Raw genomic sequence first — 144,179 nt, forward strand, 5'->3', positions numbered from 1 at the left:
AAGACCCGGAAACCAAAGCCATCGGTTCCAGCTGGAGATGTGATAAACTTTCCTATTACAGTGTCTGTTTTTCACCCCCATTCTCCCAGCCAATGATTCCCCTCCTAGACCCCTATGGAAGTAACATCATAATAAATGCAGGTTGAAGTTGTCAAGGATTTTGCCTTGCTTGGCTCCACAATTCATGGTCATGGAAGTAACAGTTAAGAGCTCAGAAGATGCATTTCATTGGGTAAATCTGCAGCACAAGACCTCTTTAGAGTATTGAAAAGCAAGGGTGCTACTTTGAGGACTAAGATGCACCTCGCCCAAGCCAGGGCATTTTCAATTGCCTAAATACATATGAAAATTGGGCAATGAATTAGGAAGACCAAAGAAGAATGGTGGCGTTTGAATTGACCCTAGGGGTGTCTACTTTATCCTGTAGGGTTGCTGTGATGTAGAAATGACTCAAAGGGACATGAGTTTTATTTGATTTTGAGTAGCCTTTTATACATTATCTATTCATAAAATAAGAAATCTGATACATGTACAGCTTTCTCAGAGATGATTGGGAGACTTCTCCTCATCTGCTATTTCTCATCATGCTGCCTAGTAACTCTCTCCACCAGCGAATCAGCTTCTGTGTTTGGCTCCCTCCCACACATGATCGCTCTCCTCATTCTTTTCCAGGTCACCCAAGAAATCACCACAGGCTAGATCGGAACTTGGGAGGCAAAGAACCAAAAGCAAAAGATGACCACTTCATGAGAGATGGCAGCTCCTGGAGCTTTTGCAGATGTTCCTAGGAGGCTCACCCTTCTGGGAAACCTGGATACATTGTTATAGTGACAGGTGAGGATCAGAAGTGAATTAGTAAGGCCATTGACTATTAGCAAAGGAAATTAGAGGGTCACAAGATTTGCGATCTATGCATGATTGCCTGTGCATACAACTTATTTCTTCCTACTCTTACAACCACATTGCCACTGAGGCAGAATTAGCCATGTCACCCTCATGTTAAAAACAAGACTGAGACATGGAGGGGCCTGCACAGTGGCATAAAAAACGAGTGAATGCCACAGTTAGGGGCATTTTTCATACTCTTATTTTCAGTGGGGTCAGGGAGAAAATGTGCCCTAAGTTCCCATGTCCAAACTTCCCATCCAAGGAAGTTTCTGTAGGGAATTGGCAACTTGGGAACTTCAGCCTTCAGTGGTTAGCCATCATAATTGCAATCTTAATCACAACAGAATTAAACATTGCTCAGTCCTGAGCCATCCTCACAATTGTTCCTATGCCTGAGCCCATCGATGCAGCTACTGTGTTGATCTCTCTCATGGAGGGCTTTAATCTCTTTCACTTCTCCCCACTCCCTCTACCTTACCAACCCACTCTCCTCCAGCATGCCCAAAGTACATGAGAGGAAGTCCCCCCATCCTTGTTTCTAAGGAGCACTCTAGCCATATTTCTTCTTAGATAGATTAATTTATCCCTTTAGCAGTCCATGGTATTTTCAATATTCTTCAGCAGCACCAAATTAAAACATCAGTTTTTCCTTTAATCTGCATTATTCAGTGTTCAACTTTCACATGCATACGAGGCGATTTTAAATACCATGGCTTGAATCAGGTGTATCTTAGTTCTCAAAGTAACACCCTTGCTTTCCAACACTCTGAAGAGGTCATGTGCAGCAGATTTACTCAATGCAACCTGTCTTTTGATCTCTTGACTGCTGTTTCCATGAATACTGACTGTGGATCCAAGCATGGCAGACATTTTTGACAACTTCCATCTTTTCTCCATTTATCATGATGTTTTCTATTGGTTCAGTACTTAGGATTCTGGTCTTCTTCACCTTGAGTTGTAATCCACTCCAAAGGTTGCAGCAAGTGCTTCAACTCTTCCTCATTTTCAGTAAGCAAGGTTGTGTCATTTGTATATCACAGGGTGTTAAAAAACCTTTCTCCAATCCTGGTGCTGTAGTCTTCCTATAATCCAGCTTCTCTGATGAATTATTTAGCATATAGATTAAGTATGGTGAAAAGATTCAACCCTGATGCACGTCCTTCCTGGTTGAAACCATGCAGTATTCCCTTGTTGCGTTCCTACAACTGCTTCTTGATCCACATACAGGTCTGATAAGAGTGCAACGAAGTCTTCTGGAATTCCCATTCTTCTCAAGACTATCCATAGTTTGTCACGATCCACAGTGAAATGTCTTAGCATAGTCAGCAAAAACATAAGTACACATCTTTCTGGTATTCTCTGCTTTTAGCCAAGGGTCATCTGACTGGACATTGAGTCTCCACTCAAGTACTCCCTCAACACAAGAATATTTTTTTCTACTAACATGGCACTCTGTGATGTTCACCTTCCCTGATAGGATCGCTGAAGACAAAATGGGTGCATAAGCAAATGTGGTGAAGAAAGCTGATGGTGCCTGGCTATCAGAAGATACAGCAACATCTGGGGTCTTAAACGTTTGAAGACAAACAAGTGGGCATCTAGCTGAGAAGCAACAAAGCCTACATGGAAGAAGCACACTAGTCTGTGTGATCATGAGGTGTTGATGGGATCAGGTATTCGGCATCAAAGACCCAAAATAAAACAAACAAAAATTCTATGAGGGTAGAGTGGAGATCCAAAGATCATCAATAGTCAATTGGACACCCCTGTCTGGCCTGTCAGAAGGGCCACAGGAAGATAAGAGCCAGTCAGGGTGCAACATAGCACTGACAAAACCCACAATCTTCTTCTAGTTCTTTAATGCTTCCTCCCACTACCATGACCCCATTTCTATCTTACAAATTTAGCTAGACCAGAACATGTATACTAGTACAGATAAAAGCTCGAAACACAGGGAATCCAGAACAGACAAATCTCTCAGGACCAATAGAGGGAGCAGCTATACTCGGAGAGTAAGGGTAGGAGGGTGAGGGGAGTTAGGGGAAACTGATCACAATGATAAAAATATGGCTCTCCTCACAGGGGGACAGACAGCAAAAAAGTAGGTGAAAGTAGACAATGGTTGGTTTAAGACATGAAAAAATATATAAATTACCTAAGGGACATGGGCGAGGGAGGGGAAAATTAGGAGCTGATGCCAGGGCCTCAAGTAGAAAGAAAATGTTATGAAAAAGATGATGACAATGTATGTACAGATTCGTTTGACACAATGGATATATGTATGGATTGTGATAAGAGCTGTAAGAGCCCCCTGTCTTAAAAAAAAAGCAGATGGAAAAAAAACCCAAAACCTTAGAAGCTTTAGTTTAATGAAAAGCTTCTTATTTATGTTGACTGTTGAAAATCCATTTAGTATATATAATTTTATATTAAGTATTCCGAGTTTCTTCTCCTGGGTAGCATTAGGTACCTAAGTACATATCTAACTACAAACAAAAATCAAGTGTTCATTAATTGGTTCTTGAAAACAAAACAAAACAAAACAAAACAAAAGAACCCTCTAACATCAGGAAAGATACCCCTTGTTCCATACCCTCTTCTGAACTAGCCTGAACACCGGGCAGTTTGCTGTTAATGTACTGCTACAACCATTGCTAGATGATCTTCAGCAAAATTTTACTTGCGGGTGATATCAATGATATTGTTCTTTAGTTTAAACATTCTGTTGGGGCACCTTTCTTTGGAATGGGCACAATTATGAATCTCTTCCAGTCAGTTGGCCAAGGAGTTGTCTTCTCAATTTCCTGTCATACGAGGGGGGGACCCCCCTAAGACTGATCCCCCCAAACTATGTATTTAATTTTTCTATAAGACAACTTTATCATCTTCAAAATACTCTCCATTATACTTCTTATGCCTGTCAAATCTGCAATTCCATTCTTGGAAACATTTTTCAAACTCATCTGTTTGGATGGGTGACAGCATCACTTTTCCTTCACCTCTTCCATGTAGAGGAAACAAAAACAAGTTGCACAGAACCAGGTCAGGTGGCTGGGGAAAGAGAGGCATGCTGTTTTTTGTCCAAAACTGGGGCACTGAGATCGCTGTGTGAGAAGATGCATTGTTGTGGTGGCAAAACCAGTCCCCCATCTGCCACAAATCAGGCATTTTTTTGTTGCATACTGTTACCGCCATCTTTTCAGAAACTCTCAGTAGAAAGCTTGATTCATTGTCTGACCTGGTGGAACTAAATTCAAATGCACTAATCTCCTCACATCAAAAAAACAAATGAGCATGAAACACGAAGGGAGCACAACAAAGCAGCAAGGGAAGCAAAGCAATAAAGTACCCGAAGAATGCCAAAACTAGATTTTGGAATCGGTGGGCAGGGTGTAGCACTTCACTAGATCCAACTGGAAAACCTTCAGAAGGGTCAGCAGATAGACCTGGAGCTATTTATAGGCTTTCTTTCTTTTTCTTTTTCTCATGTCTATCTATATAAGACATGCAAGATAACCAATCCTGAGGAGAAAACAATGGGCCAATGATTCCGGGGAGACAAGGGAGAGGAGGTAGGAGAAAGGGAGGGGGGAGTCAACAAACCCAGGGACAAGAGATATAAAATCAATAGTAAGGAGGGCAGAGAATGTCTGATGGGGTTTGATAAAGTATAATATAGCCAAGAAGAAGTAGAGAGTATAATGAAAGTGGGATAGTGGGACAGGAGGAATGTAAAAAGAGGAAATAATTGGCAGGCAAACATCATTTACAGAGGTATATAAGCATGCACATATGTAATATATTTATACAATAGAGATATTTGTCTATGTAAATATGTTTAAATGTTAAGTATTAAGGTAGCAGACAGGCATTGGGTCTCTACTTAAGTACTCCCTCAATGCAGGAACACTTTTTGTCTAATAACCTGGCAAAAAAAATCTTTTGAAAACAATAATGGCAACATATGTACCGATGTGTTTGATACAATTGATGTATGGATTGTTACAAGAGCTGTAAGGTTCTAATCACACCTTCTAGACACTACAACTGAAGTCAAAATGGTGCATAAACAAATGTGAAGAAAGCTGATGGTGCCCTGGGTATTACAGGATATAGCATCTGGGGTCTTGAAATTAAACAAACAGACACCTGGAAGGGAAGCAACAAAACCCACCTAGAAACCTGTGTTGTCATGAGGTGTCGACAGAATCAGGTATCAGAAGACCAAAACAAATATACTGATGCAAATGACGGGGGTTGGAGTGGAGACCCAATACCCAACTGTAGACAACTGTACGTTCCCTCACTGAAGGGTCACAAGGAAAGACCGAGACAGCCAGGGTGCAGCACAGCACCGATGAAACAAACACCTTAGTTCTTTAATGCTTCCTCCACCCACTATCATGACTCCAGTTCTACTTTACAAATCTAGGTAGACTGGTGCATGTACACTGGTACAGACAAGAGCCCTGGACACACAGAATCCAGAACAGATAAATCCCCCAGGTACAGTAATGGGAATAGTGATACCATGATGGTAGGGAGAAAGGTGGGGGATAAACTGGGAACCGACTACAATGATTGATGTATAAACACCACCCCCAGGGGGAATGAACAACAGAAACGTGGGAGAAGGGAGACAACGGATGGTCTAAGATATTAATAATATATAATTTATCAGGGGTCCACAAAGGTGGGAGGGTAGGAAAAAAGAGGAGCGGATACCAAGGGCTCAAGGAGAAAATCTTTTGAAAACGATAATGGCAATATATGTACAAATGTGTTTGATACAATTGATTGTTACAAGAGCTCCCAATAAAATGATTTATTAATAAACGATACTTTAAAATTTAAAGAAGGCACACTCTTGATCTTTTATTTCACTTGACAAGCTTTTTGGTGAGTTGATGATGGAGTCTTCCGCTGGTTTCATTGGTGTTTGTTTTCAGGGTCATAATAGCACATCCTGGCCATCTAGCTCAGAAGCAACAAAGCCCAAATGGAAGAAGTACACCAGTCTATGTAATCATGAGGTGCTGAAGGGATCAGTTATCAAGCACCAAAAAACAAATCATATCACCATGTGCTCACCTCCCCAATATGATCGCTGAAAACAAATGGATGCATAAGCAAATGTGAAGAAAGCTGATGGTGCCTGGCTAGCAAAAGATATAGTGTCTGGGGTCTTAATGGCTTGAAGGTAAACAAGTGGCCATCCAGCTCAGAAGCAACAAAGCCCACATGGAAGCACACTAGTCTGTGTGATCATGAGATGCTAAAGGGATGAGGTATCAGGCATCAAGAACAAAAAATCCTATCATTGTGAATGAGAGGAGTGTAGAGTGGGGACCCAAAGCCCATCTGTAGGCAACTGGACATCCCCTTATGGAAGGGTCGTGGGGAAGAGACAAGCCAGTCAGGGTGCAGTGTAGCAATGATGAAACATACAATTTTCCTCTAGTTCCTAAATGGTTCCTTCCCCACCACTATCATGATCCTAAGTATACCTTACAAATCTGACTAGAGCAGAGGATGTACACGGGTATAAATAGGAACTGGAAACACAGGGAATCCAGGACAGATTGATTCCTTCAGGACCAGTGGTGAGAGTGGCAATACCAGGAGGGTTGAGGGAGGGTGGGGTGGAAAGGGGGAACCGATTACAGGGATCTACATATCACCCCCTTCCTGGGGGATGGATAACAGAAAAGTGGGTGAAGGGAGACGTTGGACAGTGTAAGACATGACAAAATAATAATTTACAAATTACCAAGGTTTCATGAGGGAGGGGGCAGCACGGAGGGAGGGGGGAAAATGAGGAGCTGATGCCAGGCAGGGGCTCACGTGGAGCATGAGTATTTTGAGAATGATGAGGGCAACGAATGTACAAATACGCTTTACACAATTGCTGTATGTGTGGATTGTGATGAGTTGTATAAGCCTCCAATAAAATGATTAAAAAAAGAAATAGCACATCTCTTCACTAGTAACAACTTTGGACAAAAAGTCTGGGTCACTTTGGAGCTGTTTTTTCAAAGCACGGCATGTTTCCACTTAATGCTCCTTTTCCTGGTCAATCAGAAACGGAGGCACAGATTTTGCAGTGACCCTTCTCATTCCCAAATGTTTCATGAAAAATTGTTGATCCGAGCTCCGAGACAGACCAGATAACTCCCACATCCCTTCAATGGTCTTTCATCAGACTTTGAGCACACATGCACGGATTTTGTCGACATTTTCATCTGTCGGGAAGTTGACAGATGTCTAGAATGAGATTTATCATCAATAGAAATTTCACCTTTTTTTGAGGAGAAAACCACTCATATACTTGGTTTTTCCCATGGTGCTGTCCTTGTAAGCTGTGTTCAACATCAGACCAGTTTCTGTGGCATTTTTCCTGAGCAGGAAACAAAATTTCACAGCCACATGTTGTTCTCCAAGTGAGTGCTTCTAATGCCTCATCAGCTTGTTGAAATATTTCCATTGGTATTCCATCAATTCCTGGAGGCTTGTTTTTGCCTAATGCATTCAGAGTAGCTTGAACTTCCTCAGCACCATTGGTTCTTGTTCAGTTTACCCCCTGAAATAGTAGAATGTGGACTAGTTCTTTATGGTACATTGACATTATATTCTTTCCATCTTCCTGTGATGCTTTTTGCACCATTCAATATTTTGCTCATAGAATCTTTCAATACTTTTAACTTTAAGACTAAATGTTTTCCAGAATTCTTTGTTTCAGATATGCTGAGTGTGTTCTTCCTTTTCTAATTTTAGATTTTTGCACATTTCAGTATGTTGGCTTTAACTTCTTGAGCTGCCTTTTGGAATTTTTTTGTTCAATTTTTTGACTTACATAATTTCTTCCAATTACTTTAGATACTTTACGATTCACAGCAAGTTTCAGATTACCTTGTGACATTCATGTTGATTTTTTCTCTTTCTGGTCTTTTTAATGACTTCATGTTTTTGATGTCCCCCCATGGCTAATTCGGTCTTTTGGCAGTAGTGTTCAATGCAGTCAATCTGTTGAGATGTTCTCAAAATTCAGATGGGATAAACTTACAGTTGTATTTAGGCTCTTGTAGACTCTCTTTAATTTCCTTCATCTTTAACTCTAACTTACATATGAGCCATTGAGAATCTGCTCCATAGTTGGCACCTGCCTGGCTTTCAACGCTTATATTGAACCTCTTCGTTGTCGCTTCCAACAGATGAAGTCAATTTGATTTCTGCAGATTCCATCTGGGGAAGTTTATGTGCATAGTTGCCTTTTGTGTTGTTGGATGAAATGTGTCAGACGAAACCAGTCTCCAACAATTGAAGGCTCAAATGTATGGTGATAATATACAACGATTATAGTAAAGTCACAGAGGATAAGATAGGAGAGAGAATGCAGTAAAAAAAGCCAGACATATTTTATGGTAGTATGCTCACCTCAGCTTCTGTCGGTGTGGAACTGAGTGTGTTGGAGAACTGGAAGAAGTGAGATCAAGCCTTTCCTATCTTGGGACATTTATAGGTAGTCTTAAGACATGCATATTCAGCAGTTACATGGATCCCAAGGTGGGTGGTATCTACATTAAGGTCCCTGAGCTCACAAGTGAGGAAACCTAATACCTGCAGTGGAGGAAGGTTCTAGGGGGGTTGGGTGTAATAGCGAGGAGAGCAAAAGAATGTCTGCTTCTACAAAGAGATATAAACAACCATGTACTCACTTTAATAAGGGGAAAATGTGTGGGAATGGTTTTTTAAACAGGAATAATGTACTTGGACTTTATCTCTAACTTACCAAAGGGGAGATTTTCCTATTGTGGAATACCAGCTTTCCAGATTCCCTCTAAAGTTAGGGAATACGGTCCTCATCATTTTTCCCTCAGTGTTAGTTTTTCACAAAAGTATGAACAAGTCATTGTTTTTGTAAAATTCTGTCATGTGACATCTAGCTTCATTTTTATCACCAAGTCCATGTTTACCAACTACTGTTCATTTTTTCCAATTTTGCATACCAATCACCAAGAATTATCAATGCATCTTGATTCCATGTTTGATTAATTTCTGATGGAAAAGGTTGGTGAAATTCTTCAATTTCTTCATCACTAGCTTTTGTGGTTGGTACATGAAGTTGAATAATTGTTTCAATTGAATTTCCCATAAGGTAATTAGATGTAATCCAATCGATACTTCATGATGGATTTAGCAACACCCTTTCTGACGATGCCCTTCCTCTGGATTGTGTTTTATCTGGCATAGTAAATCTTATGATTTAGCTCACTAATGTCTAAGTAACTCCTTATAGGAGTACAAAGCCTCATCTTTCCCCTACTTAGTGGTTTTGAACTGCTGATCTTGTGGGTAGCAACCCAACTCTTTAAGCCCCACCAGGACAGGCACAAATCTGAAACAATAGTGGAAGGCACTGCATGGCTGTTGCCACTGGGAGGTGCTTTGCACTAGCACATTAATCTCCTCCCCTCAATATTGTGCATCTCTGAGAAAGTAGAAGTGCTTGACCCTGACAGTGCCAAATGTGCTCTGTTCTTGTTCCCTACGACTGGGTCCAGGCTGATTCACTTCCTGGAGGGTTCAAGGCTGGGGTCCAAGGGTGCTATTCTGGCTCTCCTGCTCAGCACCAGCCTCTCTATTCTCCCAAGCTGCTCCAGAGCTGCAGGACTTCTTGTTGCCTCCCAGTAGTTTCTGGTGGCGGCTGCACCTGTGTCACCGTGTGTTTACAGGTAAGATCTCCAAGACCTGCTAAGCGACCCAGGGAGCGTGAGAAATGGTGATTCAGAGCTGTATGGGTGCCTGTAGTCAGTACTCTGAGTCCCCAGTCGCCACTCACAGTCCTTTTCTGTGCTTCTCCAGGGCAGGACATTTGTGGGGGTATGGGTGGGCCTACAAAAAGTGAGATTATAGTGGGAATATCCCCTCTCACCTGCAATGGTTACAGGTTTTCAAATGCATGAGGTAGGAAGCTTGACTCAGAAATAGGACGCAAATTTACAATCCTACTTATTCAAATTTCATTAGGGAAATATTTAGTAAAGGCACAGCAAAGGAATTTCAATGGCAGTAAGACAAAGTAGGGACATGAGCTAACAAATATTGCCCAAATAGCCTTGCATGTAAGTAGACACCCCTTATATGTCCGTGGGCCCACTTGAAAAAACCCTCCCATCCCTGTGCTGGGCACCACTGCTCAGCCAGAGGCAGGGTGAATGCCCCGACCTCCCTCCTCCCCCTTGTCTGACTTACAGGACTTTCTGCTATGTCAGCATCATGTAGGTCTCTGGAGTCGCTGCTTCTTTCCCACCCAGCTCAATATTGTATAAAAGGGAGTCCCTGAACAGCCTTCTCTCAGAGAAGAACTTTCCTATCTCTTCCCTCGTCCCCCTCCCTATTAAGAAGCAGTGCTGTTCTGCTCCAAGACCCCATTTTTTTAAAACAATTTATTAGGGGCTCATACAACTCTTATCACAATCCATACATATACATACATCAATTGTATAAAGCACATCCATACATCCCCTGCCCCAATCATTCTCAAAGCATTTGCTCTCCACTTAAGCCCTTTGCATCAGGTCCTCTTTTTTTTCCCCCTCCCTCCCCTCTTCCCCCTCCCTCATGTGCCCTTGGTAATTTATACCTCGTTATTTTGTCATATCTTGCCCTATCTGGAGTCTCCCTTCCCCCCCTTCTCTGCTGTCCCTCTCCCAGGGAAGAGGTCACATGTGGATCCTTGTAATCAGTTCCCCCTTTCCAACCCACTCACCCTCCACTCTCCCAGCATCGCCCCTCACACCCTTGGTCCTGAAGGTATCATCCACCCTGGATTCCCTGTGCCTCCAGCCCTCATATGTACCAGTGTACAGCCTCTGCCCTATCCAGCCCTTCAAGGTAGAATTCGGATCATGGTAGTTGGGGGGAGGAAGCATCCAGGATCTGGGGGAAAGCTGTGTTCTTCATCGGTACTACCTCGCGCCCTAATTAACCCATCTCCTCTCCTAAACCCCTCTATGAGGGGATCTCCAGTGGCCGACACTTGGGCCTTGGGTCTCCACTCTGCACTTCCCCCTTCATTTAATATGGTACATATACACATACATACACACACACACACATATGTATATTTGCATGATGCCTTATACCTGGTCCCTTGGCACCTCGTGATCGCACTGGCCGGTGTGCTTCTTCCATGTGGGCTTTTCTGCTTCTGAGCTAGATGGCCGCTTGTTCACCTTCAAGCCTTTAAGACCCCAGACACTATCTCTTTTGATAGCCGGGCACCATCAGCTTTCTTCACCACATTTGCTTATGCACCCATTTGTCTTCAGCGATCCGATCATGGAGGTGTGCAGTCAATGATATGATTTTTTGTTCTTTGATGCCTGGTAACTGATCCCTTCGGGACCACTCGATCACACAGGCTGGTGTGTTCTTCCATGTGGACTTTGTTGCTTCTGAGCTAGATGGCCGCTTGTTTATCTTCAAGCCTTTAAGACCCTAGTCACTATCTCTTTTGATAGCCGGGCACCATCAGCTTTCTTCACCACATTTACTTGTTCACCCACTTTGGCTCCAGCAGTTGTGTCGGGAGAGTGAGCATCATAGAGTTCCAATTTAATAAAAGAAAGTATTCATACATTGAGGGAGCGTTTGAGTAGAGACCCAAGGTCCTTCCGCCACCTTAATACTTAACCTATAAATATAGACACATAGATCTATTTCCCCATCCTCCTATATATAATTGCATGTACATGTCTTTGTCTAGACCTCCATAAATGCCCTTTGACTCCTAGCTCTTTCCTCCATCTCCCTTGACTTTCCTCCTGCCCTACTACCATGCTTCGTTGCCACCTGGGCTAGAGTATACCTCTTCTCTAAGCAACCTTACCCTTGATCATTTCCCACCAGGGTTGCCACTCCCCCCTCTCTACCATTTGGGGTCACATTTTTTCCCTTGTCCCTGTGTTTGTTAACACCACTTCCTTACCACCCCCCACCCCAAGTCCCCCCGAACTGTCGGTCCCGTTGTTTTTCCTCCAGATAGTTCATCCAGCCTGTCCTATTCAGACAGACCTGTGGAGACACTAACATGCACGAAAACTAGACAGAGGAAAACAAAGCAACAGTATACAACCAGACAACAAAACAACAAAAACAAACCACTGACAAAGAACAGAACAAAACAGTTCACAAGAGAAAAGCTTATAGTTAGTTCAGGGATCGTTTGCTGGCCCTTAGGAGCGTTTTCCAGTCCAGTCTGTTGGGGCACCACGCCCTGACCCCAAAGTCCACTTTCAGCATTCCCTGGGGACCTTGCCACTCCATTCCCTTGCTGTTCCACTGCACTTCCCCAGTGATTTGCCTCGGTGTGGTGGGATCAGGTCAGGTGTAATTCCCACACCATCTAAGACCCCAAATTTAATAAAATAATGTCTCCCAAATTGCCTCCAGGTTAGTGTTGGAATCTGTGAGCACAAACCCAGTGTTTCTCCAGCACTTGATGGATGACTGAGGCAGTATCTGTGGATTGGATGCCAGTGATCGAACCAGTTTCTGCAAGCAAGGAGCCACACTGCTTACTAGGAAGTCTGCTCAAGAATAGAGCTAATCACCAAGACCCTGTTACTCTTTTTTCAAGACTCTTTTCTTCCCACCCTAATTCCATTTCACATCTCTCAGGCAAGCCACCAAATAACAAACTAGACTCACTGTCATTGACTCAATGTTGACTCACAGTACGCCGCTGTAGGTTTCTGAGACTGTACCTGCTTATGGGAGTAGAAAGCCCAGGTTTTCTCTTGCCAGGCAAGGGACAGATATAATGAATCCATTCTAGGCAGCTGGGGACTGTTAACCTCCCTGGTGGTAAACCCGAGTGTGGCTCAGGGTAAATGTTAACTGTGTATTAAAGTTTATCATACCTAGAATGTCTACTAGAGAGATTAAAATGAGTAATTTCTTAAGAATTACAGACCTATAATAAAAAACAACAAAATTTATGCAAAACAATGTACCGCTTCGGATACAAAAATACTGACATAATTAGACTGCCAGGGAGGTTAAGGACAACCCTGCTCATCCATGTAATCAGAAGTGACAATTTCAAAGGCTGGAACTGGCTATGTGGATAACACTTCATCTGCTTTCCGATTGCCTAGTGGCCTTGCTTCCACTGGCCTCTTTCGTACACAAGTGGCTTCTAGGGTTTACAGAGGACACTAGGTTAGCAGTTGAGAAACCCCCTTGGAAATGGTGAGTACCAAAGAGAAATGGGTAGTTCTTGGTAGTAGCAAGTGAGGTCATGTATGATCTGATGGGGCCTAGTTCTGGGCTCGGTTGTTTTCTATGAAGGAAAGGTTTGTAAAAGAGGCCAAAGAGCTACATCTTGAAACACATCTGAGGGCCCAGGTCTACTCTCACTGGGAACCTCTATCTATACCAGTTTTCCCAAAGTGGGCAATGCTACCCCCACAAGCAGCATGAGTGATCCAGTCAGACTGAAATAGCTATCTACACTTTTATCTTGTAATATGGGCTATAGTATAAATGTTTTTTAAAATTGATGCACAAATAAGTAACCCTTCCCCCAACTCCTAAGTTCACTTGTACTTAACAAGAGTTGTATACACACAAACACAAAAGAGTTGTATACATATCACCACAATTTTTCCAGTCCCTGACAAGCAATTACATCAATTATTGACTCTATACATCTCACTCTGTGCACATAAAAGGAAAGAAGAGACCACTGGCAATATTCAAGTAAGCTAAAAAGAAAACCTTTACTGAGAAACAAGTGAGAAGCATTTCAAATTAAAACAAATCCAGAATGGATCAAGAGGGTGAACAGCTGACTAGGTACCCTATTATACAGTAGGAGTTCCATTCATTATAGTCAAGTTACAATCATCTGTGTCTGGTCAGCACTGCCAGAGACATAATTTGTATAGGTACTCTACAGACAAATTTGGATTATCATGTCCTCCATAGCCTTTTAAAAACTGGGTGTTCACAATTTGAGCTCTGATACAATTCCCTCTATCACATTTGGATTTTGTTCATCATCTTTAAATCACACAGGCTGGTGAGCTTCTTCCATGTGAATTTAGTTAATGCCACACTTAGATAGCTGCTTGCTTGAATAGAAAGCTGTAAGACCCGACACTGTTCTTATTGATAGCTGGGCACCATCTTCTTTGTTCACCACACTTTGCTGTAGCACCCTTATCTTCAGTGGCTGCTTCATGAAAGCAAGTATTGAGCAGAGCCATGTCATAAGAACTCAGTGTTGTTGGATTGGAGCTAGAATTAAATGGGACCCCAGAATCCATTCACTTGTCCATGGATTATAGATGGGCTCATTTACTTTAGAAATCTCATGATCATTTTAGAACAAACAATCACATACATCTTTTTTAATTGCCAGGGGGGGCCTTGAGTAACATTTTTCCCCCTGAAAAGGGGAAGTTTTCCAAAGAATATTGGGAACCTATTGATTCTGTATATGGTTTACTGAACCTTGCATACCTGGGGTTATCTCTCATTTGACTCTCAGAGGTAGCACCATGGGGATTTCACATCCCACAGAGTATAGCAACTTTGTGTTGAACAACAAGTTTAGAGCCTGAAAACAACAGCTCTGGGGAGGCTGAGCCCAAGGTCCACCAGGATCATCCTGCCCCTTCACTGTAAACAGGGTTCTTGGCTGTCCTAGACACTAGTGATTTTTGTGTGCAGTTCCAAAACTACGGACTTGCATGTCACATGGTGTGATGGAATACACAAAGGGAGAGATCATTGTTAGGGGAAGAAGCAAATTCTTTTGTGGTTCTGTTTGGGCCTTGTCACAATCATGTTCTCATTGAAAGAATAATGCTGGAGAGAGTTCAAAATGGATTATGATTGAGATCTAGGAAAGGATCCTTTTTCCCATGGTGGAGAGTTTTGCTAGAGACGCTCAAGGTTTACGAGAACCATGTTATGCATTCCAAGTCCTTGCCCTCTTAGCCTATCTTTGCTTAGAAGTGGCATTACATTTCCACTGTTTGCTTCTCGTAACATCAGAATATCAAATTACACCAACTTCTCATTTTCCCCAGAAAACAACCCAGTAAACAGCATAGCCTTATCAGACCCCTGGCTAGCCAAAGAAGAAAAACTACCATGAGGCAGTGGTCAAACAAGCATCCATTCTTGATCTTCATGATCTGTTTCTCTATGACCCTATTCCCAAGGTACCATAATATGTTAGTGTGGGTTGACTAGAGAAACAAATCCAGAACCACTCATATGTGTACGAGAGAGCTTTGTATCAAAGAGTTAACTATATATTAAGAAAACATCCCAGCCCAGACCAAATGCGTAAGTCCGATATTAGCCCGTGTCTGATACCAGTCTACAAATTCCTCTTTAGACTCACGCAACACACACAATGATGCCAAATGCAGGAAGCTCACAGGCCTGTGGATGGAAAGTCTTGTGGATCCAGTGGCAGGTCAACAGTAAGGTGAAACAGAAAAAGTCTGTGTCCCACCTCCACGGAGGAAGACAGGAGTGCCCAGAATCTTCAGAAGGCCATGCCTACACAGAAGCATCAGTGACTATGATGTGATCGGCAGGCTAGACCACCTCTTTGCTAAAGTTAGCAGGAAATTATGTATCTGTCACACCAAATGAACAAATGTGGAATAATTTTCTGGTCCAACATTCTCTCATTCAAACACAAAATTACCGACAGCAGGGCTTTGTCTGAAAATGTAAGGTCTAAGGCCGTGCTCAACTGAAGCTCTGTTGCTGCAAGGTCAACCTGCGGATTCATGCAGACCCCCTGGTTGAGACACCTTTCCATGTTAAGCCTTCAACCCAAATCAGGATTTGTAAGAGACATAAAATAAATCAGTGGTCAGAATAGTTGTGGAGGGCAGAAGATACAATACCAACAATGGGCAACACTATTCAATCAGTCAAAAAAGTCCCAAACACCGCTGTTTTACAAAGACTAAATGATCCCTTATAACAATTGTGGTGGGATCCTGAGCACTGTTGGGTATTTTCTTCAAATTAAAAATGTGAGAATATCGGGTGGGTAGGACAAGATATTGGGAGGTTTGCTCAATTGTTCAAATTGGTGTCTATAAAGATGAAGAACTGAAATGTAAACTTCTACCTACGTCACAACTTATGATTTTTTAAATGGAAATGCTAGTTAGGGGAAAAAAAAAAGCTCATCACATGACATCCATAGGTTGACTGAATTTTCCAAGCCAGTTATATGTGAACATATGAAATACAAAATGACATTAAGGTACTTATCTAAAGATATGTGCTATAATTAAAAGGGTACTAAGAAGAGGTTTCTTCATCTGTTTCATTCATGAGATCAATTCATAGTATAATAACTTAAAAGTTCTGTAAAGAATTCCAAAGGGGGGGGATTCCCAAGGATTGTGATGTTTCTATGCTCTCTACATATGAGTACTTTCAATGGTTACTAGTCATATGTCAAAAAGGGAGGCAGTAATTAGTGAAGACTATTTCTTATGCATAAATCCTCATCATCCTGGATAGTATTAGGTGAAAGTAACAATTTGTATCCAATTTTTTAGTTTGCTTTATCTCACATGTACTTTCAGGTTTCCAAAGAAGATGAGGGATGACCGAAGGGTATCTAACAAAAAAAGGGAAAAAGTTTTTTGTTTCCTGATGAAATTTCCCTCATTTCTCACGGATATAGTCCTCTATCGACTGAGATTACTCTTATATGTCTACTGAGGCATAAGAATAAAACTTCCTCAAACTTCTTGCATTTCTATCTCTGTACGATGGCTCATGCATGCTTTCAAGTAAGAAACAACAAAGGGTTTCCCCATATTTCTTAGTAGATGAGACCTCTCTATACTGTGAAGTACTTTGGGTCAGGGATTCAGTCCAACAAAATGTGTTCCCACCTTCCTTACATTTAAAAAGCTTCTCTCCTGTGAACATTCTTGTTTCCTGAGATATGAGGACTAATTCCAATATTTACTCACATTCAGAAGGCTTCTCCACTGCGGTTTTTATTTACTTAATGTTGAAGAGGGCTTAAAGGTTTTTCCACATTACAGACATGTTCAGGCAGCTCCTCTCCACGGTGTCTTCTTTTATGATGATAAAGTGTTGAGGAATCCCTAAAGGCTTTCCCACATTCTTTACATTCATAAGGCCTTTCTGCACTGTGTATTTTTTTATGTCTACTTAAACTTGATGATTGATTAAATGTTTTCCCACATACGTTACATACATAAGGCCTCTCTCCACTGTGCAGTATTTTGTGTTCATTTAGTAATGAAGGATGAAGAAATGTTTTCCCACATTCATTACAGTCGTAAGGCCTCTCTTGACTGTGTATTCTTTGATGCTTAGTGAGTGCCGATGGATGGCTAAAGGCTTTTGCACATTCCATACACTCATAAGGTCTTTCTCCACTGTGAACTGTGACATGTTCAGTCAGTGATGAGGGATATTTAAAGGCTTTCCCACATTCCTTACATTCATAAGGCCTCTCTCCACTGTGTGTTATTCTGTGTCTATTTAGTAATGAAGGACTATGAAAATTTTTCCCACACTCATCACATTCACAAGGTCTCTCTCTGTTGTGAGTTCTTCTGTGCTTACTGAGTGATGATGAATGGGTAAAGGCTTTTCCACATTCCACACACTCATATGGTCTTTCCCCACTGTGAAGTCTCATATGTTCAGCAAGTGATAAGTGATATTTAAAGGCTTTCCCACATTCCTTACATTCATAAGGCTTCTCTCTACTATGAGTACTTTTATGGTGAGTTAGTGTTGATGAATCCCTAAAGGCTTTCCCACATTGTGCACATTCATAGGGCCTGTTTCCACTGTGAGTTCTAACATGTGCAGCAAGAGATGACATTTGACTAAAGGCTTTTCCACATTCTTTACATTCATAAGGCCTCTCCCCAGTGTGAGTTCTTCTATGTAACGTTAGTGTTGAAGATTGACTAAAAGCTTTCCCACATTCTACACATTTATAGAGCCTCTCTCCACTATGAGCTGTTATATGAACGCGAAGCTGTGAGGGATACTTATATGCTTTCCCACAAGTTTTACATTTATAAAGCTTTTCTCCAGTGCATTTTGTTCGATGTTCTTTGAAGTAACTAAAGGATTTTCCACAATCTTTACATTCATAAGTCCTCTCTCTACTCTGGGCGCTTGTATGTTGAGTTAGTGCTGATGGTTCATTCAATGTTTTCCCACATTCCCTGCAATTAAAAGGTCTCACTACACTGTGGGTTCTAATATGTGTGGCGAGATTTCCTGATTTATTAAAGGCTTTTCCACATTCCTTGCATTCATAAGGCTTCTCTCCAGTGTGAATTCTTCTATGTATAGTTAGTCCTGATGGATGAATGAAGCCTTTACCACATTCCTTACATTTATGAAGCCCCTCTCCAGTATGAGTTTTTGTATGGTCACGAAGTTTTGAGGGATACTTATAAGATTTCCCACATATCTTACATTTCCAAGGCCGGTCTCCACTGTGACGTCTCATGTGTTCAGTGAGGAGTGATGACAAACCAGAGAATTTCCCACAATCTGTATCATTACCAAGTTTCTCTCCATTACGTGTTTCTGAATGCAGTTTTAGAGAAGAGGGACAACTGCGGGTTTCCCCACCTTGTTTACACTGGTCAAGTTTGCATCCAGTGTGTGATCTGATGCTATGATCACTACCCTCAGGACTTCCTGTGAACACAGCAAGAGTTTCAGTCCGGCAGAAAACATTTTCACTCTCATCACATTTGTGTTCCTTTACTCCTTCACGTGCAGGGATGCTCTCTACCATACAGTTTCTGTTGAAAATAAAAGTGTGTATGAGATTTACTTTTTCCTGCCATTACTTTACACATGGAATGCACACTTTGTCCCATGAGCTGTCTGCTGCTGCACAGGCTCAAGTGTCTCACAGATCAAAGGAATAATTGCCACTGCTCTTCCAAATAATGGGCCTTCTCGACAAGATATCACACCAGAATTTATCACACCTCAATATCTGAGTAGCATTTATGGAGACAGTATTTTCAGAAAAGTAGACATATATGAAGTTACTTAGACAGATAGACAGACAGACACACACACACACAATCATAGATATGATACCTCAACGGCCTTTCCTGGTTGTTGTGATTTTCACTGACATGGAATTCAGATATTTCTCCTAATATGGGCAACCAGGAATCATTCTTCATGAGTTGCATTACAACATGTTCACCGGGACACTTTTGTCCATGATTAACCTGTTGAGAGACTGACCCAATAGTTTCTTAATATAAAACAAAACCAGAAGGAAATGTAATGAGGAGCAAGGCATCTGTGAGCAAAGAAGACAAAGTATCTGGCTTTCCAAATGTTTGAAAAAGGTGAAAGAGTAGGATATATTACTCAGAATTAATTCCAGGATGATGAAGTGAAAAAGTGCATGACAATATACTCACATACGGATGTCCTAGGAAAATAAAGCCATCCTACCTGAGTCCAGGTTCCTGAAGGTTTCCGCCATCACATCTCTGTAAAGTTTCCTCTGAGAAACATCCAGCAAAGCCCACTCTTCTCGAGTAAAGTCCAGAGCCACATCCTCAAAGACCACTGAGTCCTAAACATCACACACATTCTGGTAAGTAAGGTATTTCTAAACTCATCAGATTTATCTCTGCACTTTGACTATAGCCAATTGTAGTGTTCTTCCTGTATGCAAGGGTAAGAAAAATGGGTATTACTCCTAGAGTTCCAACATATACGTGCACTGGTTTCTCCAAAGCAAAAATGTACCTCTGCCAACAGTGAATCACTTCAGGCAAATTCCCTCTATAATACTCGTGCCTTATTTATGGCAGTGAGCCTTTGAAAATAAAGGGGAAAGGGATAGCTTTGTGATATGGAATTGTTGAAATGATGAATGTGATGTCAAGGCTAATATGAAAATGCCATGAAAACTCAAGTAGAATTATCAAATCATTGAACTCTGCAACAGAGCTATGTGAGTGATGTCCTACATAAGATAACAGTTCAAGCATTTTAAGGATAAACAGCAAATTTTCAAAATAAACCAAGAGATAAGGCACCATAAATGTGATGAATGAAGAAACTATGACTAAAGTCCAGAAAGTGGTAAAGAAGACCCAAAACGTACCACTGCAGGATACAATGAATTTACTTCGAATGACCCTGGGACCCAGTGTTTTGGAGGAAGGCTTATTAACAACCTTCACAAACTTGCTTGATGAAAGTGAGGCACTGAGGCACTGTTTGCTGCTGAAACCAAGGACCGTGGCCTTCAAAACCGATTACAACTTAATGTTGTAATCAAAATCCTCACAAGTGGGCCAATAAGTTGGTAACATCATGAGAGATGAAAAGATATGTTATTAAGGATTTTGCCTTGCTGGGATCCACAAGCAAACTTCATGGAAGCAGCAGTAAGGAGATCAACTGACACACTGCACTGGGTCAATCTGTCACATAAAACCTCTTTAGTGTGTTGAAAAGTAGTAAGTGTATTACTTTGAGCACCAACGTTCATCTGACCCATGTCATGGGGTATGTTCAATCACCCCATAGACATGTGAAAGTCGGATACTGAACAAGGAAGCCTGAAGAATGAATGCACATGAAGTATGGTGTGGGCAAGGAACACTGAAAATGCCATGGGTTTCCAAAAGAACAAATAAATATGTTTTCGAAGAAGTATAGCTGAATGCTCCTCAGACGTAAGGATGGTGAAACTTCAACTTACGTACTGAGAACCAGAACATGTTTACCAGGAGCGAGCAGCCACAGGAAAAGATGGTCACACTTGATAAAGCACAGAGGGAGCAAAGACAACACTCTACACGCTGGGTGGACACAGTGGCTGCAACAGTGGACTCGCACATAGAACAATGGTGAGGATGGTGCAGGGCCAGTTTGGGTTTCCTTCTGTTGGACACAGGACTAAAAGGCACCTAATAACAGCAAACTTCTACTCACCGCCACTGAGTCCATCCTGATGCACACCCACCCAAAGGGCAGGCTCATGTCCTTGTGGCCACTGGGGTGGTCTGCCTCAGACTCACAGCGATCTTACAGACACCAGAACGGGATGCTGGCCAGTCTTGCACCACCCTCACACTTACGTTTGAGCCCACTGTGACAGCCCCTCTGTCAATACTTCTCCACGACGGTATTCCCCTTTTGTTCCCTAATTTCTTAAGCATAATGCTAATGTTTCGCTCGAATAACACTCTCTACATTCCTGCTAGATAACTATAATTCATTGCAATGGCACCATAGAACTGACAAACAATGCTCACGATGTAAGGCATATTGTGTAAGTTCACAGGTTACAATCTAGGTGGAAATGTCAGTCAGTACATGTCACAAAGGTCTTTCAGGGCTGCTACCACATGCACACTGGGGATGCTATACCACTGTAGACCCCAAACCAACAGCACTCAGCTCCAGCTCCTCGAATCAGTGATCTAGGCTCCCTTAAGTAAGTTCCCAGAGGCGCTGCATGCCACAATTCAGGCTACTCTCAAAAGCACTCAGCTTTACGTCTGTGTGGCTGGGGAAGTTTACGGCTCTGTTTCATGCTCTGACTCCTGGCCCTGAAGCTCCTGCTCTTCTGCCGCTCCTCAGCCGTCAAGGCTGTCTTCTGGACCAAGGAGGGTTCACTGTGCAGCAATCTCTTCACCCAGAGGGCACAGTCCACAGGCCACTCCTGGCTCTGCAAGTAGAGAGGTTTTCCCTCGGGCAGCTCACGAGGGCTGTAGGATGGCGCTAACAATGAACCCTGCTAACAAGCACTCACAATGGAATACTACCAGCATCTTCCCGTACATTCTCTTGTCCAGGCCATCAGGAAAAGGTTGTTTGGTGGGAGTTAGAGATTGTGGCCAGAAAACTCACATTAAATTGCCTCCTGTCCAGAGTCTGTCAGACAAAATCAAGCCATCCTTCCTTTTAGAGAGCATTCTGCTTGCACTTCCTCCAAGATAGACTTGCTTCATCTGTTAGTCCATTTCAACGAAGCAAATGGATCACTCAATATGAACAGGCTTCAGAAGAGCTTCCACAGTAAAAACAGACTTTGAGGAAGAAATAGGCTATATTATAGAGATTAGCTACCAAAAACTTCATGGACAGCAGTGGATCATAGAAAAACAGAACATTTTGTGAATAGAGGTGGAACATTGTTAAGGTATAGTGCCAAATGATGAACCCTTCGGGTTGAAAGGCATTCAAAATAGGATTGAGGAAGAGATGGGTCCTCAAAGTGGAGTGGATCATAATAATGTGCTTGAAATAAAGCTTTTCGACTCATTTGCTAATGGGTCATGACTCAAGATGTGAAGAAACAGTTATAAATATTTACTAATAATCCGAATGTGTAATGTACAAAAGTATGAATCTAGGCAAACTGCAAGTCGTCCAAATGAAACAGAATGCAAGAGATTGATCTACTAGGCATTAGGGAGCTGAAATGGACTGGTATTGGTAATTTTGAAGCAATCAGAACTTACTATACTGACAATGATAAATCAAGAGGAATTTTTTATATTTGTTGTTTGGCAAGTAGGATGTAGCTTGAGGCATGATACTGTAACAGGATGGTGCCCATAGGCATACAAGCAAATCCATTTAATACAACCATTTTTTAGTGTATGTGCCAACCATTATAGCTAGTGATAGAAATTAAAGAATTGTACCAACTTCTTCAGTCAAAAATTAATCAAATAAGAATCAAGAGCCCTAGTGGGATAGTAGTTATTCATTGGGCTGCTAACCATAATGTCAGCAGTTCAAAACCACCAGCCGCTCTGTGGGAGCCAAGACAGGGCTTTTTATTCTCCTCAAGAGTTATAGTTATGGAAACTCAGGGCAGTTCTACTCTGTCCTAGAGGGTCACACTGACTCATCACAGACTCAACCATATAAGGTTTGCTTTTACAATGGGTAAGTTGGAAACAGAGAGAAAGAACAGTACTTGCAAAATATGATCTGAGTGCAAACAAACTCGGGGATTGAATGGTAGAATTTTGAAAGATCAAGACTTCATCTTTTTTCCAAAAGCATAAATGGTGACTACACCTGTAAACTGTGGAACAAAGAAGAATCAAGCTGACTGTAGCTACAGAAAGAAACAGTCAGCTATGCAACAGTGAACAGCCCACAGGCAAGTTCAATTTGAATCTGAAGAAAATTAAAACTAGTCCACAAAAGCAATACAATCTTCAGTAAATAAATACCACCTGAATTTAGAAAACATCTCAAGAATACATTGCACACTAATGACAAAAAATCTGGTGAGCTGTGGAATGATATCAAGAACATCATACATCTACAAGCAAAGTATTACAAAAAGCCAGGAAAGAAAAGATGCAAGTGGAAGTCAGAAGAGGCTCTGAGACTTCTTCGCCAGAGGTGTTGGTGTTAGGTGCCACCGAGCTGGTTCTGACTCTTAGTGACCTATGTACAACAAAGTGAAACAACACCCAGTCGTACACCATCCTCACAAAACTGTCCCGCTCACTGTTTCAGCCACTGTATCAATCCAAGTAGGGCCTTCCTCTACTTTACCAAGCATGATATCCTTCTCCAGGGACTGGTCTCTCCTGACAACAGGGCCAAGTAAGAGAGACAAAGTCTTGACATACTTGCCTCTAAAGAACAATCTAGCTGTACTTCTTCCAAGACAGACTTGTTTGTTCTTTTGGCAGTCTATGGCATTTTCAGTATTCTTCACCAGCACCATTGTTTCTTCTACATTTTTTCTCATTGGATGTCCAACTTTCACACGCTTATGAGGTGACTGAAAATACCATGGTTTGGGTCAGGTGCACCTGAGACCTCACAGTAACCTCCCTGCTTTTTATGGTGAGAGGATACAAGCCCGACACACACCTTTCCTCTTTCCTGATTTTAAACCACGCAGCGTTCCCTTGTTCTGTTCACACAACTGTCTCTTGATCCGTGGACAAATTCGGCATGAGCACAAGGAAGTGTTTGCGATTCCCATTCTTCTCAAAGCTATCACAGTTTGCTATGGCCCACAGTCTAATACCTTTGCATAAACAATGAAGCATACAGAAGTATCTTTCTGGTCTTACTGATAATAAAGTAGCTAATGCAAATTTTTAAAAAAGATGACACACAAGAGTTTAGAAGAGTATTTCAAAGGGCAGCTCACGAAGACTCAGTTATAAAGAAACGTGCAGGGCTCTGGAGAAGGCTGAGATGGGAAGGCCCTTTGCTAAAGCTAAAAGCAGATCAAAGTGTTGGGACTTATGTTGGGGCAGCAGGGACAGTGAAGGCTTTCGAGGAGGCGCTTCCTGATCTAGGTCTCTTCTCCTGGTCCGTCCCCTTCCCAGAGCCTGACCGGCCGCCCGCCCTTTCACCATGGCGAAGACGGAAATCTTGATCTAGTAGGTGAAGCTGGCCAGAATGGAGCAGGGAGAGGAGCTGTCCAATGAGGATCCCACAATGCTCTCACAAGCCTACAAGAATGTCGTTGTGGTGTGTGTATGCAGTCGATGTTCCCACAGCACCTGGGATCCATGTAAGCCTGTGCCCAGTATCCTAAGTTCTCCCTGCGTCACCTCTCTGCACTATCAGCCTGCAGCTATGGAGTCCAAGAGGGCCCCAGCCTGCACTGGACTTTTGGACTTGAGTTGGACTGGTTTAGGATGTCTTCTTGATATAAAGCTCCCGCTTACACTTATGTGAATGTCGCTGGTTTTGTTTCTCTAGACAAGCCAGCTTACTGCAACAGGGTAAAACTGCCTCTGTGGGTTTTTAAGGCTAACTCTTTACAAAAGACTCCCCTTTCTCCCTCAGTCTAAGGTGGTTTCAAACTGCTGACCTTATAGTATGTTGATCAAATAATTTGAGAAGTTGGACTACGTGGAGAATGAGTTATCAGGCTAGGAGGAAGTACATTAAAAACATGGGTTATGTACATGACATAACCAAGCTTGCTGAAAACAAAGACTATAAGAAGCACTTACATATGAAGTTTTGTGACCTCTAATATTCATTGCAACAGATTATTGAGCCCCATGGAAAAATAGAGGGCAACGAGAGGGATCTATAAAACAACCCCAAATTCACTGCCAGCAAATCTGACGCACTGTGACTCAACACACAGTGTAGAGTATGGATGCCTTATGGGTGGGTGTCTGAGACTTTTTATGGGAGTGGAAAGTCTCATCTTTCTCCCATGGAGAGGCTGGTGGTTTCAAACTTCTAATCTTGCAGTGGGAGGAAAGGTGGTGTGACAATTTGGGAAAAAGTAAGAAGGTGGAGGCATGTTCGGCCTCCTCCTCCTAGGAACCAGTCTGTGGTGGATGGTGACGCTCCCCTGCCGAGAAGGTAGAGGGTGTCAAACAGCAATGATGCCATGTAATGGTTAAAAGCATTGGCTCTCTTAAGAGTCAAATTGACAGCTGCAAGTCAAAAATTAGATGGCAAACATAGGGCAGTCAGGCTATGTGAAAAGGGGAGGAACAAATCAGGAAACAGAGAAGACAATCATTCACAACTAGGAGAATGTAATCAGTGTCAAGGAACTGTACACTTAGGAACCTGTCTGCCTGCCTATGTATAATCTCACAACAAAAATAAACTAAACTTCAAAAAATTCAGTGCCCCCACCACACCACACCCAGAAGGAAGCTGCAACAAAGGAAGGAGAAAGGATGGAGTGGAGCACACCTGGGCCCACCAAGTGCAGAAGACGATAGCCTGGTTCAAAGGGCCCATCGCACAGAGAGGACCATAGAGCTGGCCACACTGCGAGATGCGACATCCTGCACCGACCCATGGCCCTACACGGGACAGCACTTGAGACACAGTGGGGGATGTGCGACTGAGCTGACCCCACCACACTGAGGCAAACCCTGGGGCCGTGCAATGGAGCAGTAGGGGAAGCAGAGCAAAGAGATCTCGAGGGAGTATAAAGGATGGACTTTGGGGCCAGGACGTGGCACCACACAAGTTTCATCTGGAAAACACTCCTAAAGGCCAACAAACAGACCTTGAACTACTAACAATTTTTTTTTCCTTTTTTTGCTGTCTTTTTGTTTTGTCTTTTCTTCTTCTTCTTTTTTGCCTTGTAAGTTTTGTATGTTAGTGGCTTTTCTGATTATCAGCGTGTCGTTGTTGCTGCTGTGGAAGCCATGTTCATATGTGCCACTTGAGTGCTGTCAAAGCCATCTGCATTTGTATGCACATATTACTATATCAGCAGGTCCACCTAAACAAGATAGGCTGGACAAACAATGAGAGAAGAAAATAACGGGACCAATGGTCCTGGAGGGTCATGAGAGCAAGGGAGGTAGGGGAAGGGAGGAGGTGTCGCCCAACCCAGGGACAAGGGAACAATGAGTGGTTCAAAACCAGTGGAGGGAGGGGATGGGAGGACTGGTAGGGAGTGACCAAGGGCAAGGTAACAGAGGAATTACTGAAACCAGAATGAAGGCTGAATATGGTAATAGAACGCGAGGAAAGCGTAAGGAAATAGAGGAAAGGGGTAGGAGGCAAAGGGCATACAGAGAAGCCTAAATACAGACATGTACATATGTAAATATATTTATGATTATGGGGGCAATAGACTTATGTGCATATATTTATAGGTTCAGTAGTAGGGTAGCAGGTGGACATTGGGCCTCCTCATACACACTTCCTCAATGCAATAGCACCTTGCCCTGCTAAGCGGTCATTCCATGATACCCACCTTCCCGACATGATCACTGAAGACAGACGTGTGTATAAGCAAATGTGGTGAAGAGAGCTGATGATGCCCGGCTATCAAAAAGATATAGCACCTAAGGTCTTAAAGGCTTGAAGGCAAACAAGCGGCCATCTAGCTTGGGAGCAACAAAGCCCACAGAGAAGAAGCACATAGCCTAAGCGAATACAAGGTGTTGAGTGGACCAGGTAGCAGACACCAAAGAACAAAAACAATCATTGTGTGATCACCTTCCTCACATAAATGCTGAAGACAAATGTGTGCATAAGCAAGTGTGGTGAAGAAGGCCGATGGTGCCCGGCTATTGAGAGCTATAGCGTCCGGGGACTTAAAGGCTTGAAAGTAAACAAGCGCCATCTAGCCCAGAAGCAACAAAGCCCACATAGAAGCAGCACATCAACATGTGTGATTGTGAAGAGCAGAGGGGACCAGGTCTGAAAGAACAAAGGCAGGGGGGAAAAATCACATCACCGTGAATGTGGGGGAGTGCGTGATGGGGCCCCAATGCCCATCTGTAGACAGCTGGACATCCCTTGCAGAGGGGTAGTGGGGAGATGAGTCACTCAGGGTTCAGTGTAGCAACAATGAAACTCAAAACCTTCCTCTAGTTCTTGAACGCTTCCTCCCCTCCCAATTATCATGACCCCAATTCTACCTTGCGGACCTGGTTAGATCAGAGGATGTACAGCGGTGCAGTAGGGATCTGGAAACACAGGGAACCTAGGAATGGATGAACCCCTCAGGACCAGCGGTGGGAGTGGCGACACTGGGAGGGAAGGGGGTATAGAAAGGGAGAACCGATCTTGGGGATCTAGGTGTAACCTCCTCTCTGGGAGATGGGCAATGAGAAGGCGGGTGAGGGGAGACGCCGGGCAGAGTAAGATAAGATAAAATAATTATTTGTAAACTATTAAGGGTGCAGGGTGAAGTGGGGAGCGGGGAGGGAGGGAAAAAAGGGAAAACGAGCTGATTCCAGGAACCCAAGTGGAAGGCGAATTTTGAGAATGACAAGGACAACGAATATATAAGGGTGCTTTACTCAATTGATGTATGTATGGATTGTGATAAGAGTTGTATAAGCCCCAATAAAAAGATTTATTAAATAAAAAAAATTCAGTGCCTTATTAATGCTATCCATATATCTAGTGCCCAAAAGCCACGTGTGGTTACATGTACCCAATTATCAAAGAACAATCACTATGTATACAGATGTTTTCAAGAGATTGCAAGATATAAATTATTCATCCCATACTTTAAGGTTGCTCGCAAGACAGTAAATTATAAGAGTCTTCTTACAATCTGTATTGGTATCTGGGTATATTATTGTGCATATACAAAAATGTTAACAGTTCCCAATGGTGAGCTGACGGACCTGTCCACGTGTTTAACTTTCTAAAATTTTTTGCAGTAATCATGTATACTACTCTAAATATTTTAATAAAATAATCCATATAGGCGAAAACATAGAATACTGGCAAGATGCTTAGAAAAGTTTACCAAAAAAGCTGGTAAACTACAGGTAGCAGGTGGAAGATTATGGATTATTTCATGGATACATAAAATAACCTTTTAAGTTGCTATGTGAAGGAACTTAACTTGAACTGTGAAGACAATATCTACTGGAAAATCACATTTATTGTACTTTTGAACATACTAGAAATCAATGGTCCCTGGGACTTCCCATTCTACAGTTAAAAACATTTGAAAAAAAAATTGAAAATGGATCACTTCTAATTGATTTGTTTGTATAAAAATGTAGTTCAGAGCTCTCTCTGTCCCTGAGTATATCATTTAGTCCATCTATTTTACCACAATCAGGAGAATATTACCAAAATATGCCTAGAAGACTTAGTACATTATCTGTTCTGACATACTATATTATATGCAATAAGAGTCTTTAAGATCTTTCTTCAGCTAGGAGGCAAAGGGCATTTATGGAGGCCTAGACAAAGACATGTACATATGCAAATATATATATGAGGATGGGGAAATATATCTATGTGCCTATATTTATAGGTTTAGTATTAAGGTGGTAGAAGAACCTTGGGCCTCTACTCAAGCACTCCCTCAATGCATGAATACTTTCTTCTATTAACTTGGTGATGCTCACCCTTCTGACACAACCGCTGAAGCCAGAGCGGGTGAATAAGCAAATGTGGTGAAGAAAGCTGATGGTGCCTGGCTGTCAAAAGAGATAGCGTCTGGGGTCTTAATGGCTTGAAGATAAACAAGTGGCCATCTAGCTCAGAAGCAACAAAGCCCACATGGAAGAAAACACCAGCCTGTGTGATTGCGTGGTCCCGAAGGGATCAGTTATCAGACATCAAAGAACAAAAAATCGTATCATTGGGTGCACATCTCCATGATACGATTGCTGAGGACAAACGGGTGCATAAGCAAATATGGCGAAGAAAGCTGATGGTGCCTGGCTAGCAAAAGAGATAGTGTCTGGGGTCTTAAAGGCTGAATGTAAACAGGCGGTCATCTAGCTCAGAAGCAACAAAGCCTACATGGAAGAAGCACACCAGCCTGTGTGATCACGAGGTGTCGAAGGGATCAGGTATAAGGCACCATCAGAAAAAAAAAATCTTACCATAGTGAATGAAGGGGGAAGTGCAGAGTGGAGACCCAAAGCCCATTTGTCGGCCACTGGAGATCCCCTCGCAGAGGGCTCTAGGGGAGATGAGTCAGTCAGGGTGCGATATAGCACTGATGAAGAATACAGCTTTCCTCCAGTTCCTAAATGCTTCCTCCCCTACAACTACCATGATCCGAATTCTACCTTGAAAAGTCTGGGTAGAGCAGAGGATGTACACTGGTGCATATAGGAGCTGGAGGCACAGGGAATCCAGGGTGGATGATACCTTCAGGACCAGGGGGGTGAGGGGTGATACTGGGAGGGTAGAGGGTGAGTGGGTTGCAAAGAGGGAGCAGATTATAAGGATCTACATGTGACCTCCTCCCTGGGGGACGGACAACAGAAAAGGGGGTGAAGGGAGACGCCGGATAGGGAAAGATATGACAAAATAATAATCTATCAATTATCAAGGGCTCATGAGGGAGGAGGAAGCGGGGAGGGAGGGGGAAAAAAGAGGACTTGATGCAAAGGGATTAAGTGGAGAGCAAATGCTTTGAAAATGATGAGGGCAAAGAATGTACAGGTGTGCTTTACACAATTGATGTATGTATATGTATGGATTGTGATAAGAGTTGTATGAATCCCTAATAAAATGTAAAAAAAAAAAAGAAACCCAGGGAAAAGGGTAACAAGTGATCTAAAAGCAATGACAAGGAGGGTGTAGGAGGCCTGTTAGGGCTTGATCAAGGGCAATGTAACTGAGAGGAATGACTGAAACCCAAATGAAGGCTGAGCATGATAGTGGGACATGAGGAAAGTAAAAGGATATAGAGGAAAGAACTAGGAGGCAAAGGGCATTTATAGAGGTCTAAATACAGGCATTCACATATGTAAATATATTTATGTATGATGATGGGGAAATAGATCTGTGTACATATATTTATAGATTTAGTATTAAGGTAACAGATGGACAATGGCTTCTACTCAAGTACTCACTCAGCGCAAGAACACTTTGTTTTATTAAAGTGGCATTCGATGACACTCACCTTCCTGACACGATCATGTGGGAGGGAGGTTGTGGGGGGAGGGGAACCAATGAGAAACCAATACCAAGGGCTCAAGTAGAAAGAAAATGTTTTGAAAATGATGATGGCAACAATGTACAAATGTGCTTGACATAATTAATGCCGGGATTGTGGTAAGAGTTGCATGAGCCCCCAATAAAATGATTATTGTTTTTTGCATTAAAAACAAAAACTCCAACAAAAAACAAAGAGTCTTTAAGATCTTTCTCAATATTTAATTAGCTTCACAAGTTCCTTTTATGCCAGTTAAAACAGGTATTCCTTTGTAGTTGTGAGGCTTTTATACCATTATTCTTAGCGGAAACATCATTAACTGATTCCCAAATCTGCTAGTGGAGGAAACTGTAGCCACGAGAAGTAAAAAATAAGTCACCTCCTGTGTTCAACTCTTCAAGCAATAAAAGAGCACATTAATTTTATACTCTGATACTACGACGAGCCAGCACACAGTTTAGAAAGGTAGCACCAGTTCCAGGCACAGACAGAGCAGGAGAGCAATGACTTGGCATGGAGACCATGCTTCTCACGAACCTTGACGTCTCTAGCAATACCACCCACTCCTGGCAACAAAGGGGTGCTTTTCAGACCTCACACATCACCCGGCACAACGCAATCTCCTGCAAATCCTTTAATGAGGACACAGTCATGACAAGTTCAAAACAGGCATCACCACAACTCACACTCTTTCCCTGCCAACGCTGTCCCTTTCTTTCCGCACCACAGGATGTGGCATGTGAATCGGTAGTTTGGCAACTGCACAGGAAAAGCACTAGTGCCTAGGGACAGCCAAGAACCCTTAACAGTGAAGGGGCAGTATGGAACTGGATGACCTGGGGCTCAGCTTCCTCAGTTGGAGCTGCTCAGTCTTCAGGCTCTAGAGGGATTCTGTTATTCCACAGAGTCCTAACGCCCAGGGAAGGGTGTGAAGGCCCCATAGTGCAACCTCTGAGAGTCAAACAAGAAAGATAACCCCAGGTCTACAAGGCTTGAAAAAGCAAATACAGAATTCATAGATTCTCAGATTTGGTAAACTGCTTCCATATCAGGGATGGGGACGATTTTAGCATTCTCCTGACATTGTAAACTTCTATATTGCAGTCCATAATCGAGGTTAAAGTGTAAGCCTCTACTTTTGTAGCCTATCTGGATCATTCCAGCACCCCCCCCCCCAGGAAACCCCACCCCACCCCTGCCTAGGGGCAGAACCACTGGGTTGGAGAAATACGGGTACACATGGAAGGCCAAGTGAGAGTGAACAGGACCTTTGGATGTCTCTTAGCATTTACTCTCTTGGCCTCTTCTGCTACCCTTTCTACTCAGAGAAGAAACACAGCTCACAAAGCTGACCCCCAGTAAACCATAGGTAGCCCCATCTGCTTTCCTCATGAAATGCTCATTTACCTTGGGACTCACCATTTCCTGCGTAGTTTCTCAAATCCAGTTGAATGTCCCCTGAAGACCCCAGAAGTCACTTATGTAAGAAGGACGGCAGTGGAAGCAAGTCCACTAGGCAGTCTGCAGTCAGCGGAAGGGTTGGTCCCCCCAGCCTTTGAAATTCTTGCTTCTGATTGTATGATGGCTGCTGTCAGAGCGAGCTGCTTAGGCTGGACTTGCTGTCTGGGGCGTGCCTGGGCCCTGAAATGGGAGGAGGATGGGGTGAAGAGGGTGTCCGGTAAACAGAGCGGCAGGTTCTTGGCCTCCAGCTCTGTCCCTGGGAAGACGACTCTCTAGTAAGCAGTGGCCCCTTGCTTGCACAAACTGGTTCAGTCACCCTCAGAGATCCTGCCTCGGGGTGTGTGACCTCCACAAACCCCCCTCCTGCATCTTGCCATTGCTCAGCCCTGTCTCATCTGACCCCAGACCAACTAGGGCCGGCCACACCGATTCCCGCAGGAGGAGGATGGCATTTCTGCCTTTGCACCAAAGCGTGCCTCTTAGCGACATAGATTTTTTTCCCCCTGAAGGAACTGGGGACGCAAGCTTCTAAATGCACGTCCCGCTGCCACAGCCGAGAGAAGACACTCTTCCCACGACCCCAGTCCCTGCAGGCCCGGCCGTCCTCACAACGTCCCGCCCGGGAGGGCAGGGCCGCCCTGCGAGCGGGGCTGGGGCCTCAGGGCACCGACCCCGGGCGCCCACGAAGCCGGACCCTCATTCCGCGCCCGCTCCCGGGGGTCGCTTAGCGGGTCTCACCGCGCTGACCGGTGACCACACCGCGACGCAGGTGCAGCCGCCGCCGCCGGGCGGGCGGGCGGGCGGGCGCGGGGAGTCCCGCGGCCTGGGGCGCCGAGCGGGCGGACCGAGCGGAGAGTCGCGGCAGCGCCCTGGGCACCCCAGCGCCGCGGCTCCCCTGAAGAACCACACGGCAACACCACGCGCGGCAGCGGGAACAGGATCAAAGACGGCGCCCGCGCGCACGCACCCGCTGCTTCCGGTTTCTCGGGCATGCGCAGTGCCCGGGGGCGGGGCCTCGTATCAGGACCCGAAGGGCCCCCCCTCGTGGCGGCAGCGGGTAGTGCGTCCCATTTGTGCATCTCATCTATAAGGGCTGTCTTCATGTTGCCCTGGAGCAAAAGGTGGTGCTTTTAAACACCTGCACAGCTCCCTAACGGTCCGGCTCTCACTGCGCAAGGCTTAGCTACAAAGAAAAAGAAGGGGATGGCAGTGAAAGCGGGCAGTAGCCGTAGTTGGTAAAGCCAGGAGCAATCCTGGACGAGGTCTGCAGGTTTGCAGCTTCCTATGTGCACACTTGTAGGTAAAGTTGGAAGCTGCAGCAATGGGCTGAACAATTGCGAGGCTGGCGCAGGACCTGCCAGTGTTCCGTTCGGTTGTGCACAGGGTTTCTATGGGGCGGGCGCTTCTCAATCGCCCCTGACATCCACACACTTCAGGGAATGATGGCGAAGAAGCAAGGAGGATCACCAGCACTTATGAAGAAGTTTTACGAATAATGAAAACTGCACTAATAAAAGGGAAGTAACGTTATCACGAGCGTTTTTCCCCCATCACAAGTTTGCACCTGCTCATTGTTCGACTGTAGTTAAGGTTGTCCTCTGAGAATTCATTGGGGGAACTCATCCACTCTACAACCCTCGCCTTGTGCCCGCGGACCTCTTTTTATTCCCCAACCTAGCATTTAAAAGGAACACAATTTGAGTCGACAAAAGTACCGTTTCACTGGGTGTGTTTGGAGGATCACAGAATTCTTTGATAAAGCGTAAGAAAGTTGAACATAACCCCTTGTGGAAATGAAGCGCTCTCGATGGAGGATCTGTACAGAAACAATAACTTCACAGTTTGATAATTTTGCTTAATAAGCGTTTCTGTTTTTTCCCACCCGCAAGACTTCATAACTCACCCTCCCATGTACAGTGCTTCAGAGCCTTCTCTCATGGCTTTTCAGTGAGCCTGCTCCTAAATAGATATTATTGGTGCAAATACTTTCTTTCTCTTCAGCTACACTATTTCCCTTCCCCATATGTGTCTTCACCAGAGTGACTTGGTTTCTTCAGGTAACCGCATTTCCAAGATCGATTCTCACTTTTAATAGGGATACTGTTAATATCATCATTCTCTAAAAAATTCAATCTCAATGACCACATTCTCATAGAAGTTTCTTACACGCTGAAGACCCGGAAACCAAAGCCATCGGTTCCAGCTGGAGATGTGATAAACTTTCCTATTACAGTGTCTGTTTTTCACCCCCATTCTCCCAGCCAATGATTCCCCTCCTAGACCCCTATGGAAGTAACATCATAATAAATGCAGGTTGAAGTTGTCAAGGATTTTGCCTTGCTTGGCTCCACAATTCATGGTCATGGAAGTAACAGTTAAGAGCTCAGAAGATGCATTTCATTGGGTAAATCTGCAGCACAAGACCTCTTTAGAGTATTGAAAAGCAAGGGTGCTACTTTGAGGACTAAGATGCACCTCGCCCAAGCCAGGGCATTTTCAATTGCCTAAATACATATGAAAATTGGGCAATGAATTAGGAAGACCAAAGAAGAATGGTGGCGTTTGAATTGACCCTAAGGGGTTCTACTTTATCCTGTAGGGTTGCTGTGATGTAGAAATGACTCAAAGGGACATGAGTTTTATTTGATTTTGAGTAGTCTTTTATACATTATCTATTCATAAAATAAGAAATCTGATACATGTACAGCTTTCTCAGAGATGATTGGGAGACTTCTCCTCATCTGCTATTTCTCATCATGCTGCCTAGTAACTCTCTCCACCAGCGAATCAGCTTCTGTGTTTGGCTCCCTCCCACACATGATCGCTCTCCTCATTCTTTTCCAGGTCACCCAAGAAATCACCACAGGCTAGATCGGAACTTGGGAGGCAAAGAACCAAAAGCAAAAGATGACCACTTCATGAGAGATGGCAGCTCCTGGAGCTTTTGCAGATGTTCCTAGGAGGCTCACCCTTCTGGGAAACCTGGATACATTGTTATAGTGACAGGTGAGGATCAGAAGTGAATTAGTAAGGCCATTGACTATTAGCAAAGGAAATTAGAGGGTCACAAGATTTGCGATCTATGCATGATTGCCTGTGCATACAACTTATTTCTTCCTACTCTTACAACCACATTGCCACTGAGGCAGAATTAGCCATGTCACCCTCATGTTAAAAACAAGACTGAGACATGGAGGGGCCTGCACAGTGGCATAAAAAACGAGTGAATGCCACAGTTAGGGGCATTTTTCATACTCTTATTTTCAGTGGGGTCAGGGAGAAAATGTGCCCTAAGTTCCCATGTCCAAACTTCCCATCCAAGGAAGTTTCTGTAGGGAATTGGCAACTTGGGAACTTCAGCCTTCAGTGGTTAGCCATCATAATTGCAATCTTAATCACAACAGAATTAAACATTGCTCAGTCCTGAGCCATCCTCACAATTGTTCCTATGCCTGAGCCCATCGATGCAGCTACTGTGTTGATCCCTCTCATGGAGGGCTTTAATCTCTTTCACTTCTCCCCACTCCCTCTACCTTACCAACCCACTCTCCTCCAGCATGCCCAAAGTACATGAGAGGAAGTCCCCCCATCCTTGTTTCTAAGGAGCACTCTAGCCATATTTCTTCTTAGATAGATTAATTTATCCCTTTAGCAGTCCATGGTATTTTCAATATTCTTCAGCAGCACCAAATTAAAACATCAGTTTTTCCTTTAATCTGCATTATTCAGTGTTCAACTTTCACATGCATACGAGGCGATTTTAAATACCATGGCTTGAATCAGGTGTATCTTAGTTCTCAAAGTAACACCCTTGCTTTCCAACACTCTGAAGAGGTCATGTGCAGCAGATTTACTCAATGCAACCTGTCTTTTGATCTCTTGACTGCTGTTTCCATGAATACTGACTGTGGATCCAAGCATGGCAGACATTTTTGACAACTTCCATCTTTTCTCCATTTATCATGATGTTTTCTATTGGTTCAGTACTTAGGATTCTGGTCTTCTTCACCTTGAGTTGTAATCCACTCCAAAGGTTGCAGCAAGTGCTTCAACTCTTCCTCATTTTCAGTAAGCAAGGTTGTGTCATTTGTATATCACAGGGTGTTAAAAAACCTTTCTCCAATCCTGGTGCTGTAGTCTTCCTATAATCCAGCTTCTCTGATGAATTATTTAGCATATAGATTAAGTATGGTGAAAAGATTCAACCCTGATGCACGTCCTTCCTGGTTGAAACCATGCAGTATTCCCTTGTTGCGTTCCTACAACTGCTTCTTGATCCACATACAGGTCTGATAAGAGTGCAACGAAGTCTTCTGGAATTCCCATTCTTCTCAAGACTATCCATAGTTTGTCACGATCCACAGTGAAATGTCTTAGCATAGTCAGCAAAAACATAAGTACACATCTTTCTGGTATTCTCTGCTTTTAGCCAAGGGTCATCTGACTGGACATTGAGTCTCCACTCAAGTACTCCCTCAACACAAGAATATTTTTTTCTACTAACATGGCACTCTGTGATGTTCACCTTCCCTGATAGGATCGCTGAAGACAAAATGGGTGCATAAGCAAATGTGGTGAAGAAAGCTGATGGTGCCTGGCTATCAGAAGATACAGCAACATCTGGGGTCTTAAACGTTTGAAGACAAACAAGTGGGCATCTAGCTGAGAAGCAACAAAGCCTACATGGAAGAAGCACACTAGTCTGTGTGATCATGAGGTGTTGATGGGATCAGGTATTCGGCATCAAAGACCCAAAATAAAACAAACAAAAATTCTATGAGGGTAGAGTGGAGATTCAAAGATCATCAATAGTCAATTGGACACCCCTGTCTGGCCTGTCAGAAGGGCCACAGGAAGATAAGAGCCAGTCAGGGTGCAACATAGCACTGACAAAACCCACAATCTTCTTCTAGTTCTTTAATGCTTCCTCCCACTACCATGACCCCATTTCTATCTTACAAATTTAGCTAGACCAGAACATGTATACTAGTACAGATAAAAGCTCGAAACACAGGGAATCCAGAACAGACAAATCTCTCAGGACCAATAGAGGGAGCAGCTATACTCGGAGAGTAAGGGTAGGAGGGTGAGGGGAGTTAGGGGAAACTGATCACAATGATAAAAATATGGCTCCCCTCACAGGGGGACAGACAGCAAAAAAGTAGGTGAAAGTAGACAATGGTTGGTTTAAGACATGAAAAAATATATAAATTACCTAAGGGACATGGGCGAGGGAGGGGAAAATTAGGAGCTGATGCCAGGGCCTCAAGTAGAAAGAAAATGTTATGAAAAAGATGATGACAATGTATGTACAGATTCGTTTGACACAATGGATATATGTATGGATTGTGATAAGAGCTGTAAGAGCCCCCTGTCTTAAAAAAAAAAGCAGATGGAAAAAAAACCCAAAACCTTAGAAGCTTTAGTTTAATGAAAAGCTTCTTATTTATGTTGACTGTTGAAAATCCATTTAGTATATATAATTTTATATTAAGTATTCCGAGTTTCTTCTCCTGGGTAGCATTAGGTACCTAAGTACATATCTAACTACAAACAAAAATCAAGTGTTCATTAATTGGTTCTTGAAAACAAAACAAAACAAAACAAAAGAACCCTCTTACATCAGGAAAGATACCCCTTGTTCCATACCCTCTTCTGAACTAGCCTGAACACCGGGCAGTTTGCTGTTAATGTACTGCTACAACCATTGCTAGATGATCTTCAGCAAAATTTTACTTGCGGGTGATATCAATGATATTGTTCTTTAGTTTAAACATTCTGTTGGGGCACCTTTCTTTGGAATGGGCACAATTATGAATCTCTTCCAGTCAGTTGGCCAAGGAGTTGTCTTCTCAATTTCCTGTCATACGAGGGGGGGACCCCCCTAAGACTGATCCCCCCAAACTATGTATTTAATTTTTCTATAAGACAACTTTATCATCTTCAAAATACTCTCCATTATACTTCTTATGCCTGTCAAATCTGCAATTCCATTCTTGGAAACATTTTTCAAACTCATCTGTTTGGATGGGTGACAGCATCACTTTTCCTTCACCTCTTCCATGTAGAGGAAACAAAAACAAGTTGCACAGAACCAGGTCAGGTGGCTGGGGAAAGAGAGGCATGCTGTTTTTTGTCCAAAACTGGGGCACTGAGATCGCTGTGTGAGAAGATGCATTGTTGTGGTGGCAAAACCAGTCCCCCATCTGCCACAAATCAGGCATTTTTTTGTTGCATACTGTTACCGCCATCTTTTCAGAAACTCTCAGTAGAAAGCTTGATTCATTGTCTGACCTGGTGGAACTAAATTCAAATGCACTAATCTCCTCACATCAAAAAAACAAATGAGCATGAAACACGAAGGGAGCACAACAAAGCAGCAAGGGAAGCAAAGCAATAAAGTACCCGAAGAATGCCAAAACTAGATTTTGGAATCGGTGGGCAGGGTGTAGCACTTCACTAGATCCAACTGGAAAACCTTCAGAAGGGTCAGCAGATAGACCTGGAGCTATTTATAGGCTTTCTTTCTTTTTCTTTTTCTCATGTCTATCTATATAAGACATGCAAGATAACCAATCCTGAGGAGAAAACAATGGGCCAATGATTCCGGGGAGACAAGGGAGAGGAGGTAGGAGAAAGGGAGGGGGGAGTCAACAAACCCAGGGACAAGAGATATAAAATCAATAGTAAGGAGGGCAGAGAATGTCTGATGGGGTTTGATAAAGTATAATATAGCCAAGAAGAAGTAGAGAGTATAATGAAAGTGGGATAGTGGGACAGGAGGAATGTAAAAAGAGGAAATAATTGGCAGGCAAACATCATTTACAGAGGTATATAAGCATGCACATATGTAATATATTTATACAATAGAGATATTTGTCTATGTAAATATGTTTAAATGTTAAGTATTAAGGTAGCAGACAGGCATTGGGTCTCTACTTAAGTACTCCCTCAATGCAAGAACACTTTTTTTCTAATAACCTGGCAAAAAAAATCTTTTGAAAACAATAATGGCAACATATGTACCGATGTGTTTGATACAATTGATGTATGGATTGTTACAAGAGCTGTAAGGTTCTAATTACACCTTCTAGACACTACAACTGAAGTCAAAATGGTGCATAAACAAATGTGAAGAAAGCTGATGGTGCCCTGGGTATTACAGGATATAGCATCTGGGGTCTTGAAATTAAACAAACAGACACCTGGAAGGGAAGCAACAAAACCCACCTAGAAACCTGTGTTGTCATGAGGTGTCGACAGAATCAGGTATCAGAAGACCAAAACAAATATACTGATGCAAATGACGGGGGTTGGAGTGGAGACCCAATACCCAACTGTAGACAACTGTACGTTCCCTCACTGAAGGGTCACAAGGAAAGACCGAGACAGCCAGGGTGCAGCACAGCACCGATGAAACAAACACCTTAGTTCTTTAATGCTTCCTCCACCCACTATCATGACTCCAGTTCTACTTTACAAATCTAGGTAGACTGGTGCATGTACACTGGTACAGACAAGAGCCCTGGACACACAGAATCCAGAACAGATAAATCCCCCAGGTACAGTAATGGGAATAGTGATACCATGATGGTAGGGAGAAAGGTGGGGGATAAACTGGGAACCGACTACAATGATTGATGTATAAACACCACCCCCAGGGGGAATGAACAACAGAAACGTGGGAGAAGGGAGACAACGGATGGTCTAAGATATTAATAATATATAATTTATCAGGGGTCCACAAAGGTGGGAGGGTAGGAAAAAAGAGGAGCGGATACCAAGGGCTCAAGGAGAAAATCTTTTGAAAACGATAATGGCAATATAGGTACAAATGTGTTTGATACAATTGATTGTTACAAGAGCTCCCAATAAAATGATTTATTAATAAACGATACTTTAAAATTTAAAGAAGGCACACTCTTGATCTTTTATTTCACTTGACAAGCTTTTTGGTGAGTTGATGATGGAGTCTTCCGCTGGTTTCATTGGTGTTTGTTTTCAGGGTCATAATAGCACATCCTGGCCATCTAGCTCAGAAGCAACAAAGCCCAAATGGAAGAAGTACACCAGTCTATGTAATCATGAGGTGCTGAAGGGATCAGTTATCAAGCACCAAAAAACAAATCATATCACCATGTGCTCACCTCCCCAATATGATCGCTGAAAACAAATGGATGCATAAGCAAATGTGAAGAAAGCTGATGGTGCCTGGCTAGCAAAAGATATAGTGTCTGGGGTCTTAATGGCTTGAAGGTAAACAAGTGGCCATCCAGCTCAGAAGCAACAAAGCCCACATGGAAGCACACTAGTCTGTGTGATCATGAGATGCTAAAGGGATGAGGTATCAGGCATCAAGAACAAAAAATCCTATCATTGTGAATGAGAGGAGTGTAGAGTGGGGACCCAAAGCCCATCTGTAGGCAACTGGACATCCCCTTATGGAAGGGTCGTGGGGAAGAGACAAGCCAGTCAGGGTGCAGTGTAGCAATGATGAAACATACAATTTTCCTCTAGTTCCTAAATGGTTCCTTCCCCACCACTATCATGATCCTAAGTATACCTTACAAATCTGACTAGACCAGAGGATGTACACGGGTATAAATAGGAACTGGAAACACAGGGAATCCAGGACAGATTGATTCCTTCAGGACCAGTGGTGAGAGTGGCAATACCAGGAGGGTTGAGGGAGGGTGGGGTGGAAAGGGGGAACCGATTACAGGGATCTACATATCACCCCCTTCCTGGGGGATGGATAACAGAAAAGTGGGTGAAGGGAGACGTTGGACAGTGTAAGACATGACAAAATAATAATTTACAAATTACCAAGGTTTCATGAGGGAGGGGGCAGCACGGAGGGAGGGGGGAAAATGAGGAGCTGATGCCAGGCAGGGGCTCACGTGGAGCATGAGTATTTTGAGAATGATGAGGGCAACGAATGTACAAATACGCTTTACACAATTGCTGTATGTGTGGATTGTGATGAGTTGTATAAGCCTCCAATAAAATGATTAAAAAAAGAAATAGCACATCTCTTCACTAGTAACAACTTTGGACAAAAAGTCTGGGTCACTTTGGAGCTGTTTTTTCAAAGCACGGCATGTTTCCACTTAATGCTCCTTTTCCTGGTCAATCAGAAACGGAGGCACAGATTTTGCAGTGACCCTTCTCATTCCCAAATGTTTCATGAAAAATTGTTGATCCGAGCTCCGAGACAGACCAGATAACTCCCACATCCCTTCAATGGTCTTTCATCAGACTTTGAGCACACATGCACGGATTTTGTCGACATTTTCATCTGTCGGGAAGTTGACAGATGTCCAGAATGAGATTTATCATCAATAGAAATTTCACCTTTTTTTGAGGAGAAAACCACTCATATACTTGGTTTTTCCCATGGTGCTGTCCTTGTAAGCTGTGTTCAACATCAGACCAGTTTCTGTGGCATTTTTCCTGAGCAGGAAACAAAATTTCACAGCCACATGTTGTTCTCCAAGTGAGTGCTTCTAATGCCTCATCAGCTTGTTGAAATATTTCCATTGGTATTCCATCAATTCCTGGAGGCTTGTTTTTGCCTAATGCATTCAGAGTAGCTTGAACTTCCTCAGCACCATTGGTTCTTGTTCAGTTTACCCCCTGAAATAGTAGAATGTGGACTAGTTCTTTATGGTACATTGACATTATATTCTTTCCATCTTCCTGTGATGCTTTTTGCACCATTCAATATTTTGCTCATAGAATCTTTCAATACTTTTAACTTTAAGACTAAATGTTTTCCAGAATTCTTTGTTTCAGATATGCTGAGTGTGTTCTTCCTTTTCTAATTTTAGATTTTTGCACATTTCAGTATGTTGGCTTTAACTTCTTGAGCTGCCTTTTGGAATTTTTTTGTTCAATTTTTTGACTTACATAATTTCTTCCAATTACTTTAGATACTTTACGATTCACAGCAAGTTTCAGATTACCTTGTGACATTCATGTTGATTTTTTCTCTTTCTGGTCTTTTTAATGACTTCATGTTTTTGATGTCCCCCCATGGCTAATTCGGTCTTTTGGCAGTAGTGTTCAATGCAGTCAATCTGTTGAGATGTCCTCAAAATTCAGATGGGATAAACTTACAGTTGTATTTAGGCTCTTGTAGACTCTCTTTAATTTCCTTCATCTTTAACTCTAACTTACATATGAGCCATTGAGAATCTGCTCCATAGTTGGCACCTGCCTGGCTTTCAACGCTTATATTGAACCTCTTCGTTGTCGCTTCCAACAGATGAAGTCAATTTGATTTCTGCAGATTCCATCTGGGGAAGTTTATGTGCATAGTTGCCTTTTGTGTTGTTGGATGAAATGTGTCAGACGAAACCAGTCTCCAACAATTGAAGGCTCAAATGTATGGTGATAATATACAACGATTATAGTAAAGTCACAGAGGATAAGATAGGAGAGAGAATGCAGTAAAAAAAGCCAGACATATTTTATGGTAGTATGCTCACCTCAGCTTCTGTCGGTGTGGAACTGAGTGTGTTGGAGAACTGGAAGAAGTGAGATCAAGCCTTTCCTATCTTGGGACATTTATAGGTAGTCTTAAGACATGCATATTCAGCAGTTACATGGATCCCAAGGTGGGTGGTATCTACATTAAGGTCCCTGAGCTCACAAGTGAGGAAACCTAATACCTGCAGTGGAGGAAGGTTCTAGGGGGGTTGGGTGTAATAGCGAGGAGAGCAAAAGAATGTCTGCTTCTACAAAGAGATATAAACAACCATGTACTCACTTTAATAAGGGGAAAATGTGTGGGAATGGTTTTTTAAACAGGAATAATGTACTTGGACTTTATCTCTAACTTACCAAAGGGGAGATTTTCCTATTGTGGAATACCAGCTTTCCAGATTCCCTCTAAAGTTAGGGAATACGGTCCTCATCATTTTTCCCTCAGTGTTAGTTTTTCACAAAAGTATGAACAAGTCATTGTTTTTGTAAAATTCTGTCATGTGACATCTAGCTTCATTTTTATCACCAAGTCCATGTTTACCAACTACTGTTCATTTTTCCCAATTTTGCATACCAATCACCAAGAATTATCAATGCATCTTGATTCCATGTTTGATTAATTTCTGATGGAAAAGGTTGGTGAAATTCTTCAATTTCTTCATCACTAGCTTTTGTGGTTGGTACATGAAGTTGAATAATTGTTTCAATTGAATTTCCCATAAGGTAATTAGATGTAATCCAATCGATACTTCATGATGGATTTAGCAACACCCTTTCTGACGATGCCCTTCCTCTGGATTGTGTTTTATCTGGCATAGTAAATCTTATGATTTAGCTCACTAATGTCTAAGTAACTCCTTATAGGAGTACAAAGCCTCATCTTTCCCCTACTTAGTGGTTTTGAACTGCTGATCTTGTGGGTAGCAACCCAACTCTTTAAGCCCCACCAGGACAGGCACAAATCTGAAACAATAGTGGAAGGCACTGCATGGCTGTTGCCACTGGGAGGTGCTTTGCACTAGCACATTAATCTCCTCCCCTCAATATTGTGCATCTCTGAGAAAGTAGAAGTGCTTGACCCTGACAGTGCCAAATGTGCTCTGTTCTTGTTCCCTACGACTGGGTCCAGGCTGATTCACTTCCTGGAGGGTTCAAGGCTGGGGTCCAAGGGTGCTATTCAGGCTCTCCTGCTCAGCACCAGCCTCTCTATTCTCCCAAGCTGCTCCAGAGCTGCAGGACTTCTTGTTGCCTCCCAGTAGTTTCTGGTGGCGGCTGCACCTGTGTCACCGTGTGTTTACAGGTAAGATCTCCAAGACCTGCTAAGCGACCCAGGGAGCGTGAGAAATGGTGATTCAGAGCTGTATGGGTGCCTGTAGTCAGTACTCTGAGTCCCCAGTCGCCACTCACAGTCCTTTTCTGTGCTTCTCCAGGGCAGGACATTTGTGGGGGTATGGGTGGGCCTACAAAAAGTGAGATTATAGTGGGAATATCCCCTCTCACCTGCAATGGTTACAGGTTTTCAAATGCATGAGGTAGGAAGCTTGACTCAGAAGTAGGATGCAAATTTACAATCCTACTTATTCAAATTTCATTAGGGAAATATTTAGTAAAGGCACAGCAAAGGAATTTCAATGGCAGTAAGACAAAGTAGGGACATGAGCTAACAAATATTGCCCAAATAGCCTTGCATGTAAGTAGACACCCCTTATATGTCCGTGGGCCCACTTGAAAAAACCCTCCCATCCCTGTGCTGGGCACCACTGCTCAGCCAGAGGCAGGGTGAATGCCCCGACCTCCCTCCTCCCCCTTGTCTGACTTACAGGACTTTCTGCTATGTCAGCATCATGTAGGTCTCTGGAGTCGCTGTTTCTTTCCCACCCAGCTCAATATTGTATAAAAGGGAGTCCCTGAACAGCCTTCTCTCAGAGAAGAACTTTCCTGTCTCTTCCCTCGTCCCCCTCCCTATTAAGAAGCAGTGCTGTTCTGCTCCAAGACCCCATTTTTTAAAACAATTTATTAGGGGCTCATACAACTCTTATCACAATCCATACATATACATACATCAATTGTATAAAGCACATCCATACATCCCCTGCCCCAATCATTCTCAAAGCATTTGCTCTCCACTTAAGCCCTTTGCATCAGGTCCTCTTTTTTTTCCCCCTCCCTCCCCTCTTCCCCCTCCCTCATGTGCCCTTGGTAATTTATACCTCGTTATTTTGTCATATCTTGCCCTATCTGGAGTCTCCCTTCCCCCCCTTCTCTGCTGTCCCTCTCCCAGGGAAGAGGTCACATGTGGATCCTTGTAATCAGTTCCCCCTTTCCAACCCACTCACCCTCCACTCTCCCAGCATCGCCCCTCACACCCTTGGTCCTGAAGGTATCATCCACCCTGGATTCCCTGTGCCTCCAGCCCTCATATGTACCAGTGTACAGCCTCTGCCCTATCCAGCCCTTCAAGGTAGAATTCGGATCATGGTAGTTGGGGGGAGGAAGCATCCAGGATCTGGGGGAAAGCTGTGTTCTTCATCGGTACTACCTCGTGCCCTAATTAACCCATCTCCTCTCCTAAACCCCTCTATGAGGGGATCTCCAGTGGCCGACACTTGGGCCTTGGGTCTCCACTCTGCACTTCCCCCTTCATTTAATATGGTAAATATACACATACATACACACACACACATATGTATATTTGCATGATGCCTTATACCTGGTCCCTTGGCACCTCGTGATCGCACTGGCCGGTGTGCTTCTTCCATGTGGGCTTTTCTGCTTCTGAGCTAGATGGCCGCTTGTTCACCTTCAAGCCTTTAAGACCCCAGACACTATCTCTTTTGATAGCCGGGCACCATCAGCTTTCTTCACCACATTTGCTTATGCACCCATTTGTCTTCAGCGATCCGATCATGGAGGTGTGCAGTCAATGATATGATTTTTTGTTCTTTGATGCCTGGTAACTGATCCCTTCGGGACCACTCGATCACACAGGCTGGTGTGTTCTTCCATGTGGACTTTGTTGCTTCTGAGCTAGATGGCCGCTTGTTTATCTTCAAGCCTTTAAGACCCTAGTCACTATCTCTTTTGATAGCCGGGCACCATCAGCTTTCTTCACATTTACTTGTTCACCCACTTTGGCTCCAGCAGTTGTGTCGGGAGAGTGAGCATCATAGAGTTCCAATTTAATAAAAGAAAGTATTCATACATTGAGGGAGCGTTTGAGTAGAGGCCCAAGGTCCTTCCGCCACCTTAATACTTAACCTATAAATATAGACACATAGATCTATTTCCCCATCCTCCTATATATAATTGCATGTACATGTCTTTGTCTAGACCTCCATAAATGCCCTTTGACTCCTAGCTCTTTCCTCCATCTCCCTTGACTTTCCTCCTGCCCTACTACCATGCTTCATTGCCACCTGGGCTAGAGTATACCTCTTCTCTAAGCAACCTTACCCTTGATCATTTCCCACCAGGGTTGCCACTCCCCCCTCTCTACCATTTGGGGTCCCATTTTTTCCCTTGTCCCTGTGTTTGTTAACACCACTTCCTTACCACCCCCCACCCCAAGTCCCCCCGAACTGTCGGTCCCGTTGTTTTTCCTCCAGATAGTTCATCCAGCCTGTCCTATTCAGACAGACCTGTGGAGACACTAACATGCACGAAAACTAGACAGAGGAAAACAAAGCAACAGTATACAACCAGACAACAAAACAACAAAAACAAACCACTGACAAAGAACAGAACAAAACAGTTCACAAGAGAAAAGCTTATAGTTAGTTCAGGGATCGTTTGCTGGCCCTTAGGAGCGTTTTCCAGTCCAGTCTGTTGGGGCACCACGCCCTGGCCCCAAAGTCCACTTTCAGCATTCCCTGGGGACCTTGCCACTCCATTCCCTTGCTGTTCCACTGCACTTCCCCAGTGATTTGCCTCGGTGTGGTGGGATCAGGTCAGGTGTAATTCCCACACCATCTAAGACCCCAAATTTAATAAAATAATGTCTCCCAAATTGCCTCCAGGTTAGTGTTGGAATCTCTCCGCATCTGTGAGCACAAACCCAGTGTTTCTCCAGCACTTGATGGATGACTGAGGCAGTATCTGTGGATTGGATGCCAGTGATCGAACCAGTTTCTGCAAGCAAGGAGCCACACTGCTTACTAGGAAGTCTGCTCAAGAATAGAGCTAATCACCAAGACCCTGTTACTCTTTTTTCAAGACTCTTTTCTTCCCACCCTAATTCCATTTCACATCTCTCAGGCAAGCCACCAAATAACAAACTAGACTCACTGTCATTGACTCAATGTTGACTCACAGTACGCCGCTGTAGGTTTCTGAGACTGTACCTGCTTATGGGAGTAGAAAGCCCAGGTTTTCTCTTGCCAGGCAAGGGACAGATATAATGAATCCATTCTAGGCAGCTGGGGACTGTTAACCTCCCTGGTGGTAAACCCGAGTGTGGCTCAGGGTAAATGTTAACTGTGTATTAAAGTTTATCATACCTAGAATGTCTACTAGAGAGATTAAAATGAGTAATTTCTTAAGAATTACAGACCTATAATAAAAGACAACAAAATTTATGCAAAACAATGTACCGCTTCGGATACAAAAATACTGACATAATTAGACTGCCAGGGAGGTTAAGGACAACCCTGCTCATCCATGTAATCAGAAGTGACAATTTCAAAGGCTGGAACTGGCTATGTGGATAACACTTCATCTGCTTTCCGATTGCCTAGTGGCCTTGCTTCCACTGGCCTCTTTCGTACACAAGTGGCTTCTAGGGTTTACAGAGGACACTAGGTTAGCAGTTGAGAAACCCCCTTGGAAATGGTGAGTACCAAAGAGAAATGGGTAGTTCTTGGTAGTAGCAAGTGAGGTCATGTATGATCTGATGGGGCCTAGTTCTGGGCTCGGTTGTTTTCTATGAAGGAAAGGTTTGTAAAAGAGGCCAAAGAGCTACATCTTGAAACACATCTGAGGGCCCAGGTCTACTCTCACTGGGAACCTCTATCTATACCAGTTTTCCCAAAGTGGGCAATGCTGCCCCCACAAGCAGCATGAGTGATCCAGTCAGACTGAAATAGCTATCTACACTTTTATCTTGTAATATGGGCTATAGTATAAATGTTTTTTAAAATTGATGCACAAATAAGTAACCCTTCCCCCAACTCCTAAGTTCACTTGTACTTAACAAGAGTTGTATACACACAAACACAAAAGAGTTGTATACATATCACCACAATTTTTCCAGTCCCTGACAAGCAATTACATCAATTATTGACTCTATACATCTCACTCTGTGCACATAAAAGGAAAGAAGAGACCACTGGCAATATTCAAGTAAGCTAAAAAGAAAACCTTTACTGAGAAACAAGTGAGAAGCATTTCAAATTAAAACAAATCCAGAATGGATCAAGAGGGTGAACAGCTGACTAGGTACCCTATTATACAGTAGGAGTTCCATTCATTATAGTCAAGTTACAATCATCTGTGTCTGGTCAGCACTGCCAGAGACATAATTTGTATAGGTACTCTACAGACAAATTTGGATTATCATGTCCTCCATAGCCTTTTAAAAACTGGGTGTTCACAATTTGAGCTCTGATACAATTCCCTCTATCACATTTGGATTTTGTTCATCATCTTTAAATCACACAGGCTGGTGAGCTTCTTCCATGTGAATTTAGTTAATGCCACACTTAGATAGCTGCTTGCTTGAATAGAAAGCTGTAAGACCCCAGACACTGTTCTTATTGATAGCTGGGCACCATCTTCTTTGTTCACCACACTTTGCTGTAGCACCCTTATCTTCAGTGGCTGCTTCATGAAAGCAAGTATTGAGCAGAGCCATGTCATAAGAACTCAGTGTTGTTGGATTGGAGCTAGAATTAAATGGGACCCCAGAATCCATTCACTTGTCCATGGATTATAGATGGGCTCATTTACTTTAGAAATCTCATGATCATTTTAGAACAAAGAATCACATACATCTTTTTTAATTGCCAGGGGGGGCCTTGAGTAACATTTTTCCCCCTGAAAAGGGGAAGTTTTCCAAAGAATATTGGGAACCTATTGATTCTGTATATGGTTTACTGAACCTTGCATACCTGGGGTTATCTCTCATTTGACTCTCAGAGGTAGCACCATGGGGATTTCACATCCCACAGAGTATAGCAACTTTGTGTTGAACAACAAGTTTAGAGCCTGAAAACAACAGCTCTGGGGAGGCTGAGCCCAAGGTCCACCAGGATCATCCTGCCCCTTCACTGTAAACAGGGTTCTTGGCTGTCCTAGACACTAGTGATTTTTGTGTGCAGTTCCAAAACTACGGACTTGCATGTCACATGGTGTGATGGAATACACAAAGGGAGAGATCATTGTTAGGGGAAGAAGCAAATTCTTTTGTGGTTCTGTTTGGGCCTTGTCACAATCATGTTCTCATTGAAAGAATAATGCTGGAGAGAGTTCAAAATGGATTATGATTGAGATCTAGGAAAGGATCCTTTTTCCCATGGTGGAGAGTTTTGCTAGAGACGCTCAAGGTTTACGAGAACCATGTTATGCATTCCAAGTCCTTGCCCTCTTAGCCTATCTTTGCTTAGAAGTGGTATTACATTTCCACTGTTTGCTTCTCGTAACATCAGAATATCAAATTACACCAACTTCTCATTTTCCCCAGAAAACAACCCAGTAAACAGCATAGCCTTATCAGACCCCTGGCTAGCCAAAGAAGAAAAACTACCATGAGGCAGTGGTCAAACAAGCATCCATTCTTGATCTTCATGATCTGTTTCTCTATGACCCTATTCCCAAGGTACCATAATATGTTAGTGTGGGTTGACTAGAGAAACAAATCCAGAACCACTCATATGTGTACGAGAGAGCTTTGTATCAAAGAGTTAACTATATATTAAGAAAACATCCCAGCCCAGACCAAATGCGTAAGTCCGATATTAGCCCGTGTCTGATACCAGTCTACAAATTCCTCTTCAGACTCACGCAACACACACAATGATGCCAAATGCAGGAAGCTCACAGGCCTGTGGATGGAAAGTCTTGTGGATCCAGTGGCAGGTCAACAGTAAGGTGAAACAGAAAAAGTCTGTGTCCCACCTCCACGGAGGAAGACAGGAGTGCCCAGAATCTTCAGAAGGCCATGCCTACACAGAAGCATCAGTGACTATGATGTGATCGGCAGGCTAGACCACCTCTTTGCTAAAGTTAGCAGGAAATTATGTATCTGTCACACCAAATGAACAAATGTGGAATAATTTTCTGGTCCAACATTCTCTCATTCAAACACAAAATTACCGACAGCAGGGCTTTGTCTGAAAATGTAAGGTCTAAGGCCGTGCTCAACTGAAGTTCTGTTGCTGCAAGGTCAACCTGTGGATTCATGCAGACCCCCTGGTTGAGACACCTTTCCATGTTAAGCCTTCAACCCAAATCAGGATTTGTAAGAGACATAAAATAAATCAGTGGTCAGAATAGTTGTGGAGGGCAGAAGATACAATACCAACAATGGGCAACACTATTCAATCAGTCAAAAAAGTCCCAAACACCGCTGTTTTACAAAGACTAAATGAGCCCTTATAACAATTGTGGTGGGATCCTGAGCACTGTTGGGTATTTTCTTCAAATTAAAAATGTGAGAATATCGGGTGGGTAGGACAAGATATTGGGAGGTTTGCTCAATTGTTCAAATTGGTGTCCATAAAGATGAAGAACTGAAATGTAAACTTCTACCTACGTCACAACTTATGATTTTTTAAATGGAAATGCTAGTTAGGGAAAAAAAAAAGCTTATCACATGACATCCATAGGTTGACTGAATTTTCCAAGCCAGTTATATGTGAACATATGAAATACAAAATGACATTAAGGTACTTATCTAAAGATATGTGCTATAATTAAAAGGGTACTAAGAAGAGGTTTCTTCATCTGTTTCATTCATGAGATCAATTCATAGTATAATAACTTAAAAGTTCTGTAAAGAATTCCAAAGGGGGGGGGATTCCCAAGGATTGTGATGTTTCTATGCTCTCTACATATGAGTACTTTCAATGGTTACTAGTCATATGTCAAAAAGGGAGGCAGTAATTAGTGAAGACTATTTCTTATGCATAAATCCTCATCATCCTGGATAGTATTAGGTGAAAGTAACTATTTGTATCCAATTTTTTAGTTTGCTTTATCTCACATGTACTTTCAGGTTTCCAAAGAAGATGAGGGATGACCGAAGGGTATCTAACAAAAAAAGGGAAAAAGTTTTTTGTTTCCTGATGAAATTTCCCTCATTTCTCACGGATATAGTCCTCTATCGACTGAGATTACTCTTATATGTCTACTGAGGCATAAGAATAAAACTTCCTCAAACTTCTTGCATTTCTATCTCTGTACGATGGCTCATGCATGCTTTCAAGTAAGAAACAACAAAGGGTTTCCCCATATTTCTTAGTAGATGAGACCTCTCTATACTGTGAAGTACTTTGGGTCAGGGATTCAGTCCAACAAAATGTGTTCCCACCTTCCTTACATTTAAAAAGCTTCTCTCCTGTGAACATTCTTGTTTCCTGAGATATGAGGACTAATTCCAATATTTACTCACATTCAGGCGGCTTCTCCACTGCGGTTTTTATTTACTTAATGTTGAAGAGGGCTTAAAGGTTTTTCCACATTACAGACATGTTCAGGCAGCTCCTCTCCATGGTGTCTTCTTTTATGATGATAAAGTGTTGAGGAATCCCTAAAGGCTTTCCCACATTCTTTACATTCATAAGGCCTTTCTGCACTGTGTATTTTTTTATGTCTACTTAAACTTGATGATTGATTAAATGTTTTCCCACATACGTTACATACATAAGGCCTCTCTCCACTGTGCAGTATTTTGTGTTCATTTAGTAATGAAGGATGAAGAAATGTTTTCCCACATTCATTACAGTCATAAGGCCTCTCTTGACTGTGTATTCTTTGATGCTTAGTGAGTGCCGATGGATGGCTAAAGGCTTTTGCACATTCCATACACTCATAAGGTCTTTCTCCACTGTGAACTGTGACATGTTCAGTCAGTGATGAGGGATATTTAAAGGCTTTCCCACATTCCTTACATTCATAAGGCCTCTCTCCACTGTGTGTTATTCTGTGTCTATTTAGTAATGAAGGACTATGAAAATTTTTCCCACACTCATCACATTCACAAGGTCTCTCTCTGTTGTGAGTTCTTCTGTGCTTACTGAGTGATGATGAATGGGTAAAGGCTTTTCCACATTCCACACACTCATATGGTCTTTCCCCACTGTGAAGTCTCATATGTTCAGCAAGTGATAAGTGATATTTAAAGGATTTCCCACATTCCTTACATTCATAAGGCTTCTCTCTACTATGAGTACTTTTATGGTGAGTTAGTGTTGATGAATCCCTAAAGGCTTTCCCACATTGTGCACATTCATAGGGCCTGTTTCCACTGTGAGTTCTAACATGTGCAGCAAGAGATGACATTTGACTAAAGGCTTTTCCACATTCTTTACATTCATAAGGCCTCTCCCCAGTGTGAGTTCTTCTATGTAACGTTAGTGTTGAAGATTGACTAAAAGCTTTCCCACATTCTACACATTTATAGAGCCTCTCTCCACTATGAGCTGTTATATGAACGCGAAGCTGTGAGGGATACTTATATGCTTTCCCACAAGTTTTACATTTATAAAGCTTTTCTCCAGTGCGTTTTGTTCGATGTTCTTTGAAGTAACTAAAGGATTTCCCACAATCTTTACATTCATAAGTCCTCTCTCTACTCTGGGCGCTTGTATGTTGAGTTAGTGCTGATGGTTCATTCAATGTTTTCCCACATTCCCTGCAATTAAAAGGTCTCACTACACTGTGGGTTCTAATATGTGTGGCGAGATTTCCTGATTTATTAAAGGCTTTTCCACATTCCTTGCATTCATAAGGCTTCTCTCCAGTGTGAATTCTTCTATGTATAGTTAGTCCTGATGGATGAATGAAGCCTTTACCACATTCCTTACATTTATGAAGCCCCTCTCCAGTATGAGTTTTTGTATGGTCACGAAGTTTTGAGGGATACTTATAAGATTTCCCACATATCTTACATTTCCAAGGCCGGTCTCCACTGTGACGTCTCATGTGTTCAGTGAGGAGTGATGACAAACCAGAGAATTTCCCACAATCTGTATCATTACCAAGTTTCTCTCCATTACGTGTTTCTGAATGCAGTTTTAGAGAAGAGGGACAACTGCGGGTTTCCCCACCTTGTTTACACTGGTCAAGTTTGCATCCAGTGTGTGATCTGATGCTATGATCACTACCCTCAGGACTTCCTGTGAACACAGCAAGAGTTTCAGTCCGGCAGAAAACATATTCACTCTCATCACATTTGTGTTCCTTTACTCCTTCACGTGCAGGGATGCTCTCTACCATACAGTTTCTGTTGAAAATAAAAGTGTTTATGAGATTTACTTTTTCCTGCCATTACTTTACACATGGAATGCACTTTGTCCCATGAGCTGTCTCCTGCTGCACAGGCTCAAGTGTCTCACAGATCAAAGGAATAATTGCCACTGCTCTTCCAAATAATGGGCCTTCTCGACAAGATATCACACCAAAATTTATCACACCTCAATATCTGAGTAGCATTTATGGAGACAGTATTTTCAGAAAAGTAGACATATATGAAGTTACTTAGACAGACAGACACACAGACACACACACACATCATAGATATGATACCTCAAAGGCCTTTCCTGGTTGTTGTAATTTTCACCTGCACGGAATTCAGAGATTTCTCCTAATATGGACAACCAGGAATCATTCTTCATGAGTTGCATTACGACATGTTCACTGGGACACTTTTGTCCATGATTAACCTGTTGAGAGACTGACCCAATAGTTTCTTAATATAAAAGAAAACCAGAAAGAAATGTAACGAAGAGCAAGGCATCTATGAGCAAAGAAGACAAAGGATCTGGCTTTCCAAATGTTTGAAAAAGGTGAAAGAGTAGGATATATTACTCAGAATTAATTCCAGGATGATGAAGTGAAAAAGTGCATGACAATATACTCACATACGGATGTCCTAGGAAAATAAAGCCATCCTACCTGAGTCCAGGTTCCTGAAGGTTTCCGCCATCACATCTCTGTAAAGTTTCCTCTGAGAAACATCCAGCAAAGCCCACTCTTCTCGAGTAAAGTCCAGAGCCACATCCTCAAAGACCACTGAGTCCTAAACATCACACACATTCTGGTAAGTAAGGTATTTCTAAACTCATCAGATTTATCTCTGCACTTTGACTATAGCCAACTGTAGTGTTCTTCCTGTATGCAAGGGTAAGAAAAATGGGTATTACTCCTAGAGTTCCAACATATACGTGCACTGGTTTCTCCAAAGCAAAAATGTACCTCTGCCAACAGTGAATCACTTCAGGCAAATTCCCTCTATAATACTCGTGCCTTATTTATGGCAGTGAGCCTTTGAAAATAAAGGGGAAAGGGATAGCTTTGTGATATGGAATGGTTAAAATGATGAATGTGATGTCAAGGCTAATATGAAAATGCCATGAAAACTCAAGTAGAATTATCAAATCATTGAACTCTGCAACAGAGCTATGTGAGTGATGTCCTACATAAGATAACAGTTCAAGCATTTTAAGGATAAACAGCAAATTTTCAAAATAAACCAAGAGATAAGGCACCATAAATGTGATGAATGAAGAAACTATGACTAAAGTCCAGAAAGTGGCAAAGAAGACCCAAAACGTACCACTGCAGGATACAATGAATTTACTTCGAATGACCCTGGGACCCAGTGTTTTGGAGGAAGGCTTATTAACAACCTTCACAAACTTGTTTGATGAAAGTGAGGCACTGAGGCACTGTTTGCTGCTGAAACCAAGGACCGTGGCCTTCAAAACCGATTACAACTTAATGTTGTAATCAAAATCCTCACAAGTGGGCCAATAAGTTGGTAACATCATGAGAGATGAAAAGATATGTTATTAAGGATTTTGCCTTGCTGGGATCCACAAGCAAACTTCATGGAAGCAGCAGTAAGGAGATCAACTGACACACTGCACTGGGTCAATCTGTCACATAAAACCTCTTTAGTGTGTTGAAAAGTAGTAAGTGTATTACTTTGAGCACCAACGTTCATCTGACCCATGTCATGGGGTATGTTCAATCACCCCATAGACATGTGAAAGTCGGATACTGAACAAGGAAGCCTGAAGAATGAATGCACATGAAGTATGGTGTGGGCAAGGAACACTGAAAATGCCATGGGTTTCCAAAAGAACAAATAAATATGTTTTCGAAGAAGTATAGCTGAATGCTCCTCAGACGTAAGGATGGTGAAACTTCAACTTACGTACTGAGAACCAGAACATGTTTACCAGGAGCGAGCAGCCACAGGAAAAGATGGTCACACTTGATAAAGCAGAGAGGGAGCAAAGACAACACTCTACACGCTGGATGGACACAGTGGCTGCAACAGTGGACTCGCACATAAGAACAATGGTGAGGATGGTGCAGGGCCAGTTTGGGTTTCCTTCTGTTGGACACAGGACTAAAAGGCACCTAATAACAGCAAACTTCTACTCACCGCCACTGAGTCCATCCTGATGCACACCCACCCAAAGGGCAGGCTCATATCCTTGTGGCCACTGGGGTGGTCTGCCGCAGACTCACAGCGATCTTACAGACACCAGAACGGGATGCTGGCCAGTCTTGCACCACCCTCACACTTACGTTTGAGCCCACTGTGACAGCCCCTCTGTCAATACTTCTCCACGACGGTATTGCCCTTTTGTTCCCTAATTTCTTAAGCATAACGCTAATGTTTCGCTCGAATAACACTCTCTACATTCCTGCTAGATAACTATAATTCATTGCAATGGCACCATAGAACTGACAAACAATGCTCACGATGTAAGGCATATTGTGTAAGTTCACAGGTTACAATCTAGGTGGAAATGTCAGTCAGTACATGTCACAAAGGTCTTTCAGGGCTGCTACCACATGCACACTGGGGATGCTATACCACTGTAGACCCCAAACCAACAGCACTCAGCTCCAGCTCCTCGAATCAGTGATCTAGGCTCCCTTAAGTAAGTTCCCAGAGGCGCTGCATGCCATAATTCAGGCTACTCTCAAAAGCACTCAGCTTTACGTCTGTGTGGCTGGGGAAGTTTACGGCTCTGTTTCATGCTCTGACTCCTGGCCCTGAAGCTCCTGCTCTTCTGCCGCTCCTCAGCCGTCAAGGCTGTCTTCTGGACCAAGGAGGGTTCACTGTGCAGCAATCTCTTCACCCAGAGGGCACAGTCCACTCCTGGCTCTGCAAGTAGAGAGGTTTTCCCTTGGGCAGCTCACGAGGGCTGTAGGATGGCGCTAACAATGAACCCTGCTAACAAGCACTCACAATGGAATACTACCAGCATCTTCCCGTACATTCTCTTGTCCAGGCCATCAGGAAAAGGTTGTTTGGTGGGAGTTAGAGATTGTGGCCAGAAAACTCACATTAAATTGCCTCCTGTCCAGAGTCTGTCAGACAAAATCAAGCCATCCTTCCTTTTAGAGAGCATTCTGCTTGCACTTCCTCCAAGATAGACTTGCTTCATCTGTTAGTCCATTTCAACGAAGCAAATGGATCACTCAATATGAACAGGCTTCAGAAGAGCTTCCACAGTAAAAACAGACTTTGAGGAAGAAATAGGCTATATTTTAGAGATTAGCTACCAAAAACTTCATGGACAGCAGTGGATCATAGAAAAACAGAACATTTTGTGAATAGAGGTGGAACATTGTTAAGATATAGTGCCAAATGATGAACCCTTCGGGTTGAAAGGCATTCAAAATAGGATTGAGGAAGAGATGGGTCCTCAAAGTGGAGTGGATCATAATAATGTGCTTGAAATAAAGCTTTTCGACTCATTTGCTAATGGGTCATGACTCAAGATGTGAAGAAACAGTTATAAATATTTACTAATAATCCGAATGTGTAATGTACAAAAGTATGAATCTAGGCAAACTGCAAGTCGTCCAAATGAAACAGAATGCAAGAGATTGATCTACTAGGCATTAGGGAGCTGAAATGGACTGGTATTGGTAATTTTGAAGCAATCAGAACTTACTATACTGACAATGATAAATCAAGAGGAATTTTTTATATTTGTTGTTTGGCAAGTAGGATGTAGCTTGAGGCATGATACTGTAACAGGATGATACCCATAGGCATACAAGCAAATCCATTTAATACAACCATTTTTTAGTGTATGTGCCAACCATTATAGCTAGTGATAGAAATTAAAGAATTGTACCAACTTCTTCAGTCAAAAATTAATCAAATAAGAATCAAGAGCCCTAGTGGGATAGTAGTTATTCATTGGGCTGCTAACCATAATGTCAGCAGTTCAAAACCACCAGCCGCTCTGTGGGAGCCAAGACAGGGCTTTCTATTCTCCTCAAGAGTTATAGTCATAGAAACTCAGGGCAGTTCTACTCTGTCCTAGAGGGTCACACTGACTCATCACAGACTCAACCATATAAGGTTTGCTTTTACAATGGGTAAGTTGGAAACAGAGAGAAAGAACAGTACTTGCAAAATATGATCTGAGTGCAAACAAACTCGGGGATTGAATGGTAGAATTTTGAAAGATCAAGACTTCATCTTTTTTCCAAAAGCATAAATGGTGACTACACCTGTAAACTGTGGAACAAAGAAGAATCAAGCTGACTGTAGCTACAGAAAGAGACAGTCAGCTATGCAACAGTGAACAGCCCACAGGCAAGTTCAATTTGAATCTGAAGAAAATTAAAACTAGTCCACAAAAGCAATACAATCTTCAGTAAATAAATACCACCTGAATTTAGAACATATCTCAAGAATACATTGCACACTAATGACAAAAAATCTGGTGAGCTGTGGAATGATATCAAGAACATCATACATCTACAAGCAAAGTATTACAAAAAGCCAGGAAAGAAAAGATGCAAGTGGAAGTCAGAAGAGGCTCTGAGACTTCTTCGCCAGAGGTGTTGGTGTTAGGTGCCACCGATCTGGTTCTGACTCTTAGTGACCTATGTACAACAAAGTGAAACAACACCCAGTCGTGCACCATCCTCACAAAACTGTCCCGCTCACTGTTTCAGCCACTGTATCAATCCAAGTAGGGCCTTCCTCTACTTTACCAAGCATGAGATCCTTCTCCGGGGACTGGTCTCTCCTGACAACAGGGCCAAGTAAGAGAGACAAAGTCTTGACATACTTGCCTCTAAAGAACAATCTAGCTGTACTTCTTCCAAGACAGACTTGTTTGTTCTTTTGGCAGTCTATGGCATTTTCAGTATTCTTCACCAGCACCATTGTTTCTTCTACATTCTTTCTCATTGGATGTCCAACTTTCACACGCTTATGAGTTGACTGAAAATACCATGGTTTGGGTCAGGTGCACTTGAGACCTCACAGTAACCTCCCTGCTTTTTATGGTGAGAGGATACAAGCCCGACACACACCTTTTCTCTTTCCTGATTTTAAACCACGCAGCGTTCCCTTGTTCTGTTCACACAACTGTCTCTTGATCCGTGGACAAATTCGGCATGAGCACAAGGAAGTGTTTGCGATTCCCATTCTTCTCAAAGCTATCACAGTTTGCTATGGCCCACAGTCTAATACCTTTGCATAAACAATGAAGCATACAGAAGTATCTTTCTGGTCTTACTGATAATAAAGTAGCTAATGCAAATTTTTAAAAAAGATGACACACAAGAGTTTAGAAGAGTATTTCAAAGGGCAGCTCACGAAGACTCAGTTATAAAGAAACGTGCAGGGCTCTGGAGAAGGCTGAGATGGGAAGGCCCTTTGCTAAAGCTAAAAGCAGATCAAAGTGTTGGGACTTACGTTGGGGCAGCAGGGACAGTGAAGGCTTTCGAGGAGGCGCTTCCTGATCTAGGTCTCTTCTCCTGGTCCGTCCCCTTCCCAGAGCCTGACCGGCCGCCCGCCCTTTCACCATGGCGAAGACGGAAATCTTGATCTAGTAGGTGAAGCTGGCCAGAATGGAGCAGGGAGAGGAGCTGTCCAATGAGGATCCCACACTGCTCTCAAAGGCCTACAAGAATGTCGTTGTGGTGTGTGTGTATGCAGTCCATGTTCCCACAGCACCTGGGATCCATGTGAGCCTGTGCCCAGTATCCTAAGTTCTCCCTGCGTCACCTCTCTGCACTATCAGCCTGCAGCTATGGAGTCCAAGAGGGCCCCAGCCTGCACTGGATTTTTGGACTTGAGTTGGACTGGTTTAGGATGTCTTCTTGATATAAAGCTCCCGCTTACACTTATGTGAATGTCGCTGGTTTTGTTTCTCTAGACAAGCCAGCTTACTGCAACAGGGTAAAACTGCCTCTGTGGGTTTTTAAGGCTAACTCTTTACAAAAGACTCCCCTTTCTCCCTCAGTCTAAGGTGGTTTCAAACTGCTGACCTTATAGTATGTTGATCAAATAATTTGAGAAGTTGGACTACATGGAGAATGAGTTATCAGGCTAGGAGGAAGTACATTAAAAACATGGGTTATGTACATGACATAACCAAGCTTGCTGAAAACAAAGACTATAAGAAGCACTTACATATGAAGTTTTGTGACCTCTAATATTCATTGCAACAGATTATTGAGCCCCATGGAAAAATAGAGGGCAACGAGAGGGATCTATAAAACAACCCCAAATTCACTGCCAGCAAATCTGACGCACTGTGACTCAACACACAGTGTAGAGTATGGAAGCCTTATGGGTGGGTGTCTGAGACTTTTTATGGGAGTGGAAAGTCTCATCTTTCTCCCATGGAGAGGCTGGTGGTTTCAAACTTCTAATCTTGCAGTGGGAGGAAAGGTGGTGTGACAATTTGGGAAAAAGTAAGAAGGTGGAGGCATGTTCGGCCTCCTCCTCCTAGGAACCAGTCTGTGGTGGATGGTGACGCTCCCCTGCCGAGAAGGTAGAGGGTGTCAAACAGCAATGATGCCATGTAATGGTTAAAAGCATTGGCTCTCTTAAGAGTCAAATTGACAGCTGCAAGTAAAAAATTAGATGGCAAACATAGGGCAGTCAGGCTATGTGAAAAGGGGAGGAACAAATCAGGAAACAGAGAAGACAATCATTCACAACTAGGAGAATGTAATCAGTGTCAATGAACTGTACACGTAGGAACCTGTCTATGCCTGCCTATGTATAATCTCACAACAAAAATAAACTAAATTTCAAAAAATTCAGTGCCCCCACCACACCACACCCAGAAGGAAGCTGCAACAAAGGAAGGAGAAAGGATGGAGTGGAGCACACCTGGGCCCACCAAGTGCAGAAGACGATAGCCCGGTTCAAAGGGTCCATCGCACAGAGAGGACCATAAAGCTGGCCACACTGCGAGATGCGACATCCTGCACCGACCCATGGCCCTACACGGGACAGCACTTGAGACACAGTGGGGGATGTGCGACTGAGCTGACCCCACCACACTGAGGCAAACCCTGGGGCATGCAATGGAGCAGTGGGGGAAGCAGAGCAAAGAGATCCCGAGGGAGTATAAAGGATGGACTTTGGGGCCAGGACGTGGCACCACACAAGTTTCATCTGGAAAACACTCCTAAAGGCCACCAAACAGACCTTGAACTACTAACAATTTTTTTTCCTTTTTTTGCTGTCTTTTTGTTTTGTCTTTTCTTCTTCTTCTTTTTTACCTTGTAAGTTTTGTATGTTAGTGGCTTTTCTGATTATCAGCGTGTCGTTGTTGCTGCTGTGGAAGCCATGTTCATATGTGCCACTTGAGTGCTGTCAAAGCCATCTGCATTTGTATGCACATATTACTATATCAGCAAGTCCACCTAGACAAGATTGGCTGGACAAACAATGAGAGAAGAAAATAACGGGACCAATGGTCCTGTTGGGTCATGAGAGCAAGGGAGGTAGGGGAAGGGAGGAGGTGTCGCCCAACCCAGGGACAAGGGAACAATGAGTGGTTCAAAACCAGTGGAGGGAGGGGAGGGGAGGACTGGTAGGGAGTGACCAAGGGCAAGGTAACAGAGGCATTACTGAAACCAGAATGAAGGCTGAACATGGTAATGGGACGCGAGGAAAGTGTAAGGAAATAGAGGAAAGGGGTAGGAGGCAAAGGGCATACAGAGAAGCCTAAATACAGACATGTACATATGTAAATATATTTATGATTATGGGGGCAATAGACTTATGTGCATATATTTATAGGTTCAGTAGTAGGGTAGCAGGTGGACATTGGGCCTCTTCACACACACTTCCTCAATGCAATAGCACCTTGCCCTGCTAAGCGGTCATTCCATGATACCCACCTTCCCGACATGATCACTGAAGACAGACATGTGTATAAGCAAATGTGGTGAAGAGAGCTGATGATGCCCAGCTATCAAAAAGATATAGCACCTAGGGTCTTAAAGGCTTGAAGGCAAACAAGCGGCCATCTAGCTTGGGAGCAACAAAGCCCACAGAGAAGAAGCAAATAGCCTAAGCGAATACAAGGTGTTGAATGGACCAGGTAGCAGACACCAAAGAACAAAAACAATCATTGTGTGATCACCTTCCTCACATAAATGCTGAAGACAAATGTGTGCATAAGCAAGTGTGGTGAAGAAGGCCGATGGTGCCCGGCTATTGAGAGAGATAGCGTCCGGGGACTTAAAGGCTTGAAAGTAAACAAGCGCCATCTAGCCCAGAAGCAACAAAGCCCACATAGAATCAGCACACCAACATGTGTGATTGTGAAGGGCAGAGAGGACCAGGTCAGAAAGAACAAAGGTAGGGGGGAAAAAATCACATCACCGTGAATGAGGGGGAGTGCGTGATGGGACCCCAATGCCCATCTGTAGACAGCTGGACATCCCTTGCAGAGGGGTAGTGGGGAGATGAGTCACTCAGGGTTCAGTGTAGCAACAGTGAAACTCAAAACCTTCCTCTAGTTCTTGAACGCTTCCTCCCCTCCCAATTATCATGACCCCAATTCTACCTTGCGGACCTGGTTAGATCAGAGGATATACAGCGGTGCAGTAGGGATCTGGAAACACAGGGAATCTAGGAATGGATGAACCCCTCAGGACCAGCGGTGGGAGTGGCGACACTGGGAGGGAAGGGGGTATAGAAAGGGAGAACCGATCTTGGGGATCTAGGTGTAACCTCCTCTCTGGGAGATGGGCAATGAGAAGGCGGGTGAGGGGAGATGCCGGGCAGAGTAAGATAAGATAAAATAATTATTTGTAAACTATTAAGGGTGCAGGGTGAAGTGGGGAGCGGGGAGGGAGGGGAAAAAGGGAAAACGAGCTGATTCCAGGAACCCAAGTGGAAGGCGAATTTTGAGAATGACAAGGACAACGAATATATAAGGGTGCTTTACTCAATTGATGTATGTATGGATTGTGATAAGAGTTGTATAAGCCCCAATAAAAAGATTTATTAAATAAAAAAAAATTCAGTGCCTTATTAATGCTATCCATATATCTAGTGCCCAAAAGCCACGTGTGGTTACATGTACTCAATTATCAAAGAACAATCACTATGTATACAGATGTTTTCAAGAGATTGCAAGATATAAATTATTCATCCCATACTTTAAGGTTGCTCGCAAGACAGTAAATTATAAGAGTCTTCTTACAATCTGTATTGGTATCTGGGTATGTTATTGTGCATATACAAAAATGTTAACAGTTCCCAATGGTGAGCTGACGGACCTGTCCACGTGTTTAACTTTCTAAAATTTTTTGCAGTAATCATGCATACTACTCTAAATATTTTAATAAAATAATCCATATAGGCGAAAACATAGAATACTGGCAAGATGCTTAGAAAAGTTTACCAAAAAAGCTGGTAAACTACAGGTAGCAGGTGGAAGATTATGGATTATTTCATGGATACATAAAATAACCTTTTAAGTTGCTATGTGAAGGAACTTAACTTGAACTGTGAAGACAATATCTACTGGAAAATCACATTTATTGTACTTTTGAACATACTAGAAATCAATGGTCCCTGGGACTTCCCATTCTACAGTTAAAAACATTTGAAAAAAAATTGAAAATGGATCACTTCTAATCGATGTTTGTATAAAAATGTAGTTCAGAGCTCTCTCTGTACCTGAGTATATCATTTAGTCCATCTATTTTACCACAATCAGGAGAATATTACCAAAATATGCCTAGAAGACTTAGTACATTATCTGTTCTGACATACTATATTATATGCAATAAGAGTCTTTAAGATCTTTCTTCAGCTAGGAGGCAAAGGGCATTTACGGAGGCCTAGACAAAGACATGTACATATGCAAATATATATGAGGATGGGGAAATATATCTATGTGCCTATATTTATAGGTTTAGTATTAAGGTGGTAGAAGAACCTTGGGCCTCTACTCAAGCACTCCCTCAATGCATGAATACTTTCTTCTATTAACTTGGTGATGCTCACCCTTCTGACACAACCGCTGAAGCCAGAGCGGGTGAATAAGCAAATGTGGTGAAGAAAGCTGATGGTGCCTGGCTATCAAAAGAGATAGTGTCTGGGGTCTTAATGGCTTGAAGATAAACAAGTGGCCATCTAGCTCAGAAGCAACAAAGCCCACATGGAAGAAAACACCAGCCTGTGTGATTGCGTGGTCCCGAAGGGATCAGTTATCAGACATCAAAGAACAAAAAATCATATCATTGGGTGCACATCTCCATGATACGATTGCTGAGGACAAACGGGTGCATAAGCAAATGTGGCGAAGAAAGCTGATGGTGCCTGGCTAGCAAAAGAGATAGTGTCTGGGGTCTTAAAGGCTGAATGTAAACAGGCGGTCATCTAGCTCAGAAGCAACAAAGCCTACATGGAAGAAGCACACCAGCCTGTGTGATCACGAGGTGTCGAAGGGATCAGGTATAAGGCACCATCAGAAAAAAAAATCTTACCATAGTGAATGAAGGGGGAAGTGCAGAGTGGAGACCCAAAGCCCATTTGTCGGCCACTGGAGATCCCCTCGCAGAGGGGTCTAGGGGAGATGAGTCAGTCAGGGTGCGATATAGCACTGATGAAGAATACAGCTTTCTTCCAGTTCCTAAATGCTTCCTCCCCTACAACTACCATGATCCGAATTCTACCTTGAAAAGTCTGGGTAGAGCAGAGGATGTACACTGGTGCATATAGGAGCTGGAGGCACAGGGAATCCAGGGTGGATGATACCTTCAGGACCAGGGGTGTGAGGGGTGATACTGGGAGGGTAGAGGGAGAGTGGGTTGCAAAGAGGGAGCAGATTATAAGGATCTACATGTGACCTCCTCCCTGGGGGACGGACAACAGAAAAGGGGGTGAACGGAGACGCCGGATAGGGAAAGATATGACAAAATAATAATCTATCAATTATCAAGGGCTCATGAGGGAGGAGGAAGCGGGGAGGGAGGGGAAAAAAGAGGACTTGATGCAAAGGGATTAAGTGGAGAGCAAATGCTTTGAAAATGATGAGGGCAAAGAATGTACAGGTGTGCTTTACACAATTGATGTATGTATATGTATGGATTGTGATAAGAGTTGTATGAATCCCTAATAAAATGTAAAAAAAAAAAAGAAACCCAGGGAAAAGGGTAACAAGTGATCTAAAAGCAATGACAAGGAGGGTGTAGGAGGCCTGTTAGGGCTTGATCAAGGGCAATGTAACTGAGAGGAATGACTGAAACCCAAATGAAGGCTGAACATGATAGTGGGACATGAGGAAAGTAAAAGGATATAGAGGAAAGAACTAGGAGGCAAAGGGCATTTATAGAGGTCTAAATACAGGCATTCACATATGTAAATATATTTATGTATGACGATGGGGAAATAGATCTGTGTACATATATTTATAGATTTAGTATTAAGGTAACAGATGGACAATGGCTTCTACTCAAGTACTCACTCAGCGCAAGAACACTTTGTTTTATTAAAGTGGCATTCGATGACGCTCACCTTCCTTACACGATCATGTGGGAGGGAGGTTGTGGGGGGAGGGGAACCAATGAGAAACCAATACCAAGGGCTCAAGTAGAAAGAAAATGTTTTGAAAATGATGATGGCAACAAATGTACAAATGTGCTTGACATAATTAATGCCGGGATTGTGGTAAGAGTTGCATGAGCCCCCAATAAAATGATTATTGTTTTTTGCATTAAAAACAAAAACTCCAACAAAAAACAAAGAGTCTTTAAGATCTTTCTCAATATTTAATTAGCTTCACAAGTTCCTTTTATGCCAGTTAAAACAGGTATTCCTTTGTAGTTGTGAGGCTTTTATACCATTATTCTTAGCGGAAACATCATTAACTGATTCCCAAATCTGCTAGTGGAGGAAACTGTAGCCACGAGAAGTAAAAAATAAGTCACCTCCTGTGTTCAACTCTTCAAGCAATAAAAGAGCACATTAATTTTATACTCTGATACTACGACGAGCCAGCACACAGTTTAGAAAGGTAGCACCAGTTCCAGGCACAGACAGAGCAGGAGAGCAATGACGTGGCATGGAGACCATGCTTCTCACGAACCTTGACGTCTCTACCAATACCACCCACTCCTGGCAACAAAGGGGTGCTTTTCAGACCTCACACATCACCCGGCACAACGCAATCTCCTGCATCTCCTTTAATGAGGACACAGTCATGACAAGTTCAAAACAGGCATCACCACAACTCACACTCTTTCCCTGCCAACGCTGTCCCTTTCTTTCCACACCACAGGATGTGGCATGTGAATCGGTAGTTTGGCAACTGCACAGGAAAAGCACTAGTGCCTAGGGACAGCCAAGAACCCTTAACAGTGAAGGGGCAGTATGGAACTGGATGACCTGGGGCTCAGCTTCCTCAGTTGGAGCTGCTCAGTCTTCAGGCTCTAGAGGGATTCTGTTATTCCACAGAGTCCTAACGCCCAGGGAAGGGTGTGAAGGCCCCATAGTGCAACCTCTGAGAGTCAAACAAGAAAGATAACCCCAGGTCTACAAGGCTTGAAAAAGCAAATACAGAATTCATAGATTCTCAGATTTGGTAAACTGCTTCCATATCAGGGATGGGGACGATTTTAGCATTCTCCTGACATTGTAAACTTCTATATTGCAGTCCATAATCGAGGTTAAAGTGTAAGCCTCTACTTTTGTAGCCTATCTGGATCATTCCAGCACGCCCCCCCCCCCCAGGAAACCCCACCCCACCCCTGCCTAGGGGCAGAACCACTGGGTTGGAGAAATACGGGTACACATGGAAGGCCAAGTGAGAGTGAACAGGACCTTTGGATGTCTCTTAGCATTTACTCCCTTGGCCTCTTCTGCTACCCTTTCTACTCAGAGAAGAAACACAGCTCACAAAGCTGACCCCCAGTAAACCATAGGTAGCCCCATCTGCTTTCCTCATGAAATGCTCATTTACCTTGGGACTCACCATTTCCTGCGTAGTTTCTCAAATCCAGTTGAATGTCCCCTGAAGACCCCAGAAGTCACTTATGTAAGAAGGACGGCAGTGGAAGCAAGTCCACTAGGCAGTCTGCAGTCAGCGGAAGGGTTGGTCCCCCCAGCCTTTGAAATTCTTGCTTCTGATTGTATGATGGCTGCTGTCAGAGCGAGCTGCTTAGGCTGGACTTGCTGTCTGGGGCGTGCCTGGGCCCTGAAATGGGAGGAGGATGGGGTGAAGAGGGTGTCCGGTAAACAGAGCGGCAGGTTCTTGGCCTCCAGCTCTGTCCCTGGGAAGACGACTCTCTAGTAAGCAGTGGCCCCTTGCTTGCACAAACTGGTTCAGTCACCCTCAGAGATCCTGCCTCGGGGTGTGTGACCTCCACAAACCCCCCTCCTGCATCTTGCCATTGCTCAGCCCTGTCTCATCTGACCCCAGACCAACTAGGGCCGGCCACACCGATTCCCGCAGGAGGAGGATGGCATTTCTGCCTTTGCACCAAAGCGTGCCTCTTAGCGACATAGATTTTTTTCCCCCTGAAGGAACTGGGGACACAAGCTTCTAAATGCACGTCCCGCTGCCACAGCCGAGAGAAGACACTCTTCCCACGACCCCAGTCCCTGCAGGCCCGGCCGTCCTCACAACGTCCCGCCCGGGAGGGCAGGGCCGCCCTGCGAGCGGGGCTGGGGCCTCAGGGCACCGACCCCGGGCGCCCACGAAGCCGGACCCTCATTCCGCGCCCGCTCCCGGGGGTCGCTTAGCGGGTCTCACCGCGCTGACCGGTGACCACACCGCGACGCAGGTGCAGCCGCCGCCGCCGGGCGGGCGGGCGGGCGGGCGCGGGGAGTCCCGCGGCCTGGGGCGCCGAGCGGGCGGACCGAGCGGAGAGTCGCGGCAGCGCCCTGGGCACCCCAGCGCCGCGGCTCCCCTGAAGAACCACACGGCAACACCACGCGCGGCAGCGGGAACAGGATCAAAGACGGCGCCCGCGCGCACGCACCCGCTGCTTCCGGTTTCTCGGGCATGCGCAGTGCCCGGGGGCGGGGCCTCGTATCAGGACCCGAAGGGCCCCCCCTCGTGGCGGCAGCGGGTAGTGCGTCCCATTTGTGCATCTCATCTATAAGGGCTGTCTTCATGTTGCCCTGGAGCAAAAGGTGGTGCTTTTAAACACCTGCACAGCTCCCTAACGGTCCGGCTCTCACTGCGCAAGGCTTAGCTACAAAGAAAAAGAAGGGGATGGCAGTGAAAGCGGGCAGTAGCCGTAGTTGGTAAAGCCAGGAGCAATCCTGGACGAGGTCTGCAGGTTTGCAGCTTCCTATGTGCACACTTGTAGGTAAAGTTGGAAGCTGCAGCAATGGGCTGAACAATTGCGAGGCTGGCGCAGGACCTGCCAGTGTTCCGTTCGGTTGTGCACAGGGTTTCTAGGGGCGGGCGCTTCTCAATCGCCCCTGACATCCACACACTTCAGGGAATGATGGCGAAGAAGCAAGGAGGATCACCAGCACTTATGAAGAAGTTTTACGAATAATGAAAACTGCACTAATAAAAGGGAAGTAACGTTATCACGAGCGTTTTTCCCCCATCACAAGTTTGCACCTGCTCATTGTTCGACTGTAGTTAAGGTTGTCCTCTGAGAATTCATTGGGGGAACTCATCCACTCTGCAACCCTGACCTTTTGCTGGAGGACCTCTTTTTATTTCTCAACCTTGCATTTAAAAGGAACACAATTTGAGCCCCTGGTAGTTGACAAAAGTGCTGTTTCACTGGGTGTGATTGGAGGATCACAGAATTCTTTGATAAAGGGTAAGAAGGTTGGACATAACCCCTTGTGGAGATGAAGCGCTCTCTATGGAAGATCTGTGCAGAAACAATAACTTCACAGTTTTGTTTAATAAGGGTTTCTGTGGGGTTCCTGCCCCCCACAAGGCTTCATAACTCACTCCCATGTATGATTCTTCAGGGCCTTTTCTGGTGGTTTTTCGGTGAGCCTGCTCCTAAAAAGATATTATTGGTGAAAATACTTTTCTTTCTCTTCAGCTACACTATTTCCCTTCCCCATATGTCTGTCTTTACCAGAGCTGCTTGGTTTCTTCCGGTCACCCCATTTCCAAGAGCAATTCTCTCACTTCTAATAGAAATACTGTTAATATCAGCATTCCCTGCACACTTCAATCATAATGGCCACATTCTGATAGAAATGGCTTACACACTGAAAACACGCTGAAACCAAGACCATCAGCTGGAGACATTATTAACTCTCACATTACAGTGTCTGTTTTTCACCCCCACTCTCCCAGCCAATGAATTCCCTCCCAGACCCTTATGGAGGTAACATCATTCTAAATGCAGGTTGAAGCTGTCAAGGATTTTTTCTTGCTTGGTCCCACAATCAATGTTCATGGAAGCAACATTCAAGAGATAAGAAGACACATTGCATTGGGTAAATCTGCAGCACAAAACCTCTTTAGAGTATTGGAAAACAAGGGTGTTACTTTGAGGACTAAAATGCACCTGACCCCAGTCATGGTATTTTCAAGGGCCTAAAATACATATGAAATTTGGGCACTGGCTACAGAATTTCTTCGAAGAATAGATGCATTTTTATTGACACTGGGGGGTTCTTCTCTACCCTTTAGGGTTGCTGTGATGCAGAAATGACTCAATGGACACGAGTTTCATTTGATTTTTAGAGTAGAGTCTTTTATACATTGGCTATTGGTGAAATAAGGAATCTGCTATGTTTATGGCTCTCTCACAGTTGAATGGGAGACTTATTCTTATCTGCTATTAGTGAACAAGCCTCTCCTGTGTTTGGCTCCCTCTCACACATTATCGCTGACCTCATCCTTGTCCAGGCTACCCTGAGAAGTCATCACAGGCTGGGCTGAACCTTGGGAGGCAAAGAAGGGAAAGCAAAGGATCACCACCGCTTCATGAAAGATGGCAGCTCCTGAAGATTTTGCAGAAATAAAAAACCCAATATGCATACTCCAGATTGAAAGAGTTCTCTCCCCAGCAGTTTTGCTTTAAGATGCTAATGGAAGCTTCTTTGGCAGGGACACCGGCTTCTTGCCTGTATTGAAAAGCAGTGTAGTTCTTTATTTCTGAACAAGCTAGGAGTCAGCTTCTCCTTTGTCCCTCAGCTGCCCAGTACTTAGAGTGAAGTCCCGAATAACGTAGTTCTCCCGGAAATAGCTTCTGCACACAGAACTCTAGGGCCCGGTGGCAGCGGTGCAGAGCACAAGACAGCTGCAGACACAGCTCCTGTTTACAAAGCTTACCCCGCCCTAATTCTCACCCATTAAGTGACATCATCTTGTAGAAGGTGGAGCCTGGGCCATTGGGGTTGTCCATACTAACCAGAAAGATGTGTGGGATTCCTTATGTCTACATAATGTATAGATGCCCCCCCCCCCCCAAACCATAAACACTGTGGGATTTCCTTTGTTCTCTCTCTCTTGCTTCTCACCCTGCTCCCTACCTGAAACGCCAGGGCAGCTCTCTCTTTCTGACATTGGCTTGTTAGGGGAAGCCACGTATTCGCCTGGTTCCATCGTATCCCCAAGAAAGAAAGGAGTGGGGATAGGATTCTGTCGGGTTATCAAAAACAGTTCCTTTTATTCAATTTATTCACAACAGTACGGGATGAACATGGAATGGCAGGTCCTTACAGTTCAGCAAGAGCAGTGCAACAACACATCTTGGTTGACATGAGACAGCAGCGAGGGTCATTTCAAACGCCACTCACCGCCACACCCAACCTGCCCTTCCAGGTCTCTCTGCCTCTCCCACCCATCAACTTGAGATGCCCCAACCGAAGCCGATCCCACATACCTGTAACAGTAAGAGGGTGAATAGGAGAAGCCATCAAGCACCCTAATCTCAACTCTAGTGTTACAGATTAAGTAGTATGGAACAGGGCAAGGGACCTTGATCAAAACCAGGTGAACATATTTAAGGAAGGCTCGAGAGAAACACCAGGAGTAACAAATGAACTCCAGAAAAATGCTATTGGGGAAAATCGTTTTAAGTGTTGTTCGGAAACATTGCCCAAGGGCTTCCAGGCATGAGCTCTGCACGCAAGGGGTGGGGGTGGGGGGAGCTTGTTTGGCAACAGAGTCTAGCTCTCTTATTGATGATGGTATCAGTACAGATGTGGCTGGGGTTAGCACACATTAGCCTGCCACAGTGGGTAAATTATTCTTCATCGGCTTCATGGGTGCTATGTTCGAGGTCGTTGTGGGTAACCATGGGAGGTAAATTTTCAGTGGTCCAATTATAGTAGTATAGATGTTCCTTATAATAGTTTTCAGATGGAAAGATATTTTCAGAATTCTGCTTGGATTCATACAGGATATGTGGGAAACAATACAGAAAAAGGATAAAATGATAGAGGAGATAAAGGTCCTACACCAAAGGGAAATACAGCAGCTTAGGAAGGAGATTATAAAAACCAGAAGCAGGAACACGGACCCCAAGAATCGACTCAAGGAGGGAGAGAACCACATTACTGACTTGGAGGACAGCCAAGCAGACTTTACCAAATGTGAACAAAAATCTAATAAGCTCATCAGAGATGTTGAAGAAAACCTAAGAGCTACGTCTGATGGTATGAAGTGAAACAGCATTCAAATTGTTGGCTTACCGGGAGAAGAGACAACAAAGAACATCTGCAACCATATTGGTAGAATTATTGGAGGAAAGTTTCCCGAGCTGAACGAATGAAAACCAGGCAACCATTCAGGAGACTGAAAGAACACCAGCCAGACTGAATCCAAAGAAGAAGTCACCTAGGTACATAATAAACTATCCAACTTTGAGGAAAAGGAGAAAATCATGAGAGCAGCTAGGGTCAAACAAGCAATCACATATAAAGGTTCCTAACTAAGGATATGCTCAGGCCTATCGGGAGAAACTATGAAGAAGAGGAGAGAGTCTGGTACGATATTCCAAAAATTGAAGGAAAACAAAGCAAACCCAAGAATAGTCTATCCACCCAAATTATCTATCAAGATAGATGGCGAAGTAAGAGTCCTCCCAGACAAGGAAAAACTCAAAGAAAATGTTAGAAGAAACCCAGCGCTACAAAAGATGCTTCCCGACCCAATATGTACAGAACAAAAACACTCAACAAGCATAAATAAGAGACTGCCACATAGAACAACCGCACTCAGAGGGCAACAAAGAGAAAACAGACTCCAAGATAGGATTGGCTTAAGGATGGAAAGAAGTCAAGAATGATACACAAATACACATGCACAACACACTAATAAGAAAGGGAAGTAGGAAAACACACAACACAAGAGGTATAAGATGACAGTACAGGGTCCACAGATGGAGATAATAACGCTGAATATCAGTGGTCTGAACTCAGGCATTAAAAGACTGAGACTAGCAGACTGGCTTAGAAAATACAACCCATCAATCTGCTCCCTACAGGAGACCCATCTCAAGGCTACAGACAAAAATAGGCTGGGAATCAAAGGCTGGAGAAAAGTATATCAAGCAAATAATTCAAAAAGAGCAGGGGTTGAAATCGTAATTCCAGATAAACTTGACCTTAAAGTGAAAACCATAAAAAGAGATAAGGAGGGTTACTATAAAATGCTCAAGGAAATGGTAGACAAAGAGCTACTAAGCATTGTAAACATATATTCCCTGAATGTGAGAGACTCGCTCTATACGTCAACCAAAGACTACAAAAGATCAAAACAGAAATCACATCCTCAACAATGATAGTGGGTGAATTCAACACACCACTCTCTGAGAAAGATAGATCACAGGAAATGAAACTCCACAAGGAGGCTAGAGATCTAAACACTATAATTAGACAATTTGACCTGATAGATATTTACATAGCCAGTCATCCAAATACCAAAAAATTCATTCTTTTCAAGCTCACAGGGCACATATTCGAAGATAGACCACAAGCTGGGGCATAAGGCAAATCTACATAAAGTTAAGCACTTTGATATCCTACACATCTCTCTCTCTCTGACCACTTTGCCATAAGGCTGGAAATCAACACAATGAAGACGAAGACAACAAGTGTCAACAATTGGAGGATGAATAACTCTCTACTTTAAAAGCAGTGCGTACTGTCACAGATCAGAGCTGAAATCAGGAAATTTATAGAAACCAACAAGAATGAGCACACGACCTACCAAAACTTATGGGACACAGCAAAGGCAGTTATCAGAGGAAGTTTCATAGCAATACATGCACACCTGAGAAAGTAAGAGAAAGTCATGATTGATATTCTGGCATAAAATTTAGAACCACTAGAGCAGAGTCTGCAGAGCAATCCTACTAATAGCAAAAGAAAAGAAATGATAAAAATCAGGGTTGAGATTCAGAAGATGGAAAATAAGAAAATCATGGGAAAAAATTAATACTGTTGAAAGTTGATTCCTTGAAAGGATAAAGAGAATTGATGGACCGCTGACAAATATAACCAAATGAAAGGAGGGAACAAATTTCAATAGCAAGGATAAGGGATGAAAGATGGGACATTACCACAGACTCTAATAAAATCAAAAGTATAATTGCACAGTTCTATGAAGGATTATACTCCAATGAACTCAAAAATTTGGAAGACATGGACATATTCTTGGAAAAACAATCCATACATAGACTGTCCTCGGAGGTAGTCGAGAATTTCTACACACTCACAGCAAAAGAAGAACTCTAGACAAGGTTATCAAGGGGTTACCAACAAAAATATGCCCTGGGCCAGAATGCTTCACTGGTGAATTCTATAAAGCATTTCGGGAAGAACTAACACGAGTCCTACACAAACTCATCCAGACCATAGAAAAAGATGGCAAACTCCCGAAATCCTTTTTATGAAGCTAGTATGACTCTTATACCAAAATCTGGCAAGGGTCCCACAAGAATTGAGAACTACAGACCAATATCCCTAATAAACATCGATGCAAAAATCCTTAACAAAATACTAGCCAACAGAATACAAAAGTATATAAACCAAATAATTCACCACGACCAAGTGGATTTAAACCAGGGATGCAGGGATGGTTCAACATATGAAAGACCATTAATATTATTCATCACATGGACATGAAAAACTATAAGAACCACATGATAATATCAATAATGCAGAAAAAGCATTCAACAACATCCAAAACCAATTACCCTTTAAGACACTTGAGAAGATAGGAATGGAAGGAAAGTTCCTCAAGACAATACAAACTATATATAAAAAAACCAGCCAATGTGATAGTCAATGGAAAAAAGACTAACACAATCCCACTGATTAAGGGGACCAGAGAAGGATGCTCCTTGTCCCCACTCTTATTTAATATCATGCTGCAAGTTTTAGTTAACAGCATAAGACAAAGAAAAGATATCAAAGGTATTCACCTGGAGAAAGAAGAGGTTAAAACATCGTTGTTTGCAGATGATATGATTTTATATATGAAAAATACCAAAAATTCTACAAGGGGAATACTGGAAGCAATAGAGGAGTTTGGTAGAGTGGCAGGATACAAGATCAACAAATAGAAGTCCATCAGACTGTTATAGACATCAGAAAAGACCACATAATAAACAAACACAAACTGAAATATCTAGGGCTATACCTGACTAAATGAACAAAAGATCTATATGGGGAAAACTACAGAACACTATTACAAGAAACCAAGAGCCAACTCAACAAAAAGTTGTGGATTAGAAGACTCACTATAGTCAAGATGTCAGTTATACCAAAGGCACTGTGCAAATTCAATGCAATCCCGATACAATTACCCTCATCTTTCTTCAAGGAAATTCAGAAAAACTGATTGCCAACTTCATATGGAGTAGGAAGAAGGCCAGATTTAGAGGAGAACTCCTTAAGAAGAATGGCACAGTGGGAGGGCTTGCTTTACGTGATGTTAGCATATACTACATAGCCACAGTTATCGAAAACACATGGTATTGGTATAATTACAGATACTCAGACCAATAGAAAAGAACTGAAAACCCAGATATAAAATCATCAGCATACAGACAACTGATCTTTGATAAGAGTCCAAAAAACATCTGATGGGACGGAGATGCACTCTTTAACAAGTGGTGCTGGAGAAAATGGATATTTACTGCAGAAAAATGCAGCAAGAGCCTTATCTCACTCCTTGCACAAGAATAAACTCAAGGTGGATCATAGACATTGAAGTTAAACCCCAAACTATTATGGCCATCGATGAGGGAATTGGGGCCAACTGAAGAACTTTGGCACAGGCAATACATAAGGAAGGACAGAAACACGGAGGAGGTACAAATTGACAAAAGGAATATACTGAAGATAAGCACGCGTGTCCATCGAGGGCATTCACCAACAGAGTATTAAGAGAGTCCACGGACTAGGAAAACTTCTTTAGCAATGACACATCAGATAAAGGCCTTAATACTAAAATCTACAATACTATGCTAGCTTTGAAAAGAAAAAAAAGTTAATTGCCCAATGAGGAGGTGGGCAAAGGACCTGAACAGAAGTTTCACAGGGGCAGATATATGAATGACCAACAAACATTTGAGAAAGTGCTCCCGATCTTTAGCCATAAGAGAAATGCAAATTAAAACAACAATGAGGTACCACATGATACCCTAAAGGTAGCCCAATTCAAAAAATCAGAAAGCAACCAGTGTTAGAGGGGCTGTGGGAGACAGGAACTCTGATCCACTGCTGGTGGACCTGTAAGTATGTACAGCTACTATGGAAATCGATCTGGTGATATCTAAAACAGACAAATTGAGTTATTGTATGACCCAGCAATCCCGCTATTGAACATATGCCCAGAAGAGGGAAGAAACAGACCACGGCCAGACATCTGTGCTCCAATGTTCATTGCGGCACAGTTTATAATTGCAAGGATTTGGAAACAACCCAAATTTCCATCAACTGACGATTGGATTAAAAAGCTGTGGTACATACATATAATGGAGTGCTACGCATCGCTGAAAAGCAGTGATGAATGTGTGAAGCACATCGCTGCATGGGAAGAACTGAGGAAATCATGCTAAGCGAAGCAAGCCAAGCACAAAATGACAAGAACAACATGAGTCCACTGAGGTAAGATTTTAAAAAAAATGCAAAGGTCCATTGGGAAAAAGCTACTGTACACAAATATTCCAAGGTTGAGGACCAGATAATATGGCAGGAACAAGACCAAATACAGGGATACATATGGTAGACAACTAAAAAGGGGTGAAGGAGCAGGTGTCCACTTAGTAGTTGGGATTGTCTCCCCACCCCAAACCCTACCCCCGACCTCTCCACGGTTCCCTACTAAACGCCGGCATGTTGCATTCACATCTGGGAGCGCTGGTTGTAGTCTGTTCCCCCTTTCCCTGTGGAGATATAAACAATAAATACCCTCCCTTTGGCTGGTTAGTTCCCTGTGCCCCTGCTACCCATTTTTTGTAGCCAAAGCCATAAGTCCACATGAGACAGGTTGCTTTGTAGATATTAGCTTTGATATTTCAGACCATGTAAGAGTGGTAGATTTTCCATGCCTTTAGGTGTAGAAAATAGCATTATTAGTGCTGTTAAAAATAATCAGACTGGAGAGCCTATTTTAAAAACTCATGTTTATGATTTTATTTCTCTGGAAGCACTCCTGGTAGTAAATATGTTAGACATGGTTCTCTAGAAAAACAAAATCCAGACACTAATAATTTTATTTATATTTATATAGATAGATAACAGAAGAACTAAACAATTATTCTAGAAAGCAGTATAAGTGGCTCAGTGCAACTCACTTCTGTGAGACAGCTAGTACACTGGCCATCACTCAAGTCTTGAGGGCCAGGGGGGTAGTCCTCCGTAGAGCAATTCACGACTAAGGCCACAAGGAGCTAACAGCAAGGAAGGTCACCAACAGTCAGTCAGATCACAGGTTCTGACAGTCCCCAGCTCAAGGGATGTACATTCCAGTAGTGTGGTGTAGTGGGTCTTGAAAGAACCTCAAGTTACAGCGACACAGTCCTCAGGTTGCATGTCCCACGGGTAGTGTAGCTTGCAAATGGAGGCATAGAACAAGCAAGGCATCCACACGCTGGTCTGATGATCAAAGAGCAAGAGAAGAGGTGAAGCTTGGTGAGCCACTTATCTCTCAGCCCTTCAATTCATCCCACATGTGTTCATTGGCCATGTTGGCACAACGAACCTAACTATCACAAAAGGCTTATTAACAACACGCAATCTGCACGTGAAATAACATTGCCTGCTGAAACTGAGAATGGCTAGAGAAATTTCCTGGTGAAGATCAAGGATTGCAGCCTCAGTATGGATTACATTTACAATTCAATGTGAAGAAGACCAGATCCTCAAACCAGGACAAATATATACCATCAAAATCAATGGAGGAACGGTTGAAGTTGTTAAAGATTTTGTCTTTTGTGGATCCACAATCAACACTCACGGAAGCAGTAGTCAGGAGACCCAATGCTGAGTTGCATTGGGTAAATCTGCTACACAAGACTTCTTTTGAGTATTGAAAATCAAGGATGTTATTTTGAGCACTAACATGTATCTAACCTAAACCATGGTACATTCTCTTGCACACACAAGGAATACTATGCATCATTAAAGAATAATGGTGAAAAGCCTCATGACCTGGATGTATTTGTAGGACATGTGTGGAGTGCAGTTATTCAATTACAAAAGTAAAAATGTTGTATGTCACGGTTTGGGAAAAGTCAAGGCAAGTATATCCTAAAAAATATGTTAGTCTGAGTTGACTAGAAAAACAAATTCATTGACACTCAAATATATATAATACAGGGATTTATGTAAAAGAGCAATTAAATATTGAGAAAACATCCCAGCCCACTCCAGATCGAATCCATAGTAAAGTACTAGTCCATAGGTCCGATACTAGTCTATAAATTCCTCTGTGGCTCACACAGCGCATGCAATGATACGGAATGCAGGAGGATGTCAGGCCAGGGAGTGGAAAGTTTTGTGGAACCAGTGGCAGTGGAAGCATCTCCAGACCAGCATATGTCTCAGTGCGTCTCCTCCAGCTCTCTGAGTGATGCAACAGCAGAAAGAGAAGGTGGAGAGTGTGTGTCTCGCTTCCAGGGAGGAAGACAGGAGTCCCACGATTTCTCTGAGGAAGGCCTTGCCCACATGCAGGCATCATTGGCTATGAGCTGATGACAGGCTAGATGCCACCCCTTCGCTCACGTCAACAGGAGATTATGTAACTGCCACAAACACAAAAGCAAACAAACAACGTTGATGGTTACAAAGGGATGGAGGAGAAGGGAGAGGAGATGAAGTAGTAGGTCAGAGGTTGCACAGGTGTTAGCGTAGGGAAAGGGAGAGATAATTTACTACAAAGGGGAGGCAGGGGGGAAAGGAGAGGAGGGGAATAAGGCAAAATTTTAGAGGTTTGATACGTTGTGTAACCTTTTCGTGCAAAATAGGAGGATATGGAATATAAACTCCATCTAAGTCACACTTTAAAGTTTTATACAAGAATCAATGCATTTGAATGATGGGATTAGAGAAGAGTACTGAGCAAATCATGAGCTGTCAGAAGAACTAGTTAAATCCAGGTTGGAATAATTACATTCATAAGGCTCCATGAAGATGGCAAGACTTCGCCTCATGTACACGGAAACTGTAATCAAGAGGTACCCAGACATCAGACAAAGGCCTTAATACTAAAATCTATAATACTCCGCTAGCTTTGAAAAGAAAAAAGATTAATTGCCCAATGAGGAAGTGCCCAATGAGAAAGTGGGCAAAGGACCTGAACAGATTTTTGACAGGGGCAGAAACCTGAATAGCCAACAAACATACGAGAAAAGGTTCCCGATCTTTAGCCATAAGAGAAATGCAAATTAAAACAACAATGAGGTATGACCTGACACCCTCAAAGGCAGCCCAATTCAAAAAATCAGAAAGCAACAAGTGTTGGAGGGACTGTGGGGAGACAGGAACTCTCATCCACTGCTGGTGGACCTGTAAGTAGGTACAGCCACTATGGAAATCGATCTGGTGACATCTGAAACAGATGGAAATCGAGTTAACATAGGACCCAGAAATCCCCCTACTGGGCATATACCCAGAAAAGGAAAGAAACAGACCACGGCCAGACATCTGTGCTCCAATGTTCATTGCGGCACCGTTCACAATTGCAAGGAGTTGGGGAAAAAAAACCAAATTTCCATCAACTGACGTGTGGATTAAAAATCTGTGGTACATACATATAATGGAGTGCTACGCACCGCTAAAAATCAGTGATGAATGTATGAAGCACATCGCTGCATGGGTAGACCTGGAGGAAATAATGCAAAGCGAACTAAGTCAAGCACAAAAGGACAAGTACAACACGAGTCCACTGAGGTAAGCTTTTAAGAAAGTGCAAAGGGGCCTAGGGAAAAAGCTATTGTACACAAATATTCCTGGGGTGAAGACCAGGTAATATTGCAGGGACTAGACCAAATACAGGGATACCCATGGTAGACAACTAAAAAGAAGGTGGGAAAGAAACAAATAATAAAAAGAAATGAGTAGCGGGGGCACAGGGCACTAACCCACCAAAGGGGTGGGTATTATTTATAACTGTACTGGAAAAGAGGGATCCGATTTCAACCCAGTGCTCCAAGATGTGAATGCAACATGCCAGCGTGGAGTAGGGAATTAGTGGAGAGGTCGGGTGGCAGGAGGGTGGGGGATGGTGGGAAAGGGAGGGCAGCTCCAATCCCAACTACTAAGTGGACACCTGACCCCCCCCCCCCAGAAAAACTAATTTCAAAGGATGGCATTGAATATGCAGCTCTGGGAGAGGAACATCTCTGATCAGAGCACACGGGAGAAGATGAAAGGGGAGGAGGAGACAGTGGAGCACATTCTGGCCCAACAATTAGAGCAGACAGTCCACAGAGAGGACCACATAGCCAGCCCCGCTATGAGACATGACTCCCCTCACTGACCCATAGCCCTACAGGGAACAACACGAGAGACAAAGTGTGGAAATTGCACCTGATATGGTCCCACTACACCGAGGCAAAGCACTAAGGGGGTGCATGGGAATGGAGCGGCGAGGTCTCCAGGGAATGCTGAAGGTGGACTTTGGGGCCAGAGCATGGTGCCCCAACAGACTGGACTGGAAAACTTTCCTAAAGGCCAACAAACAATACTTGAAGTAACTACATGCCTTTCTTCCTTGTTGTGTTTTTTTGTCATTGGTTTGTTGTTGTTTTGTTGTATATTGTTGCTTGGTTTTGCTCTGTCTTGTTTTTGTGCATTATTTTGTGTTATTATCTCCACGGGTCTGTCTAAATAAGATAGACTGGATGAAGGACCTGGAGGTGAAAACATCGGGACAGACAGTTCTGGGGGGACATGGGAGAGGGGGAGGTGGGAGGAAAGGTGTTAACAAACCCAGGGACAAGGGAACAACAAGTGATCCAAATTGGTGGTGAGGAGGGTGTGGGAGGCCTGCTAGGGCATGATTAAGGGTAATGCACCCAAGAGGAATTGCTGAAACCCTGGTGGGGACTGATCATGATAGTGGGACAGGATGAAAGTCAAAGGAAATACAGGAAAGAGCTAGAAGGAAAAGGGCATATATAGAGCTCTAGATAAAGACATGTACATATGCAAATATATTTATGTATGAGGATGGGGAAATAAATCTATGTGCATATATCTGTAGGTGTAGTATTAAGGTGCAGAAGGACATTGGGGCTACACTCAAGTACCCTGTTTCCCCAAAAGTAAGACACACCCCCCAAATAAGACCTACTTACATTTTGGCCCCTTGCTGAAATAGCAGACATTCCCTGAAAATAAGACCTCCCTGAAAATAAGGCCCCCGGAGGCTACTGTAACTGGATTCTGGACCGTCATGGTAGGTACCGCTGCACAGCTTGCTGTTGGCCACAGCACAGCGGGAGCAGACAGAAAGTGTGAGTTCCCTTTAATAAAACAATAGACAATAAATGTGTGCTGTATTCTCTTCATGAAAAAATAAGACATCCCCTGAAAATAAGACCTAGTACATCTTTGGGAGCAAAAATTAATATAAGACACTGTCTTATTTTCGGTGAAACAGGGTACTCCCTCAGTGCAAGAATACTTTCTTCTATTAAATTGGCATTCTATGATGCTCACCTTCCCTACACAACTGCTGAAGACAAAGCGGGTGAATAAGCAAATATAGTGAAGACAGCTGATGGCGCCTTGCTATGAAAAGATATAGCGTCTGGGGTTTTAAAACTTTAAGGTAAACCAACAGCCATCTAACCCAGAAGCAACAAAGGCCACATGTAAGAAGCACTCCACCCTGTGTGATCATGATGCGTCAGAGGGATCAGGTAGCAGGCATCATCAGAACAAAAAATATTACCATAGTGAATGGGGGGCAGACAGGGTAGTGCAGCATGGAGACCGAAAGCCTGTTTGTAGGACACTGGACATCCCATTACAGAAGAGTCTCAGGGAGGAGATGAGTCAGTCAGGGTGCGATGTAGCAAAGATGAAAAAAACAACTTTCTTCAAGTTCCTAAATGCTTCTTCCCCTTCTTCCCCCTCTATCATGATCCCAATTCGACCTTGCATCCTCTGTCTAGACCAGAGGTTGTTCACTGGTAAAGACAGGAACTGAAAACACAGGGAATCCAGGACGGATGATCCCTTCAGGACCAGTGATGTGAGTCGTGATACTGAGAAGGTAGAGGGAGGGTGGGTTGGAAAGGGGGGAACCAATATCAAGGATCTACATGTGACCTCCTCCTTGGCGGACGTACAATAGAAAAGTGGGTTAAGGGAGATGTCAGAAAAGGTAAGTTATGACAAACTAATAACTTATAAATTATCAAGGGTCCATGAGGGAGTGAGGAGCGAAGAGGAAATAGGAAAATGAGGACCTGACAACAGGAGCTTAATTGGAGAGCAAATGTTTTGAGAATGATGAGGGCAATGAATGTACAAATGTGCTTTAGACAATTGATGTATGCATGGATTGCGATAAGACTTGTATGTGCCCCTAATGAAACTATTAAAAAACAAAAAGATACCATCTGTGCATGATAGTTTGCACAGTTCTAATAACTATCCTAATCATCATGCCTTGTCACTTAACTTAGGATTGCGACTGATTGTGTTAGTACAGGAAAAGCGTTCTAAAGTGTGCTAAGGGTCACATTATATTCTCTCATGATATGTGTGAGTTGGCTGACCTGCACCTGTGGACCCAATCCGTTTTAGGAATCGGGTTGTCTGTTATGTTAATGATCCTCCATCTGTAGGCCTTGTCCCAAGTCTTTCAATGCTCAGCATTGTAAAGAGCAGCACAGACACAGATGTGCAAACGCAAATGTCGGGAAATGATCCCATGTGAGGATAGCCCAGGATTCCGGGAACAAACACTGAAGAGGGACAAGGATGACCTCCCCCAGAGATGGCAGAGCATGAGCCCCCCTCTAGATTCAGTGCTCCGAATTCAGAGTCCAGCCTCTAGTGTGAGAAATAAACATCTATTTTTTGAAAACCATCACTTTGTGGCATTTGTTACCACAGCACTAAATAATGATGGCAATAGCCATACACCACAGCACACGGTTAGATATAATAATTTTAAGTGGAACATGAGATAAATAACTTAATGAACACATCATGGAATTAATTCTTCCATTATCATATTTATTCTTTGGCCTATTCCAGACAGCTAGTTTGCAGGTCTGAGGATCTGAGCAACAAAATTTCTAGAAGCCACTTTGGGTTGACCCAGAAGCAATAGCAGTCTCTGGCAGATTTCTTCCTGGCCCAGTTTTCAGCCCAGTAAAATTACTCCCTGCTCTCTTCCACTTATGTGGCAGGAGAAGCAAACCGAGGAAGGAAAGGTCCACTCCCCCAGTCCCCGTACCTGTGGCGTCCTGTAGAGCTCCAGCAGTGCCCCCGCTTGCACCAAGAACTCAGAGGGGATTCCTGCAATGACCGCCATGCTCTTGGCATGCGTCCAGCAGGTGTAGTTAGGGACGGGATGGAAGGGGGAGGGAGGGGGAACTCTGTTTCTGACAGCCATCCGAGGATGCTCTCCAGAGTCTGAAAATACTAGGAAAGGTATTGTACAGTCGGAAACCCAAGGTTATGTTGGGGAGCACGAGGGGACTCTTGTTAGTCTCCTAAATGGCAAATAGAAATATGAGAACATAACCATAATTTTGGAAATTCAACCTGGAACAGTGCAAAAAATGCACTTGAGAAATTAAAGGGATACACTTCGACTCACATGCGGGCTTCTATTTATTATGCTACACAGATATGCTGTGGTTTTTCAAAATTGAAGCTTTGTGGCAAGTCTGCATTGATCAGGTCCTGCACTTGGATGTACAAGAAAAAAAATCAATATTGTGACTCACTGTATTGAGGTGTTTTGATTAAGAACCTGCAATATTTCCAAGGCATGGTTGTTCCAAACCAAGTGGAGCTATTAAGAGGTTTTGACTGAGGTATTAGTGCACGGAAAATATTGTGTTTACAGCTTTGGGTACTCAGTTTATGTGCATGCTGTTCCTGAAGCATCAGCAGGTTCAGACCTAAATATCCCAGACTCGGAGAATACAGAAAGATTTCCTAAAGTGAGTTAATATTAAAAACACATGAGTCCATTGGGGAGAAGGGACTATAAGGAAGCCTTTCACTTGTATTTATGTTTACATGTGAAACGCTGATTTTTGGAGATGATCCAACAGTGAGTTAGGAACATGGGGAGTAAAGAACTCAATAAAGAAAATGTTTGTGCTCCACGCAATGAAGCCAGGCAGGTCAGGGAAGCGAACAGAGAAAGCTTGGAGGAAGAACAGCTTCAGGATACCATGGAGACATCAGAATTTTGGGGTGAAGATGTCCACAGTCAAACAGCATTTGAAAAAGCTTTACGTGAAAAAATGTTTTGATTCTGATTGTACTCTTCCCTTATACAAACCCTCCAGATTGTTCCCCCATTCTTGACTGAAACTCGGTGCCCCTAAGCTTCTCCACAAAACTTCTGAGTTGCCATTATCAATCTGAGTTCATGTACATGGTTCTTTGCAAGAACACAGTGTTCTAGATATACTTTCTTTCATTATAAACATTAACCGTTTCTGTTTCTTTGATTGCATTTAATGATGATTCAGAGGACAGTTTTGCTGTAAGATTTAAAGGTAAAGATTATCTCAAGACAATAGGTTGTGAGGTTCACCCCACTTCCATGGATCCAGAGAGTATGCTCAGAATTTTTGAAAAATACCCTTCTGATACAGTGTGTTTCATAATCGTATGGGACAGATCACCAAAAACTGAGAAATGTCACCTGAAGACATACGTACACTTTGGCAGTGGTAATTGCACGATGAACAAGAAAACATGTCACCATAGCACAGATTCTGCTCCTACTTTTAACTGACATCTGGATCAATAGACCTGAGGGCAGGGCGGGAAAAGGGTCAATAGTGCTCTTGTGCGCCACTCAAGGCATGGCCAGCTCCTTCCTTGTCTTCTGCAGGACCCTAGTCCTTTAGCACTAGGAGGAACCCGGAAGGGACCTTGTGACTGACTGCCACAGGGACTCTACTGATACCTCAACTCTCAGCTCCTTGCAAGAAACTCCATTGCAACCAGCCAGCGTGCTTGAGCCCACAACCTGCATGAGGTGCTTCTGAGAAACTTGTTCTCCATCGTGCCTGCTTGGATTCCTGGAGCTATTAGGAGAATAGGGTGCTTAAAAATGTCTTTTGTAACATAATTTTAAGTATGGATGTTGAGAACAAACAGAACACATGTGAATTCAGCAGCTTCTCTGCATACAAATCAGTGAGCCTGAGGGACGAAACACCTTGAATTAAGAGACCGCCCTAAATCTTTTCCCAATGTGTTCCTTCCCCATTCACATGAACTCATTGTCCTTCAAGTTTCTTGTCCAAAAAATCCCCAGAGCTGCTCTTCTGAGTTTCATTCCATAGAGACTCTTCAAAGAGTACAGCGCTCAAGGCAACATGCTTGTCTAATTAACCTGAACTATTGGTAGCTTGTTTTCCAACCGTGTTTTTACACAGTGGACAAGTCTCAGATGTGCAGCCCCAGGGCAAGTAGGGGCCCAGGTGTTCTTACCCTCAGAAGTGACCATTTGGGACTGGCCAGAGGGAGCGAGAGAAAGAGCAGGACACGGCAGCTGGGGTCACAGTGGCACTGAGAGCAAATGAATATATATCTGGGGCTCTCTGCTTCCAGCACTGCCCTCCTGCTGAGCAACTGCCAGTCTTGTCTCCGTGGCTCAGGGAGCGGGCAATGTCATCAGTTTCCTGCACAGCTACAGATTTTCCCTGCAGCAGGCGGACTTGTCCGCTCTCCACTTCTTCTCCCCGGTCACCAGGGACTCGGGGCTCTGCCTCAGGCTGGTGCGTTGTGGCTGGGATGCTCTCCCTGCTCTTTCTGATTCTGCTCTGCCAGCTTCCTCCTCAGGCACCCACCATGACCTTTTTTGACTGCATCGAATACATGCAGCCCAGTGTCTACAGGGATGGGGATCTGGTGCTCGGGGGCTTTTTCCCTGTCTACACGCTGACACACAACTCAGAAGCACAGTGGAAATTCTTTGTGACCAGTCCAAGACAAAATGTGACATTTCACCAGTAAGTCTCTGAGTGTCTATGTGTGAATGGGGAACTTGAAAGCTACATTGAGATTCTCCCCGAGCTGTGATTCATAAGTTCTTCCCTCTCCTTGCTTGGATGACTTTGAGGCTGCTCTGGCTTCCGGTGGCCGTATTTAATGCAGAATGAAATGCGGGGGGACCTGCACCACATTCTTGGTCCTGGGTAGGTTTCTAGCCTTTGTTGCAGCCACTGCCTCTACCTGTCCCCTGGCCAATGGCCCTCATTTTCATGGATGCCCCACGTCACCAAACCTGATGTTCTCTTTTTACTCTAATCACCATTTTGAATCTTTTCCCCCTTTCCTTTAGGTGTATTTTTCTTCAGAGTGGAAAATTGATGGCCCTGTATAAAACGCAAACTTGCTGCTCTTGAAACAATTCTGACTTCTGAAGCCCCGAGTGTTACAGAGTAGAACTGACTCCTTAAGGTTTCCTATTTGCCTTTTCCACAGAAGCACAGCACCAGGCAGTCCTGCCATGGCCCTGCTTGGTTGATTTGAACCTTGAACTCTGCTTAGCCACACAACACTGACCATCTGTGTCACTCAGGGACTTAACCTCCCACACCTGTGACCCATATACCCTGTCCTATTCCTGACTTGGGAAGTGGGAGGTATTAGACTCTCTGGATTTAAACATTTTAAAACCTTGCTGGAGTTTCTTGATAATGGAAAGTCATTAAAATATAGATTTCTAATTAGGGGGAAGCCATCAAGGGTCCTCTCAAGGCAATCACTGTGTCTGTCTCAGCAGCAAGGGCTGCATATCCTTTGTAGAGCACCCGGAAAGAATCAACGGACAAGGACTGAAGAGCACTGGCCGGCAGGTTTCTCTGTGTGAGTCAGACTGCTTTTCTCCTCTAGACCAGGGACAGATTCCCTGACAAGCAGGGCAAGCCTAGACTTTCTTATGCTTACTTACTAATCTGTAGTGAACACATTCATGCAAGGTTCCCTGCATATAAAAATCCAAGCGTAAGAGTGCCCTATAGATTAGGAAGGAAACATAAGGAAGCCTGTGTTTTCCGTTTACTGGGCATTGCCTCCCACCAGGCTTGCTAAACTTGAAGAGACTTAGAATCGGTAGGAGGATTCTGTGGGATTGGAAGAAAACAGATGTCAGTTAAATGTAGAAGCAGAATCTGTGCTATGGTGATGTGCTTTCTTGTTCACTGTGCAATTCAAACTGCCCAAGACTACATATGTCTTCAGGAGAAATTTCTCAGCTGCTGGCGATCTGTCCCATAAGATTATGAAGCACACTGTATCAGAAGTGTACTTTTCAAAAATTCTGTGGATACTCTTTGGAGCCATGGAGGTGAGGTGAACCCCTCAACCTATTGTCTTGAGATAATCTTTACCTGTAAATCTGAAATCAAAACTGTCCTCTGAATCATCATTAAATGCAACAAAAGAAAGAGAAATGGCTCATCTTTATAATTAAAGAATGCCTGCCTTGAGCAATGTGCTCTTGTGAAGACCTATGTGTGTGAGGTCAGAATGATAATGACAACTGGAAAGGTTAGTAGAGAAGCTTAGGGGGCACAGAGTTTAAGTGAAGAATGGGGGGATCATCTGTGAGAAAAACAGGGTGTGTGCACAAGGGGGAGAATGCCGTTAGAATCAAAGTGTTGTTTGTGTAGAGCTCGCTCAAATGCTGTCTGTGGACTTCTTCACCAAGAAATTCTGATGAATCCATTGTGTCCTCAAGCTGTTCTTCCTCCAAGCTTTCTCTGTTGCCTCATTGTGTGGATCACAATCATTTGCTTTATCGAGTTGTCAACTTCCCACGTTTCTCACGCACTGGTTTTTTTGGGTCATCTCCAAATATCAGCGTAGGACAAGTAAACATACATACAAGTGAAAGACTTCCTTTGTAATCCCTTCTCCTCAATGAACTTGTGTGTTTTTAAGATTAACTCACTTTACGAAATCTTTCTCTCTTCTCTCACTGTAGGATTTTAGTTGTGAACCTGCTAATGCTTTAGGAACACCATGCACAAAAGCTGAGTACCTAAAACTATGAACACAACATTTTCTGTGCACTAACATTTCAGTCAAAACCTCTCAATAGCTCCCCTTGGTTTGGGACAATCATGCCTTCTAAAAATTGCAGATTCTAAATCAAAACAGCTCCATACAGCAGTAACAATATTGATTTTTTTCCTCATACGTCCCAGTGCATAACCAATTTGGGTTGACGCTAGACTGTAGCCTACTAAGTATGCCCCTACAATGGGCACAGGTTAGATTACAGTGAGACTTAAGCACTGTGGCACAGAGACATGAAGGGAGCACACGCTTTTGAAAATGTTGTTGTTGGACCTGATCAATGCACACTTGCCACAAAGCTTCAATTTTGAAAAAACACAGAATATCTGTGTAGCATAATTAAGAGAAGCCCGTCTAGGATTTTAAGTGTATCCTTTTTTATTTCTAAAGTGCATTTATTTTTTGACCTTTTCCAGGTTTAAATTCCAAAATTATGGTTATGTTCTGATATTTCTTTTTGCCATTGAGGAGATTAACAAGAGTCCCAATGTACTCCCCAACATATCCCTGGGTTTTCGGCTCTACAATGCCTTTCCTAGTGTTTTCAGAACTCTGGAGAGCGTCCTCGGATGGCTGTCAGAAAAGGAGCCCCCCATCCCTAATTACACCTGCCAGACACACACCAAGAACATGGCGGTCATTGCAGGAATCCCCCCTGAGTTCTTGGTGCAAGCTGGGCCACTGCTGGAGCTCTACAGGATGCCACAGGTATGAGCACTGGGGCAGTGGACCTTTCCTTCCTCAGTTTGCTTCTCCTGGCACTTAAGTGGAAGAGAAGAGAGACAGACGTACTGCCCATCGCTTCTAAATGCGTTGTAAAAATTATTCTAGCTTGAAAATGGAGACAGGTAGAAATCTGCTGTTGTTTCTGGGCCAAAGTGGCTTCTAGAAATTCTGTTGCTCAAATCCTCTCGACCTGCAAACTAGCTGTCTGGAATAGGTTGAAGCATAAACACGCTAATGAAAGAATTAATTCCATGATCCTTCATTAAGTTATTTATTTCTTCTTCCACTAAAAATTGTTAGAACTAACTGTGCGCAGTGTGTGCATTGCCTTAGTTACTTAGTGCAGTGGTAACAAATACCGCAAAGCAATGGTTTTTGAAAATAAGTTTTTATTTCTCACACTAGAGGCTAGACTCTGAATTCAGGGCACTGAATCTAGAGGGAGGCTCTCGCTTTGTCACTCTGGGGGGTGATCCTTGTCTCTCTTCTGTGTTTGTTCCTTGATTCCTGGGCTATCCTCATATGGGATCATTTCCCCACATTTTTGTTTGTGCTTCTGTGTCTATGCTGCTCTTTAAAACACCGAGCAGTGACAGCTTAGGACAAGGCCTGCAGATTTGGGTTCATAAACATAGTAGATAAGCCGATTCTTAAAACGGATTGTGTCCACAGGTGTACGTGTCAGGACACCCACATAAATTATGAGAGAATACAATGTTATCCTTAGCGCAATTTAAAATGCTTTTCATGGACTAACACAGCCCCAGTCATGAGGAAATGACAAGGCACGATGATTAGGACAGCGATTAGAAATGTGCAAACTATGATGCACAGTACTTATCTAACCTATGTGTGGTCAATCAGCTACACTCAATAGAGCCGGAAAATTGAACCCGGTACATCCGATTCTGAATGTGGCTTCACACCCACAGGGTTCTATTCAGCTGTGTAAGGTTGGCTAAAGGAGCCCTGTTCGTGCTGCTGCTAAGGGCTAAGCTGTTAACTGAAAGGTCAGCAGTTTCAATTCACCGGCTTCTTCATGGGAGAGAGACGTTGTCATCTGTTCCCACAGAGATCCAGCCTAGAAAACGCTGTGAGCAGTCCTGCTCTGTGTTACTCTGAGTCTAAGTTCACTGCCCCACTCACACACCACCTATGGCGCCCCTGACACTCTGCCTCCAATGGCCACAGTGATGAAGTCAGTGGAGCACAGCTCTGCTTTGTACACATGACATCACTATGTGTCAGCATCACGTGAAACTACAGTTCTGTTTTTCACTTTGCTTCTGCGAACTCACACGGCATATTTCTCTCTTCTGATGCAGATATCCTATGACACGTTGGATCCTTTGTTGAAAACGAAGGACCAGTTTTCCTCTCTCTATCAAATTTCCCTCAAACACAGTTTTCTGTCCTCGGGCCTGGTCTCTTTATTGATCCATTTTGGATGGACATGGGTTGGCATCTTAGTGCCAGATGAAACAAATGGTGAAGAGTTCATTGGGTACCTTAGAAAAGAGATGACTATCAAAGGTGTGTGTGTGGCACTCGTAGAAAAAGTTCCCGTGACCAAGATCATAAACTCACCAAGAGATGTGAACTACCTCCCCAGAGTCCTGAAATCAACAGCAAATGCATTCATCGTTTACGGTGAGACCAGTACATTAGTAAGTATGAGGTTCATCCATAACTATAATTTAATAACCCACAAGATATGGATCATCACATCCCAGTGGGATATTAGTCCCTTACCAATTGCTAATTTATTAGATATTTTCCATGGGGCTCTTTTCTTTTCACACCAGAGCTCTGAGATACCTGGTTTCAAACACTTTCTCAGGACAGTGACTCCTTCCAAGTACCCAGAAGACTTCTTCCTTACCAAGTACTGGCTCTACACTTTTGAGTGCTCACTTGCAGGAACTGTATGTGGGGAAATTTCGGTGTGCCCACCCAATGCCTCATTGGAGCAATTGACTGAGGAAAAATTAGACACGACCATAATGAAATCCACCAATGATCTCTATAATGCTGTCCACCTGGTGGCCCGTGCCCTGCACGACATGATTTTCATGGGCGAGGAAACCAGGTACCAGATGGGCGCAGAATTCCCTACGCTTCTCCCTTGGCAGGTAAAACTTCCTTTGCACGTGATTCTTACTAAGTGATTGTTAGTAGCTGAGATTTAATTTGTTGAGTAAAAAATTTATGATTCCACCTTGCTGGCATAGTGGTTACCATTGGGCTGTGAATCACATGGTCAGCAGTTTGAAACCAGCAGTTGGATAAAGACCGAACTTTATCCTCCTGTAAAGAGTAGAGTTGTTATGATTTAGCATTGACATGATGGCAGTGAGTTTTATTTTTGTAATCTAATGTAGTCTTCAAGATTAAGGGATGATTAATATTTCCTAATTTCAAATCATGCCAAAGAAGTATGGACATTAAAACAGGGGTTGTTCAAATGCAGGGGCTTAAGTAGAGAGCAAATGTTTTGAGAATCATGAGTGCAGGGAACGTACAAATGTGCTTTACACAATTGATGCATCTATGGATTGTGATAAGAGTTGTATGAGCCCCCAATAAAACGATTAAAAAAACATTCATACGGACAATTCTACGCTGATCTCTAGGTTCATTACGAGTCAGAATCAATTTGACAACCCGGGATTTTCTGAGAATGCACTTGAATCACTGGCTGGCAGTGAGTTTCTTTTCTCGTAGGTGGGAGAAAGCCTGATAGTTGAATAATCCACAGATACTTGTATGAGAGGGAAGCCAACAATTATGATAATAGATATATCTCAAACTCACTACCATTGAGTCATTGCTGACTCAAGTGACCCTCTGTGAGCTTATGAAACTGTAACTGTTTATGGAATTAGAAACCCCAGTCTTTCTCCCTCAGAGTTGCTAGTGGTTTTGAACTGCTGACCATGTGAATAGCAGGCTGATGCTTAACCATCACAGCACAGGGGACCATAGTAGACATATCAACCAAAGGAATTAAAACTCCAGAAAAGAATCCATACATCTATGTTCAATTGTCTACTGACAAGGAATCTTTGTCTCTTCCTGAATGTGCTGAATCATCTGAGGAGCCCTGTGAAAGCCAATGGTTGGGGTTGACTATCTTGATTCCTAACACAGTCAGTAGAAGTGAAATTTTCTAGAAAAGTACAGGGATTATTCCCGAGGCACAGGTAGCACAAATTATTTTATTTTCTCTTGACTACTGGAGTAAATCTTGGTGCTTCCAGCTTACTCAGCTTCACTATGGAAACGATCACAAAATCCCCAAATAGTCTGACAAGTATGAAGAAGAAAACCAGATGTAGCAGTTCATTCTCTTGACACCTAGAGTTGTTGTGAAACACACTTGCTTAATTGTTTTGGGAAGTGTTCATTTCTCTGGGGTAGGCTAGAGTGCTCTTCCTGAACATGCAGAACAGTCGGTGAACATCCTGAAATGATACCTGTTCAGAAAGGGAGATAGACACACATGAAGAAAACCTGTGTAACTGCTTGGCAACTATAACATCCCTTCAGTTCACACCGGAATGTTTTGTCTCTAATGTCCATGGAAATCTCCTTTGTTAATGATTTCTCTCCTTAGCTCCACCCATTCATAAGGACTATGCAGCTGGAAAACCGTGCTGGAGATCATGTCTCCCTGGATGAGAACAGAAACTGTGTGTCACGATATGAGATTCTGAACTTTCTGAATTTTCCTGGTGATCTTGGCTTTTCCATCAAAGTTGGAGAGTTTATCCCCCAGGGTCTACATGGGCAAAGTTTGATGATCCAGGAGGAGCTGATCGAATGGGCTTTTGGATTCACTGAGGTTTGGATGAATTCTTCATATATATCCCCAAGCAGAAACAATTCATGAGAATAAGCCTCTGGCCACGACACCCATTACAAAATCGCTAGTGTTTAATATGGTCTGGTTTTTTGTTTTTGATTTGGTCTCTCTCTAAGGGATATGAGGGACCACTTTGAATTAGGCAACCCCATGTGTTACCCCATGTGGAATTTCTCCCTAGGATTTCTAGGCTGCAATGTTCACAGAGGCAGGTGGTCAAACTTTCTCTTTGCTATCTGTGGTTGTGTTAGTGTTGAGTGCATGTGCCACCACTTGTCAGAATAGAGTTGAGGGATATGTATATAATATAGAATATATAATACAAATAATATCGAAATATTTTATATACCAGACTAACACGACGATACTAATGATTCAGCAATATGAACTAATTTAAAAAATTCAATTTACATATTTCTCAGATAAGTTGGGAGAGGACTCACTGATTTTGGTAGCGTTTATTATTTGAAAGCCATGAAATCCAACCCCAATTATTAAAAAAACAAATCTCAAACCCATTTTTGTCCAGTTAATCCTGATTCATGTGTTTTCTTATAGAGGTTCCTTGGCTCTAATCTTTATGGAAGTAGGTCTGCTTCATTCTGTGGTGATTTGACGTGACTTCAGACAGCCCACCTTTCAGTTAGTAGTTGTTAAAAGTCCTTCATGTCCCATCGCCTTGTTGTTGACAGGCGCCATGGAGTCAGTTCTAACCCATAGCAACCACGTGCACCATAGAAGCAAACACTGCCCTCTCAGGCCTGCTCGACCCTCGCAATGGTTTCTACTCTTGAGCCCATTGTTTCGGGGTGACCTCCACTTATGAAAGCATGCATGCACAAATAAAATCAAACTTCCTCGTTTCCTTTTCTCTTGTAAAAATCCATTTTATTCTATTTCACTTACACCCTAAGGATGGATCGTGATTTTGCCTGACATCAGTGTATGCACCCAGCAGGGTCAAAGTTTGAGGGTATCTAAAAAAACCCTTTTTATACATTATAAGGCTGGTGGTGCAACAGTTAACATCTTGGATGCTAACTGAAAGTGTGGTGATTGGAACCTATGTTGGCTCCAAGAGAAGAAGCCCTGTTGATCCACTTCCTGAAGAATACAGACTTGGATCCTGATGGGGTTGTTTTATGGTGTGTTATAGGAGAGGTGTCATTGTGATGTGGACCCTTATGAGTCAGGATCATTAAAGAAAAACAAAACAACGCTATGCATGATGATCATATTCTGTGGTAATATGATCGATTCATACATGACTACTGAAGGATTATCATTGATCCCATTCTTACAGACTCCTCACTCTGTGTGTAGCAATAGCTGTGATGCAGGATTCATGAAAATCACTCAGAAATGGAAGCCTATCTGCTGTTTTGATTGTATTGCATGTCCAGAGGGAGAAATATCTAATCAAACAGGTAGGAATTGACTCAATAGAGCAGTCAGCTTCTGTCACTTCTAACCAGCCTCCTGGAGTCCTGGGTGGCACAAACAGGTAACCACTAAAGCACATTCTGAGTTTTCCGAAAGGGTAGCTCAGAAGACAGAGTCTCTGATCTATGTCTACCAACTCAAATTACAGAAAACCACCTGGAGTCCAGTGTTGTTCTGCTCTCTTGGGGGCACCATGAGTGGAGTCCACTCAAAGGCCACCAAGGAGGACTATTGTAAAATGTCACTAATTCTTCATAGGCAGCTGATACGGGGTTTAAACAAAGAAATAGGGAAGTGCCAGATGAGGTGAAGATGAAAATTTCAAAACACAATCCCTTCTATCCAGCACAGTGAACACTTTGAAACAGGTTGTTGGTTTCTCTCTTTACGCTCCTTTTCACTTTTCTCACCAGATAGTGATACCTGTAAGGAGTGCCCTCAAAGTCAGTATCCCAACATGGAGAGGAACAGCTGTCTGCCCAGAATTGTGATCTTCCTGGCTCATGACGATCGCTTGGGGATGGCTCTGGCTTGTACAGCCCTGGGCTTCTCTCTCATCACTGCAGGGGTCTTGTGGGTCTTTGTGAAACATCGAGACTCCCCCATAGTCAAGGCCAACAACCGGACCCTCAGCTATGTCCTGCTCCTCTCCCTCCTCCTCTGCTTCCTCTGCTCTTTACTCTTCATTGGCCGTCCCGACACAGCCACCTGCATCCTCCAGCAAATCACCTTCGGAGTTGTGTTCACTGTGGCTGTTTCTGCTGTTTTAGCCAAAACCATCACTGTGATTCTGGCATTCAAGGCCTTGACACCTGGAAGAACCATGAGGCGGTTGCTGCTGTCTGGGGCTTCTAATGCTGTGGTGCCCATGTGCTCCATGATCCAACTGATTATCTGTGGGATGTGGCTGGGCACCTCTCCCCCTTTTGTGGACACAGACACACACTCAGAGCCCAGACACATCATCATCGTGTGCAACAAGGGCTCAGTCACTGCTTTCTACTGTGTCCTGGGATTTCTGGGCTTCTTGGCCCTGGGGACATTTTTCTTGGCTTACCAGGCCAGGAACCTGCCTGACACCTTCAATGAGGCCAAGTTCCTGACCTTCAGCATGCTGGTGTTCTGCAGTGTCTGGGTGACTTTCCTCCCTGTCTACCACAGCACCCAGGGCAAGGTCATGGTGGGTGTGGAAATGTTCTCCATCTTAGCCTCCAGTGTGGGGCTTCTAGGCTGCATCTTTGCCCCCAAGTGCTATGTCATCTTCCTACATCCAGATAGGAACACATCAAAAGGGTTAAGGAATAAAACATGCTTTGAGGAAAAGTGACCAAATATTACTTGTTTGCGTTTAGTTTCTGTACAGTTGGTTCCTGTTCCTAGCGACCCTTGGTGCAGAGGAACAGACCACTGCTGTGTCATGCACCATCCTCACAACTGTACAGCCACTGATTCATCTCATTCTGCGTGCCCCTCTATGTTGCAGACCTTTTGCTTTACAGAGTATTTACTCCTTCCCTAAAGACTGGTGCTTCTTTAAAAAAAAATCATTTTATTGGGGGCTCAGACAACTCTCATCACCATCCATATACACATGAATTGTAAAAAGGACATTTGTGCATTCATTACTCTCACCATTCTCAAAACCTTTGCTCTCCACGTAGGCCCCTAGCATCGGCCCCTCATTTCCCCAAACTGCATATACCACCCTCTCCCATGAACCCTTGATAATTTATAAATTATTTACTTTGTCATATTTTACACAGTATGACGTCTCCCTTTACCCACTTTTCTGTTGTCCGTCCCCCAGTGAGCAGGTTATATTTAGATCTCTGTAATTGGTTCCCCCTCTCGACCCCTCCCTTTGTCCACCCTCCTGGTATCGCCACTCTCACCACTGGTCCTGAAGGGATCATCCGTCCTGGATTTCATGTGTTTCCTATCTCTACCAGTGTACATCCTCGTGTCTACCCAGGTTTTTAAGGTAAAAATGGGATCATGATAGTGGGTGGAAGGAAGCATTTAGGAACTAGAGGAAAGTTTTATATTTCATCATTGCTACCCTGCACCCTGACTGGCTTGTCTCCTCCCAGTGACCTTCCGTAAGGGGATGGCCAGTTGTCTACAGATGGGCTTCTGTCCCCACTCGGCACTCCCCCTCATTCACAATGATATGATTTTTGTTTTCTGATCACTGATACCTCATCCCTTCGACACCTCGTGATCACACAGACTGCTGAGCTTCTCCCATGTGGACTTTGTTGCTACTGAGCTAGATGGTCGCTTGTGTACCGTCAAGCCTTTAAGACCCCAGACGCTATATCTCTTGATAGCCATGCACCATAAGCTTTCTTCACCACATTTGCTTATGCACCCGCTTTGAAACTGGTACTTCTTGTTAACAAGTCCAAAGTACATGAGATAAAGGCTTTCCATGCTCACTTCTAAGAGCATTCTCACTGAACTTCTTTGAAATATATTTTTTTCTTTTCTATGGCTGTCCTTCGTTTATTTGCTTTTCTTCACCAACCCTATCATTCACATGAATCAATGATTTCTACACTTTTTGATTTGCTCTCAAGTTCTGACATGTATTTGAGGGTATTGAAAATACCATGGCTCCCATCAAGAGCATCTTAGTCCTCAGAATGAAACGTTTTCTCTTTCCCATTTTAAATGATCGTTTGGCAAATGTACTCTGTTCCATAATGTTGCTACAGGTCTGAATCCACTAGATGGCAGAACACTTTATTTATTTCTATGTTTTGCAAATTTGTCCCATGCAATGTGTCTTTTTGTTTCTTTTTCTGCAAATTTGCCTGTTTGTCACTAAATACTCCAAGTCCTTTTTCGTTTTCCTGTTATTTTATGTTTCTCCCACTCAGACTATTATTGCAGTTGAAGGGACTAGGAAGCTGGTGGGATTTTTACAAATTAATCAATTATAGTTTCTTTTTTAAAATAGCACGTTGTTTCTATTTGCATGGCCCATCTCAAGAAATGAAATCAAAAGTTATTCTGTATTAACACTCGCCCTTCTCCCTCAGTATCCTATCCCACCCTTTCCTCCTCTTTCTTGCCCCTTGTCCCTGGCCATCTTATAGCTTTCCAAGCCTTACCTTTTCTTGTATAATCCACATTTCTTTGTTTTTCCTTATATTAATGGTGTTCTTAAATATTTGCCTATGTAAAATTGGCCAAGTTCGCTCAGCATAATATTCTCTAGCTTTGTCCTTTGCAAGCAGTGTATAGAGTTGTTTTGTTTGTTTTTATAAATGTAATATTCCATTGTACATATGTAACCCATTGTGTTCATCCATTCCTCTATAATAGGGGATCTTGGTTGTTTTGAGACTTAGATATTATGGAAACTGCTTCAATAAACATAGATGTGCATATGCCTGTTTATGTTGTATTCTTTTTGCCTTTAAGGTATATACCCAGTAGAGAGATTGCTGGGTCATAAGATATTTGTATTGCATTTGTTTAAAGAAGTGTCGTACTGATTTCCTGCATGGTGATACAATTCTACCGTCCTACCAGCAATGTGATCGCATTTTCATAACTCCACATTCCCTCCAGCACTTATTATTCCTTCTTTCATGGACTTTTGCTAAAAGTGTGCTTTTAATTTGTATTTCTCTTACTGTGAATGAATGTGCATGTTTCTTCATGGGGTTGTTGGCCAGCTGGATGTCAAATTTTGTTAACTGTCTATTCATGTTATGTGTCCATATTTGACTGTCTTATTTATATTTTTGTGTTTATATTGTAATTTTCTTCATATTTCAGAGATAATCCTTTCCTCTGATGTGTTATCACTGAGCATTTTTTTCCTAATCTATGGGTCCTTTGTTGACTGTTTTCTTGAAATCATTTGATGTGCATTCATAGTGCATTTTCAGTAGGTCCTCGTTTGTATTTTCAATTTCCATGTATTATGATTTTTGGAGTTTATATCTCTGTGGTTGATTTCTAAATGTATGGCCTTGTGATCTTACATGACGGTTTGTCGTACATCAATGTTTTTTTAATTTACAGATGCTTCTTTTGTGATCTAAAATATGATTTGTTGTAGAATAGCTACCATAAGAAAGAGAAGGAATTTTGCTAGAGAAGGAAGAGAAAGGAATTTTGTTGGTGAGGTGTTCTATATCTATCTGAGAACAAGTTGACTATTTTTTCTGTGTCCTTGTTGGTTTTCTTTAGAGTTGATGAATCTTTAGTTGAAAGTGATGTACTCAAGTCTCTCAGTCTTATATAATTTAATTTATTTTTCTCTTCATTTCTGTGAGAATTTGATTGATATGTTTTGATGCTTTTTCATTCGGTACATTGATTTTAATGAAAGTAATGGTTTCTTGATAATTTAAGACTTCCATAATTATATAGTGACCTTCTTTGCCAGTTATTATATCATTAAACTAGATGTCTATTTTGTCTGAGATTAATATTGCTACATCTTTCTTTTGATGACTAATAGGTTGGTATTTTTTCCATCCTTTCATTTTGAGTCTATGTTTACCTTTATTTCAAAGGCATGTTTCAGCTAAGCGGCATATTAAAGTCCCTTGTTTTTTTTAAAATCCATTGTATTAGTCTATTTTTTAATCGTTTTATTATGGGCACATATAACTCTTATCACAATCCATACATAACAGCAATTGTATAACACATATTTGTACATTCATTGCCCTCATCATTCTCAAAACATTTGCTCTCCACTTAAGCCCCTGGCATCAGGTCGTCATTTTCCCCTCCCTCCCCAATCCCCATTCCCTTATGAACCCTTGATAATTTATAAATGATTACTTTGTCATATCTTCCCCTGTCCAGGGTCTCCCTTCACCAACTCTTCTGTTGTCAATCCCCAGGGAGGAGGTCACATGTAGATCCTTGTAATCAGTTATCCCTTTCCAAATCACCCTCCCTCTACCCACCCAGTGTCGCCACTCACACTACTGGTCCTGAAGGGATCGTCCGCCATGGATTGTTTGCGTTTCCAGTTTCTATCTGTACCAGTGTACATCCTCTGGTCTAGTCAGAGTTTCCAGGTAGAATTGGGATCATGATTGGGGGGCGGGGGGAGGGTAGGAGGATGCATTTAGGAACTAGAGTAAAGTTGTATTTTTCATCGCTGCTACATCATATCCTGACTGGCTCGTCTCCTCCCTGAGACCCTTCTGTAAGGGGGTTTCCCGTGACTTAGAAATGGACTTTGGGTCTCCACTCTGCACTCCCCCTATCATTCACTATAATAAGAATTTTTGTTTTGATAATGCCGGATACCTGATTCCTTCGACGCCTCGTGATCACACCCACTGGTGTGCTTCTTCCATGTGGGCTTTGTTGCTTCTCAGGTAGATGGCCGCTTGTTTACCTTCAAGCCTCTAAGACCCCAGCGCTAAATCTTTTGATAGCCAGGCACCATCAGCTTTCTTCGCCACAATTGCTTATGCACCCAAATGTCTTCAGTGTTCGTATCATACAGGTGAGCACAGAATAATATGATTTTTTGTTCTTTGATGCCTGATAACTGATCCCTTCGACACCTCGTGATCACACAGGCTGGTGTGCTTCTTCCATATGGGCTTTGATGTCTTTCAATGATGATATTAGTCCATTTATATTCAGAATTGTGATTGATAAATATGAGTTTGTTGGTTTCATTCAATTATGTTTTTTATTGTGTGATCGGGTTCAGCTTTCATGTTTTTTTTGTGTGTGCTTCGTACCTTTCATCTCTTGGTTGTCTGGTGGATACTCTACTTTTTTGTTTTCTTATTGTTTGCCTTGCTTAGATGAGTTTCCTTTTGTTAGTTTTGTTGAAGTTTTAAAATCTTCTCTGAAAGTGATTTGTTCATGTGGTTGTCTTTTCAATTTCAAAATCGTTTCTTTATTTGGGGAATGGTTCAAAATCTTTTTTGACTATTTTTGTCTATGCTATTCCCCCTGCTTCCGTGTGTTTACTTGTCTATTTATAACTCTATAGCAGAATGTTGCCTATGATTCCTTGATTCAATTTTTGTCTGCTTCACTTTTAGTATTGCATGTATAGAATTTTTTGTGACACTTTCTTTTCTAATGTTTTTATAGGTTGCTCTCTATTGTTGTTAGATTTATCAACCCATGTAATTCCTTTCAATACATTAGTAAAGGTGATTCTATTTTCATAAAGTCCTTTCATTTTTACTCATCTGTAATTACTTTAATTTCTCTCTCATAATTTTGCTAAATATAGCATTTTGGGTTAATAATTTTTTCCTTCAAAATTTTGAAAATATCATTCCATTGCCATCTTGCCTGAATGATCTAAGTGGAAAAATCTGCACATATCCTGATAGCATGGCCTTTCTTGATCACTGCTCTTGTTTTGTTGGATTGCTCTTGGGATTGTTTACTTTTCTTTAACGTTGGAAAGTTTGATTATTATATGTCAACATGATTTCCCTCAGGGCCAATTTTGTTTGGAGTTCTATGGAGTTTCTGCTTAGTTATTTTATGTTCCGTTATGATGTTAAGGAAGTGCTAATTTCTTAGAAGCTCAGTATTTATTATCTCTTCTTTCTTTTCTGGGACATTTATCAGAAGTATATTGTTCATTTTCATAGTGCCCCATTGTATTCTTAGGTTATTATATATATATATATATATATATATATATATATATATATAATTTTTGTAATTTCGGTCTTATATTTTGTTCTCGAGCGATTTATCTTCCAGATCACTGATTCTTGTTTCCAATGTTTCTGTCCTGCTGTTTTGTTTTCCACAATGCTATTGAGTTACACTATTTTAACATCTGTCTATTGTGTTTCTGTTTCAAGGTAGATTATGATTGCTAACTTTTCTTTCCTTTTATCAGAATATTCCTTTAAAGAATTCACGAGTTACTGGATTAGGGCTTTTGTTTCTACTCCTTTCTCTCTATTTTTCCTCCATCCACTTAAAGTAACTGGAGATCGAATCTGTCATCTCCCTTGTGGGAAGCTCTGAGTCCTTTTCTCCTTCAGGAGCTCCTCCGGGTCAATCTCATGTGCTGTAGATTGTTGTGCTGTTTTTTCTTTTTCCTCCAGTGTACAGAGATAGACTACTCCTTCCAAGACACGATCCTATTGATTGCCATTTGATTTATGTTTGACTAAATACACAGAGCCCACAGACTCTTTGAAATTGAGAATGGCAGGCAATTCTGTGCTAGCCCAGCCACAGTAGGGGCCAAACTCAGCAAACTATTCAACATGGGTTCCAACAAAGGCAGGGTGTGGATGCAGATCCCCATGTCTCCAATGGGCCTCTGACAATGATTGATCAAATCAGCATTTTGAGAGAGAAGCAACCAGTGAAAAATTAGTGTTCACCAAAATTATCTCCTGCAGGATCTGGACGATGGTGTTGGGCCCAGCTTCTGTTTGGAGATGGACCCAAGGGCAGGCTGGTGTTCGCACTTGAGTTCTGGGCCCATGGAGAAATGCCCACCCACTACTGAGTCAGCTGCCTCCCCTAATAGGTATCCTATAGATTCTACACCTGCTTGGACACTGTCAGTCCCACTGATGATCTGGTGAAACTACCAAAATCCCAACACCAAGGTTCCAGTCAGTCCACTGCAGCCTCAGGTTTCCCAAATCTGCCTCGCTTTCCATGAGCCAGTTGTTGGTGCTCTTCTGGTTCTGGGCCTAATAAGACTGTGTATCATCCTGGCCATGCTCCCACTCAACCTCTCTCAATGATGCTGTGGGAGTGTATTTGACCATTGGCAGGAGATGTGGAGGGGGCTATACACTCCCCCCTTTTGTCTGGAGCCACGGATTTCTCAGAAGCATCCTGCCCACGCTGAACATTACCCTTCGATTCTCCTCGGTTCCACTTTTGAGGATTCTTCTCGTTGGTTTCTCCTCTTGTCCCTTTATGGCAGTTGCTGGCTTTTCCCAGAGGGTGGTCTGGAAGTCAGGCTTCTACCGTTTTTCCCACAAGTTTTTCTGGAGAGAGGGGCGAAGAGCGGCTCTGTCCACTCACTCATGTTGTTTTCCATTGGCCTGTGTTGTTTGATCTCTTGACTGTTGTTTCCAAGACCCTTGATTGTGGATCCAAGCAAGATAACAACCTTGGGAAATTCATCCCCCCCCCCCCTAAAGCGCATTGAAATCAGTGGAATCCTGCATCTCCACTTTGTAGAGTACACTTATCTATCAGCTTCCTACAAATTTTCCAAAAGGAAAACTTATCCATCAGCTTCCCACATAGTGACAGCCTGGTCATGCTCTCAGCCACATGGGAAGGTTGCCTGCAGCCTCTGAGGAGACCGAGCTTTACCAGGATGTGGAATGTCACCCAGGGTGGAACACTGAGAAGAGGAGGAACAGAGATCTCTCTCATAAACCAAAACTGAGCAGTTGCCTCTACATCAACTCGGACCTAAGACAACCCCAGATATGTCAGAGCAGGACTGTGTTACACAGGGTGTCCAGTGGATGCTTTTAAAATATAGATTGTTAAGCCTCCCTTCCCCAGTGGCTGAGTGGAATTAAGCCTCCTAAAGTAAGGCTAGGACCTGAATGCTTAACCACAAGCACCTCAGAGTCTCTTGGTCAATCCGTTTCTCTCCCCATTACAGGTGGTTCCCCTTTCCCTCTGCAGCATTATGTAGACAGTTCACATCTTGGAAGGAGAGCCAATTACTAGTGAAGCTTACACTATGAACACTGGTTTCCAGGGTCTAATAACTAACTGATGAAATATGCTGCTACCCAGTCAGCATTTACTCAACACTGACTGTTTAACAAAGGAACACTGAGATCTGTAATGTTTTCTTGACTGCAATCTTTGGTAAATTAGAGTTTGTGGTAGTTGGATGCAGAAGTGTTGGTTCTTCATGATAGCTACACAACACAAAACCGATGGATGCTTCACCATTTTCACATTTGTTGTATGTGAGTCAATGATTGGAGCCATTATGACAGTACATCTTGTGGTGGGGTCCCTCTTCTCCACTGTCCCTGTGCTTTACCAAGCAGGATGGTTTATTTGTTTTCCCCCAGAAACTGGTCTCACCTGTTGACATGTCCAAAGTAGGTGAGCCAGCGTTTCCCCAATGTTTCATTGCTTCTAAGAAGGATTTGAGCTGTACTTCTTCCCAGACAGATATGTTCATTATTTAGACAGCTGTGTTAGGTTGGGCTGTCTATGGAAACAAACCAGTGTCCGTGCAGCTGCTCAGCCTGTCATCCACCCAGGTAGATCCCGAACAGGGGGAAATCGGTCCAGATAGTAGGTGGGCTGTGCTCTACTGGCTAATTCCAAGAGTGGATGACAATGGGGAATCTATCAGTAGGCTTTGCTGCTCTATATTTTAATAAATTTGTGTCTATCTAGCTTTAGGCTAAAAATCTGTAGGTCTGGAAGTGTAAGATATCTCTCTCCGTGGCTTGCGGAGCTAGTCTCTGCGTGCACCCTCGTACATGTGCTACTCGGTGGTCATCTTGCTCCTTCTCTGTTTTTACTCTAATCTTTATGGAAGCAGATCTCCAGCGTCCCATGGCACCTTTTTATGCTTTTCACTTTATTATCATATTCTCCATGTTTCCATAAGCATTTATATATTTATTTTATTATTTGTAGTATTTCATACTTTCCATAAGCTTTTAAAAAATTTCTCCAACAGTTTTATTGACATGTAATTTACATATCATACAGATCAATGGTTTAAATATGTTAACAAGAGTTGTGTAATCATTAGCACAGTGGGTTTTAGAATATTTCTTTCCTTTTTTTCCACATGGAGAATTTTTTTGAGAGTCTCTGGAATACAAAGTGAGCTCCACTAGCTAGCATGGCTATGTCTGTGCCTCTCTCTCTGTACCCGCCACTGTGAAACTGTTTTGTTGTTGTTTTATTCCATTGAAGGTGTCCAAATGATTATTTTTTTAGATAATTTTATTGGGACCTCGTACAATTCTTATCATAATCCCCAGGGCTCTTCTTGGTGGGTGTTGACAGTCACTTTCCTGTTTGTAGTTCCGTGAAAACACCGTGTACCATCCCGGGTTCACGTGGGCAAAAGTCGTATGGAATATATTCTGGTGATCTATAGTTATGATCACATGCATGCACCATTCAAAGCATGTTTGTTCATTTGCTTTTATGCCCGCAAAGTAATTTTATTCGATTTAACTTGTATGAAAAGGATAGATCCTAATTTGGTTTAGACCTATCTGGGTGAGTCCATCATGGTGAAATTTTCCAGGGGATGTGCAAATTAGTTTTTCTTCATTATAAACATGGTGATGCCTACTACCCAAATGGTTCCTGTTAGTAACCTACATGGGTTCCAACCGAAGAAGTTCTCTTGAACTGCTTCCTCTGGGGATGTTCTCCTTTATTCTATAGGGTCATTATGAGTTAGGATCACTTGGGGTCTTATGAGGCAGGATCTCTCTACAAAATCAAATGTGTTTTATCCAAAATTACTACTATGTAAGATAATGTGATTCATTCACACACCACAACTGAACTGTGATCAGTGATTCCCTTCTTACAGATTCCACACTCAGTGTGTAGCACAGCCTGTGACACAGGATTTGTGTAAATCGGTCAGAAAGGGAAGTATATTTGCTGTTTTGGTTGTATTTTGTTCTCAGTGAGGAAAGTTTCTAATCAAACAGGTACAAACTGAAAAAAAAATGCAAAAATGAGCTACTCTCACTTCTTATCAGGCCCCGGCGGTCGTTGGGTGGCTGAGCTATGTCCTGCTCTCTCCCTACTCCTCTGAATCCTCTCCTCATTACCCTTCATTGGCTGTGCCAACAAAGCCACCTGCATCCTCAACACATCACCTTCATTGTTGGGTTCACTGTGGCTGTTTCCACTGTGCTGGCCAAAACCATGAGTGTGATTCTGTTAGACAGGGTTCTCTAGAGGCAAAAGCCTGGACACTTGTGAATATATATATATATACATATCTCAAGAACTGTAACAGCTAATTTGTCCACACAGCAGTACAGAGGGCTTAGTTCAACTCACTTCTGTAGAACAGTTAATATATTGGAAGAGCTACAACACACGAGGGCTGCTCAGTCCAAGGTCAAGGAAACAAACCACTGAGTCTTTTGTAGTGCAATGCAGGCAGCCCAATGACAAACAGCAAACAGGAGGGCAGATCAACAGCAGTCAGCCAGACGACACGATCCCACAGTCTCAAGCTCAAGTGATGCCCACACCCACAGAGGGGTAAAGCAGTTTTCGAAGGAACCTCAAGCTCTGGCAACAGGATCCATGGTATGGGTTTCCTACAGGTAGTGTAGCTCACAAGTGGAAGCAGCAAACCTGCTAAGGCAGGTGCAAACTAGTCTGCTCACCAGAGAGCTGGAGAGAGAGAGATGGGGCTTGCTGAGCCATTTATCTCTTTGTCCTCCAATCCACCTGTGACCTCATTAGTCCCACATGTTTTTAATGGCCAGGTTGGCCCAATAAACCTACCTATCATGGTAAGGCTGGCATTCATGGCCTTGAAATCTGGAATAAACCTGGTGGCAAATGTCTGGGGCTTCTAACTCTGTGCTTCCCATCTGTCCACCCATCCAAGTGACACACACTCAGAGTCCAGGAAATCATCATTGTGTGCAAAAGGGTTCTGTCTCTACCTTCTTCAGTGTCCAGGGATACCTGGGCTCCTTGGCCATGTGGATCTTTGCTTTGGCTACCTGGCCAAGAACCTGCCTGACACCTTCAATGAGTCCAAGTTCCTGATGGTCAGCATGTTGTGGTTCTCAAGTGTCTGGGTCACCTTCCACCCAAGGGAAGGTCATGGTTGTTGTGGAGATCTTCTCTAACTTGGCCCCAGTGTGGGGCATCTAGGCTGCATCTTTGCATAAAAGTGCGATATTATCTTCCTAAGGGCAAATGGAAGCACATCAAATGGGGTAATGCATAAAATATGCTAGAGAAGAAAGTGATCATAAGGTCACATGTGTTTTTCATAGGTTTTACAAAAAATAATAAGCCTAAGCCTAAATAGGAACGACTACTTTTTCAGTCAGCTTTTATATAGTGGAAGCATCAGATTACATCTCCCAGTGCTTGTTGTTCTGAAGTTCTGTGTAGTGAGTTCCAATTCAGAGCAATCTCGAATAAAAAAAAACAAAACCGTAGCTGGTGAGATGCCATTCTCATAATGTTCGGTATACTTGATTGTTGCATTCATTTTGCCAGTCATCCAAGTGAGGTTCTTTCTATTTCTTGTTGATTCCCCCCCCCCCCCCCCTATATCCAACATGTCATCCTTTGCCAGAACCTGGTCCCTCTCGGTAACACGTCCAAAGTAAATGAGATGAATCCTCACCATCCTCCCATCTAAAGCACATTCTCGACATGTTTCTTTCAAAAACAGACTTTCTAGTTCTATTGACATTGAATATACTTCATCTTCATAAAGTGTCTTTGGATACACTCGGATTCTGTTCGTGTTTTCATTGTCCCATCCTGGTTAAGAACTAGGGAATGTCTCTTTAATGCCCCACACTGCACTATCTTCTCCCTGGGAATCTCTGAGTGACAAAAATCATTAACCCACTTGACTGGTAATTTTCAGTCGGGGAATTTTAATCTCACAAACGAAGATCCTCAGAAAGACCTGGAAATCTATTTCAGAACTATCACGCAGCCATGGGAACCCAGTGCAGCACCAATGTACTTGAACACATGGAGGTATTTTGGTTGGAAGTCACCTTAATGGATGGTACATTTGTGTTTCATGATTTTCCGTATGTTACACCGTGGATTTCTACAAATTTGAATTCTGTTCTTATAAAGATGACACTTCTGGGGAGATTCTTTTACACAGAGAGAACCACAAGAGGAGAAAAGAGTGTCCTTGCATCAGGAAGGAAAAGGACTCGTTTGGATTGTTTAATTTCCAGGGTGGGACGTTTTCCCATTAAAAAAAATTTTTTTTTTATTTTAAAAATTTATTGGGGCTGATACAATTCTTTTCACAGTTCATACATATATATACATCAATTGTATAAAGCACATCTGTACAGTCTTTGCCCTAATCATTTTTTCCTCTTTTCTTCTTTTACATTTTATTAGGGACTCAAACAACTCTTACCACAATCCATACATCAATTGTATAAAGCACATCCAGACATTCCCTGCCCCAATCATTCTCAAGGCATTTGCTCTCCACTTAAGCCCCTTGCATCAGGTCCTCTTTTTTTTCACCCCTTCCCTCCCCTTTCCCCCCCTCCCTCATATGCCCTTGGTAATTTATACCTCGTTATTTTGTCATATCTTGCCCTATCCGGGGTCTCCCTTCCCCCCTTCTCTGCTGTCCCTCTCCCAGGGAAGAGGTCACATGTGGATCCTTGTAATCAGTTCCCCCTTTCCAACCCACTCACCCTCCTCTCCCAGCGTCGTCCCTCACACCCTTGGTCCTGAAGGTATCATCCACCCTGGATTCCCTGTACCTCCAACCCTCATATGTACCAGTGTACAGCCTCTGTCCTATCCAGCCCTGCAAGGTAGAATTCGGATCATGGTAGTTGGGGGGAGGAAGCATCCAGGATCTGGGGGAAAGCTGTGTTCTTCATCGATACTACCTCACACCCTAATTAACCCATCTCCTCTCCTAAACCCCTCTATGAGGGGATCTCCATTGGCCGACACTTGGGCCTTGGGTCTCCACTCTGCACTTCCCCCTTCATTTAATATAATATATATATACACATACATATATACATATACACATATATACACATACATACACACACTTATATCTTTTTTTTTGCATGATGCCTTATATCTGGTCCCTTGGGCACCTCGTGATCGCACTGGCCGGTGTGCTTCTTCCATGTGGGCTTATTTGCTTGTGAGCGAGATGGCCGCTTGTTCACCTTCAAGCCTTTAAGACCCCAGACACTATCTCTTTTGATAGCCGGGCACCATCAGCTTTCTTCACCACATTTGCTTGTGCACCCATTTGTCTTCAGCGATCCTATCATGGAGGTGTGCAGTCAATGATATGATTTTTTGTTCTTTGATGCCCGGTAACTGATCCCTTTGGGACCACTCGATCACACAGGCTGGTGTGTTCTTCCATGTGGACTTTGTTGCTTCTGAGCTAGATGGCCGCTTGTTTATCTTCAAGCCTTTAAGACCCCAGTCACTATCTCTTTTGATAGCCGGGCACCATCAGCTTTCTTCACCACATTTACTTGTTCACCCACTTTGGCTCCAGCAGTTGTGTCGGGAGAGTGAGCATCATAGAGTTCCAATTTAATAAAAGAAGGTATTCATGCATAGAGGGAGTGTTTGAGTAGAGGCCCAAGGTCCTTCCGCCACCTTAATACTTGACCTATAAATATCGACACAAAGATCTATTTCCCCAACCTCCTATATATATTTGCATGTACATGTCTTTGTCTAGACCTCCATGAATGCCCTTTGACTCCTAGCTCTTTCCTCCATCTCCCTTGACCTTCCTCCTGCCCTACTACCATGCTTCGTCGCTACCTGGGCTACAGTATACCTCTTCTCTACGCAACCTTACCCTTGATCATTTCCCACCAGGCCTGCCACTCCCCCTTCTCTACCATTTGGGGTCCCATGTTTTTCCCTTGTCCCTGGGTTTGTTAACACCAGTTCCTTACCCCCCCTACCCCCCCACCCCAAGTCCCCCCGGAACTGTCGGTCCCGTTGTTTTTCCTCCAGATAGTTCATCCAGCCTGTCCTATTCAGACAGACCTGTGGAGTCACTAACATGCACGAAAACTAGACATAGGAACACAAAGCAACAGTATACAACCAGACAACAAAACAAACCACTGAAAAAGAACAGAACAAAACAGTTCACAAGAGAAAAGCTTGTAGTTAGTTCAGGGATCGTTTGCTGGCCCTTAGGAGCGTTTTCCAGTCCAGTCTGTTGGGGCACCACGCCCTGGCCCCAAAGTCCACTTTCAGCATTCCCTGGGGACCTTGCCACTCCATTCCCTTGCTGTTCCGCTGCACTCCCCCAGTGATTTGCCTCGGTTTGGTGGGATCAGGTCAGGTGCAATTCCCACACTGTGTCTCCGGTGCTTTCCCCTGTATCGCCCTTAGTCACTGAGGGGCATCATGTCTCATAGTAGGGCCAGCCATGTTGTTCTCTCTGTGGACTGGCTGCTCTACTCAGGAACATCATCATCACGGCCTGGTGGGCCAGGCTGTGCTCCACTCTCTCCTCCTGCCCCTTCATCTGCTCCCGTGTGCTCTGATCAAATATGTCCATCTCCCATAGCTGCAGAGTCAATGTCGTCCTTTGGAACAAATTCTTTTCGGGGGAGGGGCAGGAATCCACTTAATTTATGGTGCTGGGGCCAGACTCCCAGACCTCTCCACCGCTTCCCTCCTCCACGCCGGGATATTGCATTCACACCTTGCGACACTGGGTTGAAGTCTGGTCCCACTTTCCCTGTGGAGATATAAACCATACCCTCCCCTTGGGTGGATTAATGCCCCATTTCTGTCATGCTGATTGTACTTACCTCAGGGGACTCATGTTGTACCTGTCCCTTTGGGTCTGGCTTACCTCGCTTAACATAATTCCTTCCAGTTCTTCCCATGAAATAACGTGTTTCATGTGCTCATCGGTGCTTTTCAGTGCTGCATAATACTCCATCGTGTGTATGTGCCAAAGTTTGCTAATCCACTCGTCTATCGATGGAAACTTAGGCTGTTTCCAAGTCTTTGCTATTGTGAATTGTGCCGCAATACCACCAGATGTGGATGAGAGTTCCTGTCTCCCCACAGCCCCTCTAACACTTGTTACTTTCTGATTTTTTGAATTGGCTACCTATAGGGTATTTCCTGGTACATCATTGTTGTTTTAATTTGCAGTTCTCTTATGGCTAAAGATGGGGAACACTTTCTCACATTTTTGTTGGCCATTCATATATCTGCCCCCATGAAGTTTCTGTTCAGGCCCTTTGCCCACCTCCTCATTGGGCAATTAACTTTTTTTCTTTTCAAAGCTAGCAGAGTATTGTAGATTTTAGTATTAAGGCCTTTGTCTGATGTGTCATTGCTAAAGATGTTTTCCTAGTTCGTGGACTCACTTATTACTCTCTTGGTGGACCTGTAAGTAGGTACAGCTACTATGGAAATCGAGCTGGTGATATCTAAAACAGACAGAAATTGACTTATCGTACGACCCAGCAATCCTGCTACTGGACATATACCCAGAAGAGGAAAGAAACAGACCACGGCCAGATATCTGTGCTCCAATGTTCATTGCGGCACAGTTCATAATTGCAACGATTTGGAAACAACCCAAATTTCCATCAACTGACGATTGGATTAAAAAGCTGTGGTACATACATAAAATGGAGTACAACGCATCGCTAAAAAGCAGTGATGAATGTATGAAGCACATCGCTGCATGGGAAGAACTGAGGAAATCATGCTAAGCGAAGCAAGCCAAGCACAAAAGGACAAGTACAACGTGAGTCCATTGAGGTAAGCTTTAAAAAATGCAAAAGGGCCACAGGGAATAAGCTACTGTACACAAATATTCCTGGGTTGAAGACCAGGTAATATGGCAGGGACAAGAACAAATTCAGGGATACATATGGTAGACAACTAAAAAGGGGGGAAGGGGCAGGTGTCCACTTAATAGTTGGGATTGTCCCCCCACCCCCGACCTCTCCATGGTTCCCTACTAAACGCCGACATGTTGCATTCACATCTTGGAGCGCTGGGTTGACGTCTGGTTCCCTCTTTCCCTGTAGAAATATAAACAATAAATATCCTCCCCTTGGCTGGTTAGTGCTCTGTGCCCCTGCTACCCATTTCTTGCAGCCAAAGCCATAAGTCCACATGAGACAGGTTGCTTTGATTACTACGGAAACCTTACTGTCTGTTATAACCATGTCCACCCTGTCTCTGTTGATTCAGTGCTGACACCTGCCCTCTACCATCATGGGGCCCAATCAGCCCAATTGTTGGCGAATGCCAGAGTTTGTTTAGGGCAGTTTCCACTGTTAATCCTGGTGCATATTAAATAGCAATGGCAGGAGTCTTCAGAGATGCTGGGGCCCACTTCACAAACTTGTTCCTTATGGTTGCAGTGAAGGGTATGTCCTCAGGACGCCCTGTTTATGGGACTATGATTATATTCTGATAGATGCATTCCAACAGACCAAGTTCCCTAAGATTTGGGATCCCTTCCTCAACAGTGTACCAAGGTAGGTCAGGCACCTCAAGTTGGTCTAACCTAGGCTATCTGGTAGTCCATGCGTCAACGAGCCAACCAAATAAGGAATTAGATCCTCTCTTAGCCTCTCTCACTGAGACATTGAAAGAAATATCTGTGCTTAGGGGTCCCATATTCAGAAACTCAGACTGGTCTAATATTACATTTCTTGCACCAGTATCTCACAGCCTTAGAAACCATTCCCAGGGATATTTCCCAGGCTCCAGCTTGTACATATTTGAAAACTCGAGCAGATCTTTGTGAGTATGGTGCACTTCTTCTTGGGCAATCATGTCAACCTCATTTGTAGGACCTTTCTGAGCCTAAATTTTAGTTACAGGTCTAGAGGAAACAATGGGTGGTGAGGGTGTTTGGCGGGTGATCTCAGCAATATCTTGTAAGGCATCTCCCTCAAGCAATGCTACACATGCAGCCCAACCTTGCATTTCAGGTTGAACAGTTTGCTTAATCTGCTCAGGTGTGGGTTGTTCTGTTGACAATGGATTAATACCTTCATCTGGGAGGGGTGGATCTATTGACTGGGGTGGCTCAATTGTTCCTAGGAACTCAATATCCTCCTCTTTTGGATCATCAGCCCATAAGTTCCCATCCCATTTTTCAGGGTCCCAACACTTTTCTATGAGTATCCTTACTTTGATATCAGACACTGCTCTAGATCTGCAATTCAGCTGACATTGTAATTCAGCCACTCACATAATTAGACACTGGACCTGATTCTCAGCAATGTCAGCTCTATTGCTAGAGGAGAGAAGGCTCTCCTTTGTAGCACAGGTGGGAGCTTTTAAGTCTACAGGTTGGTGCCTGAGGAGCGCTTCTAAAGCCCTAAGACCACCCCTGTCCTTGATCACACTTTCCATTGTAAGAAGGACCAGCCAACCAGCTTCCCTATCCTTGCCATCCTGACAAAACAGCTGGAAAATGTCAAACGTAGGATCGCCCAGAGTCTCTTCTTTTACCGGCACCTCAATGATTGGTGGTGCGACTGTAGATATCAGCTTTGATATTTCAGACCATGTAAGAGTGGTAGATTTTCCGTGCCTTTGGGTGTAGAAGTAGCATTATTAGTGCTGTTAAAACTAATCAGACTTGAGAGCCTATTTAAAAAGCTCATGTTTATGATTTTATTTCTCTGGAAGCACTCTTGGTACCAAATAGGTTAGACAGGATTCTCTAGAAAAACAAAATCCAGACACTAATAATTTTATTTATATTTATATAGATAGATAACATAATAACTAAACAATTAATCTAAAAAGCAGCATAAGTGGCTCAGTGCAACTCACTTCTGTGAGACAGCTAGTACACTGGCCATCATTCAAGTCTTGAGGGCCAGGGGGTAGTCCTCCGTAGAGCAATTCACGTTCTAAGGCCACAAGGTCACCAACAGTCAGTCAGATCACAGGTTCTCACAGTCCCCAGCTCAAGGGATGTACATTCCAGTAGTGTGGTGCAGCGTGTCTTGAAAGAACCTCAAGTTACAGTGACACAGTCCTCAGGTTGCATGTCCCACGGGTAGTGTAGCCTGCAAATGGAGGCATAGAACAAGCAAGGCATCCACACGCTGGTCTGATGATCAAAGAGCAAGAGAAGAGGTGAGGCTCGGTGAGCCACTTATCTCTCAGCCCTTCAATTCATCCCACATGTGTTCATTGGCCATGTTGGCACAACGAACCTAACTATCACAAAAGGTTTATTAACAACACGCAATCTGCACGTGAAATAACATTGCCTGCTGAAACTGAGAATGGCTAGAGAAATTTCCTGGTGAAGATCAAGGATTGCAGCCTCAGTATGGATTACATTTACAATTCAATGTGAAGAAGACCAGATCCTCAAACCAGGACAAATATATACCATCAAAATCAATGGAGCAACGGTTGAAGTTGTTAAAGATTTTGTCTTTTGTGAATCCACAATCAACGCTCACGGAAGCAGTAGTCAGGAGATCCAATGCTGAGTTGCATTGGGTAAATCTGCTACACAAGACTTCTTTCGAGTATAGAAAAGCAAGGATGTTATTTTGAGCACTAACATGTATCTAACCTAAACCATGGTACGTTCTCTTGCGCACAGAGGAATACTATGCATCATTAAAGAATAATGGTGAAAAGCCTCATGACCTGGATGTATTTGTAGGACATGTGTGGAGTGCAGTTATTCAATTACAAAAGTACAAATGTTGTATGTCACGGTTTGGGAAAAGTCAAGGCAAGTATATCCTACAAAATATGTTAGTCTGAGTTGACTAGAAAAACAAATTCATTGATACTCAAACATATATAAGACATGGATTTATGTAAAAGAGCAATTGAATATTGAGAAAACATCCCAGCCCAGTCCAGATCAGATCCATAGTAAAATATTAGTCCATAGGTCCGATACTAGTCTATAAATGTCTTTGTGCGGGGCATGGTGGTGGGGCAGGAGAAAAGTCAAGGGAGATGGAGGAAGGAGCTGGGAGTCAAGGGGCATTTATGGAGGTCTAGACAAAGACATGCACATGCAAACATATATATGAGGATGGGGAAATAGATCTAAGTGTCTACATTTATAGGTTTAATATTAAGGTGGGGGAAGAACCTTGGGCCTCTACTCAAGCACTCCCTCAATGCATGAATACTTTCGTTTATTAAATTGGTACTCTAAGAAAAAACATATCTTGGTGGCTCACACAGCGCATGCAATGATATGGAATGCAGGAGGATGTCAGGCCAGGGAGTGGAAAGTCTTGTGGAACCAGTGGCAGTGGAAGCATCTCCAGACTGGCATGTCTCAGTGCGTCTCCTCCAGCAGTCTGGGTGATGTAACAGAAGAAAGAGAAGATAGAGAGTGTGTGTCTCACTTCCACGGAGGAAGACAGGAGTCCCAAGATTTCTTAGGAGAAGGACTTTCCCACACACAGGCATCATTGGCTATGACCTGATGACAGGTTACACTCCACCACTTCGCTCACGTTAACAGGAGATTATGTAACTGCCACAAACACAAAAGCAAACAAACTACGTTGATGTTTACAAAGGGATGGAGGAGAAGAGAGAGGGGATGACGTAGTAGGTCAGAGGGTGGACAGGTGTTAACGTAGGGGAAGGGAGAGATAATTTACTACAAAGGGGACGCAGGCGGGAAATAAGAGGAGGGGAACAAGGCAAGATTTGAGAGGTTTGATATATTGTGTATACTTTTTGTGCAAAATAGGATGATATGGTATATAAACTCCATCTAATTCACACTTTAAAGTTTTATACAAGAATCAATGCATTTGAATGATGGGGTTAGAGAAGAGTACTGAGCAAATCACGAGCAGTAAGAAGAACTAGTTAAATCCAGGTTTGAATAATTACATTCATAAGGCTCCTTGAGGATGGTAAGACTTCATCTCATGTATTCAGAACCTGTAATCAAGAGGTACCCATCCTTTGGGGCAGACATCATGTTTGGTAAAGCAAAGTGTCAGGAGAAAAGAGAAAGATCCTTAGAAAGATTGACTGAAACAGTGCCTACAAAAATGGGCTGGAATATTAAAACAACCGTGAGGATGGCACAGGAGCAGTTATCTTTATGTTTCCTTTCATAGACAGGACTGCCAAGAGCAGTTACTGATTCAGAATCAACTAACGAACTGCCAGCTAATCAATTATCACTCAAAGAATCCCTGAAACACTGAGCAGAATAATCGCCTCTATGGGTTCCCAAGACTGTAAATCTTTGTAGCCCACTATTCCACGAGGGGTCCTACTGTCACTCTCTATGGGAATAGAAACCCTCCTGTTCTCCAACCAAAGCACCTAACACCAATGAAAGAAAAAAATACTCAACACATGCCATAAGGATTTTAAAACTGGCTCTGAGCATGTGGTAGATTATTTTTCTAGCTTACACTAATTCTTTCTCACAAAATATATGCGGAAAATGAACAAATAAAAGAGATAATTTTCACCCTCAAATATGTTTTATTCTTTAACCCTTATAATGTGTTTCCACCTGGTCTTGGGAAGATATCATAGCACTTTTGGGCAAAGAGGCAGCCTAGAAGCCCCACACTGGAGGCCAAGATGGGGAAGATCTCCGCAGCCACCATAACCTTGACCCGAGAGCTGTGGTAGACAGGCTGGAAGGTGACCCAGACACTGCAGAACACCAGCATGCTGAAGGTCAGGAACTTGTTCTCATTGAAGGTGTCAGGCAGGTTTCTGGCCAGATGAGTCAAAGAAAAGGCTCCCAGGGCCAGGAATTCCAGGACACAGTAGAAGGCAGAGACAGAGTCCTTGTTGCACTCAATGATGATGCTCCTGGGTTCAGAGGATGAATCTATGTCAATGACAGGGGGAGAGGTTCCCAGACAGATGCCACAAAAAACCCATTGGATAAGAGAACAGATGGGAACCACCGAGTTTACAACCCCAGACACCAGCAGCTGCCTCAGAATTTTTCCCGGTCTCAAGATCATGAAGGCCAGAATCACAGTGATGGTTTTGGCTAAAACAGTGGAAACTGCCACAGAGAATATGACTGTGAAGGAGATATTGCTGAGGATGCAAGTGACTTGTGTTTGGACAGTCGATGAAGAGTAAGGAGCAGAGGAAGAAAAAGAGGAGGTAGAGGAGGAGGACATAGCTGAGGGTGTGGTTGTTGGCCTTGACTGTATTTCACAAAGACCCAGAAAACCATGGCAGAGATGAGAAAGAAGCACAGAGCTGTGCTGGCCAGAACCATCCTCAGGGGTTGTTGATAAGCCAGGACGGTCACAGTTCTGGGTAGGCAGCGATTTCTCTCCATGTTGGGATACTGACTCTGGGGTCACACCGTACATTGATCGCTACCTAGAGAGGAAAGTGAGAGGGAATATGAGTCAGAACATAGAGCCACATCTTTCTCATTTCACTGTGGTCACGGGAAAATTTTTAGTTTTGGTTTATTTTAATTTTCTCTACATCCACCTGACAACTCTGATTTTAACACCCCAGTATCATCTGCCCATGATAAGTTATTTGACTGGTCAAAATAGTTTTGTGTTGCCTTTGAGTCAACTCCACCCATTCCATCCCCACAAGTGCAGAGCAGAACGTTGCTCCATCGGATGTTCTGTGTCTTTGATCTCTAGAAGCAGATCAATAGCCTTTTTTTTTCTCTGAGGCACCTCTGAGTGGGTTGAGAATATAGTTGAGTGCTTAGTACTTTGTGTTCCGCAAGCTTCTTAAGTCTCATAAGATGTTACAGAAATTGCTCATGGAATTTTGTCAGTTCATACCTGTTTGAATAAATATTCTTCTTTCTGGGCACAAAATACAATCAAAGCAGCAGCAAGGCTGCCCTTCTGAGGAAATTTCATGAATCTCAAGCCACAACTGTTGCTACACACAGTAGGGAGTCTGAAAGAAAAGATTCATTGATAATGGTTCGATAATATTGCATGAAAGGATAGTCTCTTACCATTTAATAGAATTGACTAATAATGCTTCGTTGTTATTGATATTGAATAATATTTTGTTGTCATCAGGGCATCCTGACTCGTGCTGTCTCTAGTGATCCCGACTGGTAATGACCCTAGTGATCCTGACTCAGTGGCCCTAGAAGACAAAGTATAATTCCCCATTTGCATTCCAAGACTGTGATCTTTACATAGGCAAACCACAGCCTTTCTTCTCTTATAACTGCAATAGGTTCCAAGTATGAACATTTCAGGTAGCAATCAATCCCTTAACTTGTGCATCCCCAGATCTCCTCAACACACCTTTCAATGCATCACAACTTACCTTTGAAATTTTACTGTAATGGATCCGCACAGGGAGGTAAAAGGTATACACGGATCCGTCCTGTTGCTTCAAGACAAATAGAATACATTATCTGTGCTCGGGGAGCGGGATGGATAGGCAGCTTCAAACGTATGTACAAGTCATCACAATTCTACCTCACCAGATTATGTCCTGCCCGGTCTCTGGACACAGTGGTCCCTGGGTGGTTTGTGCTCAACTATGGACTGAAAGCTTGGCTGTCTGTGTCCATCTAGAAGGAACACAGGGTGTGGGAAATCTGCTTCTAAAGATTGATCAACTCTAAAGAAAACCAATAAAGACACAGAAAAAGAAGTCCATGTGATCTCAGATACATACGGAACATCTTACCAACAAAAATTCCTTTCACTTATATTAGATCATAAAAAGAAGCATGTGTAACATTAAAAACATTGATATACTACCAATCATCATGTCAGATCACAAAAACATAAATTTAGAAATCAAGCATAGAACGATCAACTCCAAAAATTATAATACATGGAAACTGAAAACAAAAAAAATTGGGACCTACTGAAAATGCATTATGTATACACATCCAAAGATTTCATGCAAACAGTCAACAGAGAACCCCTAGATTGGGAAAAAATACTCAGTGATAATACATCAGATGAATGCATTAGCTTGAAAATCTACAGAAAACTGCAACATCTTAACAATACAAATATAAATAAGAGTCAAAAATGGACAAAAGACATGAATAGACAATTTACCAAATTTGACATCCAGGTAGCCAACAACTCTATGAGGAAACATTCCCATTCATTCGCAATAAGAGAAATACCAATTAAAAGCACACTTTTAGCAAAAGTCCATGAAAGAAGGTGTAATAAGTGTTGGAGAGAATGTGGAGAGATCAAATTGCAATCACATTGCTGGTAGGACTGTAGAATTGTACCACTATTCTGGAAATCAGTATGGCACTTCTTTAAACCAATGCAAATACAAATATCTTATGACCCAGCAATCTCTCTACTGAGTATATACCTTAAAGAAATAAAGAATACAACATGAACAGGCATATGCACATCTATGTTTATTGCAGCAATTTCCATAATGTTTAAGTCTCAAAAGAGCCAAAATCCCCTATTATACAGGAATGTATGAACAAACTGCGATACATACGTAATGGAATATTATGCTTAAAATCAAACTGAAAACTCTTATACGCTGCATGAAAAGGACAAAGCTAGAGAACAGTATTCTGAGGTAACTTGGCCACTTTTACACAGGTAAATATCTAATAACACCATTACTATAACGAAAAACAAAGAAATGTGGCTTTTACAAGAAAAGACAAGGCTTTGATGACTATGAGATGTCCAGGGACAAGGGGCAAAGAAAGAGCAGGAAGAGAGTGGGAAAGGACACAGAAGAAAAAGAGAGAGGGCTAAGAGATTATTACTTTTTATTTCATTTCTGGATATGGGCCGTGTAAACACAATGTGTACTCTTTTGAAAAAACAAAACATAATTAATTAATTTGCAAAAATCCCACCAGATTCCTGATCCCTTAAACTGCAATAATAGTCTCAGTGGGAAAATAAAAGGAAACCCAAAAAGGACTTGGATTCTTTAATGAAAACCAGGTTCATTTGCAGAAAAAGAAACAACAAAAAAAAACCATATTGCATGGGGCAAATTTTCAAAATATAGAAAAAAATAGGGTGCTGTGCCATCTAATGGATTGAGACCCATAGCAACACTGTGGGAGAGAGTACATTTGCCAAACGATCTCTTTCAAATGTGAAAGAGAAAAAGTTTTATCTGAGCAATAAGATGCACTTGATGGGAGCCATGGTATTTTCAATCACTTTAAATGCATGTCCGAACTGGAGAAGAATCGAAAAAAAGCAGAAACCATTGATAGATGTGAATTATAGTGTTGGTGAAGAATAGCAAATAAAAAAGGACAACCATAGAAAATAGAAACTTATTTCAAAGAACTACATCCAGAATGCTCTTTAGAAGTGAGGATGGAAAGCCTTTATCTCATGTACTTTGGACCTGTGAACACGAAGTACAAGTGTCAAAGTGGGTGCATAAGCAAATGTGGTGAAGAAAGCTGATGGTGCCCAGCTATCAAAGATATAGTGTCTGGGGTCTTAAGGGCTTGAAGGTAAACAAGTGGCCATCTAGCTCAGAAGCAACAAAGCCCACATGGAAGAAGCTCGGCAGACTGTTCAACCATGAGGTGTTGAAGGGATGAGGTATCAGGGATCAAAGAACAAAGATTCGTATCATTGTGAATGAGGGGGAGTGTACAGTGCAGATGTAAAGCCCATCTGCAGGCAACTGGACATCCCCTTATGGAAGGGTCACAGGGAGGAGGGTGCAGGGTAGCAATGATGAAACATACAACTCTCCTTTCGTTCCTAAATACCTTCTCCTCGCCCACTATCATGATCCCATTTTTCCCTTATAAATCTGGCTACACCAGAGGATGTACACTGGTACAGATAAGAACTGGTAACACATGGAATACAGGACGACGATCCCTTCAGACCCAGTGGTGAGAATGGCGATACCGAGAGGGTATAGGTGGAGGATAGAAAGGGGGAATCAATTACAAGGTGTACATATACCCTGTTCACTGGGGGATAGACCGCAGAAATGTGGGTGAAGGGAGAGTCACAGAGTGTGAGATATGATAAAATAATAATTTATAAATTATCAGAGCTCGTGAAGGAGGATGCAGCAGGGAGGGTTGGGCAAATATGGGGACCTGATGACAGGGGCTTACATGGAAAGCAAATATTTTGAGAACTATGAGGGTAATGAATCTACAAATGTGCTTTATACAATTGATGTGTATGTGGATGGTAATAAGAGTGATCTGAGCCCCCAATAAAATGATTTTTTAAGAGGTACCAGTCTCTAGGGAAGGAGTAAATGCTCCGTAAAGAAAAAGGTTCACAACATAGAGGGGGACACAGAATGAGATGAATCAGTGGCAGCTACAGGGAATGCTGCAGTATGCTACAGAATGAATCAGTGGCTGCTACAGAGGATGGTGCAGGACAGAGCAGTGCTCTCTTTTGTTTTACCAGGGGTCGCTGTGAATAGGAACCAACCCCCCAGAAACTAAACACAAACAAGTAATATTTGGTCACTTTTCCTCAAAAAAAGTTTTATTCCTTAACACTTTTGATGTGTTCCTACCTGGATGAAGGAAGATGACATAGCACTTGGGGGCAAAGATGCAGCCTAGAAGCCCCACACTGGAGGCTAAGATGGAGAAGATCTCCACAGTCACCATGACCTAGCCCTGGGTACTGTGGTAGACAGGGAGGAAGGTGACCCAGACACTGCAGAACACCAGCATGCTGAAGGTCAGGAATTTGGCCTCATTGAAGGTGTCAGGCAGGTTCCTGGCCTGGTAAGCCAAGAAAAATGTCCCCAGGTCCAAGAAGCCCAGGAATCCCAGGACACTGTAGAAAGCAGTGACTGAGCCCTTGTTGTACACGATGATGATATGTCTGGCCTCTGAGTGTGTGTCTGTGTCCACAAAAGGTGGAGAGGTCCCCAGCCAGACCCCACAGACAATCAGTTGGATCAAGGAGCAGATGGGCACCACAGCATTAGAAGCTCCAGACAGCGCCAACCTGCCTCATGGTTCTTCCAGGTGTCAAGGCCTTGAATGCCAGAATCACAGTGATGGTTTTGGCTAAAACAGCGGAAACAGCCACAGTGAACACAACTCCAACGGTGATTTGCTGGAGGATGCAGGTGGCTGTGTCGGGACGGCCAATGAAGAGTAAGGAGCAGAGGAAGCAGAGGAGGAGGGAGAGGAGGAGGACATAGCTGAGGGTCTGGTTGTTGGCCTTGACTATGGGGGAGTCTCGATGCTTCACGAAGACCCACAAGACCCCTGCAGTGATGACAGAGAAGACCAGAGCTGTACAGGCCAGAGACATCCCCAAGGGATCGTCATGAGCAAGGAAGTTCGCAAATTTGGGCAGACAGCGGTTCCTCTCAATGTTGGGATACTGACTTTGAGGACAGTCCATATACGTATCACTCTCTGGTGAGAAAAATGAAATGGAGTTTAAAGAAAGACAGGAATGATGTGTTTCAAAGATTGAAATGTGCTGGGTAGAAGGGTTTGGATTTTAAATTTTTCATCTTCGCCTTATCTAGGAACTTCCTATTTCTTTGTATAAACCCAGAGTCAGCTCTCTATGAATAAATATGTGACATTTTACAATCGTCCTCATTGGTGGCTTTGAGTGGCCTCCACTCATGGTGTCCCCATGAGGACAGAAAAAAACTGGACTTCAGGCAGATTTCTGTAACTGTCATCTCCTGGACATAGGTTGGGGAATCTGTGTTCTGAGCTACCTTTTGGAAAACTCAGAACCTCCTTTGGTGCTTACCTCTTTGTTCTGCCCAGGAACTCCAGGAGGCTGGGTAGAAGTGAGAGAAGCTGACTGTGGTATTTTGTCAATTCCTACCTGTTTGATTAGATATTTCTCCCTCTGGACATGAAATACAATCAAAACAGCAGATAGGCTTCCATTTCTGAGGGATTTTCATGAATCCTGCATCACAGCTATTGCTACATACAGAGCGAGGAGTCTGTAAGAATGAGATCAATGACAATATTTCAATAGTCTTGTACAAATTGATCATATTACCTTAGAATGTGATCATAGGGCATAACAAGGTTTTGTTTTTATTTAATGATTCTGACGCAGAAGACCCGAATGATCCTACATCACAATGACACTACTTCTATAACCCAGAGTAGAAAAGCCCCATCAGGATCCAAGTGTGTTTCCTTTAAGGAAGCTGATCAACAGGACTCCCTCTGTTGGAGCCAATGTAGGTTGCCATCATCATCCTTTCAGTTAGCATCCAAGATGTTAACTGCTGCACCACCAGCCTTATAACATATAAAAAGTTATTTTTGAGATACCCTGCCAACTTTGACCTTGCTGGGTACATGCAGAGTGGTCAAGCAAAATCCCGATCCACCCTTAGGATGCAAGTTAAACAGAATACAATTTATTTTTCCAAGACACAAGGACATGAAGAAATTTAATTTGACTTGATTTTTGTATGCATGATATCATAAGTCGATGTCACCAGAATATATACTGTGGTTATATACTGTGGTAGTTATGTCCACGGAAGGACCTGCAACAATGTGCTAAAACATCAAAATAACTGTGAGGATGGAGCAGGGCTGAGAGAGCAGTGTTTAATTCTAATGCACATGTGGTTTCTATGGGAAGAAACTGACACAAGGGTCCCTGTCCACAACAACTGGTTCATGGGGACACAAAGTATTTTTAGTAAACTACTAACTGAAAGGTGGGCTATCTGAAGTCACCTACAATCACCCCAGAGAGCAGCAGGTCTGCTTCTGTAAAGATTAGAGCCAAGGAAACTCTACGGGATTCAGAAAATTAACTGGACAAAAAAGGGTTTGAGGTTTGTTTGTTTGTTTTATAATTGGAGTCAGAAGACATGGTTTTTGAACAATAAACTCAACCGAAATTATGAGCACTCTCTCAACTTATCTGAGAAAAAGGTAAATTGAATTTAAAATCAGTTCATATTGCTGAATTAGTACCATCACTCTGTTAGTTTGATATACAAATATTTCTATATTATATGGATTCTATAACCTATATTTTATAGTATATATATATATATCCCTCAACTTTATTCTGACAAGTGGTGGCACATGCACTCAATACTAACACAAACACTGATAGCAAAGAAGAAAGTTTGACCACCTGCTTCGGTTAACATTGCAGCCAAAAACCCAAGGAGAAATTCTACTCTGTAACACAGTGGGTTGTCTAATTCAAGGTGGTCCCTCATATCCCTTAGAAAGAGACCCCACCCCCCAAAATACCATAATAATCAATAGAGATTTTGTACTGAGTTATCTGGCCAGAGGATTATTCTCATGAATTGTTTCCACTTTCGGATATATATGAAAAATTCATCCACACCTCCGTGATTCCAAAAGCCCATTCTATCAGCTCCCCCTGGATCATCAAACTTTCTCCATGTAGACCCTGGGCAATGAACTCTCCGACTTTGATGGGAAAGCCAAGATCACCAGGAAAATTCAGAAAGTTCAGAATCTCATATCGTGACACACAGTTTCTGTTCTCATCCAGGGAGACATGATCTCCAGCACTGTTTTCCAGCTGCGTAGTCTTTATGAATGGGTGGAGCTAAAGGAGAGAAATCATTAAGAAAGGAGATTACCATGGACATTAGATACAAAAAATTCAAGTGTGAACTAAAGGGATGTGTAGTTACCAACAAGTTACACAGGTTTTCTCCATATGTGTCTATCTCCCTTTCTGAACAGGTACTATTTCAGGATGTTCACCGACTGTTCTGCATGTTCAGGAAGAGCACTCTAGCCTACCCCAGAGAAATGAAAACTTCAAGCCATAACAATTAAGCAAGTGTGTTTCACAACAACACTAGGTGTCAAGAGAATCAACTGCTACATCTGGTTTCCTTCTTCATACTTGCCAGACTATTTGGGGATATTTTTGTTCCTTCCGTAGTGAGGGTGAGTAAGTTGGAAGCACCAACATTGAGGCTAGTAGTCTAGAGAACATCAAATAATTTGTGCTACCAGTGCCTCAGGAGTAATTCCTATATCTTTCTCAGAAATTTCACTTCTGGTGACTCTATTAGGAATCAAGATTGCCAACCCCAGTCATTAGTTTTCACAGGGCTCCTGAGGAGATTCATCAAATGCAGGAAGAGACAAAGATTCCTTGTCAATAGACAGTTGAGCGTAGATATTTGGATTCCTTTCTGGAGGTTTAATTCCTTTGGTCTATATGCCTATTATGGTCCCTGTGTGCTGTGATGGTTAAGCATCAGGTTGCTATCCACATGGTCGGCAGTTTGAAACCACCAGCAGATCTGAGGGAGAAAGACTCGGTAAGGAGAAGTCTTCTGGGTACTTGGAAGGAGTCTCTGTCCTGAGAAAGTGTTTGAAACCAGGTATCTCAGAGCTCTTGGGTGAAAAGAAAAGAGCCCCATGGAAAATATCGAATAAATAAGGAGGTGGTAACAAAGAAAAATCCCACTGGGATGTAATGATCCATATCTTGTGGGTTATTAAATTATAGTCATCAATGAATCTAAAAGTTACTAAAGTACTGATCTCACCATAAACGATGAACACATTTGCAGATGAGTTCATGAGTCTGGGAAGGTAGATCACATCTCTTGGTGCGTTTATTATCTTGGTCAGGGGAACTTTTTCTTCGTGTGCCACACAAACACCGTTGATGGTCATCTCTTTTCTAAGGTACCAAATGAACTGGTCACCTTTCATATTATCTGGCACTAAGATGCCAACCCATGTCCATCCAAAATGGATCAATAACAAAACCAGGCCCGAGGACAGACAACTGTGTTTGAGGGAAATTTGATAGAGAGAGGAAAACTGGTCCTTCGTTTTCAACAAAGGATCCAAAGTGCCATAGGATATCTGCATCAGAAGAGAGAAATAATCCGTGTGAGTTCACAGAAGCAAAGTGGAAAACAGCACTGTAGTTTCACACGATGCTGACACATAGTGATGTGCTGTGAACAAAGCAGAGCTGTGCTCCACTGACTTCATCACCGTGACCATTGGAGGCCGAGTGTCAGGGACCCCATAGGTTGTGTGTGAGTGGGGGAGTGAATTTAGACTCAGAGTAATACAGAGCAGGACTGCTCACAGCGTTTTCTAGGCTGGATATTTGTTGGAACCGATGACAAAGTTTCTCTCCCATGAAGCAGCTGGTGAGTTGAAACTGATGACCTTTCATTTATCAGCTTAGCCCTTAGCAGTTGCACAAACAGGTCTTCTTTAGCCAACTTTACACTGCTGAGTAGAACCCTGTGTGTGTGAATCAACATTCAAAATTAGATGTACTGGGTTCAATTTCCGACTCTATTGTGTGTAGCTGATTGACCACACACAGGTTAGATAACTACTGTGCAAAGATGGCAACAGAGTGACCCATAGCAGAGGGACTCCATAGAATTCAGCCCAAGAGAGTTGCTGCTGGAATACAGAAGGAGCATCATAGAGAAGTAGGCACAGACCTAGTGGGTTTTGAGGGGCTGGGGGCTTTTGGCTTACCTCACTAGAGGCAGGCTGGGGCTTGACCTTGGCCCCACGAATGTATCTGCCAAGCCTCGACCATTTGGAACCTGTAGAGGGGCTTAGTCTCTACACAGCCACAGTTTGCTGCCACCTGCCTCAGGGATGGCCTGGACCCTTGCAGCTCTATGTGGAAGAATTAGGGTTCAGCTACATTGTTACTTTTTTCCCCAACACTTCCACTCCCCACCACCCCCAACAGTCTTGGAGGGTTGCCCAGGGCCTTTTTCTCAACACAGCCACAATTTGTTGCAACCTCGTGGGGCAAACAAAACCCTTGCAAATCCATGGGCAGTGATTGAGACTCAGCTATATTGTTGCTTTTGTTTCCCTCTCTACACTATGTTCCAGCGGAGTCTCAACAGGTTTACTTTTTAATTTTTGGCTCCTCTTTGTCTCTTTTCTGTTCTCTCACACTCCACTACTGAACTCCAGACCACTACTCTTAGTCTAGAACATGTATTACTGTGCCACACTCAGCTATGTGAGCTCCACTCTGTGTAGATATCCCGAGGTTTCTGAAAGCCCGGCTGATCTCCAACAGAAAATATGGAATTCTCCACCAGAAAATGTGGAATTCTTTCCACAGAATTCCTGTCTGTGTGCATGGGGGCCGAAGGCAGCTCCACCAAGACAAGTCAACATTTAAGTTGCTGCAGAAATCTGCACAAAATCTCCGCAACACCAAAGCAGGCAACCCGCCAGCCTTCTGGGGCACTCACCTGAGAGCGAAGCCATAGGAGGATAAAGTGGTAGGTTATTCCATAGTGAAATTAGCTGTGGACGGTTCGAGGAAGCATTCCTATAAGTCTCCCAGAGTGAATTAATGCTCTTCAACTCCCTGGAATATGGCACCTGGATCATCTAAAACAAAGGAATGCAAACAGACATCAGCCCCAACACCTACAATGAAAAAACAGAAGAAACAAAAGGCTATGGCAGAAGATCTCCTGAACATAATGACATGCATAAAAGCAGCAGACATGGAGCTGCCACAGAAAGATATTTTCAGAATTCTGCTTGGATTTAGACAGGATATGAGGGAAACAATACAGAAAAAGGATGGAATGATAGAGGAGATAAAGGTCATACACCAAAGGGAAATACAGGAGCTTAGGAAGGCGATAATAAAAACCAGTAGCGGAAGCACGGGTCTTGATAATTGACTAGAGGAAGCAGAGAACTGCATCAGTGACTTGGAGGACAGCCAATAAGGCTTTTTAAAATGCAAACAAACATCTAATAAGATCATCAGAGAAGCTGAAGAAAACTTAAGAGCTATGTATGATACTATGAAATGGAACAGCATTTAAATGATTGCCTTACCGGAGGAAGAGACAACAAATAAGTCAACTGCAACAATCGTGGGAGAATTAGTGGAGGAAAGCTTCCCCAGCTTAATGAATGAAAACATGGCAACCATTAGGGAGCTTGAAAGAACACCAGCTAGACTGAATCCAAAGAAGAAGTCACCAAGGCACATAATAGTTAAACTTTCCGACTTTGAGGAAAAGGAGAAAATCATGAGAGCAGCTAGAGAAAAACAGGCAATCAGACATGAAGGTTCCCAACTAAGAATATGCCCAACCTATCAGCAGAAACTATGAAGAAGAGCAGAGAGTTGAGAACCATATTCCAAAAATGGAAGGAAAACATTCCAAACCCAAGAACACTCTGCCCAGCCCAATTATCAATCAAGACAGATGGAGCAGTAAGAGTATTCCCAGACAAGGAAAAACTCAAAGAATACATTAGAAGAAACCCAGACCTACAAAAGGTCCTTCCCGACCCAATAAGGACAGAACAAAAACACTCAACAAGCATAAATAAGAGACTGCCACATAGAACAAGCTCACCCAGAGGGCAACAAAGAGAAAACAGTCCTCAAGATTGGACTGGCTTAAGGATGGAAAGAAGTCAAGAATGATACACACGTGCACATGCACAACACACTAATAAGAAAGGAAAGTAAAATATCACCTAACACAAAAGGTGTAAGATGACATCACAGAGACAGCAGATGGAGATAATGACGCTGAATATCAATGGCCTGAACTCAGGCATTAAAAGACTGAGACTAACAGACTGGCTTAGAAAACACAACCCATCAATCTGCTGCCTACACAAGACACATCTCAAAGCTACAGACAAAAATAGGCTGAGAATCAAAGGCTGGAGAAAGCTATATCAAGCAGACAACAATTGAAAAAGAAGCATGGGTTGAAATCATAATTTCGGATAAAATTGACCTCAAAGTGAAATCCATAAAAAGATATATGGAGGGACACTATATAATGCTCAAGGGAATGGTAGACAAAGAACCACTAAGCATTCTAAACATATATTCCCTGAATGAGAGACCCACTGAATACGTCAACAAAACACTACAAAAGATCAAAAAAGAAGTCACAGCCTCAACAATTATAGTGGGTGACTTCAATACACCAGTCTCTGAGAAAGATAGGTCACGGGAAATGGAACACAACAAGGAGGCTAGAGATATAAACACAGCAATGAGACAATTTGACCTTATAGATATTTATATAGCTAATCATCCAAATACCTAATAAATTGACATTGTTTTCAAGTGTACATGGCACATATTCGAAGATAGGCTACATGCTGGGGCATAAGGCAAATCTACATAAAGTTAAGCACATTGATGTCCTACAGATCTCTCTCTCTGACCACTGTGCCATAAGGCTTGTAATCAACACAATGAAGACGAAGACAACAAGAGCAAACAATTGGAGGATGAATAACTCTCCACTCTAAAAGAAGTGCGTACTGGCACAGGTCAGAAATGAAATTAGGGAACTTACAGAAACCAATGAGAATAAGCACATGACGTACCAAAACTTATGGGCCACAGCAAAGGCAGTTATTTGAGGAAGTTTCATAGCAATGCATGCACACCTGAGATGTAAGAGAGTCATGATTGATAAGCTGGCACAAAATTTAAAACAACTAGAGCAGAGGTTGCAGGACAATCCTACTAATAGCAAAAGAAAAGAAGTTACAAAAATCAGGGTTGAGATTCAGGAGAGGGAAAATAAGAAAATCATTGAAAAATTTAATACTGCTGACTGTTGATTCCTTGAAAGGATAAACAGAATTGACAGACTGCTGGCAAACGTAACCAAAGAAAGGAGAGAACACATTTCAATAGCAAGGATAAGGGAAGACGGAGGGTACATTACAACAGACCCTAATAAAATCAAAAGTATAATTACACAATACTATGAAGGATTGTACTCCAATGAATTAAAAAAAATGGAAGACATATGCAAACAGTTGTAAAAATAATCCTTTGCTAGACTATTCTCGATGGAAATCAAGAATATCAACAGAACCCACAGCAATAGAAGAAATAGACAAGGATATCAAGGGATTACTAAGAAAAATATCCCCTGGGCAAGAATGCTTCAATGGTGAATTCTATCAATCTTGTAGGGAAGAATTAACACCAATCATACACAAACTCAGCCAAAACATAGAAAACGAAGGCAAATCCCCAAACTCCTTCTATGAAGCTAGTGTAACTCTGATACCAACACCGGTCAAGGATCCCACAAGGATTGAGACCCACAGAGCAAAATCCCTAATGAACATTGATGCAAAAATCTTAACAAAATAGTAGCCAACAGAATACAAAAGGATATAAACCAAATAATTCACCATGACCAAGTGGGATTCGAATCAGGGATGCAGGGATTGTCCAACATACAAAAGACCGTTCGTGTTATTCATCACATTGACATGAAAAACCATAAGAACCACATGATAATAATGATAGATGCAGAAAAAATATTCAACAACATCCAACACCAGTTCCTGTTTAAGACACTTGAGAAGATAGAAAGGGAAGGGATTTTTCCTTAAGACAATACAAGCTATATGTGAAAAGCCAATAGCCAACGTGGTAGTCAATGGAATAAAGACTAATACAATCCCACTGAAAAAGGGGACCAGACAAGGATGCCCCTTGTCCCTATTCTTATTTAATATCATGCTGGAGGTTTTTGATAACACCATAAGGCAAAGAAAAGACATCAAAGATATTCGTCTGGTGAAATAAGTGTTGGAACTATCGTTATTTGCAGATGATATGATTTTATATATGGAAAATACAAAAAGATCCACAAGGAGAGTGCTAGAAACAATAGAGGAGTTTGGCAGAGTGGCAGGATACAAGATCAACAAAAAGAAGTCCATCAGAGAGTTATACATATTGGAAAGGACCACATAATAGCCACACACAAATTGAAATATCTGGGGACATACCTGACTAAAAGAAAAAAAGATCTACATGGGGAAAACTACAGAACGCTATCACAAGAAACCAAGAGCCAACTAACAAAATGGAAAATATCCTATGCTTGTGGATTAGAAGACTCATTATAGTCAAGATGTAATTTCTACCAAAGTCACTATGTTAGTTTAATGCAATCCCGATACAATTACACTCATCTTTCTTCAAAGACATGGAATAACTAATTACCAATATCATCTGGAGAGGGAAGAAGCCCAGAATTAGCAGAGAACTCCTCAAGACGGACACCATGGGAGGGCTTGCTTTACCTGACTTGAGCCCATACTATGCGACCACAGTTGTCAAAAACGCATGGTATTGGTACAATTACAGATACTCACAACAATGGAAAAGAACTGAAAACCAAGAAATAAAATCATCAGCATAGAGACAACTGATCTTTGATAAGGGCCCAAAAAAATCCGATGGGAAGGAGACACCCTCTTTAGCAAGTGGTGCTGAAGAAAATGGATATTTACTGCAGAAAATGCAGCAAGGGCCTTATCTCACACCTTGTACAAGAATAAACTCAAGGTTGATCAGAGACCTTGACGTTAAACCCCAAACTATTAGGGCCATCAATGAGGGAATTAGGACCAACTTGAGAACTTTGGCACAGGGAATACATAGGCTATCAGATGTAAGGAAGGACACAAATACAGAGGAAGTTCAAATTGACAAATGGGATATACTGAAGATAAAACACAGGTGTTCATCAAAGGCATTCACCAAGAGAGTAGTAAGTGAGTCCGCCATGACACATCAGACAAAGGCCTTAATACTAAAATCTACAACACTATGATAGCTTTGAAAAGAAAAAAAGTTAATTGCCCAATGAGGAGGTGGGCAATGGACCTGAACAGAAGTTTCACAGGGGCAGATACCTGAATGGCCAACAAACATATGAGAAAATGTTCCTGATCTTTAGCCATATAGAGAAATTAAAATTAAAACAATAATTAGCTACCACCTAACACCCTCAAAGGTAGCCCAATTCAAAAAAATGAGATAGCAACAATTATTGGAGGGGTTGTTGGAAGATAGGAACTCTCATCCACTGATGGTGGACCTGTAAGTAGGTACAGCCACTATGGAAATCATCTGGTGATATCTAAAACAGATGGAAATCGAGTTAACATAGGACCCAGCATTCCCCCTACTGGGCATATACCCAGAAGAGGAAAGAAACAGACCACGGCCAGACATCTGTGCTCCAATGTTCATTGTGGCACAGTTCATAATTGCAAGGATTTGGAAACAACCCAAATTTCCATCAACTGACGATTGGATTAAAAAGCTGTGGGACATACATATAATGGAGTGCTATGCATCACTGAAAAGCAGTGATGAATGTATGAAGCATACATATCGCTTCATGGGAAGAACCGGAGGAAATCATGCTAAGTGAGCTAAGTCAAGCACAAAAGGACAAGTACAACATGAGTCCACTGAGGTAAGCTTTTAAAAAAAAATGCAAAACGGGCACAGGGAAAAGCCATTGTACACAAACATTCCTGGGGTGAGGACCAGGTGATATGGCAGGGACCAGATCAAATACAGGGAAACACATGGTAGACAACTAAAATGGAGGTGGGGAAAGAAACAAATAATAAAAAGAAATAAGTAGTAGGGGGGGGGCAAATGGCACTAACCCACTCAAGGGGCGGGTATTGTTTATAACTCCACCGGGAAAGAGGTACCCAATTTCAACCCAGTGCTCCAAGATGTGAATGCTACATGGCAGTGTGGGGTAGGGAACCAGTGGAGAGGTAGGGTGGTGGGGGGAGAGGTCGCGGCTCCAATCCCAACTACTACGTGGACACCTGCCGCTCCACCCAGAAAAATTTATTTCAAATGATAGCATTGAATCTGCAGCTCTGGTTGAGGGCCCTATGTGATTGGAGCACACGGGAGCAGATGAAAGGTGAGGAGGAGACCGTGGAGTACATCCTGGCCCACCACCGGTGAGGACGATGTTCCCAATTAGAGCAGCCAGTCCACAGAGAGGACCAACCATATCGCCGGCCCCGCTATGAGATAAGACGCCCCTCACTGACCCATAGCCCTACAGGGAACAACACGTGAGACATAGTGTGGAAATTGCACCCGATCTGATCCCACTACACGGAGGCAAAACACTAACGGGGTGCAACATTACAGCAAGGGAATGGAGCAGCGAGGTCTCCATGGAATGCTGAAGGTGGACTTTGGGGCCAGGGCATGGTGCCCCAACAGACTGGACTGGAAAACACTCCTAAAGGCCAACAAACAGTCTTTGAAGTAACTACACGCTATTCTTCCTTATTGTGTTTTTTTGTCTTTGGTTTATTGTATATTGTTGCTTGGTTTTGGTCTGTCATGTTTTTGTGCATGTTATTATCTCTGCATGTCTGTCTAAATAAGATAGACTGGATGGAGAATCTGGAGGAGAAAACATCAGGACCGACAGTTCTGTGGGGACACGGGAGAGGGGGAGGTGGGACGAAAGGTGTTAACAAATCCAGGGACAAGGGAACAACAAGTGATCCAAATTGGTGGTGAGGAGGGTGTAGGAGGCCTGGTAGGGCATGATTGAGGGTAATGCACCCAAGAGGAATTGCTGAAACCCTGGTGAAGACTAATCATGATAATGGGCAGGAGGAAACTCAAAGGAAATACAGGAAAGATCTGGGAGGGAAAGGGCATATATAGATCTCTTGATAAAGACATGTACAAATTCAAATATATTTCTATATGAGGATGGGGTAATATATCTATGTGCATATATTTGTAGGTGTAGTATTAAGGTACAGATGGACATTGGGCCTCCACTCAAGTACCCTGTTTCCCCAAAAGTAAGACATCCTCCCCAAAATAAGACCCACTTACAGTTTGGCCTCTTGCTGAAATATCAGGCATTCCCTGAAAATAAGACCTCCCTCAAAATAAGGTCCCCCGACTCTACCGTAACTCTGAACTCTGGACTGTAGTGGCGGACACCACTGCACAGCTCACTGTTGGACACAGCACAGTGGTAGTAGACAGGAAGTGTGAGTTCCCTTTAATAAAACAATAGACAATAAATGTGTATTGTATTCTTCTTCATGGAAAAATAAGACAAACCCTGAAAATAAGACCTATTACATCTTTGGGATCAAAAATTTATATGACACTGTCTTATTTTCAGTGAAACAGAGTATTCCCTCAGTGCAAGAATACTTTCTTCTATTAAATTGGCATTCTATGATGCTCACCTTCCCTACACAACCGCTGAAGACAAAGCAAATATAGTGAATAAGCAAATATAGTGAAGAAGCTGATGGCGCCTGGCTTTGAAAAGTTATAGCGTCTGGTGTCTTAAAGACTTTAAGGTAAACCAACGGCCATCTAGCCCAGAAGCAATGAAGGCCACATTGAAGAAGCACACCAGCCTGTGCAATCATGACGTGTCAAAGGGATCAGGTACCAGGCATCATCAGAACAAAAAATCTTACCATAGTGAATGAGGGTTGCAGGGAGTGCGGTGTGGAGACCGAAAGCCTATTTGTAGGACACTGGATATCCCATTACAGAAGAGTCTCATGTCGGAGATGAGCCAGTCAGGGTGCGATGTAGCAATGATGAAAAAGACAACTTTCTTCAAATTCCTAAATGCTACTCCGTCACTCCCCCCACTATCATGATCCCAATTCGACGTTGCAAGTCTGGCTAGACCAGAGGATGTACACTGGTACAGACAGGAACTGAAAACACAGGGAATCCAGGGTGGATGATCCCTTCAGGACCAGTGATGTGAGTTGTGATACTGGGAAGGTAAAAGGAGGGTGGGTTGGAAAGGGGGAACCAATTCCAAGGATCTACATGTGACCTCCTCCCTGGAGGACGTACAACAGAAAGTGGGTTAAGGGAGATGTCAGACAGGGCAAGTTATGACAAAATAATAATTTATAAATTATCAAGAGTTCATGTGGGAGGGGGGAGCAGGAAGGAAGGGGAGAAATGAGGACCTGATGCCAGGGGCTTAATTGGAGAGCAAATGTTTTCAGAATGATGAGGGCAATGAATGTACAAATGTGCTTTACACAATTGATGTATGCATGGATTGTGATAAGACTTGTATGTGCCCCTAATTAAACGATTCAAAAAAAACAAAAAGATACCTACTGTGCATCATAGATTGCACAGTTCTAATAGCTCTCCTAATCATTGTGCCTTGTCATTTCCTTAGGATTGGGACTGATTGTGTTAGTACGTGAATGTCATTCTAAAGTGTGCTAAGGATCACATTATATTCTCTCATAATATGTGTGAGTGGGCTAACCTACACCTGTGGACCCAATCCGTTTTAGGAATCGGGTTGTCTGTTATGTTAATGAGCCTCCATCTGTAGGCCTTGTCCCAAGCCTGTCAATGTTCAGTGTTGTAAAGAGCAGCACAGACACACATGCACAATCTTAAATGTGGGGAAATGATCCCATGTGAGGATAGCCCAGGAATCACGGAACAAACAGTGAAGAGGGACAAGGATGAACCCCCAGAGATAGCAGAGCGTGAGCCTCCCTCTAGATTCTGTGCCTTGAATTCAGAGTCTAGCCTCTAGTGTGAGAAATAAACATTTATTTTTGAAAACCATCACTTTTTGTATTTGTTACCCCAGCACTAAATAACTATGGCAATACCCATACACCACAGCACATGGTTAGATATAACAATTTTAAGTGGAAGATAAAATAATTAACTTAGTGAAGGGGTCATGGAACTAAATCTTCCATTAGCGTGTTTATGCTTCAACCTATTCCAGACAGCTAGTTTGCAGGTTTGAGGATCTGAGATACAGAATTTCTAGAAGCCAGTTTGGGCTGGCCCAGAAGCAATAGCAGTCTCTGGCAGATTCCTTACTGTCCCAGTTTCAACCCAGTAAAATTGTTCCCTGTTCTCTTCCACTTAAGTGGCCGGAGAAGCAAACTCAGGTAGGAAACGTCCACTCTCCCAGCCCCCATGCCAGTGGCATCCTACAGAGCTCCAACAGTGCCTCAACTTGCTCCAAGAACTCAGAAGGGATTCCTGCAATGATAGCCATGTTCTTGGTGTGTGTCCGGCAGGTCTAATTAGGGATGGGGGTCTCCATTTCTGACAGCCATCGGAGGACGCTCTCCAGAGTTCTGAAAACACTAGGTAAGGCATTGTAGAGCCTGAAACCCAGGGATATGTTGGGGAGGAAGAGGGGACTCCTGTTAATCTCCTCAATCGCAAAAAGAAATGTCAGAACATAACCATAATTTTGGAAGTTCAACCTGGAAATGGTCAAAAAATAAATACACTTTAGAAATTAAAGGGAGACACTTCAACTCATATACAGGATTCTGTTTGTTATGCTGCACAGATATGCTGTGTTTTTTCAAAATTGAAGCTTTGTGGCAAGTCTGCATTGATCAAGTCCAATAACAAGATTTTCCAAAAGTGTGTGCTCCCTTCTTGTCTCTGTGCCACGTTGTTGTAAGTCTCACCACAATCTAACCTGTTCCCGTTGGCATCACATTCTTAGTAGGCTACAGTCTAGCATCAACACAAATTGGTTATGCACTGGGAATCAAAAAGGAAAAACAAAATATTGTGCCTCGCTGTATTGAGGTGTTTTGATTAAGAATCTGCAATATTTACAAGGCATGATAGTGCTAATTCAAGAGGAGTTTTTGAGAGGTTTTTGACTGAGATGTTATTGCACAGAAAATGTTGTGCATCAGCAGGTTCACACCTAAAATCCCAGATTGGGAGAAGAGAGAAAGATTTCCTAAAGCGAGTTAATATTAAAAACACATGAGTTAATTGAGGAGAAGAGATTGCAAAAGAATTATTTAACTTGTACTTATTTTTACTTGTCAAACGATGATTTTTTTAATTGACTGGAAAAAAAAAACAGTGCGTTAGGAACATGGGAAGTAGACAACTCGGTGAAGCAAATATTTGGGATCCACACAATGAAGCCAGGCAGGACAGGGAAGCCAACAGAGAAAGCTTGGAGGAAGAACAGCTTGAGGACACAATGGAATCATCAGGATTTTTTGGTGAAGAAGTCCACAGTCAGACAGCATTTGAACGAGCTCTACACTAACAACGCTTTGATTCTGATGGTATTCTCCCCCTGTGAACACACCCTGTTTTTCTTACAGATGATCCCCCCATTCTTCACTTCAACCCCGTGCCCCCTAAGCTTCACAGCTAACCTTTCCAGTTGCCAATATCAATCTGACTTCACACACATAGTTATTTACAAGAGCACGTTGCTCAAGACAGACTTTTTAAAAATTATAAACATTAACCATTTCTTTTTCTTTTATTGCATTTAATGATGATCCAGAGGGCAATTTTGGTTTAAGATTCAAAAGTAAAGATTATCTCAAGACAATACGTTGAGGGGTTCACCTCACCTCCATGGCTCCAGAGAGTATCCGCAGAATTTTTGACAAGTACACTTCTGATACAGGACACGGCAGCTGGGGTCACAGGGGCATAGAGGGCAAATGAACATATATCTGGGGCTCTCTCCTTCCAGCACTGCCCTCCTGCTGAGCAGCTGCCAGTCTTGTCTCCGTGGCTCAGGGAGCGGGCAATCTCATCAGTGTCCTGCACAGCTACAGCTTTTCCCTGCAGCAGGCGGACTTGTCCGCTCTCCACTTCTTCTCCCTGTTCACTAGGGACTCGGGGCTCTGCCTCAGGCTGGTGAGTTGTGGCTGGGATACTCTCCCTGCTCTTTTTGATTCTGCTCTGCCAGCTTCCTCCTCAGGAACCCACCATGACTATTTCTGAATGTATCGAATAGATTCAGCCCAGTGTCTACAGGGATGGGGATCTGGTGCTCTGGGGCTTTTTCCCTCTCTACACGCTGACACACAACTCAGAAGCACAGTGGAAATTCTTTGTGACCAGTCCAAGACAAAATGTGACATTTCACCAGTAAGTCCGTGTCTATGTGTGAATTGGGAACTTGAAAGCTACATTGAAATTATCCCCGAGCTGTGATTCATAAGTTCTTCCTTCTCCTTGCTTGGATGACTTTGAGTCTGCTCTGGCTCAGGTGGCCGTATTTGCTAAAGAATGAAATGCGGGGGGACCTGCACCACATTCTTGGTCCTGGGTAGGTTTCTAGCCTTTGTTGCAGCCACTGTCTCTACCTGTCCCCTGGCCAATGGCCCTCATTTTCATGGATGCCTCACGTCACCAAACCTGATGTTCTCTTTTTACTCTAATCACCATTTTGAATCTTTTCCCCCTTTTCCTTTCTGGTGTATTTTTCTTCAGTGTAGAAAATTGATGTTCCTGTACAAAACCCAAACTTGCTGCTGTTCAAACAATTCTGACTTCTGAAGCCCCGTGTGTTTCAGAGTAGAACCGACTCCTTGGGGTTTCCTTGGTTGCCCTTTCCACAGAAGTACATCACCAGGTAGTCCTGCCATGGCCTTTCTTGGTCGATTAAAACCTTGAACTCTGCTTAGCCACCAAACACTAACCATCTGTGTCACTCAGGGACTTAACCTCCCACACCCGTGACCCATATACCCTGTCCTATTCCTGACTTGGGATGTGGGAGGTATTAGTCTCTGGAATTAAAAATATTAAAATATGGGCTGGAGTTTAGTGCTAAAGGAAAGTCATTAAAACACGGATTTCAAATTAGGGGGAAGCCATCACTCCCAGGGCGATTACTGGGCCTGTCTCTGCAGCAAGATCTTCATGTCCTTTGTAGAGGTGCCAGAAAGAATCAACGGACAAGGACTGAAGAGCACTGGTCGGCAGGTTTCTCTGTGTGAGTCAGACTGCTTTTCTCCACTAGGCCAGGGACAGATTTCCTGACAAGCAGGGCAAGCCTAGGCTTTCTTATGCTTACTCACTAATCTGTAGTGAACAAATTCATGAAAGTTTGCCCGCATGTGAAAATCCAAGTGTCAGTGTGCCCTATAGATTAGGAAGGAAACATAAGAAAGCCTGTTTTCTGCTTCCTCGGCAATGTCTCCCACCAGGGTTGGTAAACTTGATGAGACTTTGAATCTGTAGCAGGATTCTGTGCGACTGGGAAGAAAACAGATGCCAACTAAATGTAGAAGCAGGATCTGTGCTGTGGTGAAATGCTTTCTTGCTTTTGTGTAATCAGCACGGCCTAAGACTACCCTTTGTCTTTAGGTGACATTTCCCTGCTTCTGGTGATCTGTCCCATAAAATTATGAAGCACACTGTATCAGAAGTGTACTTTTCAAAAATTCTGAGGATACCTCTGGAGCCTTGGAGGTGGGTTGAACCCCTCAAACTATTGCCTTGAGGTAATCTTTACCTTTAAATCTTAAACCAAAACTGTCCTTGGAATCATCATTGAATGAATTAATGTTAAAAATGGTTAATCTTTATAAGTAAATAAAGTCTGTCATGAGCAAAGTGGTTTGTAAAGAACTGTGTATGTGAAATCATATTGATAATGGCAACTCCAAAGGTTAGTTGAGAAGCTTCGGGGGCACTGAGTTGAAGTCAAGAACGGTGACCGGTATTGAGGACAGTGTTTGTACAAGTGGAAGAATATCCTCAGAATCACAGCATCGATCACGGACAGCTTGTTCAAATGTGGACATGCTGACCAAAGAAATGCTGATGATTCCATTGTATCCTGAAGCTGTTCTTCCTCCAAGCTTTCTTGTTGCCTCCCTGTCCTGCCTGGCTTCATTGTGTGGATCACGAATATTTGCTTCGTCGAGCTTTTTGACTTTCCATGTTCCTAACACACTGTTGGTTGGGTCAAATCCAAAAATCCATGTTTCACGTGTAAACACAATACAAGCAAAATACTTCCTTTGTCACCCCTTCTTCCCAATGAACTCTTGTGTTTTTAATATTAGGTCATTTTAGGAAATCTGTCTCTCTTCTCCCAGTCTGGGATTTTAGGTCTTAACCTGCTGATGTGTTAGGAACACCATGCACATATGCTGAGTTCCCAAACCTAGAAACATAACATTTTGTGTGCACTAACATCAAAGTCAAAACATCTCAATATTTCCTCTTGGTTTGGGACAATCATGCCTTGTCTTAATCAAATCACCTCAGTACAGCGAATCACCACATTTATTTTTCCTTGTATTTCCCAGGGCATCACCAATTTGTGTTGATGCTAGACTTGCCTACTGAGAATGCAATGCCACTAGGCATAGGCTAGAACATGTTAAGACTTACAACACTGTGGCACAGAGACACATAAAGAGCAGACACTACTGGAAAACTTTGTTGTTGGGCCTGGTCAACGCAGACTTGCTACAAACATTCAATTTTGAAAAAATTACAGAATGTCTGTGTAGCATAATAAATAGAAGCCTATATAGGAGTTGAAGTTTATGCCTTTTATTTCTAAAGGGCATTTTTTTCCTTTGACCTTGTCCAGGTTGAACTTGAAAAATTAGAGTTATGCCCTGACAATTCTTTTTGCCTTTGAGGAGATTAACAGGAGTTACCGGAAGCCAACAATTATAATAGATCTATCTCAAACTCACTACCATTGAGTCATTGCTGACTCATGTGGGTTTATGAAACTCTATGGGTTTATGAAACTGTAACTGTTTATGGAAGTAGAAAGCCGAGTCTTTTTCCTCAGAGCTGCTGGTGGTTTTGAACTGCCGACCATGAGGATAGCAGCCTGATGCTTAACCATCACAGCACATGGGCACCATAATAGACATATTGACCAAAGGAAATAAAACTCCAGAAAGGAATCCATACATCTATGTTCAACTGTCTATTGACTATGAGTCTCTTTCTCTTCCTGCATCAGATGATACTCTTCAGGCGCCCTAGGAAAAACAATGACTGGGTTTGATGATCTTGATTCCTAATGCAGTCACCAGAAGTGAAATTTTCCGGAAAGGTCTAGAAATTACCCATGAGGCACAGGTAACACAAACTACTTGATTTTCTGCCGAATACTAGCTGAATGGAGGTGATTCCAACTTACTCATTCTCCCTATGGAAAAAAAGAAACAAACAAATAGTCTGGGAAGTATGAACAAGAAAACCAGATGTAGCAATTCATTCTCTTAACACACAGTGCTATTGTGAATCAGAATTGCTTAATTGTTATGGTTTGAAGTTTTTATTTATCTGGGGAAGGGTAGAATCCTCTTCCTTGAACACGCGGAAAAGTCAGTTAACATCCTGAAATGATACCTGTTCAGAAAGGGACATAGACACACGGATGAAGAAAATCTGTCTCACAGGTTGGCAACTACATATACCTTTAATTCACACCTGCGTTTTTGTCTCCAATGTCCATGTTCATCTGCTTTCTTAATGATTTGTCTCCTTTAGCTCCACCCGTTCATAGCGAACGCTCAGCTAGTATACAGTGCTGGAGAACATATTAAATATCAAGAATATATATATTCTGTATAATATATAGGATCTATGATACAAATAATATAGAAATGTTTTGTACATCACACTAACATAGTGATACTAATGATTCAGCAATATGAGCTGATTTAAAAATGCAATTTACCTAGTGCTTAGATAAATTGAGAAAATACTTATCACTTTGGGTTGAGTTTATTGTTTGACAATCATGACGTCCAACCCCAATTATAGAAAACAAACCTCAAACTAATTTTTGTCCAGTTAATTCTCAGTCATGTACCTTCTTCTGAATCCCATAGAGGTTCCGTTGTTCTGATTTTTATGGAAGTAGATGTGCTGCTTTCTGTGGTGATTCGTGGTGACTTCAGACAGCCCACCTTTCAGTTAGTAGTTGACTAAAAATACTTTGTGTCTCCATGGTCTTGTTGTTGACAGGTGCCATGGAGTCGGTTCCAACCCATAGCAACCACGTGTACAATAGAAGGAAACATTGCTCTCCTAGTCCTGCTTCATCCTGAGAATTATTTCTATGTTTGAGCCCATGATTTCAGGTCCTTATGTGGACCTAACTAGTGCAGAATATATTCTGGTGACCTTGACTTATGATAGCATGCATACAAAAATCAAACCAAACATCCTAATTTCCTTTTTTCTTATAAAAGTCAATTGTATTCTATGTAACTTGCATCCTAAGGATGGATCATGATTTTGCTTGACCACACTGTGGACACCCAGCAGGGTCAAAGTTTGCAGAGTGTCACGAAACTAACTTTTTACATAAGGCTAGTGGTGCAACACTTGACGTCCTGGATGCTATGAAGGAAGAGGATTTCTACTTCTCAGTGGTTATGATCGATAACGTTATGAAAAGAAGCAGGCATGTCGGATATAGTGCCAGAAGGCCCTCACTATTCATAGGCCAGAAGACACTTAAAATGTAAGTGAAGATGTGCTGTCTTCTAGAGCAGAGTTGATTATAATGGCCTAAATCGAGTACAGCTTTCATCATCCTCACTTGCTCATGGTGCATGACTCAAAAGAAGAAGAGTTGCACGTGTCCTCAAACTTAAATGAAGCACACAGTATTGGTGTTGCAGCACTAGCGAGCTGAAATGAACGGGCAATGGCAATTTCAAATGAGAAAATCATATCGTCTATGGTGCTGGGAATGACAAATTCAAGAGGGATATTTCACATTTACTGTAGAAAGGAAATTCAAGTAAGACTTGTTTTAAAGTACAGTGCTTTGTTTGATAGGATAACATCTATACCTATTCAAGAAAGTCCACTAATACAACGAATTTTCAATTGTATATTCAACAACTAAAGATAGTGATGAGGAATTGAAGAATTCTACCAACCGCTGCAGATTAATATCGAAAAATTATGCAATCAAGTGCATTGATAATTATTAGCAATTGGAAAGAAAAAATTACAAACAAAGAGGAAGGAACTTACTTAGTGTGGCACTGTGCTTGATTAATATAGCTTTGGTTATACAAAGATACTGGAGAGCAAATGATAGTATTTTCCAAGACCGAGACTTCTTTGCTGCAAGAATCTTTTTTTCTAAAATATAAATGCTCCAGTGCAATCACGAGGTGCCAAGGTGCCAGGTATAAGGCATCATGCAAAAAAAAAAAAAGATATAAGTGTGTGTATGTATGTGTATATGTATATATGTATATATATACCATATTAAATGAAGGGGGAAGTGTAGAGTGGAGACCCAAGGCCCAAGTGTTGGCCAATGGAGATCCCCTCATAGAGGGGTTTAGGAGAGGAGATGGGTTAATTAGGGTGCGAGGTAGTACCGATGAAGAACACAGCTTTCCCCCAGATCCTGGATGCTTCCTCCCCCCAACTACCATGATCCGAATTCTACCTTGCAGGGCTGGATAGGACAGAGGCTGTACACTGGTACATATGAGGGCTGGAGGTACAGGGAATCCAGGGTGGATGATACCTTCAGGACTAAGGGTGTGAGGGACAATGCTGGGAGAGTGGAGGGTGAGTGGGTTGGAAAGGGGGAACTGATTACAAGGATCCACATGTGACCTCTTCCCTGGGAGAGGGACAGCAGAGAAGGGGGGAGGGGAGACTCCGGATAGGGCAAGATATGACAAAATAACGTGTATAAATTCCCAAAGGCACATGAGGGAGGGGGGAAAGGGGAGGGAGGAGAAAAAAAAGAGGACCTGATGCAAGGGGCTTAAGTGGAGAGCAAATGCCTTGAGAATGATTGGGGCAGGGAATGTATGGATGTGCTTTATACAATTGATGTATGTATATGTATGGATTGTGATAAGAGTTGTATGAGTCCCTAATAAAATGTAAAAAAAGAAAAGAGGAGAAAAAATGATTAGGGCAAAGACTGTACAGATGTGCTTTATACAATTGAGGTATGTATATGTATGAACTGTGATAAGAATTGTATGAGCCCCAATAAATTGTTAAAAAAACAAAACAAAAAAAAACAGTGAATTGTGCACCTTTAGTGGGTGAACTTCATGCTACAGAAATCATATTTAAATTTCAATAAAGCTGTTCAAAAAATATATATATAAATGCTATCTGTCAGACAGAATTTGCAATTTCCAGATATAACACAGAGGAATTAAGTTGACTGTACCTACAGAATTGAAGAGGTCTCAGCCATCAACCTAAACAAGGTCAAAAGCTGGTGTTCAACGGACAATGAATGGTTATACGCAAGTTCAGGTTGAAACATAAGGTTTTCAGAATTCTATGGCAGGCACAATATGACCTTGAGTATATTCTATATGAATTAGACAGGCTATGGAATGGTAACAAGAGCATCATCTATGGAGAAAACAAAAGATCACTAACAGGACAAGGAAGAAAAAAAAGATCAAAGTGGATGTCAAAAAGTCTCTGAAACTTGCTACGGATCATAGCATAGCTAAAGCAAATGGAGAAATTGATGAAGCAAAAGGGCTGAGCAGAAAGTTTCTAGGAGCGGCCCAAGAAGAAAACATATTCTATTGAAATGTAACCAGACCTGGAGTTAGAATGCCACAAGGGAAGAACACGCTCAGCATATAAAAAGCTGGAAAAAATGAAAGGAAAAAATTGTCATCACAAGTTGCAATATTGAAAGATTCTATGAGCAAACTATTGAATGATACCGGGAGCAACAGAGAGTCACTGCACCAGAAAGAACTACTTGGCATACAACGATTTCAGAGGTAGCATGTCATCAAGAACTAATGTTACTATTGAAGGATATCTAAGATTCATTAGAGGCACTAGCAAAGAACAAGATCCAGGAATTGACAGGATGCCATGTGAAATGCTTTCATACGCTGGTGAAGGCCCCCGACAAGACGGATTGCCACAGGGCTGCCACAATGGAGTCAATCACAGGAACAATTGTGAGGGTGGCGCGGGACCAACAGTTTTTCCCCTTTTGGTACATCAGGTTGCTGTGAGTCTGAATCTACTGGACAGAACATAACAACAACTAGGGCGTCATATTTCAAAGTTAACACCTTTTGAAAATCATTCAATTAGGGTCTGATTGTAGGGTCTGATTATTACAAAATGGTCTAATGGAGTCTTAGAGCTCTCTTGTTAAAAATAGAAGCCTAGGTAGGATACCATCCATTACAACAAATTTATCGGTGAGGAAATGTTCCCAAAATGCCTAGAAGATTTAACACATCACTCATCTGGAAGAACATGTTCTGTGTAGTGTTACGAATATTTAAATAAGCTTCACAGTCACTCTTCCATCAGTTAAAATCGGTATTCCTTTGTAATTGCGAGTTTCTAGATTCATTAAATAGTCTCAGCAAGAACACAACTGATCCAAATTTTTTGCTAACAGTGGAAACTGTGTCAATGACAAATTAAATCTACTCACCTCATATGTTCATCTTCTTGAGCCAGAGAAACTCAAATTCGCTGATACTGAGTCCATTCCAGCTCATAATGACCCCATAAGACAGAGAAGAACTGTGCATGTGGGATTTCTGAAACTGTAATTCTTTACGGGAGTAAAACTCCTCTTCTTTCTCCCTTGGAGCCTCTGGCAGTTCCGAACTGCTGACCTTGCTGTTAGCAGGCCAGTGTGTAACCCAGTATGTCCCCAGGGATCTTAATTTTATATCCCAGAGCACTTCATTCTATAATCTAATCTGATACTACAAGGAGTACACATTTAGAAATGTTAACACCAGTTCTAGGCACAGATAGGCTGAGAGGACAAGGACCGGAACAGATACCATATTTCTTGGGAACTTTACAGTCTCTACCCTGCAGGTGATGGGAGGGGGCGGTATCTTTTTCCAGACTTCATACATAATCCAGTGGCACTCACTCTCCTGCCTTCTTCCTTTAATGAAGACATGATGGTGACAAAACCACAGGACAACCAGTGTCTTCCCCTAATGACCTCTCCCTTTCTGTACCCCATCAGAGCATGTGATAGGGGCATCTCTAATTTTAAAACTGCACAGGAAAAAAAGTTGCCTAAGGATAGCCAAGGAGAGGTTTAAAGTGAAGGGGCAAGATGGATCTGGGGGCCCTGAGGCTCAGCCTCTGCAGTTTGAGTTTCTCCAATTATCAGCTCTATAGAGAATCTGTTATTCAACTCAGAGTCCCAATGCACAGGATGGAATGTGAAGGCACCATAGTACCACCTCCATGAGTCAAATTATGAAAGGTAACCCCAGGTATGCAAGCCATGAGGTTCCCAATGTTATTTGGTAAATTTTCCACTGTTCGGAGGGGGAGGGGGATATTATTCAACCTACCTTCTGGCAATTTAAAAAACTTGGATACTATAGCATATAATCCAGGATAAAGTGTAACTCTACCAATTTAAGCACTCCCAAGTGGACAGTGCTGCCCACTGAGGGAAACACTGGTATAGATGGAGGTCCTGGAAAGAGTGGACCAGGGCCTTCAGATGCCTATCAGGATGTAGTCTTTGGGCTCTGCTACCACTTTTCCCTCACACAAGAGACAGAGCACAGAGCTGGGCATCGACAAATTTATAAACACCCCACACACACACTTTCCCCAAGAACTAGCCCTTTCTCTTTGTGAGTTACCATTTTCAAGGTCATGTCTCAACATCTAATTATATGTTCTTTGTCAGTCCTACAAGCTAATTAAGAAGGTAGGCAGTGGACGTAAGGCCACTAGGCAGTCTGAAGGCAGATGAAGTGTGATCCACACAGTCTTTGAAATTCTCACTCCTGATCACATGGATAAGCAACATTTCCATTATCAGTCTCCAGCTGCCTAGACTGGATCTGTCCTCTCCGTGGTGTGCCTGGACCCTGGAGTGAGAGAAGGATGAGGAGAGAGCGGTGTTGAGTAAACAGAGTGACTGGTACTTCGTGAGCCATCTTGAGATTGTTTAGCCCTGTCACAATTTACGTCAGACAAAATCCAATTGGCCATAAAGTTTCTGGCAAATCAGCATGAAAGTTCTGCCTGAGGGGGGTCGACTCAACCTCTAAAAGGACTTTGTTTATTCAGAGTTGCTGAGAAATTAAAATGCAGGAAACCCTGGGGGAGATTACCTTACTAAATGGGGGTACTTACACAGGGGCATGCAAAGCATTGCTTGTTCCAGGAAGGGTGTGAGGGCTGAGGAGGCAGGAACGTTTCCAAGAAAGGTGGCTTTTCTGGGGTTCCGTGGTATACAAGGAGTGAGCCTTGCCAAAGAGCCCTGGTGGAATATTAGTTAAGCATCGAGTTGCTATCCAAAAGGTCAGCAGTTCGAAACCAGCAGCAGCTCTGCTGCTGAAATACAGGGTTTTCTATTCCTGCAAAGAGTTACAGTCTTGGAAACCCACAGGACCAGTTCTAAGT

The 144,179-nt window shown here is 42.8% G+C and overlaps 4 protein-coding genes across 8 annotated transcripts; 1 reads left to right on the forward strand and 3 right to left on the reverse strand.

The window, feature by feature from the left end:
* Positions 1-13,479: 13,479 nt before the first annotated feature.
* Positions 13,480-32,765, reverse strand: LOC142442810 (uncharacterized). Of its 2 annotated transcripts, none has more exons than XM_075544170.1 (5): positions 32,543-32,765; positions 31,763-31,984; positions 19,429-19,552; positions 19,060-19,207; positions 13,480-18,752 (listed from the first exon to the last, which is right to left on the reverse strand). In XM_075544170.1, exons 2-5 carry the CDS (start codon positions 31,763-31,765, stop codon positions 16,955-16,957), a joined length of 2,073 nt encoding a protein of 690 aa, XP_075400285.1. In that variant the 5' UTR covers positions 31,766-31,984; positions 32,543-32,765; the 3' UTR covers positions 13,480-16,954. The 2 variants fall into 2 exon arrangements, with proteins under 2 accessions (XP_075400285.1, XP_075400277.1); XM_075544162.1 differs by having other exon boundaries at positions 31,751-31,984.
* A 14,648-nt stretch (positions 32,766-47,413) lies between these two features.
* On the reverse strand, positions 47,414-66,733 carry LOC142443035 (uncharacterized). 4 transcript variants are annotated; one of them, XM_075544668.1, is made up of 5 exons: positions 66,511-66,733; positions 65,731-65,952; positions 53,402-53,525; positions 53,033-53,169; positions 47,414-52,730 (listed from the first exon to the last, which is right to left on the reverse strand). In XM_075544668.1, exons 4-5 carry the CDS (start codon positions 53,128-53,130, stop codon positions 50,933-50,935), a joined length of 1,896 nt encoding a protein of 631 aa, XP_075400783.1. In that variant the 5' UTR covers positions 53,131-53,169; positions 53,402-53,525; positions 65,731-65,952; positions 66,511-66,733; the 3' UTR covers positions 47,414-50,932. The 4 variants fall into 4 exon arrangements, 3 of the variants coding, with proteins under 3 accessions (XP_075400783.1, XP_075400774.1, XP_075400766.1); XM_075544659.1 differs by having other exon boundaries at positions 53,033-53,180; XM_075544651.1 differs by having other exon boundaries at positions 53,033-53,180; positions 65,719-65,952.
* A 17,476-nt stretch (positions 66,734-84,209) lies between these two features.
* Positions 84,210-93,805, forward strand: LOC142430044 (vomeronasal type-2 receptor 116-like). Its single transcript, XM_075535160.1, has 6 exons — positions 84,210-84,370; positions 86,861-87,152; positions 88,976-89,302; positions 90,787-91,014; positions 92,339-92,462; positions 92,892-93,805. The coding sequence occupies exons 1-6, from the start codon at positions 84,210-84,212 to the stop codon at positions 93,803-93,805; spliced, it is 2,046 nt and encodes a 681-aa protein (XP_075391275.1).
* Positions 93,806-118,627: 24,822 nt separating this feature from the next.
* LOC142430060 (vomeronasal type-2 receptor 116-like) lies at positions 118,628-122,842 on the reverse strand. Its single transcript, XM_075535161.1, is given in 5 exon segments — positions 118,628-119,122; positions 119,124-119,542; positions 119,973-120,096; positions 121,485-121,712; positions 122,657-122,842. Coding segments are annotated over 5 exon segments (1,452 nt in total).
* Positions 122,843-144,179: the final 21,337 nt, after the last annotated feature.

This window comes from Tenrec ecaudatus, chromosome 1 (assembly GCF_050624435.1).
Source record: "Tenrec ecaudatus isolate mTenEca1 chromosome 1, mTenEca1.hap1, whole genome shotgun sequence".
Lineage (NCBI taxonomy): Eukaryota > Metazoa > Chordata > Mammalia > Afrosoricida > Tenrecidae > Tenrec > Tenrec ecaudatus.

Bases quoted from the DNA above. Each gene is read 5' to 3' on its own strand.
- LOC142430044 (XM_075535160.1), top strand. From the start codon at position 84,210: ATGACCTTTTTTGACTGCATCGAATACATGCAGCCCAGTGTCTACAGG. The intron at 84,371-86,860 runs GTAAGTCTCTGA...GACCTTTTCCAG, and splicing joins CAAAATGTGACATTTCACCA to GTTTAAATTCCAAAATTATG. The intron at 91,015-92,338 runs GTTTGGATGAAT...CCATTCTTACAG, and splicing joins GGGCTTTTGGATTCACTGAG to ACTCCTCACTCTGTGTGTAG.
- LOC142442810 (XM_075544162.1), bottom strand. The intron at 19,208-19,428 runs GTAGGATGGCTT...CTATTGGGTCAG, and splicing joins CTTCAGGAACCTGGACTCAG to TCTCTCAACAGGTTAATCAT. The intron at 18,753-19,059 runs GTATCATATCTA...TATTTTCAACAG, and splicing joins AACCAGGAAAGGCCGTTGAG to AAACTGTATGGTAGAGAGCA.
- LOC142443035 (XM_075544651.1), bottom strand. The intron at 53,181-53,401 runs GTAGGATGGCTT...CTATTGGGTCAG, and splicing joins CTTCAGGAACCTGGACTCAG to TCTCTCAACAGGTTAATCAT. The intron at 52,731-53,032 runs GTATCATATCTA...TATTTTCAACAG, and splicing joins AACCAGGAAAGGCCTTTGAG to AAACTGTATGGTAGAGAGCA.